The sequence below is a fragment of the Parambassis ranga genome, chromosome 10 (assembly GCF_900634625.1).
Source record: "Parambassis ranga chromosome 10, fParRan2.1, whole genome shotgun sequence".
NCBI classification, from domain to species: Eukaryota; Metazoa; Chordata; class Actinopteri; family Ambassidae; genus Parambassis; species Parambassis ranga.
Genome location: NC_041031.1, coordinates 15,536,308 through 15,649,799, shown reverse-complemented (window position 1 = coordinate 15,649,799; position 113,492 = coordinate 15,536,308). Strand labels below are relative to the sequence as shown.

Sequence of the window (113,492 nt, the reverse complement as noted above, 5' to 3'; positions counted from 1 at the left end):
CTTATCACATTTAGCCATAGTCATAGAGACGTCAAGTTTCTGCATCCACTCGTGAAGATAAAATGGGTTTGGAAGTAGCGTATATGTTTGGTATGCATACAGAAGATGTAAAGAAACATTGAACTCCACCTTCTTGCAACATACTCTGCAGTGGTAAAAAGACTTCACATATCTGGTTGAAGAAGAAAAAAATACACAATACAATAATTAATAGTCTTAAATATTGATGCGTTGTTTAAATGCTGTTGATGTGGAGTCAGTTTACGGTGGGCCCATAGATCTGTGTCCCAAAGGCCTGTAGTGACAAATGATGGATGGGCTGCCTTTGGTCACAACCTCAAGACCCCCCCCCCCCCACATCACCACCATAGTTTTCCACACAACCCCTTTTCTATGTGTTGTCACTAAACAGTCACTTTAGTGGTGTAGCCCTCAGAAAAGGGGCCCTGTGACCCTCAGCTCTACAGCCCCTGCTCCACACAGCTTGTCCATTGTCTCCCTAAGGCCCCAGGTCTCAGAGGGCAACATGTCTGTGCTATTCACAACAACAAGAGCACCTTCCATTTTTACATGCAGCACTTGAAGCCTTCACTTCATGAGAAGCAATCCTCTCACCTCAGGGGTGGCCAAAAGCCTTGGGGGCTAAAGATGCTTATCCAAGCCTATCCTTTTTTTAGCTGAAAGATAATTCACCCAAGTGACTTGAAAAGAATCAGTTCATGGCATTTTCTCGGAGGTGCTTACTGATGACTGACAGAAAGCACAGGCCATTCTTTACAATTGTACATAATAAGAGATACAAGGGATTATAGTGCCATTACCAGCCCATTAAGAATAAACTCAAAAATACAATTTTTTAAACATTTAGGAATAATTTCAAAGCTATGTTGGATAACTGCCTGTGGACATTAAGTGTCAAATTGACACTTAATGTTGGCATCAAAGCTTAAACTTCAGGTGCTCCCCCCATAATTTATGACTGTGGATTGACAGGTCGTTAAAATGTACAATGGATATGAATAAAAATGTGTGAGAGATTGTAAAGTTGGCAGTATTGGCTCAAACATTTGCACTCCATTAGCTTTAATTGTCTTAGCTTAAAGCAAAGCCTGTAATGAAAATGTAACAGATGGTGTTTCCTCGGAGTGTATCAGTGGACTCAGTGCCATGATGTGAGCGTAAGCCAGTGGAGGATTGCCTGGAGGTTTTTTTTTTTTTTTACATCCAGAGACTTGGTGACACGGGCAACAACAGTCAGAGGGCAGCAATACAGCCACGTGTCTCAACACAGGAAACACTTGGCTGTTTACAGGAAGCATTTGATGAAGGAATGCTGGGGATGTCTGGATTCGGTCACTGATGACGACTTTTCCTGAGCTTTTTTTAATAACAGGCAGACATTCCTAAGATAAGAGTAACATGAATGATGGAAAAGGTATCCTTTCGTTTCCTCTGAGCCACATTTTGAGTGGGTGCAGGAATTGTCAACAGGTGTCCTCTCAGCTGTGGCTAAATTCATCCTTGAAAAAAGATTTGCTGTATTATTTACTGTATTCACAATGAATGTGTTTATCGCCGCTTCTATTTAAAGCAGCAGAAATGCTAATTAAATGTGCGGATGTTTGTTTGTATTGTTGTTCTGATGATTGAATGGATACTGGCAGGCCGCTCATGTTTTTGTACTTCCGTGTCTGCTTCCACTTCTATCAGATGCAGCGCACCTTTATTAAAATGAAAAACAAATTAAACCTCACCATCATCGTAAGAGTCATCAGCTTTAGCTGAATGCAGAATGTCAATGCAAGAGCAGGTTGGGGTTTTGCTCATTACTTCTCACAAGCAATCAGTGATGCGGGAAGAAAGTGTGACATCTTCATTAGGATGTTGGAATTCGAGATGAGAGACTGTAAGCTGTTTTGCTCATCTGAAGCTTTAAACAAATGCGATCCTCCCTTCAGGCAGTCTGTGCTTCATATCACAAATGCCAAGAATCAGAGGCTTGGTGGATTACCTTATCTGCCTTTAATGATGACATTATCAGCCACACTGCAAATTCAGTTGAGAAATGTTCAGGGCTCACTGGGAGATACAGACACACACAGACACACACACACATTTTCTATAATTTCATACTTGCAAGAATTGAGTTCCTGGTTATCACGAAAAGACTAGAAATAACCACCGTTGCCCCGAAATACAGCAATTAACAATTATCTTTCTGCTAGACACATTTCTTTTCCATCCAGATAAAACAAGTTGTTGTCTTTTTTAGAAAAAGAAAAAAAATACAGACAGGAGGTCTGTTAATCTCAAAATGTGGACTCCAGCTGGAGTTATGCTGGTCATGAGCTGAGTATAATCACAAACCCATGACACAAGAAAGCGATTTACACAACAGTAATCATATAGATACAAATTAATGCTCAGTTTTGCAATTTTAAAAACCAAATAAAATTTTAAACCAAACAGAAATCATTAACTGCTGCTCTTTTTCTGAATTAGTCAGACAGTTATCTTCTGGGGTCACATGCCATCCTTTGGTGTTGTGTGACTCTTAGAATGTTATCTCTATAATCAGTCCAACATGGCTCATCAGTCTGTGGAAACAAAGTGATCTGCAGACTTGAGAAAGATATGTTTAGAGATGTCAATTTGCTGATGCTGCCTACACAGGCTACTTTTTAATGATTTCATGCTCAGCAGCATTAGTAATCACAGTATCACTGTCTGGTAACCTCTATTACACCACATTTGCAAGGCTCAGAGGGCAGACTTTCATTCCATAATGTGAACCTGCTGGATGTCTGTTTTGAAAAAAAAAAAAATGATCAAGTCACTGATTGATCAATGATCAAGTCATGGTGTCTCATATTATAGATATATGTCACTAGTTTGCAGCAGGATCAAACTCAAACTACAAAACACGCTTCGCACCCTCATCAGCCTGTCAGCCACAGATTCTCCTGATATTTTAAAAACAACAAATAAGGGAAGCCTTTTGAATTCGCCTGTTCCATGTAATCAGGAACAAAAATCTTCTGAGGGTTTTTCTCCAGGTGGCAGGTGATACCAGCCCATCTGACATCACCCTGAGAGAACACCTCTTCAATACTCCGAAAGTTTGACTCCTCACCCTTAACTTCACAGTACATCTCTGCTGTTGACGTTAGTGGTATGTGCTGCAGAGAGAGGAAGAGGTGGAGGCCTGCCAGACTTTTACACGCTTCTGTGCACATAAAAATACCAATCTTCTGGTTCCTGAATGCACTATTCTTCAGGAGTGTTTTTGCAGAAGATACAGCGATCATCCACCCTTCCTTTATTGTAGCGGATGATCAAACAGAGTCAAAACAAGCTATAAATGGAGGGGGTGATGTATCCAAAGTGGGTAACTGCTCTCTTCCTCTCTAATATTGTTGCAGTTATCAAAAGTTGAATCTGTCTGAACCGCAGCATATAGTTTGGAAATGCCTGATCTGTTTCTTATAAGTGACGCTGACTGAGCATGCTGTGGCTTGGTCTCATTATGAGACAGAGAAATGTGTCTTGACAGACTAGAGATAAGGGGATGTTTTCTGTGGGAGAGGACAGACTCTGAAAACAGACATGAGGACTCTTTGAAAGCTCACAAAGCCTGAGTGTGTACTGCGAAGTGAAGGATCAGCTTCTGCCGGAATCTAGCTCAATGAACCTTTCGCTTAATTCATTCTTTCCATCTTGATACAAGATGTGGGATGTTTTATGCAGTAACCGTAGAGCACCTTTTGAAAGAGTTTTCTGTTGTTATGAAGACACTTTTTGCTTTAACAGAAGAACCTGAACTCTTAAACCTCTTTACTGTAGAAGCATGTTTTGTTTGTGCAGCTGCCTATAATGGAGGAAAATGATCTTCTGAAATCACTGTAGACTATTGATATTATACTATGTGTTTTACAGAAAGGTCCAAAATCAGCAATGCTCCTGCTTTGCTGATTTCAGACCTGCTGATTTTTAAGTAATGTTATACATTTTAGAGGTGCTTCAAGATTCAATTTGTGATTAACATCACATCTTTCATGAGTAAGAAAGCATTGCACTCGTTACACAGTTACCTAGATTGTTTTTTTGTCTCATTTTTACATATGTAAGAAGACGGAGTAGAAACCTCCTAGGTAGGCATGTTAAACAACAAAGATCCTTATAACTCTGTAGGCAGAGACTGGATTACTGGATGTACAAACATACATATGAGAAAATATAAGCAGCTACAATGAATTCCTCTAAACATGGTGTTTGTGTCCTAAATTATCCACCAACTTGTTCACCCACATTCATCTAAACAGACAAGTAAATGAAAATAAGGAACTATTGTGCCATGGTAGTGTTGGCGTGACTGACTAGTATGTTGGCAGCCACAGTAACTGACCAGCTTGCCCTGTGAGTAAGCTCTATATCCACAAACTTCTCATATAACATATTGCAAAAATGCAGAGTGATTTTCACTGTGCCACATGCCACTGTTTGTGCCCATTGCTCAGAGAATATGGCATGTTAGCAGGGTGAATAGTAATTTGTGTGTGCAAAGCTGAATTATTAATATATTTATTATGATAGTTTTATATATGGTCATTATGGATGGGCAATAAGCAGGTCAAATGACTCTTTTTCCTGCTGGGATTGATTTTTCATGGATTATGTAAAGGTGTGTAGCTTTGTAAGGCTGTAAATAAATGAAGGAAGAATAACTTATGTGCAAGTACAAAAAAACGAGCGTTACAAAGAGCCAAGTGGAGGAAACTCTGGTAATGTTTTGAAGTCATTGTTCTTTGGTCTCTTATCTTTCTGTAAAATCTCTCTTTGATGTCGTGTCACCTTCCAACATTACGAATTCTCTTTGCTTTTTCTGAGAAAGAAACAGCCACAATCTTTCATTTAAAAAAAGAATCCCTCTTTATTTTTATATGCGCAATCAAAGTAAATTATTTATGATCACTGAGACTATAAAGTTGTGGCAGATCTGGTGACTATTTCTCCAGCTGCTTTTGTTATGAACAAAAGGAGGAAAGAGGGCAAGAAAAGGCAACCTCATTAATGACACATTATGTTTTATGGTGGACTTCAAGTGTCCACCATAGCAGAATTTGTTTCTGCTTTATGTGAGCCACTCCCGTCCCCACCTGCTTCAGTTGGGGTAGTTGTGGGGCATTTCTCGACATGAGCTTAGAGACCCATTAGGCAGCCTTTTTATGTCCCTCTATCAAATGCAGATGGAGAGCACCTGACAGTTGGATGAAAGCTTGTGTCACCTAGATTCTCTTTTGTATGTAGTTTCCCTATAGGACACAATATTTGAGAAACATCTAAAACCGACAAAGTCTACCTGGCATTCAAAAAAATTAGAAATATGGTGGTTTCTCTGTGCTGCACCTATTTGAAAGAAGTTAAATACTACTGTGAAAAGAGAAGAAAAGAGACAGAAAAGACAAACAAAAAGGGAAATGGAGCCAGCCAGGGATATGCTGTCTTTTGTACTTTTAGATAGGCTGGCAGGTCTTGATGAATGGAAGTCTCTAAAGGAACCGCTTCGTCACAGGGAACGCCTGACCTCTCTCAGTAACGTAGCAACTAGAGTTTGGGGTATAAGGACTTGAATTTCACATAATTTTTATCTGTGAATGCACACCGCCATAAATCTACAGCAGACATGTGTTCCATTGAAAAGAGGGATAACTTTCTTTTTTAAAAAATCTTTCTCTCTTAACTCTTTGGTTTATGTTGGGGTCAATTGAACAGTTCCTGCTATTTGGTTTCACTAACTGCCTGACATTGTTTTTCTGGCATTAGATCTGACACAGCTCAACAAATGGCTAATGCCTCAATATAAACTTTCCCCAACAACACATAAAACACATGTACACACACAGCCACTCTAACATATCAACACTGGGAGGCTGGAGTCTTTCACACCAGAGCCAAGCCTTTTAGCACTCTAATGTCAGAACACACAATTAGCACATTTTCACCATGACAAAATCTCTGTTTATTTTGAGAAAACCCTTGAAAGAAAGTTTACAAATTTGAACACATATCAGCGCTTTCTTTGGCAAAAAAAATAAGCAATATGTGATTAGAGCTATAGTGAAAGGAAATCAGTGCACTGAGATACACTTGTATGTTTTTGACTGTATAAAGTTATAAGGCTGGTATGTTATGGGTTCAGCTGTAATGTTGCCTCCTGTTTCATCTGTTTCAGGTTTCAGAAGGCATGTGACATACGTGTCAAACTAGTATACCACACTACAAACTCTGAAGATAGACGTAGATAGATAGACTCTCCCCCTACTTACATAAGGTCTGGGTTTAAAACTAAGGAACATGCATTATATAATAAAAGGTTGCAGAATAAATATGGCATAGGGACACATATAATAATCCAAAGCAGAGTTGTCCTTTAGTGTATATTACAAGGAAACTCGAATAAATCAGTTTAACTAGTCCTTGAGGAGGTAACAACAAGCTCCAGAGAACCTATGAAAACTAGTAAGTATTATTTGGCATGTTACCCAGTGCACTCCTTGAATTTTCACTTGTACTATACAGCATGTGTTTAAACATTCATTCAACAAAATCTTGTATTTAAAAATATGCATTGCTTATACACAGTGTAAAAATTTAGAATTGCTTATTTGTGTGGATTTCCTGTCAACTCTTCTCTTGTAAAAGACAAACATACTAAATCCAAACAATCCTGTGAAGACATGATCCCTCCAAGTTTGTCCTCATTCATAACTTCATTTCATTTGGAGCAGGGCCGGCCCAAACTTTTATGGGGTCCTAAGCAACATTTCATACCACCACCTCAGCATCAGATGCTTCCTCCGCCTATAAGCTGCACTGTGTACCTACCCACATACCCACTATCATTACCATACCATCTTGTTTGTATTAATCAATGTTAAAATATATATTTAAAATATATATTTTATCATGGACTTTTGGTGCTCTTGGGAGCCCGCATATTTCGCATATGCCTTGGCCTGGCCCTGATTTGGAGCACTGTATGTGGCTTCAGGCCTCTCCAGCTTAGTGGTTCTGGATATGGATGTCTGGATTTCAGCACAAACAGCTTTCTGACAGCTCTGCCTGCACAATCAGAGGAGGTGGATCAGTTACCACTGAAAAACAGCGCATGATGCATCAGTCACTCAAGGTGTCTAACATGGCTGCACATTCTCTGATCACCCTACCGGCTGATTTAATGACAGCAGGCAGCTGAGGCATGTTGCCCCGCTTATCCTGATGTGTTTGTGATCACTAGAGTGGTTAGGCTTCTCGGTGCTTGCTCATTATCTGGACACCGAGCCTGCACTGCACTGTGGGAGCCTCTTCAGCTCAGATAAGCATGGTATGCTCCAAGTTTGGTGTCACATAAAAGCAAACATTGCAGCAGAAATAATGGTACTGTTGTGTCAAATCCTTGTTTGGAGTTTTGCTGATGCATAGAACCTCAGTATTTTATAGACATGCATTAGTGGTAAATTTCTACAATTTTTGTTCCACAATTCTTTTTTTAAACCGTAGAGATTAACCTTAAAGAGACAGCTCTATGGATGAAAGAACAGAAGGAATTGTTTCAAGATTTCTGGAAAATGTTTTTGCCCCATATCATTCAAGAGTGTGAAATTAGTTCTATTTTCTGTTTTTTGGCGCATTTTCAACCCATATAAAGTAATTTTCACACTTTGCCTCCCTTGGCAGCAGTTGCATTGTGCCGCTGTGGGTTGCTGGAATGGTTGCGCATGAAAAAATGGGTCTGAGCTGTTTTTTTGCAGATGTTTATTCACTGTGGCTCAGCTTCAGAGTGAGAACGCTCTCTCTGTGGTTGGCAGTTTGTAAATTAATTGATTTATTTGGCTTGGGAAGACTGCATGCATTGCATATTTGAAGCAATCAAATCAGCAATTATGTGGCTGCAAATTTCATGTTTGCGTCCAGCTGTGACAAGCTTAACTATCCTCAGACATGTCTGGCTGGATTTAATGATAATAAAAGAAGGTCGATTGCCTGGCATCATAACTTAAGACAATACAAAGCTGTAGCTTGGCAACAGAAAGGCATACTGATATTAAAGTATAGTGTAACCTCTATAGAATTTTCTCAGTTGATCCAGGATAATGTCATTACTAAGCACCCTTGGCAGAAAAGTAAGAATCTGTTACTCCTTCTTACAGCTTTACACTTGGAGTGAAAGAATGTACCTTTTGCAGAAAACCCCCAGTGAGTAGATATTGCACATTAGATTACACACCCTATATGGGAACATTTATACATAACTGTTCAGAATCCAAACTTTTCATTGAACACGTTGCTAGCTTGGGTCCTGAGCAATACACTTGCCATTTGTGTGGGTCATAATCATTGACAGTTCTATGGACGGAGTCTCTGTGTCTTCAGCAGTAAGGGTCTGAAGTGCCGTTTTGATTCTCTGTGAGAGGTTCCAACTGTTGCATTGTTGACAGTTGTTAATAATTACCCACATACAGTTGTCATGAAAAGGAACTTATCAATAAAGACCAAACCCAATATTTGTACCAGTCTGTAAATATGTTTATTTCTGCTCTAAAATTGGCCTTTGTAACATGCTGCAGGATGAACTGCAATATTTAACACTTCCACATGGGCTCCATTTTTTTAGCCCTTGAGATTGCCGTTTGGTTATAACCACAGTGACCTTTGACCTTAGACGACCATTTGGAAGAACTTCAAACAAGTCCTGAGATATGGCCTTTACAAGTTGATAGACAAAGAGGTGAGGTTAAAATGGCCATTACTTTTGACCACAGGTCTAAATAAATGTTTGTACAAAATTAAAAAGTAACAATAAAGATATTCTTTAGATGCAACTACACAATCTGACACAATGTGCAATGATGCAATAAATATGCTGAAGAACAAGCACAAGTTATTGTGTTCTAACTCTGGTGATCATAAATCAAATTCTCCATAACTACAAGCTGTATTTCTATTGCAGAGTTCTTTTTGTTGTAAAATTCAAAATCCTCTGCTTTATTGCTTAAGCAGGTATGGCATTGCATGCAACAGCCCAAGGGCAAACAATGATGGGGGTGGGTGGACAAAACTTTGGTGTGGGCCATCTGTGTGCTATTTAGTCCAGTCCCAGCAGTCATGGCTGCTTAATTCAAAAACTGTCAGAGAGTGTCATTAGGTGCAGCCATTTAAAAGCTTCAGATTTCATTAGCCACAAGAAGGGCCACATTACCCTCAGGATTAATGTCAGGTTTCGCGGTTCAGTGCTACAGCAGTGGACTACATTAATGTAACTGGGTTGACCCTCTTGTTTAAGTACACCCAAACCCATTTAGCATTATGTATACCAAAAGCAGCCCTTAAATAGCCAGTGAATTATGGACATTTTGTACAGACGGCATTCTTTTAACACCTCAAAAATCTCAAAAATCGCCCACCAGTTCCTGGACAGATTCAATCATAGAGCACTAAATCTTCAGCTGAAGGGAGTTATTGCATCTGCCACTCCACCAAATGTTTTGTTTACTCCTTTAAGGCAGCATTGCTTCCAGTGTTTCATCATCATGGCTGTTTCATAACATGTTGTACTTTGCAATTTCTTGTTGATGTGGGGTGGGTGGTGCGTGTTGTAGAGGTGACGCCATACTGAAAATGCCAGGATCTGTCCTGTCAGGAAGCCCATGCATGCTATCTTGAGAAAGACAGAGAGCTGAGTCACATCATAGTGAACAACCAGAAAATGATAACTCGGTTAGGATGAGCCGAGTCATCACTCTTCCTGTCTTGTTTAGGCAACATGGGCCCCTCCGCAGTCTTAGGCTGGGGAGTTGAGTCGGTCAAACAGTGAAAGCATCTTAAATTTCAGCAGCTCGGTTTTACTTTCTTGCAGGAGGGTTAAGTGTTATATTTAACTGCGGTTCCTTAATAACAAATATGAAACTGTCGACTCTGGCAAAGCAACAAGACTTAATGCAGCAATGTGCAGCACTCTGAAGTTTTGCTATATCATATTGACTTCTTTCCAAGGCCGAAGGCTGTAATACATTCTGTCCTCCTGAGCGGTGGCGGCACTGTTTGTTGGGGGTCACAGAGCCTCTGTGTTTCATCACTTACCCATTCATCACAATGTCACCCAAGTGCCTGCATGTCAAGACTCTCAGTGTGCTTTACCAGGTGTGAGAAAGGTCTGAATTCTGGAGGCTCTTAATCAGGAAATGATCACAACCAACCATGATTCATGGTGTGGTCTGGTTGTCACACTATATATGTTGAGCTGTAGAAGCAGCATCTTGAGGTTGAAATTTATACTTCCACTCTTGAAAGCTATACCTGCACCGATGGGATCAGATTCCTCTGCAAAGCAGAGACCTGATCTCACTTTCCAAAATTTTGACAGATCTCAAGAGGCAGAACAATATAAATGTTTGAAAGCTAGTTTGGACTCAAACCCCTTTCATCTTTTTTTCCTTCACACGAAACATGCAGTCTGTTCTCTCTTGTCAGCTAGAGGGGTTAGACCTTTGTGGAGGAGCAGCAGCATTGCCATACTGCTGAGTTGGCAGTGAATCATTTTTTTCCAATTAACACTTTGTTTACGCTCTCACTTTGGTGCCCAGTGGGCTTTAAGTAAGCATATAATCCTTAAAATGGGAAGTGGGCATCACCTTATAAATGCCTTTATTGCTCATATGCAGCTCAGTAGATATTCTGGTTGCAGCAGTAGATGTCAGACAAATATGTACTTGATGTGATCTCAAATGCATTCCAGAGTTAAGGTACTGTCAGCTAAACTGTTAACAGTGCAGGATACAACAGGATACTGAGCTCAATTTTTCTGTAACATGTCATCAGTAATTATTGAGTGTTCCCAGCATTCACTGTGTTAAAGATTTTCCCTACGAAATATATACGTTATAATTATTCTTGAGGATTTAAGTATTTTATTCATAAAACATTACACAGCTTCAGGAACTGGGAGGAATATGGTTGAGTTAGGTGCCACCATGATTAATTCAGTGTTGACTACTTTCTGTGCATTTACTATTAGCATTCATTTCTTTCAGAAATGAACCTTGACCCACTTTGATCAACATAGTTGTGCTCTGTGATGAATGCAGGTTAATTTAAAATTGAGGAAAGAAATGTGCCCATCAACAAATGAAGATAGGAATTTCTTACTTTTGCCTATTTGAAGGTGATGTGAACAAGTCATCTACTGTTGATGATGACTACACTTTAGTGCGAAGAGCGCATTGAGTTTTTTTCTAGGAAGCCTCCCCAGTGCATCGTATGGAGCTGTGCTGTAGGCAGTCAGTCACTGCAGAGACTCCAATTACTGACCAAGTCCCACTTGGCTGGCTTCTAACTGTGACCAGCAAATTAGAAAGAGAGAAGGATAAAGTGAAATACCATTGAAAAGGCAAGAAAAAGTTTTTGGTTGCAGTGTGATACTGGCCTACAGAAATCCTAAATAGACAAATGTCAAGCAGAGTTTAACAAGTGCACTGCACAAGCAGATGGAGAGATAGGCGGCTCTTTGTTCATGTGTTGGACACGCTCCAAATGCCTTCTTCATAGGAGGTTCTCCAATAATCCAACAGTGAGCAGCTGATGTATGAGCTGCATTAATGTTCTGACTGAACTTCCTGAACAGAATGTCTAACTTATCACCAAACTTACAGGGAGAGTGAGTAAAATGACATCAAACAAAAATGCATGCAGTTTTGTGGAAAGCATGTGACACCTGTGGCAATAATTTAAACAATAATTTTTCTCTGGTAATACACTTCAGCAGTATTATGCAGTGGACCACACAATACATACAAAATTTTTTGCTCAGATGAGTTTTTTATTCTTCATTCTAACTATAACCATAGTTAACACATAGGACAAACATTGGCAGCAAGTTTGTGCAAAACTATTTTGTGCCCTGTTGAAAATTAAGGTTATCTCCCTCCCAAAAGTTGGTAAAACTCAAAGGGTCATTTTGCCTAAACTGTATAGTGCTGTAGTGATAACAGGAGGTCAGTGTAAGATTACATTCACTGATGACATGAAGTTAGTTCATGGGCCAAAATTGTGAAGTCTGTGAGATAATACTTCCTGTGTGTTAAAAGTCCTTATATATTCAACAAATGGAAGGCACCATGTTCTAGTGAAGGATTAAATAACAGTTCTGATGAAAAATAGGCTGAAAAAATGTTACAGTTTCTGCAAACAAAAATTATCCCCAATTATTCCTGTAAATTTCACAGGCCAAGAGCAGCTGCCTGTTGTAAATGAAAGCAGAGGACCATCATCTTTTTTTGTGTCACTGAGCACTTTCAAGGGATCCCAGGATGTTTCAGCCCATAACTTATTTCTGTTCCCCTCCTGTTTTGACGTGATATCATGTTTCCCAAGACAGGAGCTTGTACACTTGGGAGGGGAGATGGATAAGAGTGGATGTGCCACATTTGACATTGAAGTAAGATTACTGTGTTCCCTGAAAGCACACACACATTAAACAAGTGGGAGATCAGGGAAGCATAAGACAGAGGAGAGGTAAATATGCGTGCATGCACTTCCACATGGGGCCTAAGAGGCAGAAAGGACAGCTGGTTCACTCATCGAGATTGCTGTGTCCTGGGCTTTTAAAACCCCCAGGGACAGATTGTATCTCCTAGAGAACTGGTGTACAATAACTGGTTAAAAATGGACAACAGGATTTACCAATGTAGCTCAAGGCCTTGTTTATTTTTGTATCATAATGGTGCAATTAATAACACCTTATCAGCCTGATGATGCTTATAATTATTGTGTGAATCTTAGCTGGGGAAGAAACATATGAGGTACTGACCAACAACTAAACCTTAACCTCTCTGTTTTGAATGCTCTCATTGCATTAAATGGCCATTATCAATGCCAAATGACTAATAGTCCTCCAGCTAATGTGCATTTTGTGATCTTGTGTGATCAGTTTTTTAGTGCCTTATATTGTTCAAAGAGCTCCCAAAATGTATGTATTTATGTGTGTGTTTTTTTTTTTTTTACAAATCTAATAAAAAGTCAGATTAAAATGGAAAAAGACAACAAAGATTGACTTTGTTCTATTCAAACTGAGTTTTTTGCTTGCTTATCTTTGGTGTAGTTTTTTTTTAATAGTTTTTCACTCCCACATGATTTGGTGACATCTTGATGAATCTGTTGCCGTCTCGCAGTATATGTTTCACTCTGCTTAAAAGGTTCAAACTGCTGTTTACCTTTTCTCTTGCAGAGATGTCTACAATTCCCATGTTTTGTTTCCTGGGAATAAGTGCGAAAGAGCATCATCTTTTATGAGGTTAAAATAGCAAAAGTAAATTTAGATATTATTTTTGGATGTGCTGCAACTCAGACATTTAATCCTTGCTGCCATATCTTGCTGTTTGCCAGATATTTGTTTAGAATATACTGATGATATTTGAGAAAAGCTCTCTGAGGTTTGTTAGATTATGCAGTGACTGATCTGAGGAGACACTGCAGGTATAGGAGAGGAGTTCGACTGACCTGTTGAGGTTACCACTCTGTTGTCAGTGTACGTCTCCCAGTGATGAAAACATCCTATTGGCTCCTCACGCATGGCCAACTCAGACCCATCACAACAAGTCTGTCTCACTGGGCCTGTGTGTGTGTGTGTAAGAGAGTTTGAGATGGCACGGCAGAAGAGGGGGTGATGGACTAGAAGTGACACATGACCCCTGAAGCAGCCAAGGATTAATGGCTTCAATGGCAGGCTCTTCTAGAAGGATAGACGGGTAATGAGGGCTTCCACTAACCACAACGCATCCATCCATCTGCTGTTCTGAGGCCACACACTCCTTTAGCTGGAGCTTCCAGATGTGCAGCCACCTATGGAGAAAAGGAACACTGATTTCCTGTCACAGGGGCAGAGATCTTTCTAAAAAAGCAGCTTGATGGGTTTGTTACAGCATTTTTCGAGTCAAGGGCACCTTTGGTGGTCTGAGCAATGCTGGTTTTCAGGTGAGGCTGGTCACACTGCCAGCGTGACAGTTTACATGGAAACTGGAGAGGAAAGAGATGTAAGAGACTGGCGGGCCTTCAGTCAAGGTCCAAAGCAAATGAAACATTGAGACTGCCATTGGGGTATTCTGACAGTTGCACTGTGAGTAATCTGAAAAGGTTCAAACATCAACTCTGAAGTGAAAGCGGCAGCTATGAATATGAGTCACCTGCATGAGACATGTTAACCCTTCAGAAGTGTTCATATATACAATCATACTACCCAGAGGAAACCAACTGAAGAGGGATATGACAAGTCTGAGTGTAGTCAGAAATATTTTTGTTTATATAATATATAATATGATTCACATGTCTGTTCATAGGGGAAAAAGTAGAAGGTACAGTAATAAGTATGTTTAGTCTGATTTGTTAAAAAGTGGAATGAGTAGCTTTTGGAAAATCCTTTATATAATGACATGAATCACTGTGCTCAGTATTACACTATTGACTAATCAGAAAACTTGGTTTGCTTTTAAAGGGTTAGTTCACCCAAATCACACATTCACAAACATATTGCACATATTTCTTTCACTTAGTGTGGCCTTAGTGGGCTTCTAGTCATGGACACTTGTGTTTTGTGTGCTGAAGTTTTAAGGTATTGTTTTAGGGACTTTAACCTGACAAACCTTTCTTCTTCTCCTTTTTGTTTACCTGTTGCCTCTGTGGTGTGAAAGACAAATTGCACATAAGAAGCAGATAACAGCGCTGACATGGGCGTCAACAGGGCCAGGAGGGAAAAAAACTAAAGCTGTCACCATCTTCCTTTCTCAAAACCCGCATGAACACACAAGGTCAAATGAATAGGGCAGCAGTCTATTTGATTTTCAGATGCAGTGTTTTTCACCGAGATCAAATCACTTCCTGCCAACCAGATTAGAAGTGCTGGTGGGGGTGGATGAGGAGTTAGGCATTAGATGGCTGATATTAAAAAGGACCCATGCTGCTGCTAAGTCTCTGAACAATAAGCTCGATTCAGCAGAGATTGTTCCCAAATATCTGCTGTGAAGAAAATCTGACAGGGAAACTGTACCTGTGACTTCAGTTAAAATGTGTCTTGGTGTGTCTTGGTATGCCACTGAGGTCGTTCTGAAGTGAGGAGGAGGCTTATTTCATTTTAAATCAGTGTTAAAACAGTTTCTTTCCTTTGTGAACTAATATAAAGTATTTCAGCATTTCCTATTGGTCTTAGTCCAAGCCCCTATTGATCCCTCTTAACCACTTAATTGTCTAATTGTTTAAATCCAGACAGGGAATGAGACCTCAGTCTTCCACTTCCAGTTCCTGAGGAGCTCACATGGGGGCTAGCTTGCTGCCCATTAGTCCCATTGTCCTAAACTCAAAACAACACTCAGGCAACGGACCCGCCCGTACCACTCAAACATCCTCAAGCAAAGAGAATCATTGTAAAATGGAAGCGTATGTTTGGCTAATGAGGCTCAGCTGTCCAGTCAGTTTCACTCATGTATATCTCCTAATCTGATGATGGGTCTATGAGGATAAGGGGGGGATTTCAGAGGCGATACAAACAGACAGATAGCAAAGTGCGTGGCGAAGGCCTGGCCCAGGATGTCAGTGTTCAGGGTGGGTGACAGTGTTATTCCCTGCCATCTGTTTCCCAGGCGGCGGTCCAGCAGTGCTATGTTGAATGCACAGGCATGAGGGAGTAAGGAGCAGCCCACCATGCCACTCTATTGGCATTGCAGCATTTCATATTAGCATGGCTGTGTGTGACAGCCTCCCATGTCTGTTTGTAGAGGCGAAATGGGTTCATTCGGGCTTAGCACAGATACAAAAAAAAAAGCTCTCTTACACTCAGACTGTCCATCTGTCTATCGTCTGTCTGTTTTTCATGTCTGTGGCACTCTCTCAACTCCAAGAAAAAGGACTGGCACTGTCACAAATGGCTTCACAATGCTGAGATATAAAGTTACAGAATGCAGACAGAGAATGCTGGAAATTGAGGATTGTGGAATTAGTACAAGTACAACTGTTTGTTGTCTCTCTGCGTTTCAGCCAAAAGCCTTCAGTCCTGATTTCCCATGAAAAGTCTCTTTGGCTTCCCTTTCATAAAAGACGAGCAGGATGGTGAGTGGCGTCAATGTTTGGTGACACTGCAAATGGCGTAAATGGCATATCATTTTCCGTTTGGGTATGTTACCCAAACAACAAAGGAATGTTATGAGAGCAGTAGGGGTCTCATCACTCAACCTTTTTATGAGAGGACCTCACAAAGGCCTGAATCACTCTTCCTCTCTGTCACTTCTGTCACCCTCTGGAAAAGTGAACATGCTGTAAATCACTTTGGCAGCTCTGTTTTGAAGCGACAGACTGCCTGTAGCTTGCGTCATTTTATAGGTTGTTATTTCACTCTATGTGTAGAACGAATGGCTCTGAAATTGGGTTGCTTTAAATTCTGATGCGTTTGCTTGAAGTGGTGAACAAAGTAGGGATGAATGGAGAGACATAGACAGAGTTCACTGGGGAACCTCAATCCAACCTTTGTCCAGAATCTGAACCTCGAGGAATTCAGCTAATTCTTTTAGTATGGAAAGTGGAGGCTTTATTGCATTCTTTGAGGTTGTGAACCTGAACGTACAAGTTAACTTGCATTAACGTGAGCTTTATGTACAATGAATTACTTTGTGTTTGGGCCTATGAAAGATATTTAGACAGAAAACCGTGGTGTATTTTGACCATTCCTTGAGAGAGTTAGGTGTTTAAGTACACGGATACTGAAACTATCAATAATTACCTTACATGCTTTTACCTGTTTTTCTAAATGTTTTTATAGCCAAAAAAAAAAATGTCAGAGAAGTAACATGTCATAAGTGCATGCATGCTTGCATGCTTAAGTCTGCACAAATCCCAAAACAGGCTGTTCATAAACCCCAGAGAGGGAGCTGGATTATTTCTTCCTGATGCCCTTTGTTTGAAGAAAAAGGTGTTGACTGACAGCCGAGCTCCTAGACCCTACTCAGGGTTCAATGCGGATGCCTTGCTAATGAGGTCGACTACAGGGATTATAATCAGACAGGGAATATTAGTGTTCTCGTGTGTCAGTCAAGACAGGGAAAACTTCCCCAGCACTGCGATGTAAGTGAGATTTTTAGCTTCCGATTGGTTCATATTTACCATACCACAACACAGAGCCCTGTCACAGCGTCCCCAGGGTGGTCTTAAGACGTCTCGAGCCCATGACAGTTAATGGAGGAAGGAGTTATGGTGGGAAATCTCACCATGGGTCTATTCCAGTGCCCCAGTGGACACCAAGGGCACTCCAAAACGTACAAATTATCTCCTGTCGGCTTTTTGGCAGTAAAATGTGGTCATTTTAACCTTGCAGTCTTTAACCCCACAATAATTATTCAATGAACAGCAGACTGAATGCTCACTTTGCATTGAAATGTATTAATGGGCATCATGTTTGACCCCCTCCTACCTCACACCTCCCTCCCCTGCTCAGGCCAGTTTAAAGAGCAAAACAGAGAAAGAGATGAGAGATGGAAAGAAAAACATTAAAAAAAAAACTCACAAGAGCGATGTGACATATGGAAGCCATCACAGGCCTGGACTCCCATCTGTGTCGGCAGTCATGGCCTGCTGGCACCCACTAGTCACTATGCAGGATGGGAATAATCCAGGACAGAGATCCGTGGAATTGTGATAAGAGAAGTCTGAATCCCTTGAGGAAATATTTCAGTGGTTCAGGGTGAGGGGAAGGGAGGGTCTGTGAGCGGATGGTGTTAGTGTGAGGTGCAAAAGCTCGCTGGCATTTGCAGAAAACAGGTGCCCCGGCAGCTCGGCAGGGTTCAGCTGGGTTTAGTAGGGCTCAGTTTCTCACATTTTTGCCTGCAACAAATACCTTAAACACTATTGCAACTATAGTGCTACCGCTTCCTCCTGCCTTCACATCAGGCTCTAAACAACACAGTAAATGTAAGCGACACATTCCTTCACCATGAAATTTAAACAGTTTGTGCTCTGTAGCAAATGTGCGTTTCCTGCCCTGCTGTCACTGAGATACATTTGATTTATTTGTGTTTAATTTATGTTTTAACTGCAATGGCAGTTTTTTGGCAAATGTAACGCACTGGAGTAAACGGAATGAAAAGTCTAAGTGAAAAAGGAAATTGGTTCCTCATCTTAATTTGCATTGTTGGAGTTGCCCAAAAGGAATGAATTAAAAGTGTGTTATTGTAAGCCTCAGTGCTGAATGGAGAGGTAATTTAGGAGTCTCCTGACCACAAGTGCCATATCCCGGTTCACTGACGATGTAATCAGCAAGTTGAATGATTTTTCTCCCTCCAGTCTTGTTCTCCTTCTTAAATTGACAATATATACAAACAATCAATCAAGTGAGGTTTCTGCATGAGTGGGAAGATTTAGGTAGCAGATAATATAAATTAAATGTTAATAAATCTGCTTTTGAGGTTTTATAAATCCTCTCACCATCTTTTTCTTTGCTAGACCTCACTAACTGGCACAGTCCAAGTTTTTTTGTCAGTGAAAAATTTATTGTAAAGTGGTAAATTTTTTATCACCCCATTTCAGAGGACCCCTGGTGTTAGGCTGAGGAGCTGTATCAATCTGAGAGTGAATGCCCTTTAGCATTTTCATAGCATTCAGTCAGATTCAAGGAACTTTAAAGATCAGCATCTTGTTTACTAGCTGAAATGTGTGAGCCCCATACTTTGGATTTCAAGGCACAGAATAAATGCAACATGTGATCCTGTGTGACAGTGCAGTCAGGTCTCTTGAGGTCCTCAGCCCTGTACAGCTCCGCACTGCCTTGAGGCCACAAAGGGCAGGACCCCTCAAATTTAACACCTGACAGACATGAACACATGGGATTTATTAGTGGGTAAGCCTGTGTGTCTGCAAGCAGACAAAAAGTCTTCGCCTTTGCCTTGAACAAAAAAAGTTGTAACTTTCTGCATTTCATCTGCCTCCCTGCTGCTTGTCCATCTTCAGGGCTCTACTGGGGAGCAGGGGGAGTCTTTTCAAGCTTGAATAATATGGTTCAGATAGCGTGCAGGATGACCATGGGGGAGCACCTTGATCTGGACCATACCTTGTTTGTTGTGGCGCCTGTAGCTTGGCTGATTCCACTCTCCTTTTTCTTCCACTGGTTGTCACTGCTCTGCTTCAGTGATTCAGTCAAATGAAAGAACAGCTGCCTGACCTCTTTTCAGCCTGGTTGCTGTGGTCTGGACCATGAGGACAGCACATCACATCAAGGGCGACAGGATATGCGGCTCATCATCACTGCTGTCAACAACGCTTGCCTCATCTCCCGGCCGCTTGCTCTAATCAAGTTCTTCTCTTGTCATCAGGAAGTGTTTCTGCAGGAGATATCTTGTTTGTTTGTTGTTTTGCCATTATATTTATTTCCTTCAGTGCAAAACAATACAACAACATCCTCTGACAGGGAGGGGAGCATGCCAGTGCTGTGTACAGCTGGAGGTGACACAGCATGCTGTGGTACAGTAATGGAGTCATCCATCAACAAGCCCCATTAAAACACCTTGACAAGCCAGCTGAGGCCACTCCAGTGGCCATGGTGACCAATCTAAAGGTTGATGTTTGTTCTCAACATCTGCAGGAGCACAAATACTGAGTGGAGAGGCAAAAATGCCGAAATGGATACGTTATTTTGTTTGTTGTGTGTGTTACTGTAGAGACATTGCTGTATGAATAATCCTCTTGTGTAGAAGAACTAGAAGTAAGTTGTTGCTGTAAGGAGGAGCTTACTGATCATTCTTTTTTGGGTTTTCTACTAGATGTTACTGCCAAGATAATTTTAACACATACTACCTTGCAGATCCTTTTTTAACCAGTGCACAAAATAGTTGTTAAATGACCAACATATATGATAAACACACCAACATTGTTGGATGCTCAGATGATTGGAACTATTTTGGGCCTTTTGCCTAACACAAATGGTTGGAAGTTCTTTTGAGCCTCCCATAGATCTTTGCTTTTGTTACAGATGTGTACCCTGCGTAGAGAAGGTTGAAGCAAGGCGTCTGGACTTGCTGCTTGGATGAGCAGCGAAACGTCTTCTAGAAAACTCTACAAGTCCAGACGCCTTGCTTCAACCTTCTCTACGTATGATGACCTGGATGACTGAGAATCTTCATCAACATGTGTACCCTGATGTAGCTGTATGACTAAACACAGGTAAAATCAGCTTGTTGCTTGTCACAAACTTGTGGGAGATGGGAGAATTTCTTTTAATATTGTAAAAATGATCTTTCCAAAACCAAAGTAGCAGGTGCTTAAACTTTCATTTGACCTCATCCAAATATGACCACACATGTTGTTCTTGAAATAATCGGCAATTGACCCGCTTATCTGCGATCATGTGTTGCTCTCAGTGGACCTGTCCTCATATTCTCTGTGCTCCTGCAGGCAAAACTCTTTGGCTGAACTTCTTTGGTAGTGTTTTGTTTTTTATGTTGCATGTATATATCCAAATGTACTGGTATGCTGTCAAGAATTGTGCTATATTATTTTTACTTGGTCTGACTTAAGCAGATTGTTGTAGGTGCTATAAGGGATTGGAGTGTTCACACATATTCAGACAATCTCAGATTAATGGACAGGAGTGCATGTCTAAGACTAATTTGCCACTTATATGTTAATGGTAGTCCACTAAAGGTACTTTGTCAGGGTTAGAAGTTGGGGTTAGGGTCTTGTTTAAGTCCTTGGTTAGGAAAACATTGTGGTTAACTAATAGACTATAATTCACACAAATGCACCCAAACGACACTGTAACAATGTCAAAACACTTAGCTACTGAGACAGCCATTAATCCTTAAAGTACAATGTAAACATAGCTTGTTGATACTTAGGACAGACTCAAATAACAGTAATTAATGCTGTTTATTCAGCAGACTTTTTATTTCAGTCACACAGTTGCTTTTTAAGGGTGGTTTTGGTCTGTGAGCTCCACATTGTTTGTGTGTCTCCACTTTGAGCAGGTTGCGAATGTTATATGTGTTGGAAGCAGTCCTTCATGGTTTTATATGATTTAATATGGTTTGAGTTTTGCCAAAAAATCGGTTCTTAGTTAATTATTCAATAATTTAATTTTGTCATGTCTCTAGCCTCTGCAGACAGTGAGCATGTCAACCGTCCTATGCCTTATGCAGAGAAAATTCAAAATGAAGCCAGCTTTTGATTCTGGGCAAAATCCATTTTTTCTGTCCATGTTGCTGTTTTTAAGAGCTTTGGTTGTTTGTTTCCTGTGCTTTAAGCGCTTTGGAGAATTCACTCACACTGAGACAGAGCAATTATGTGCAATTTCAGCTCTCAGACCCATCTTCAGCAATCACCATGGCGATATTTAAAATGTGGTTAGAGTCAGAGGACAGAGAAAGTGCTAATATGTTCCTTTTCCTGTTGGCCACTTGCTTTGCTACATCTCTATGTGCCATTAACAGGTACAATAGAATGGATTTAAAAATTGTGTTTTTAGTTTGGGACAAATCACAAATGAGTGGTGTTATTCCAGCAGCTTTTAGTTTTATTCAGACACAGCTGAAAAAGTGTTTACCCCCACTGTGTAAACTACCTGCGACCAGTGATCAGGATCCTATTCAGATCACCATATCTCCTTCATCTGTGGCATGTCGACAGGCATCCTCCTGCATTCCAGTCCTTTTGTTTGCAGAGGTAGGGGAAGGACATTAATGAGTCTTCCATTGACCTAACATCCTTGGAAAGTCCGCCTTGGCCTCACACCTGCTGCCTGTACGCTGCTGGAATCACAACCCCATCACTGCTGAGGATGTACTGCCTGGAAAAAATGCAGGCTGCTCAACGGCCCAAAGGCAGCGCAGCATGCGTCGAGGAAACAGTGAAGAATGTCAACCTGAGCATCGCCTCCATATCCAGCAGGACGGCCAAGAATGTAGCCATTGTTTACTGAAAATTGGCTCTTCACCACTGATATTGAGCACCTGTAGACTTAATATACTCTCAGGCTCCATTGTTTCAGTGTTGTCCTTGTTTTGACGGGGACGCAGAGGCAAAGGTCAGACGGGTTGTTGTGCTATGACAGAAGAATGATTGATGATTAATATTTGTTATTGTTTAATAACACATTGAAAAAATATGTGTAGTGCTGAAGTCTGCCAAGACAAACATTCAACAGTGTCAAGTAGCATTCTCAAAAACACAGCCTTGTCCTGTAGAAGACACATAAACACACGTAAGAACCAATTCTCACTTCAGAATGTGGTACGTTTGTGCATGGTGCAAAATAATGGGTCTATGATTGAAAGATTTCTTTTTTCCAAAAGTCCGCAAAATTCAGCATGGATGAGGTTGAATCACACAAAAAAGCTTCGGGTAAACTGGCTTCAAATAAAAAAGAAAAACCAGCAGGTTGCATCTTAGGCCTCGCCTCAGGATAAGACTTAGATGATAGCAACTGTATTTGACTTTGATACATGATGACACCTTTTCTAAAGCCTAAACCACAGCAAGCATTTCATCTGAGCTGCAACAGCTGCTACTGTACATCTGATCATGATGTTCCTGGTGGAATTAGCAGTTAGACATTCGAAAGTTTCTACTGAAATAACGTGGAGCATCAAATCTAGAGCTATCAGCACTTAAATCTGTCAAAATAGGTATTTAATACGACAAATGTGCAGGCCTTTACCTAACAGTTTAAAATGGTGAAACAGTATAAATGGCACTAACAGCTCCAGAGACACCTGGTTCTGTGATCTTAAACCATTTTATGTGACCAAATAGACCCATAAGGTTCTCCCCTGAAGACTTTGACAGGCTTACAAACCTCAAGACGAGGCTAATGGCTGTAAAAAGACTTGTATTATAGATGGACAACCAGACCTAGGACAAAAAACACATGCTATGCATGTTACACTGTAACATGCATAACATGCAATCAGCAAATTTTCCATGATGGGTTGCAGCAGCTCAGATGGGGTTCAGGTATCCTGCTGGTACAGTGTGTCATGCCTTTCCCTTTCCTCCATTACCCCCAAACCCAGTAGGTATCACACAGCTGTGCTGCAGTGATAGCCTGAAGGATCTCAGAGGGGCCTCTAGTAGATTTATGAGCACCATACTTTTGTTTAGCCCAAGGCTGCCTGCTTATTTTTGCTTCACTGTTACAAACTACAGGTTGAGATAATGAATCAACAGACAGGACTAAGGTTATGGATCCACAGAGAGATGCCGCTCGCTGGTCATCTGGTTTCACCATATTGTTCCGCTGTATTAACTTAAAATGAGTGGTCCGGTGGAGAGGACATGGATACTGATAAATGCCTGTAAACATTAATCAAATGCTATTATTTAGGGCTAAATAAGTAATAGTACTAAAAGGTTTAGGCAGTCATGTTTAGAAATACAAATGAATCAAAGCCTTTCAGTCCCTCAATGCACCACTGTAGCCACTATTTTTGTTACTTCACCCTCTGAGGTCTCAGTGGTGTAGCATCAATAGAATGTGTCATGAGCCACAATACTTTCCTACTGCTTTATATATATTCAATGTCATGCTTTGCCTGTCAGACCGTCAGGGGTTAGCAGCCTTTAAAGGCTATAATAACATTTGTTCACAGTGATAGACGCTGGAAATGTGGGCTGGTTTAATCACTTTCAACTGCAAGATAAGGGTACAGTGAAAGGTATACCTCAGTAATAACATGGCTATAAATAGCATTTGCCACCAGAGCTGGGAGAAGAAGGTGTTTGAGCTAACAGGCAGGCTTGGATGATATGTCGACTGAGGTCAGTGTGTGCGTGCCGAGCGCAGCAGCTCAATTTTTTCCATTGGTCACTGCTGACACCCATAAAAGTCCTGCACATGACAGAGTTGCAGCAGCAGGTCTCATCACACGGAGGTTCAGCTTTTATTCTCCTTCCAAGGGAGGCATTAAAACCTCTGCCTTCAGCCATTGTATGGGCAGAATTTCAATAAATTGTCACAGATTGACATGAGATGAAACCAACTAACAGTGTTCATTTTTTAATATGGCACAGTATATGCCATTCAATATAGTTTTTTGTATTGTGGATTGATTTGTAGCTTAACATTAAACATCCAACAGAATCATTTTTTTTCTGTTTCCAATTACAGCCATCCGTGTAAAAAACTTTGTCTCAACTAAAGCCATCAATTTATTCTGAAATAGGATATATTTTCTTTCTCCAAAACAATGACTCATCACTTAACATTCTCTTCTTACTTTGAGGTAATGTGACTTCCTCTAAAAGTTTTTCTCCAAGTTTGCTCATTATCTTTTTCTTGTAACCTGGCAGTTTTCATAGGTAATAATAAGATCTTTCAATGCAAAACTGAGAATTGGCAGTGTTTTTCCTCCTTGAATCTACCCCCACTATCCAAACATGCCATATCTGCATTATAAAAGCAGCTCATGGGCTTAAAAGTCCCTGTGACAGCAGCCTCAGCTCTGTTTCACTATTTGCCAGAGCTAAGCTTAACCCCCAACCAGTCTATATAATGGGGCAACTTGACTGTGGGCTTTGACATGCAGTCCTTCCTTTGTAACGGGGGTCAGAGCCTGCCACGTTGGGGCAGTTTAGAATTTGTGGGGACAAGGCAAAAGCCCTTGCAACTGAGAGGTGGTTGCCTTTTTTAAGTTTCTGTCTGTTCACAGTAGTGCCGAGGCCTTATTATGAAGGGTCAAAAGGTCAAGTTTGGCACCATGCTAATCCCTTCACAAGCCTATTATGAGCTCCTGAATGTGCGGACACGAGCTGTGCAATACTTTAAGATGCAACCAAAGCTCTGGATGTACTCTCGTTGTCTCAGCAGCCGTCGCTGTTTTAGGTCTAGTAGTTTGAATTTTTAAGCTCTCTCTTGCATCTCTCTTGGTATGAGTATTCATGCTCTCCAGAGGCAGAATTTAGTGTGGAAGAAAACAAAATCTATGCCATGAGCCTCACCCAAAGCAGTAACCCAACACAGCTTCATGAATAACTGACGTTACATCCTCCAGATACAACACATACTTATGTTTACCCTAGAACATATGGATGTATGGCAGTCACACCACAGGACAGATATAGCAGCAAAGCTTTACATTAGGAGGTTGGAAGTGTGGTGGGTTGCGCTAACAACTGTCACTTCTGTTTTGTTTTTAGTCATGTTCTAGGTTAGGTATTGAAAACAAATGGTTAGGTTTGGACATGAAAAAGGATTAGGTGTTAGCTCAGTATCATGGTTTGTGTTAAAACACAGGCGTTCATCTTCTGTCAATGCAATCTTAACATTTTCCACTCCCCAAAAATATATATGAAGTGCTTGCAGCAGGTCCATATGTAGTAGTCATTTCCAAGGATGAAAAATATAACTTTTTCTGGGTGATGGACTGGCAGTAACATACTGTGACCAAGAAGAATATGAAAGTCTTCTTCATTTTCTGTGTGCTCATCAATTCAAAGTGACACCCCCAATTTCCACATTCGTAGTAATCAGAATCATTGTTATTATAAAGGTATTGATTAGTGCAGAATTATGGGTCATTAACCAGGACACCAAATGCTTCCACTGATTTCTCATTAGATTTTTCCTCATTTGCTTCCAACCTGCTGTCTCTAATTTACTTAAAACTGATCCATGATTAGGGATTTGTTGGAGGTATCCACTTTAATCAAGCAGCAGGAATTGAGCCACATAATGTCTGTTTGGGCTGCAGGAGCACATGTGTTGGTGGTCGATCAGTCGGTCATCCGTACAGATTAGGCGAGTACAATGGCATTCCTATACACACACAGTAACATCCTACATAATTAAAAATGGGCAAATTCCATAGATCAGTTAATGATACCAATTATAGATATTGTTAAACAAACAAGCTGACACAATGACAGATTCACTGACTCACACACATACACACATATACACACACAGGATGTCCGAATGTAGGGGAACTGTGTGTCAATAGGAAACAACACAGCATGAGCTGGAGTGTGTCCCCCTGTCCCTGAAGGCACCGTGCACTTGAACCAGGTGCCTTCCTCTGTGTATTTTCCTGTTTACCGACTTGCCTGCCTTCTTGTTTGGGTGTTTTCTTTTGGTCCCTGCAGTCAATATCTTCCTGTGGACCGTGTAGCTGATGCCTGACTTCACCGCTTTTTTGTGGCCACCGGACGTCATTAAAAAGGCTCAAAATATCAGTCGAGGGAAGTCTGATGGAGTCCAGTGTGCAGTGCATTGTTTTGAAATCATGCTGGTTTGGGCTTTAGCTATTTCTGGAGCTGCCTCCTGCACACTCGACTGTATTCAACTGTAAGAAGTTGTTATTTTCCAACTATGTCTTCATTGCCAAATACAACAATGCCATTTCCAAGGACTTCCTTTAACGGTAAATTAATTTCCTCTCTGTGGAGTGACAACTTTATCAGTCACTCAAACTGTGGTGTAAATTTGTTCACACAAACTTCAACAGTAAATAACAATGACCTCATTTGTTTGTTTTTCTCCCACGAATGTCTTAGCAATGATGGGATGAATTGTCACTCTCTGCATATTCATGCTCCGTTCTGGATGAATTTTCACAGGTTTTCAGAGTCATTGAATATTATATAGCTCAATCATAGGGTGTCACCATTTGTTCCATACTTTGGCCATACGTTCATAACCTAAATTCCTTTTCTTTACCTCACAATTCACTTCGTTCTCATTACAAGTAGAGAAGTTTCTGCTCTCTGAGGATGTGTTGGTTTCCAATGCTGTAGGAATGCCAACAACTTTAAGAAAGTTAAGGAATGAATGAACATGAACGCAGTGATTGCACAGCAGTGGGCTCCTATTCACTAACAAGGCTGTGAAATAACATTAAAAGTCAACTACATGCAATCCCAGTGTTATTAATCTTGTTGTGCTCACAGTCTTAGTTTCTTTCACAAGACTCTTCAACAGGACAAATCCAGCATTACTTAAACAGGACTGGATTTTGTTTCATGCTATGCAGCACATAAACCATCACAGCGATTTGCTTTATTTTAAAGCAGCATACAAATTCCAGTTCTGGGTTCCAGTTCCACACTCTGCTATCAGAAAAGGGATTACACAAAACCCTCTTCATATCCAGTGACATTTCTGAGTCTGATTCTTTGTGGCCTTCTTGACCTCAGATTGTGATATCGTTCAGATTTTGGTCTTCTGACACTCAGCATTTGGGTCACAGCCCTTTAATGTGTGACCTCTGCTTGAACATGTTATCAGACACAATGTAGACCCCAGACTTCACAAAGCACATGCTTGCAGTCACATACAAAGCTCCACACCACCTCTGCCGCTTTAATGCCAATCCAAGACAAACACCATAATAGCAAAGGATTAGTCTGGTGTGTACAGAATTGGTCTACTGACGGGTAACATGTTTTACACACTACAGCCTTTATCAGCAGCCTTTTATCAATTAAAACCTGCTACACTTAACACTCATCTACTGTACTCTCTCCTGACATGTTCTCCTTCTCACTTGCAATAAGTCAGGTTATTCCCTCAGCAGTTTGGAATTTGACACTCTGAGGGACAAATGGCAGCGAAACAAGTCACCCTGGTGAGTGTCCAGAGCACTGGAACAAGACTCTGTCACCTCACACCAAGCACACTCTGTTATCATCCTGCACTCCACCAAACATGCCAGCTGCAGCCAGTGTTTTTTTTTAGCAAACTGTGTCCTTGACAGAACCACCAGAACTGTTTTGGCAGTGGAATCTAACAAATTAAACTTTTCCATTCCTTCTCAAGTGGCTCTTGTAATTTAAAACTCACCACAGATGAACCAAAATCAGGCTCATTTCCCAAAATCAGTTTTCAATGTGGGCCCGATTATTGTAAAACAAACCGCATCTAACATTTTTCACCACAGGAGAAGCCTTCCACTGACATGCTCAATGGTCTTTTGATATTTCATCACTATAGTGGGTGTGCTCAGATTTCAACAGTTTTCACCAACATGAAACACTTTCAGGCAATAATGATTAAACCAAAACACTTCTTGTCATTTCATGTCACCATGGTGGTAGTACTTCTCAGCAATACAATATTTACACAATAGGTATTCATGAGGGTCTGTGGTCTATGAAAAGTAGCAGATTGCATGTGAAGGTCCTGTTAAGGACCATAACTCAACCGTTCAACCAAGTCTTGCTAATTGCCTTAACCATGCTATCTCATAACTTAAAAGTCAATAACATTATTGAGGATAGACATGAGTAGTTGCAGACCCTAGCCATTTGTTCCCCAGAGCCCCTCATACTGCTTTACTGTAAAATGCGATACCTCTTCATTAATCCTGCTGATTGGAGCGCAGCCCAATGGGATGTAGGCAGTTTGAGAGCCTGACTGCACAGCTGAACTTTGGGTGTGTGGGCATGCACAAACATACGCACACATCTGTTTTGTTATGTGTGAATTGTAAGTGAAACATCGGCGCCTTGGGACTCAAACCCTTCCACCTCGGAGCGTGTATGTGTGTATGTGATTCAAACACCAAAGGAGATGTCTTGAATCCATCTCGTCTGACAGCTCTCGACCTTCCAGTAATCCCAGTATTTCTCACTATCTCACTCCCTGTTACCTCAGACCTACATGCACATACACACAGACAGCAGGCAGTGACCTACTGCTGCATCAAAGCCAGCTAGCTCATTCATCTGCAGCTGAATTAACAAGCAGTCGCATCCATGATTCTAACATCAGCTACTGGCCAGAATGTACTGTCATGCTATCTGAATTCCTCCTTTAAAGTTTGGAGTCTTGTTATATCATCTCCTGGAGCCTGGTTTGGAGAGAGCTTTCATTTGTCTGGAGTCACTGGAGAAAAAGTAGAGTGGGGGTACAATTTCTGCAGTGATTTCTTTTTTTCTTAGGCATCCTAACAGCTTGGCTCCAGGTCTGGCAATGCTAGTCTGTCAGACTGTTGGTCTGTCTGCTTTGGTGTAAACTAAAATAGGTCAACATGTGATATATTACCATGAAATTTGGTGCAGACATTCATGGTTCCTAGTGGATGTTTTTGTCTGAAGCTCCTAGTTTGTCCTCTACTGCTACCAAAAGGTCTTATTTATCTTTTTTTTTTTTTTCTAAATGGAGCCGGATATGTTTGACATGGTTAATAACTTTTAACACATTACAGCAGAATTGTAAAAATGACGGTTAAAGAGGAGGATTAGATAAACCTGTATCCTTCTAAGCATTGTCGTTACATCCAAGCACATCTAGTTTTAAAGCACTAGGTACAGCCTCACCACTAGCATTGCTTGAAATTGTATTTCCCTGTGAATGTTGCTATCAATAAATCTTATCTGAAATTTGAACTACTTCGAAAATGGAGTATGACATTGCAATGAAAACATTGGTTCACTGTTATACAGGATAAAATTTTACAGAAGCTATAACTCTGCTGGTTGTTGCTACCACATAAAGGTGTTGCTCCCGTTCTATATGTGTATCTCTTCCTGCAAAACGTTTGTCTCAGCAGCGTCTGATTTACCGCCTGTTATCTTCTGCTTCCTCTTTCTCTCTGTACAGTCTGGTTTCACTTGGGATCCCAGGACTATTTAAGAGCACTTTGTCAACACAATGAGAGGAGGAGGTATTCCTCCCATGCAAAGCACCCAAAATTATGTATTGTGTCGTAAAAAGAGAAAAAAAAGGGAAGACCTGTTTTATGTGGCTGGTGCTGAAATCTCCTAATTTTTTCAAGATGTTGGTGATGTTTATGGCACATATGAAAAGATTTCCAAATGTGGCATATGTTTGCTATCAGTGCTTATCTCAAATAAAAGATATTATTCTCTGTTTAAACATGTACAGACCCTGTGTACAGCCAAAGTATTTCTGAAGATAAAAATATCCCTCACAAATTATAATTCAACTGAACAGATAAAGATCCTGGACCCAATAGATATGGTAAATGTGGACATGTCGAAGAGAAATGTGGAAATACGTCAGATCAAATCAGATATTAATGTAGGTGCAGAATAAAGAAATAGGTTAAAATGTACAGTAAAAGTCATTGTAGTCACCATGAGAATGTAAAACGTTAAACCTTGCTAAAATCTTGCTCAATTCTAAAAGTTATTTATATTAGGTTCTGAGTTTCCCTCAAAGGGCTCATGGTGCAATAAATAACTGTACTTTGTCCCAGACATTCTGAGCAAATATGAAGTTTGATAATCTGCATAGAGCTGTGACAAAAACATTGAACTGTTATGTAGATGTAATCTTGGTGAGGTGGTAAGATTTGTAATCAGCTTCCTGGAGCCTTTATAGTGGCACTGCAAACAAAGGCAGCTCAAAGATTGGAAGTGAGTGACCCCAACTTGTAGGCTTGTTGTTTACTTTGTACAGAGACTGATGGCTGCATACAGAACTGCACGGTGTATACGTGACTGAGGTCACAAAAACCCTGCTGCAACTGCAAAACAGGACAGGACTGCTACTAATTAACTCTTTTCTCTTCTGCTTATTTACGGCCATTGCCTCTCTGAATTTGTTTCCAAAGTTTCCTCATTATCTTTCACTCTATTGAGGCCTATTATCTCAGTGGGCTACATAGGAATGACTGGTGGTTTTCTAGAGGCTGGCATACCCTGTCTGCAGCAATTCAACAGATTTATACACAGCTGATAACCTAGAAATCCACAACAACTATTATGGTCACTTATAAATATCTTCTACCACTTAGAGACACAGGAGAATGTGCTTCACAGCCATGGTACATCCCAACAATCCCAGAGCAGCAGGGGGAACACCCATGTTGTGTTTTCTCCTTTGTTTACTGTCTGATGATGTTGAAACCATTCAAACACCCCTGCATAAGTCATTTAGGTAATTGCTTTGGTTTACAGTGACTTAAAGTACACAAACCTCTGTCTCTTTTCTGTGCCAAACCTCTAAAATGGTTCCTTTCTCCTGTATGAGCACACCCATGAAAAACAAACTCATGTTGATTTGATTATACAGTAATTCAGCTCATCCTCCAGCCTCATGTTCAGCACAGATGTGACGCTGGTTCACAGCCAGACCTGATGGTGGCTTTTAGAGAGCATCTATGTTCGGCCACGGTGCCTGCCTTCCCCTCTGCCTGAGCTCCTCTGACTCACAGACTGAACACTGTTGCCAGGGCTACCATTTATTAATATTGGTCCATAACTTTGAGCCTCATCTTCAGGCTGCTGCATGGCTGGTGGCGGACGCACACACACACACACACACAAAGTGAGAGGACTCTGTGGGAAATTGATGTAGATTGTGAATGAGTGTGTCTATAATGGAGCAAGCATTTTGAAGAAGAGGGTGTTCACTTAGACTGGAGAGAGAAAAAGAAGAGGAATGCGTTGGACACTAGTGCCCCCTTGTGATTATGTTTGGTCAAGTTTTTTCTTCCTTTACCACTTACTTCTGCTCAGACCCAGCACGTACACAATATTATCATATATCATTTATTTTTTTGCCACATATCACATTGGTATTTTGTACACACACAACTCACAGCTGCGTCACCCAACAGTTGACACAAATTACAACTTTATCATCCTGTTCAGTATGAGGTTGTGATAGCATGATGGTGCACTTACTCCCCCAAGTGGTCTTTTGCGGTTATTGCTGTGTGTTAACATTGGAATTTTTAAGCATGTGAAAATGGATTTAATCTTTTGTGTCATTTAAGATTTGCTCACATGTAGTTATTTAAAATAAAATATTTGTGGTTTATGCCAGGCTGCAAATCAGTAAACCTACTTGTTTTAGAGAGATCATCAAACTGAAAAAAGAAAATTCAGCAAAGAAGCATGTCATATAAAAGTGGATTGTTGTATAAGAGTGGTAAGCACAGGTGTTGTGCTTGGTGGTTGCCCTCCTGCCTGTGACCTCTGCCTTAAGCAGGTTGTGGTGTTGATTAGCAGTGACTGTTAGAGTTTTCTGTAGCCTGGGTTGGACCACAACTACGGATAAGTATAGTGGGTGGTAACGGGTGGGTGGTATAGTTTTTTGTTTTTTTTGAATGAGCAGCATGCTGCTGTGTACCTCAAGCGGGGCTCAGCTGCAGGTAGAAGACGGCCATGACCTGTGCCCCAGGTGTCTGGGTGTCAGGCACATGAGGGAGGCCTTGAGGGACCGACGTGTTAACTGTGACATATTGCCACTCTCAGTGAGAGAGGACAGGCTACACCAGGTGGTCGGAGATGAACCCCTGGGGCTCCCCAGTAGAATCCCTGTTGCCCGTGCAAAGAAGGCAGCGAGTAAAGCCAGGTCGATGTAGGGCCTGATGCCTCAAAGCCTAGGAAAAGAAAGGGAGCTGGCCCCCTTCCACTAGAAGGTGGAAGCACCTCTAAGGGGTGTCTGGGAATCTCCAGATGAGGATGATGACGCCCTGCCAACAAGCCGGTGGTTGTGCATTTAGACCTAGGGAGGAACTCTCCCCAGAACTGAGGCCCTAAGGGGAACAGCCTTCTATGGTGGAAGCTAAGAAAAGTCATCCCTCAGGGGTCCTGTCCTTTGCGGGCCACGCTTTAGGTGGCCCTGGCAAAAATTGGACTGGATGAGCCCCTGGCTGTGTGGTGCCTGGTCAGTTGTTCTGGCCAGAAGCAGAATATGTGTTGGAAGCTAGTATGGCTTCAGATGCTTGGGGGCATCGTGGTAGGGGCATCAGCATGGGCCTGCTCAGCACCCCAGGAGGCGTGGAGCACAGTCTTACCATCTGAGCCCACCGCTTTAATCATGGCGTCCGGGGCGTGTGTCCATGCTTAGTTGGCCACATTTTAGGGGTAAGCATCGCCCATCTCTGCCGAGCTCAGTGACCTGAGAAGAAGGATGCAGCAGGCTCCGAACTTCCTCCAAGCAGGATGGACTGAAAGGCAGGAGGAGCTGTGAGAAATCCGCCCGGCCATCAGCAGGAGCCCCCCCCCACATGAGACTGGTCCTGTTCAAGGTTTCTTCCTGTTTAAAGGGAGTTTTTCCTTGCCACTGTCGTTTAAAGTGCTTTCTCGGGGGTCAGGCATAAAAGGGTTTAACAATAGAAACAAAACTGAATGGAATTAAAAATAAACAACATAAACGATAAACTTTATTGTTTCACTGCTGATTTCTTCTTTATGGATGTACATAAATAGATGACATGCAGATTTTACTATAGAAGAAACAATGGATGTTTCAGTGAATATTAAAATGATGCGTCACACTCACTGTATGAAGAAATGTGCACCAACAGACAGTCAGAGTAAAACAGTGATCACTAACAACAGCAGAGTGTTTGTATTAAAGTGACTTAGCGGATTTAGCTCGTAGTTTTTGAAACAAGTTTTTTTTTATGAGCTACATATCAGAGGCTGAAACCTAAAACTAACAGCAACATAGTTGTCTGCTGTAAGATGAGTAAATGAGCTGGTTGCTGAGTACTAACACAGATCTGTAGTTAGCACAATCAATAAATACCTTGAAGTGAAACAATGATCTGATAGCGCTGAGATAGTGGGAGTCTGACCTGAATTCACACTGATGACGTTGTTGATCACAATCATTTTAAGAGTACAGAGTCCGTATTCAGATTATTTTGTGAAATATTTAAGACTTCAGAACATAAACATTAACATTTGGCTGTAACATCAAACCCTGCTTGAAGATGTCCACAGACTTCCCCCCTTTAAATAAAATAAAGCTGTTTCTCATTTCATTCTTGAGGACTACATTGTGTCCCCGGACACTGACTGCTACCTATCAGCAGTTTACAACCTCTGAATAGAAGTTATCGCTTTTACTGTTTCGCTCTGTCCTTTCTGTGTTATCAAGAAATTATGCAAACTAAACCAGTTTTATGACTGTTACTGGGTTTTATTGACCTGTATGTAATTTGCCAGTTCAGTGCGCAATGACAGAAGACAGATCAGAGTGCTGTAACCCTGCTGTAATGCAGGTTACTTTTGTCCAAGGTCAGAGCATTAAAGAGGCTTTATAAACTCATTGATGGGTGTAGCTACAAAACAAACAGGTAATTGTGAATGTAGTTTTGTCATCTTTGACAGACGATTAGAAAGGCTGCATATTGCAGTTTGAATATTTATTGCTTGTTCTGTAGAGTCATACCCAGATGTCGTATCCCCATAGTTTATCAATGAAAAACACACATTTACTCACACTCACCTACTTCTTTTTAGGATGTTAATGACAGAATGTCTTGATGGTAGCAGTCTTACTTTGCTTACTATACAACAGGAGTTATTTGTAAGGCTTTAAACCCCTTCTTGTTTAAAAATGTAGTTCATGCAGCCACACGATGACTGAATAAACATCTGCCTGAGCAGGGACTTGATTTGCACTTTGACATCATGTTATAATGCATGCAGAGACACATCCCCAGCTGTTCATATACACCCTACTTTAAAATATTGTGCAGTGGAGCATGTGTGGATTTGCAGTGGGGGTGTGGGTGTCATGTTCAGCTCCTCTGCCCCACTAGCATATCCTGCTTGGGGACTGTCCACTCACTATTATCAATCATTTCTGTCAGGGTTGTATGAAAACATAAGATGTCACAAGATGTCAGCCATCCTCCTATTTTTAATACAACCAGCTTAGAGACCATGATAAATCGATTACATTTGAAACATGCATTTTTCCTGTCCAGACTGAAACAACATTCAGCTCTAACTTTTTCTGTAATCAATCATTTTACATGTCAGTATATCACGTACTGTAGCACAGCTGGGATGTAGCTGAGCTGGGATGACTGTTTCCTTCTTTACATAAACAGATGTTTGAAAGTGATGCAGTTTTGTTGTTTGTCTGCTGAAAACAGGGCACAGTAAAATAAATGTTGTTGTGCATGTGTGAGCTGAGGTCTTTACAAAAATGTCTAAGGAACATTAATGTGGAGGCAAATTGCTTTCACACACAAATACTGTATATTGTAAAAAGTCTTCCATTAGGACTGTTAGAAATGGGGTTCCTGTTCAAAAGAGCTGTCAGAGACCATCGTGCAAATATCTCTCAGGTTAATGTAAGCTGTGGTAACATCATTTCATCTCAGACTGCCGGTCTGTCTGAGCGAGGAGAAGTTTCACACCAGAGAGCGAGCAGGCACCTGTGCCCTGTCACATTTTCATGATAGGTTTTTTATCCCCAGGATGATTTTTCACCTCTCAATTTTCTGTTTTCACACCCTCAATTCCCGATCCTGTGCTCTTTTAAATTGTGTATGCACTCTCATGATTATAAAAGCAAAATGACGTCATAGTGTTTTCATTGCTGATAAGATCTTAACTTAACATCTGGGCCACATGATATCACAGATATGTCTCGGGCCGGGGTTTCTAATGCTTTGTGCACTCCTGTGGTTGTTTGAATAAGTGCATGTAATATCATCTGGCCAGCATATAGTTCAGTGACGACATTCCCAGCAGCTTCAGGGGCGCAAAAAAAGAAGTGTATTCTAACATGTTAAACTAAGATATAAAATATTACACAGAGTATTTATAAATACAACTACTAATTATTAATTTTAAACCCAGGAACTGTTTTTAATTAAGCTGCTCTCATCCCACAGGGTGACATATTTATTAAATATTTAAAGTGAAACGGATTCTTGATGAAATTTGATACCTAATTAGCATTTACAATTCTCTTTCATATTCTCGTAATTTAGGACCTACAGACACCTTTGTACTGTACGCTGCCTTGTTATACCACATTCTGTCTCTTATTTTAGCACACTGTGGTGTGAAGGTTTTTGAAGTCATGTTCAAAGCCAGCAGATCCCCCGTGCCGAATAAAAATGTATTCACATCAGGAAGCTGAAATGACTGTAAATCAGGAGCTGTGTGTGAATAAATCTGGTGCAGCAGATTCATAAACAAGCAACAACAGGCTGCACAGAGGGTCCAGAAAGGGTTTGGAGTTGTTGTGTGTGGGGATTGAATAAAAAATAGATGCACAGAGTCCTGTAAGTCCAAAAGTGGGATGCACACATTGATACATCATTAATTTTATATTTCAGGAATGGGTGTTGTAAACATGTGGAAGTGGAAGAACTACTGTGTTTACATGCTAAAAGTAAGGCAATATAATGAAGGAATATATCGTCTGACTTTGAGCAGCTTTAAGGAATATGTTAAATTAGATTTTGGAGCATGTGGTGAAACTCATTTTAAAAGTAACCTTCCACACTCTGTGTGCAGTCGGCTGCTGTGGATCTTCAAATTAATTATAATGTCTTAATTTGTGAGCTTTACGGGTGCTGGTCATTTAGAACCAGACCAGCTGTTTCTGCTTGTTTCCAGTCCTTATGTTGGGTTAATGATCTTCTTATCTCACTCTTAGGTGAAAAGTCATTTGGTGTCTTTGCATAAATCTCAGTCTTTCTATGTAAATCTGACCAGAATAAAATGAGGTAGAACAGATTCCACTGTTATTTTTTTGCTGCAGCAAACCTCCTGGTCCTGCTCCTCTTTCTGTCCGCCCCTCCTCCTTTTTTCTTTTAGCTAAGTGGCATTATACACTTGGCATAATTTCAAAGATTTAAAAATACCAGAACATTTTAATAGAGCTCTCTGCCGAATTACAATGAGTTGCCTGTGAGACACAGACACACTCCTGCATGTCTGTATTATCAGTCACACACAGTTCTCTGTGTTAAGAGCTTTAGCCTTGGATACAGAATTGGCACCTCTAATCTTATACACACATATAATGACAATAACAATAGTGTTTGCATCTCAGTGGGAATTTCTAATCCTCTGCTTCTAAATTGCTTCATAATAAAATCAAAAACAGTTGAGCAGGGGTGGAAAATAAAACAGGTGGGTGGGCGTTGTGGTTTGACACATATTTTAGGTCAGGAAGCGTAGCATTGTTCCTGACGATCCACTCCCAAAGCCGCTGCACATGATTCCTATCAGGAGGAGCCGCAGGGAGAGGAGATAGCAGCAGAGCAGGAGGAGGAGGAGGAAGAAGAAGAGAGAGAGAGAGAGAGAGAGAGGACAGTCGTGCACTTACTAGCAGACACCCACTCACACTTTCTCACATACGGACCGCCATCGACTCACTCTCTGTCTGTGTGTGTGTGTGCGTGTGGACAACTGGCTGGTGCCGAGATGCCTTCCTTTGGGTGGCTACTGGCTGTTTTATCTCTGACAGCTATGACAGGTAAAAACAAAAGTTTCTCTTTGTCCCCATTGATGATATTGATCCAAATTTCTGTTTGTTTATAATGATTATAGAGACTGTGAAGTGGTGCTACGTATTATAAAGTAAAGTCAATTTAATGGTATGCATTAATTCATTATGTTTTGTTTTTGATAAATGTGTCTTTATAAGTTCTGTTTGTACTCTCTAACCATTCATATGACCTGCCCTGTCTTACTGTGGTTAGTTGATGAATAAAGGACAACAGTCCTTTCAGTCACACTCATAGTTTCAGAAAAGATTCAACACATCTTTCTTTCCTAGCAAATAGTCTCAGTTCCCTCAGATCTATAAATATATACAGTAGCTCAGCTGTGTCCCTTTCTCATGTGTCTTTGCTTAATCTCAGGTGATGCATTCGCTGCTGCTGCTTTCACCAGAACTGAGAGGAACTGCTCTCTGACCCCGCCTGTAAGATAAAAATTTAACTCACATAGTTGCTTATTTTGTTCCTGTCACGAGACATGTTTCATACAGTTACAGATGAACGATTGCTGGTCATGACATGTAGTTAATGATTACAGAGAGATACAAAAAGAGATTAATCAGTATTTTTTTTAAGGTTTGAATTAAATCTTAAGACTTTGTGTGTGTTTGTTGCAGTATCTCCCCAGCACAGCTGTAAATACTACGCTCCAGCTGCAGGAGCTACGAGAGCGAATGCTTCCCATGAATATCTCTGCCTACATTATTCCCGGCACTGATGCTCACCTGGTATGTAAAGACTCATTCAGGCTCCTGCGTGTGTGATTGTGACTCACTGTGTTTCTCTATCAGAGTGAGTACATCGCACCACGTGATGCCAGGATGGCCTTCATGACAGGTTTTACTGGCTCTGCAGGTACTTCCTCCTCCTCCTCCTCCTCCTCCTCTTCTTCCCCCACATCTGGGTTGCCACAGTCACATATGCTCCTCTACTTTCATCCCACATCCTCACCCCCGCATCCCACTTCTCATTTATTTGTCTTCACTGCCTTCACTTACCGCTTCAGTGCACCTTCTCGTTTGCTGCCTCCCTTGCAGAATGACTTGGCCAGTAAATCATGAGGATTAAGACTGTGAGCAGAATGAATGATCATGAGTATTCCAGTACTCAGCTGTTGCATGGATGAGAAGGTTGTTGACAGTTTATTAAAGTGCTGTTTACACCAGGCCAAATCTGTGCTTAAAAAAACAAACCCAACAACAAGTCACATTTTCTGGACCTGCATGCAACATTTAAAACCAGCGGCAGCTTTGTGATGTGAAGGTTCAACAGTAGAATGATAATGTAAACTGTGATCGTACATCCACCACACACCCACAGGTCATCTCCTCTGTGTTTCTACTTCACCTTCGTGTTGCTACCCACACATTGCTCAAGATTAGCTGGCACATCACACATCGTTCTAAGTCTGCTCTGACATTTATAGGCACTTGTAATTCACTGTTGCTGCTCCCCTCTCCATAACACAGCTGCTGTCCTGCCTCTCTCCCCCCAGGCACTGCTGTGGTTACTCGGACCAAGGCCGCTCTGTGGACAGACAGCCGATACTGGGTTCAAGCTGAGAGACAGATGGACTGCAACTGGGAGCTGGAGAAAGATGGTAGGGCTGATCATGGTGTGATTACATGTTATGACAACGCAGCACTTATTTGTTGTAGCCTATCAGACACTGCACATATTATTCCATGATGACAATAGATCACAAGTGGGTAAACACTGCCTGACAACATGAACATTGTCACACATAACAGTAATTTGAGCTTTTATTATACAGAAACAAATTGTCACTCATCTTGGTGCCATTCAGATTTTCTTTTAGCATTTTAGTTTTTTATTTGGACTTCTATCATGTTCTGACTTAGTTTACCTTATTTTATATGTGAAGAAAACTAATAAGACCTCTGCAGTAACTTATTAGTCCTTAGTGTTATTGTGCTCCTTTCATTGCAGTAGGAATAATGTTCCTCTCAGTCCAACCAGTTACACCCAGGTGTAATAAATTAAGTATTTATCCACCACTGAAAATTTTCCTCCTTACCTGAGGGATATTTGCACAATGAGAGGAGTCCAACAGCTCCATTGCAAACAGTCCTAATGGAAATTAAGATTAAGAAACCTTTATTAGTCCCACAATGGGGAAATTGCATAAATAATAAACGTAATAAAAATAATAAACAAATAATAAACTACATGGACACGTTGAATCACTGTAGCAGGGGAGCAGTATCTGTGTAGTGTTGTCTTTATTGTACTGCTGCTGTTGTTGTGCCAATATTCTTCAACTGTTCTGTCACTTTCCCTAAGTTCAGTGACAGCTTGACAACATTCTGTCATGTGTGATGTTCTTCAGTGTCCATCAGTAGCGTGGCAGCGTGGCTCATCTCAGAGGTTCCACCAGGCGGCATGATCGGGTTTGATCCCTTCCTCTTCTCTCTCAGTGAGTCTCAGTTGTATACATCTCCTGTCAGTCCAGGTTAACATCAATAAAGCACGCGCCCATGTAGATGGAAAATTATTGATGGAGCCTCCAGACGCCACCCAGACTGTTTACTTGCGATTGACTCTGTTCAGTGTGTGTAATCATGTGCAGTTTCCTCCATTAGAAACGCATGAAAGCTACGCCATCAGTCTGGAGTCGAGCAATCGCAGCCTTAAGTCCATCCCTGTCAACCTGGTGGACCAAGTATGGATTGAGAGACCGCCCATCCCACCTCACAACCTCACCCGCCTGCCTGACAGAGTCATACGTAGGTTTCCTTTAATATGTGTGTTTCTGTTCACTGTACACACACACAGCTGGTCTACCTGTGTGTTTTATCTGAGTGCTGATAAATACCTGCAAACTGAGCAAAGAGCAATAAGCAAGTCAGCAAACACAGCCATAAACAGCCTGTTCAAGTTTTTACGGCTGACTGACACAATAAATATGGAGTGACAGAGGAAGCCTTCAGACCAGGAAGCCGTCTGGACGTCCATCGGCCTTATTGGCCTTTATTATACACAGATGGAACAAATGGAGACCTAATGGCCTGTGTGTGTATGCATTTAACTAGAATGGAAAAAGCATTACGTACATGACTTTAAGTTTTATTAATGCTACCATACTTTGATAAGTGACAGGAAATTCGAAGAGAGCTGCATTGCTGAAAAACGTCTGAGTCTGCTCTTAGTCTTCACATGAATGGAACGGACTACTACTGGCATCCTTAAAGCTCCACTAATTGATAATTTTATATGAACAGGACCTCAAATGACTATGCATTAAATAAAATGTGCTCTTTTGCTGTTTCTCTTCAAGGGGCCACTTTTGATCAGCATATTTTTCAGCAAAAAAGATAAACCCACTTCACACTGCTTTCACTAACAGCAGCAGCAATTTCCTGGAGGACTCAGTCGAGAGTTTTTTTATGTGTGTGTATTTGTATGTTTTTCTTTTTGACTTAATAAAGGAATTAATGGTTGAACTGGTACAAATTTATAAATACAGTATAATGGTAAAATGTGTCTATGTGTTTGTAGAAAGGTCCTGGCAGAAAAAAGTGGATCAGATACGGCTTCAGATGAGGGACAATCCATACAAGCCCACTGCTCTGCTGCTCTCTGCGCTGGATGAAACAGCCTGTAAGTATTTTTAGTCATGTTCTTAATATACATAAATATCTATCTAATCTTAATATACTTTGCAGTTCAGTGTGACTCTTCGGCACCACAGAGATAGTATTACACCTCACTGACCACAAATTATTCATTAAACCCACCTTAGGGCTGTAAACTGGGGCCGTTTTCACTCATTCCAGGCAAGGACCCATCCAGCAGGGATCTGTCACAGATCAGCCAGCCACTCTAGGAGCCTTATGACCAAATATAATTTAATGAAGACAGAAATTGATTTTTTTTCTTTGACTAAAGTGTCTGAAATGTCAGCATTTAAACTGTCATCTGAGAAGCTTTCATGGTCCACACGCTGCACTCGATACCAGTGTCACGATCTACTCTGCATGTTGGTTTACTTTGGCTTTTGTATGATACATCACTCTGGCTGACCCCCGTCAAAAACCAACACACCCCGCAGAGATAAAAAAATGAAGCGCAAGGGATCATTGCTATGAGCAACACTGTTAGGCTAATGATGCAAATGCACAATGCACTCACTGGTAAAGTCCAAGTATTCCAAGAAACAAGAATAGCTTCAATTATCTGTTTTGAAAAGCAAACATGGTATCTATAAAAGGACTGCTCACAAGAAGGTGATGCTGACAGAGAATACCTCACAGAACAGGCAAAGACTGAGGAGAAACACAGAACCTAAATATACAGAAATGACAAAATGTGGACTTCAAATAAAGTACCGGTATGCACATTAAAGCAGATGCAGACAATATACTAAACTGACAGGATACCAGGCTAGAGATGCAAAAAATGCTAAAAAGTAATCCCACATGATTTGTTTTAATTTTCTGCCACATTGTACCTGCAGGGATCTAAATAGCCATTTAGCCCGCTCTGGAATTATATAGACTATAATAACACACAACCACACAACTGTTCCCTCAAGTCTGATATGAAAATGCAAAGATAGCCCCCTGAATGATGGAAGCAGTAATAAGCTGGATGTGTGGCTGAACACACTTCACTATGAGTTTAGCATCTTCTAAATGAACTGTGAATTATTCAGAGACATCACTCTGGAGACAGACGTGGCAGGAGCTCTGTTCTTCAGACCTTTTCTGACGCCGACTGCTGATGTCAGATTTAGTGAGTGTATGAAGAGGACACAGAGAAAGTCACGCAGCCAGACACACAATAGATCCAAACAGTGCATCACGGCCCATCTTGTAGATGATGATGATGTGAACGATTGTTGCTGCTGACGCTGATGTATTTGTGTTTTTAGGGCTGTTCAATCTGCGGGGCAACGACATCCCATACAATCCCTTCTTCTACTCCTACACACTTCTTACAATGGATGAGATCTGGTAAGTCTGTTTTCATGTTTTCAGTGATGTTATATTGTTGTGTTTATGTTTACTGTTCCATCCCACCTGCCAGGCTCTTTGTCCACATGGGCCGAGTGACAGAGGAGCTGAAGGAGTACCTGAACACCTCCTGCACCGGGCCCCTCTGTGTGCAGCTACGAAGCTATGACTCTGTCCTCAGTCACGTGAAGAATTATGTGGTCCAGCCCGGGGTTGAAGTGTGGATCGGTACAGAGTACACAAACTATGCTCTTTATGAGGTCATTACCCCACAGGTACGCAGCCATGTAATCTCATATTTATTTTGCAGAACCACTTTGCTTTCTTTTAGTGTTATATTGGAGCATTGTGTAGCACTGTAATCAATGAGAATCTTCATCAACATGTAATCAATGCCTTTATTTGAATGATTTAGGCCGGTTACATTTGGTTATCCATTTGATTTTTTCACTTAAACAGTAGGTGTATTTTAGTCAAACTCTTGCTGAACAAAAGCTTAGTTATGGTTATTGCATTTTAGCATTGTTAGCATTGTTAGCAATGTAGATTTGCAAAGCAGGACTAGCTGAAAAACAGGTTCATACAACACAGGTTGGCTCTGTGTTGATAAGCTTTTGTTTATTAAAATCCACTCCATTAAAGTCTCTCCTGTAGGTGTTTGTAGCTCGCTTTACTGGCCCCAAGTGGTCGTAGCAATGCAGGTTCCAGGTCATTTAGGCCTTTATTTGCTGATCACCAAGCTGGAAAATTAATTACCCTCCAGTAACTGTTTATCACAGCAATAATCCATGGGTGGATGAAGGAGGGGGACAGAGAGGACGAGGCTTTTTTTGTAATAAATAATATTGTGTGATGGATGGTCTTATATTAATTATGTGGGGGTTTTTTGTAGGACAAATTAATGACGAGCTCCTACTCTCCTGTGCTGACGACCAAAGCTGTGAAAGATGACACCGAGCAGCGAATACTGAGGGAGGCTCACGTATGTCCTCCACACACACACACACAAAACAAAAACCAAAAAACAGCCTCACGGCATGTTATGTAAGGCTCTCTGGTGTGTCTCTGTGCAGGTGAGGGACGCCGTCGCCGTCATACAGCTGCTGATGTGGCTGGAGAAGGCCGTGCCCGAAGGGAAAGAGACGGAGCTGACGGCCGCAGAATACGTCAACAAGTGTCGCAAGTGTGTTGGCACATAAACACAGTAAACATACTTCAGGTTTCTTCCTGTTAAAGGGGAGTCCTTGCCACTGTTGACCTAGCTGCTTGCTCGGGGTCAGGCTCTGGGTTTCTGTAAAGCACCTAGAGACAATTTTGATTGTAAAAAAGTATATTGATAAAATATAGTACAATAATATGTACATCCCTACAGCAAACAGAAGGACAGCAGAGGCCCGAGTTTTGAAACGATCTCAGCAAGTGGACCTAATGCTGCTCTCGCCCATTACAGGTAAGACTAACATGCATGTTTATGACGGTGATTTACAGTTTAGTTAGTCAATAAATATTTGTCAGACAATAAATAATTGTCGGCTCGTTGTGTATTTTTAAAGCTCAACCTCAGTTAGAAAGACTGGATTGTTGTCCTCTAACCTCCGTCACAGAGCTGCAGTGCTGTGATCATTTCCTGTTTTTTCTGCACTGCAGCCCAACTGAAGAAACCAGCAGGAGGTTGACAGTTGATGAGATGTACCTGGTGGACTCCGGTGGCCAGTATCTGTGAGTAAAAACACACTCTGCACACACACTTCCAGTTTCACTTCATGTCACGTGCATGTGAAATGAGTCAGCCTGTTTCTCACTACTGCCAGAGACGGGACCACTGACATCACTCGGACGGTTCACTGGGGAACTCCGACAGCAATGCAGAAGGTAACATCAGTGAAGAACATTTGAATGTTCATAATTCAGAAACTTCTGTCTGTAATCCCCCGACACATCCTGTCTGGCAGGAGGCCTTCACTCGGGTTCTCATGGGGAACATTGAGATCTCTCGAACCATTTTTCCCTCAGGGACAAGAGGTGAATATGAAACCTTTCCTAGTTTCACCACTAGAGGTCGCTCTTCTTCCACAACATCTGTCAACGGATGCTTCAACCTGTGCAGCATGATTCAGGCTCTTTGTGTGGTTCTTTGTTTATCTGCAGGTGTAAACATGGAGATGCTGGGTCGCCGTGCGCTGTGGGAGGTGGGCCTGAACTACGGCCATGGCACGGGTCACGGTGTCGGAAACTACTTTGGAGTTCATGAGTGTACGTTCAGGTCCTAAACTCATGTCCTTATATAAGTCAAACTAAATGTTAATTTAGAGAAGAGAATTATTTTGGTTTCACGTCAAACTTTATTGCACAACAGAAATACGGACAGAGTGTAAGGAAGCAGTGTACATGTGTGAGCACAAATTTCATTGTGCAATGCAGCTTCTTGTCACAAAAGAACAACTGAAAAACAACAACAATTCAAGATGTTATAAAGTCAACACATGTCATATTTTTTCAGGGCCAGTCGGCTTTCAGAGCAACAACATTCCCTTCACAGCCGGCATGTTCACTTCTATCGGTGAGACTTCTTAATTCTATAGAATCCAGTGAAGGGTTTATTTAACCTTCCTGGGTTGTAAAAAACTGAAAACAGTGTTTGTGTGCAGCGCAGTTTGAAGCTGATCGTGTTTTTCAGAGCCTGGTTATTACAAAGAGAATGACTTTGGGATCCGGATTGAAGATGTGGCTGTCATCGTACCAGCTCAGACAAAGGTAGCAGCAGAACAACACTTGCTGATAGAAGCCAGCGTTTCCTTTTCTGCGTGATAAAAGCTGATTCTATATGAATGTGCTTTTCTGTCCTTTAGTATGGAAATAACTACCTGACCTTTGACACCGTGTCACTGGTTCCATATGACAGAAAGCTTATCGACACCTCACTCCTCAGATCAGAGCAGGTAAGATATCAGACGTTGATATCAGAGTGTATTGTTTATTCACATCCCCTAACCTCTGACCAGCTTCCTGTATTAATTTGTAAATATCTTTGGGTATACTAGAGTGTGATGTCAGCTGGCTGTCTCAGTTTCCGGCTACACGAGTGCTGGTTTCCTCCTAAAATCCCCCTCTACCCCTCAGGTTGAAGCTTCTCAGCTCACAGATCAAAGCATTCTCTGAGAAAACAAAACCACATGTGAAATCTTCTTTGTTTTGGTGCTTTTTTCCAAAAAACTGTTATTCTTACTATGTTAAAAATAACATTGTGTTAACAAAATTAAGAAGAAAAACAGCAGGTGAGGTAGCTGTCACTTACATTTAGCTCAAATTATCACTGTGCATAATAACAGCCTCATTTTCTGCTTTAGATTCTTGTAAAATTCATGATGTACCCATTGTCACTGCCCCCATGTTGCTTTTTTTTGTCTCTCCAGATTCAGTGGTTAAACAAATACTACGAGACAATCCGGCAGCTTGTGGGTCCTGAGCTGGACAATCAGAAACTGCATGAGGAGAAGGACTGGATGCTCAGGAACACGGAGCCCTTCTCTGAGTCTGGATCTTCTGCAGCCGCCTGCTCCTCCTCTCTGGCCTTCATCACGCTGGCTGTCGCTCTGCTCCACAACATCGCCTGAGCGCCAGCACCTTTGCAGCACTCCTTCACAGCAGACTTGCACTCTGTTACCCCTATGCAGTCTCTACTGAGCAGCTACACTAAGTTGAGAGATGCACTGTAACATACCATTTTTAAAAATTATATATTTAATAATTTAATTATGCGGATAAATGTGTGATGTTGTAATTTATAGTTTTTAAATTATTTGTAATCTTTGGTGCTTTTAGACTGGTTACTTGTGTGACCAGCTGATATCATTAACTTGAATCCATGTTGTGACATTTAACACATTTAACATTAATTCATAACTTTTCTAATAATCTATCTTTGACCTGTTTATTTAAATATGTTTTATTTTATTATATGCATATAAAAACATTTAAAAAGCCAAGATTTTCAAGGCGTATTTTTTCACCAGGTGAACCGCGGATCAATCAAACACACAGGGTGTGGTCAGGGGGCGGAAGTAATTTGACCGACAGACCCACTTAGTAATGGCCTCATTTTTACTTTGAGCTTGAGTTTAAATTCTTTTCTGGATATAAAATAACAACAGGCGACAAAAGACAAAGTATCCCCGATGGACCATCACCAACTTCCAGCTTCGTTTAACACGGTACGTTGAGGCCGAGGCTGATGTTCTGACACCGGCTAGCTAAGAGCTAGTTAGCTTGCTAATGCCAGAGCTAGCATAGCTAGCGACCTGCTAGCCCTTGTTGCCTCGGATTAGTTTAACCTCAGATTGGCGGTTTTACAGCTCCGGTTTTTATTTACATAGATAAAAAAATGTTTAATTTGGTCATTCAGATTGATTTCTGATTCCCACGATAGATTGATTAATTGTTTGTTATTAGCCTTTCTAAGCCTTTTTAGCCACTTTACATTAGGCTGCTGTCTGTGTTTGTATCAGGTAATGTCAGTTCAGACCCATGGTAAAACACGTTATGTTTTATATACATAAAGATTATGTATATAACGAGCTGATGAATGAATGATATTATGAGCTGCTATAGGTTTATTAACAAAGAAAAACAACTTTGTTGTGTTTATAATCTGGTCCCTGAATCTGCTTTAGTCACAGGAAGTCCAGACCAGTGCAGGCTTTTTAATTTATTGTTTTGTAAACTGTAAAACTTACACTTATTTTGTGTGTTGTGTCAGTTTTCACGGGGAAAAAAACTCGACTGGTGGGGCCACAAAGGGGAAACCACACACTGCATCTGAAGTGACTGCTCTAGAAAACCTACCAAGCATCACAAGCGTGAGTTTTATGATTAAATAGGTGTTTTTAGCTGTTTTAGTATGATAAAAAAATTTTTTTAAAAAGACCTATTGGCTGCTTGAAAATCTGAACCTCACATTCTTAAATGTCTCTTGGCAGGAAAGGCAGTTAGGTGCATTTCCCAGAATGCAAAACTAAGTTCCTTTGAGCTTTTTTAAAATAGTTTTTATTTTAATTTTTTTACTTAGTTGCTGTGTAATGTTGAGTCTCCTTTACATGTCTCCAGCTGTTTTGTTATACTGACATTTAAGAATATATTTTGGTTTTATCACAGCTCTGTGTCTGAGAGCTTTAGGACACAAATTATATTCAAACTCAGCCTGCAGCTTGCAGATCAGCTGAACTGATCATTGAGCATCTGTGTGCATCCCCTGCCTGCAGACAGCTGGTTGCCCAGCAACTATCCTGTCAGCACATTTTGAAGGTGTGAATGCCTCTGCCAACACCCCCACACCCTGCATATGCATGCTCTGGTCAAACACGAAGTGAGGAAATGTCTCTTAGAAAAGGCAGTCATCCATCCTTTTTCTGCGAAAAGACGAGAAGTTAACAGCTAGTATGAGATCATTGTTCCCTTTGAGTAAAGGCTTCTTTTACTTTTGTTATGTTACTGTTAACTGGTAAATAGGACTGTTGTTGTTTTGTTAACAAACAGTATGTGTACTGTGTCTTTAAAGTGTATAATCATAAAAAATCCAGTATGTCCTCTTCTTCACTGCCTTTTTGGCTCCTTGCTGCACTTGCTGGATTGCTGGCGAAAATGTATCCAAATGGCAACATGTACATTTAGATATAGGTAAAGGCTTAATTTCAAATGTGTAAACTGGGATGAATTAAATTTGACATGAATGAACTACAACAAATGCTAGAGTGGATTAAAAGCTCCATTTTGCAGTGTGTTTACCTTGGATACCTTAAGTTAATTTTACCTAAGTAACATTTGGAATGCAGGACTTATCAAAGTTAATGGACCATTATTTTAACATTACTGTAGTATTCATGTGTAAAGGGGTTTAATAGTTGATCTGATCCATCACTTGTTTCAGGAATCTGAAAGTCTCCCTCAGCTTTGTGTTTTCTTTCATCTAAGATCTTCATTTTGTTGCCAACCTTTAGTCGAGTGACAGGAAGTTAAAATAGGGCATCCTCATCATGTGGTCAGCTACCCACTAAAATAACAACTTGCCTTGCCTCATACTTCCCTCTCTCTGCACCGGTGTTTGAGTTTACAGTCAAAAGCACACACGCATGTTCTGTGAGTCATTTAACTTGTTTTTGTCCACTTGTGGATGTTTCCTGTGTCCATTTGGCACGTAGACGGACTGGTGTTATAAATTAAGTTTTTGTATTACACCTCTAGGTGAGCTGAGGTGTCTGATCAGAGGTGTGTTCTGGCCTCCTCTGCTGCAGCTGCAAAGCTGGGTTTATAAATATGTCATGTCTTTCACTTCCACAGTTATTCTGTTTACTGTGAATTTAAACCTGAAGCATCAAAATCTAGTATTAATCCTGAGCACACAGAGCTGGGTGACAACACGGACGTTGTGATTGAGGTTTTACTTCAGCGTTCTGTTGTAACACATTTCCTCAGTCTGTCACTGCAGCAAACCATGACGTGTTTTTGAACAGCTGCTTTTATCAAACTGAGCATTATTAGATCACAACATTTAAAACATGCCTTTCTGTTTGACATCGTCAGGAACTGTTTAGTTCAGATTTGAGCTCTCGGCACACGATCATGAGCAATACATGTAACAAAACCACTGTAGCTCCAAGAACAGGGCTTGCCTCTTCAGTTTCAGTGTGGCCATGTGACTTCCTGGCTTCTGCACTTCACTCTGCTGCAGCAGTGTGCATCTCAGCCTTCCTCTGTTTTCTTTTCTCATCTGACATTGGCAGTGACAGCACGGAGACGAATAAACCATCAGCGATTAAACCGGTGTGGCGTCCTCGCAGCTTTTTGTCCAAAGAGATCTCAGGAGCGCTGAGAGAAGATGCTGAGGCGAAGGCCTTCAAACGCCTCGGAGAAGGAGCAGACGCAGACACAGAAGAAGAAGGTGAGTTTTGGGTTTTTCTTCTTGCTTTTGAGGATGAAGACAAAGTAACGCTAATGCACAAAAATAGTAGTGTTTGTGTTTTTAGTTAGTACTGGCTGTGAGAACTTCCTCAGACTCTTTTTTTGCACTTTAACATCTCATCCAGCTCTTTGTGTGCATATATTGTGAAGACAGGATGTCAGCTCAGGTCTGCGGTGAAGCTTAACGAAACTCACACCCCCACAGAAAAGTTTAGGCTGAAAACCGAACATTTTAAAGTTCTCTCTCTGGATTCAGCCTGTTCTTTGTACTTTTTTAGAAAAGTTCCTCTATTCAGTATGAATCATTGCTGCAGATGCAGCTTGAGTCACATCTGTGGTTCCTGCCTCCTACGCTGAACACCACCAGTGCCTTTATTTTCCATCCACATCTCTGCTGTGGTCTAATCTAATCCACACCTTGTCATTACACATCTGACTGTTCTCGGCAGTCATCACATTGACACACAATTTTCAAGACTTAAGAGTGCTGAGAACTGTGGAAGTCCTTAAAGGCCAAGTGTTGCTTTGCTCTGGTGGTTCAGTTGTTCGGGTTCGACCATCAGCTGTGCCTTGCGTGCCTGACTGTATGTGTGCAATGATCGGCTGGCAGCCAATGCTAAAGCGTTGCCTGTTCCCTGCGGTTTCAACAAAGAGAGAAGGATGAGCTGTGATAAGGTTTTTTGCAGCATTATGGAAAATTAGACAAAGAATTTCCAACCACCGTTATAGGGAAGTAAAGATGTGGAAAGTTTTTAACATTTTTTTTATTTACATTTTACATTACTGTTAATTGTTGTGTAAACCTTATAATTAGCCTGTTATTTCTCAGGTTTGTGAACATAAGAAGTGATACTTCAGCAAAGTGTCAGAAGTAGTTTTAGTTATTAATGAATAATGGTGTCATTACTCTGCATTTCCTGCTAGGCTGCTCACCTTTATTCAGATGCAGCCACTTAACCATCCGCAGACATTTAATGACCCAGATTCACAGGTTTATCTTTGCTGACTGTATGAGGAGAGCAGAGAGTTTCTGATTAGAAGAAAAACCCATCTGCATATTCATTCTGGTCACACAGTTGAGAGATACAAACACGTGCAACAATGAGATATGCATTATCAGTGTTGCACCAAAAACCACCAAACAACGGACTGTTCTGCAAGTTTTTCTGTTGCCGTTTATGCTGTTTGCTTTTAAATAACACAAACTCATGCTGTGCTTGCAGCTGACCCTGCAGAGGTCCAGCAGCTTCAAGGACTTTATGAAGCCCAAGCCCACCTCTCCTGTTGTGTCAGAGAAGGAGTTCACCTTGGAGGAGAATGTGAGTTGGTCCCCTCAAAAAAAGTAGAAGTAAACATTTCATGTAATATTTTTTAAGTTCCTAAAGTTTAAGTTCCTACACAATATTTACCACATTGTTCCTCATTTGTCAAATGGAGACCCTTTTACCCACGATGCTGCGTCCAGAAGAGGTTGAGAGGAAACTGTTATCAGTTATGGCCGCTACACTTTGAGCTTCCTGATTTTACACACTGATGCAAGTGTGAACAGATGTTGGTGCTTTAAAAGTCAGAGAGCATATTAATCACTTCCCAGCAACTATCTGCATGCTGAGTGGAAGTTAGAGGACAAAGCAAAGAAGTGTAAAAGAAGAGAGGAAGTCAGAAGCGTTGCAGAGAGCTCAGATGACAGCGATGTGCAGACAGGATGTTGTCTGGTGTGAGCTAGTGAAGCGCAGAGCCTCAGCGTCTGGCAGAGTCCCCCAGAGAGCTTAATTCACTATAAGTCCACTTTTATTTCTTTGCATTAAGTTCAGATGATAGAATCTGAAGCTTTTAACTTCCTCTAACTCTGTAGCTGCTTCTGTCCTTGTCACCACGATGCCATGTTTTCTACACTACAGATGAACAGCTGTCTCTGAGCGCCAAGTGGTTAAAACATGGAGTATGTGAATACAACTGTCCACAAGTGCATGAAATGCTTCAATCAATGATGATCAGTGTTTAAAAATCTCTCATAAAACACTACAAGCTCACAGCTGCATCGTTTGCCTGCAAACAGAGTTTGGCAACACTCAGAAAGCAGTGAGCCACAACAGAGTGCAGGTGTGTGTGTGTGTAGAACTCTGTGGGTAATGGCATGATGTGTGTGAGCAAACTCAATTACCACAAAGTCTGTAGGTGTGTGAGAAATGAATACTGTTGTGACCACCGTGAGATTTTACTTTTTTTTTTTTATTGATTTTTCTTTCTCCGTCCTCTCAGGCAGCAGACGCCGTGATCGCAGAAGAAGCTGTGAAAAGTGGCAGCAAACTGGGGAAGAAATGGCGCAACGTCATCTCACGCACAATGACTCGCAAAACATCCAAGATGGTGCAGAAGGCTCTTGCTGAAGAAGGGGTAAACATCATCTCAGTTTTACATTTCCTGAAAGTCATAGAGAATAAAACACAAACAGTACTGCTGGTACAGGCTGGCAACAATAAGACACTCCTAGTTCAGACAAACAGTTGGTAGTGTCTCCACCTAGTGGCTAAAAGCATGTATTGCATGATAGCTGATAAAACTACATGGCTCTTATGTTGGCACTGAGGCCAACCAGAATCTCTCTTCAGTCAGACATTTACCTTAATAAATGTCATCAGTAGAGAGCTGTTAATCTGAAGCAGCAGGCTTTTTCTGGGAAAGGAAAATATTATAAACATGCAACCCTCAGTTCCAGTCTGACATCACTGATTAAGTGCGCTGAAGGTTGATTGACCTCTGACCTCTACTGTCGTCCTCTGTGTCTCCAGGGGGAGAGTGGTGAGGAGCTGTCTCCTGTCTCTTCTGACTTCCTGCCTGATCTGACAGTAGGACAGCGGACATCTGTGTGCTCCACAGGCTCCGAGGACAACATGCCCAGCCCCATCACCCGCCAACTCTCAGGAAGTAAGTGCTCCTCTGTGGGACAGAGGAAACATGTGCAGACACAAGTCTGACAAGTCTTACACTCCTACTCACAGAAAGGGGAAAACGTTAATGATTAATTGTGTTTAGCTGTTAACAGACGGTATGGTGAGTTTTTTACAGTAATATCCATATCTCTGAAACATTGCGAGAGCTGAAATTTAATACCAAAGAAATCATACAAGTAATTTATAACATGTTTTACAGTGAAAAGTTCAAAAAGTCACATGGACATGATTTTTATATGTGCGTGGTGAACCTGAATGAAGGAATCTGACACAGCTTCTTCTCTGTCCTCCACAGGCAGTGACAGGCAGAGCCTGGACAGCGGCTACTGCCAGAGAGACAGCATGAGGCTGGAGGAGAACGGCAGCTCCTACAACGGACCGTTCTGTGGCCGTGCTCTGGTCCACACAGATTTCACTCCCAGCCCTTATGATGTGGAATCGCTGAAACTCCAAGTGAGTCTCGGGGGTTGTCTGTGATTTGGCCCTCAGCCTCGTCTGATGTCTTGTCTTGTAGTCCAGGGAGCCTATTAACTGTGTGAAACAAGACGTTTTGATAATTATCCTTGAAGGCAGAGTCTAATCTTGAGGGCCCATTACAGCCAAGGCTGTCACTGCAGTGCAAATTATACAGCTGAACATGATACGAATAATTTGTTTAAGGGAATTACAATGTGTGTAATGCATCTATACAGTGATAATCAGTTTGTATAACTGCACAGATTGGATGCATCTCAGATGACAAACTCTGAGCTAGTGTTGAATTTACATCCCGAGTTAAATGTAAACTGATAATGACTCATGTTCTCAGCTGCGTTCATCAGTTGATCTTGTCCTCATTGCATTCATGCCTTCTCTTACAGAAAGGGGACATCATTCACATCATCGAGAAACCCCCTGTGGGCACCTGGACTGGAAAGCTCAACAACAAGGTTGGCTCTTTCAAATTCATCTATGTCAATCTCCTGCCTGACGAGAGCCCCCCAGCCAGGAGGAGGCGCTGCAACAGCAAGACACACAGAGCAAAATCCAAACCCAAAACTTTGGAGGAAGTCCTGGATAGCATCGGCCTGACGGTAAGAAAAACGCACCTGCTGCTCGATACTACTGTATTATAAAATGATCTAAAAAGTGTACAACCTGCGTCCTCTTGTGTTTCAGGAGCTGAGTTCATTGCTGTCCATGCATGGTTTCCAGAGTCTGGAAGACTTCACAGCACTGAACGAGTCTTATCTGAACGAGCTGAACATCACTGACCCAGAGCAACGGTCCAAGATCCTGAATGCCACTGAACAGTTCGCAGACTGTAGGTTCACACACTACAAGCAATGCTTTAACATCTAACAACATCTGAGGAAATGTGCCAAAAAGACAAATACTTAGGTACATTTTATGGCTCACTCATTAGACTTTTAGGTAAAAGGTATGCTGTACTGTGCTGTTATAAAAAAATTACACTTAGAAAAAATGCAAAGACTAGGCAATAATGCGTGTCTGTGTCTCAGTATTAACAGCCAATTCGTTATTTGTGCCAAAGAAGCAAAACTCACTGCAAAAATTAGGGCCATGTACGACCACTTTAGTACACAGACATACATACAGCAGTGTGCTTAGATATAATCAGTATCATCATCGGGTAATATGAAAGAGTCCCTCAGAAATAATTAAAAAATGACATCACCACCAAAGAGAAGACAAATACAGTAAGAAGCAGCTCAGACAGTGTAGGTGAGAGACCAAACCACAACCAAAAGAGTGAATATTCACAGCCACCACATTTAAAATCAACATGTCTCTTCAATTGAATGACAGTGTTTCTGAAATACAACCTGTTTAAAAATGATTGCATTTGCTTCCCGTAGCTGATGAAGAGTCTGAGCCAGAGGAGGAAGACAGATCTGTGGAGGATTCTAAAGAGCCGAGGGATTCGGGCTGTTTTGAGAGCTCAGAGAACCTGGAGAATGGACGTGAGGAGCCAAAGACAGACAAAGAGACAAACAAAGACACAGAGAATCCTGATGAGGAGGAGTCAGAGCAACACAAGGCTGAGACAGAGCAGCTGGAGACCGTGCAGGAGCAGCTGCAGGAGCTGACGGTGGACGAAGGATCCTAAGTACTGATGGAAAAATACTTCCTACACTTGTGAATGCAGGTTTAATACATTAAACTTCAGGATGGACTGCAACAATCTGAAATACCGGACAACATGATGGTCTTCCAAACTTGGCTTGCACTGTTGCGCAGGCAGCACAGTTAGATTTTCCTAAGTCTCAGATGAGTACACTGTTATTAAACTTGTGTTGTTGTTTTATGTGATTATAATGTTACCGTTTCTTTTCAGTGTGTGTCCTTGTTGGTTTTCATAACATGTAGCCAAAAATTAAGAATGTAAAACATTTTGACATCTTTTCATGTAACCTTGAAACTGTTGTAAATATACTTTAAATAAAAATACAACCTGTAAATATTTCTTTTGACTTTTAAACAGCTAATACTTAAACTTATGATCACCTTTCTAGCCCAGAGCTTTCAGCTGCATCATATTCAGAAACTGGACTGTATGCAGTTGTCATGGCGATAGCTGAAACTTAAATACAGTCATGACAGCACAGCTGCTTGATGGCAAAACCACCAGCAGTTAATGAGGGACTGGATTCATGTAGAAACTCATAACACAGAATAAGCTACAGAAATATTGATACAACACAGCACCTTCTGCATACTAACGGCAACAAGCTTGATGATATTTAGCACCTTATACAGTTTAGCTTCAGCCCTGGAAGATGACAGGAAGAGGGTGCCTTTGCAACTAGGACCAGGCAAGTCCACCCTCTGCCTCCTACATCTAAAATAAAAGTAAACTTACAACAATCAGTCCCGCTGAAATAAAGCTTCTTAATGTATAAGACAATGCAGTTTATTTACCAGACACGTTGATCATGTAAAAAGAAGTGAGTTGAATGAAATACATATAATCACAGTGTTGATACTAAATAAAGTGAACATAAATAAGCGTTCTATCAATGGTATAGTACTGTATCTGTATACATGATGCAATGCAATAGAGTGATCAGAGCATTCAATCTGATCATGGTCTTTAAACACAGGAATCATAAATACAAGAGCTCCGCTCTGTCAGCTTAGAATGAGAGTCCATCCTTCTACAATCAGATTCTAAATACAAATGTCCCTTTTATCAAATATCAACAACTTACATTCTGTCTCAGTGACGACACAGAGTGACCAAATACACCAAACTGTCCTCAAACACTTTCCACTAACAAAGAAATCTGCTCAGTTTGAAGAAAAACTGCTCCCGGTTTAGCATTTGATACTGAAAATCTAACATTTCAGACAGAAACAACACTTTATCATCTGTCAAACATTTGTCAGCCATCTCTCTTTTAGCAATAACAACTGACAAAAAAAAAACAACTCATTTGTTTGGAATGTGACAAATTTTGCCAGCAGCAGCTCTTTATATATATATATATACTTTAATATTCTAATAAGATACACAAACTTCAAAACATCAACTCCTCACCATTTTCTGACCAAACAAGTCCTCTACAGATAAATGAATAATAAAAACCTGCTGATGGCACACCTTCTCGATCTGTGTGGGGATTATTACTCTTATTCCTGGAAGTCATCCTCCACTGATTTTTAAACCGGGTTTAAGTTTCGAGGGCAGATCTCAAGAGTCTGATACAATGCTAGAATGTCTACACGACTTGTATAATTTCACAAACACAAAGTCTGTCTTGCATACAGCAGTCACTACTACAAACTCTCTACCAGCTAACATTATTTAAATACTACAGGCTTTTGTTTGCCTGTGTGGGCGCCCTCTCCTTTGAAACTAAAACAATATTAAAACCTGTTTTTCTTTCTGTCTGTGCGATAATGAGCCTCAGTTACAGACTGCTGCAGTGAGAGCTGCTTGGCTGTGGGCGTACTGCAGGAATAACAGCAAAGACTCGAAACTTTCACTCTGTGGAAGCTCGGCTCTGCAGGAGATGTTCACAGGCTCCATCATTGAATCTGGTCGCACACTGCGCATGTGCGCATGTCTGATCCTCGGTGCATCCACACCTGCTAACACTACTGTACAGTTACACAATGGCCTTTGCTTTGCTTTTTTAGTGTTTCCCAACCTTCCAAACAAAATGTAATATTTTACTTAATGACTTCTGGATAGAAAATTCAGGAAAAACTCTTTTGAGTGTGATAAGAAGACTGAAATCACTCTGTCTACCTGCTAACAGTGAAGCTAACGCTAGTTAACATAAAACGAGGACCGGGAAGTGCAGAACAGCCAGCCAGGTTCTAGACAAAGTTTTAAAGAAACATTAACTGAAAATACAGACCGTAAATAAAGATGAAAAGTTCTTGGTCTCCTGAAGTGCAGTTTGGAAGCTCGTTAAGCTCCACCGGCGCCATCTTGGCAGAGCCTGACTGTCACTTCCTGCTAACGGACTGTCACTTCCGGCTAATACACCGTGGCCGGGACGGTGGAGCGCGAGGGGGCTGTAATGGCTGCCGCGCCAATAATTTGATATAAATAGATGAACTGTGTTTTACTTTACAGCCTGAACAGGTTGCGCAACTTATATAGAAATGTACACGTTTTGTGTAGGGAAACATCCTCCAGTATTTTTCATTAAAGTTGGGCATTTTAACATGGAGGTCTACATAGTGCCACTGGGAGGACAATTTTTGTGCCACCTTTGGTTCACTCAAAAAATTTTATTAACAAAGACTGTTTTTAAACACAAACTTCTAGAACAATACTGTGGTATTTATTGGTGTGTTTTGTATCATCTGGGTGGGCTACAATCAATTTTTAGGTCTCTTTCCTACAGCACTCTCTGGGGATTAACTGATTTTTCCCACTCAGCCTCGAGTGGCCACTTGTGGAACTGCAGTTTTTGCCAGATGCTGCATCCAGCCAGTATCACAAATTAATAAGACATTTAACATTTATTTTTAATTATTATTAGGTGGTGTGTTTAGGAAGCTATCCATTTAGCCTTTGTAGGTATCTCTATATCTCTCTAGGTGTCATGCATGAGAGTGATATCATTCTACTTATCCATCTCTTAACAATGAAAAGAAATAAATACATTTCACTTGTTGGGAGTCACAGGGTGCACCATTTCTCTGTTAATACTGTGTGTGAGTGTTTTGGAGAGCTTCTCTGTTGGCTGACCTCAGCTGCTACAGATGGTGCAACTGTTACAATAAGGCACTGTTACGAGTGTCTATGCTCATCAGGCCTTTTCTCCACACACTCACACACTCACATACACACCTACACACACACTCAGACACACTCACTCGCACATACACAGATACTCAGAGGCTAAATGTCACCTGGATACAAGACTTTAACTGTGCGTAACTCAAGCTACTGTTTCAGAGCGTCACTCTACACTGTTGATTATATAAAAATGGAGGACAGGCGTTGGTCTGGGTCTTAAAAAAAGATGCACAGAAGTGACAACAGTACTGAATGCAGCAATATCAGAATACAAGGTAGACTTTGCCTGGAAGGAGCCTTTAGGTTTTCTCAGCTGACGATCTCCTGTCTGTGCGTCTTCACAGATGTGTCACTGCTGCATGTCCAGCCTTCTTGTGGTTTGCATAGGGCATGTAATGTACAACATAAACGGACTGTATGTATGAAGTTTACACATCTCCAGAAGTGACGCCTTCTGTCTCTGCCAGACGCTTGCAAGGAGTATATTTGTACTGGCCTCTCACAATAAATGTCATTAAATATAAGACAAATGTAGTACTGACAATCACAGCTGAACTGCAGCTCTGTCCAGCAGCTTCTCCCCTGCGGGTCTTTTCCATGCAGTGTTCAGGAGACTGGAAGCTGCTGACTTTCCATTTCATTCCTTCTCCTCCTCCTGCAGGAGTAAGTGTCAATCAAGAGGAGGGAAGAGGAAGAGCTACAGCAGCAGCCCGGCTCTTCTAGGGGGAGAGACGGGCGGGGAGTCAGAGATTACCGAGTAGCCCACGCACACACAATGATTGTAAATGTTTCAGTTCAGGAGGGCAGAGGACCAGAGCCGCCCCCAATGCAGCTAATGGGTCTTGTCCTTGGCGATGGATGTCTCTGCATCAGTCTCAGGCGTAGCTAGAGGTGGGATCTTTGTATCCGGGGGTTGCTCCTCTTTGGGAGAGGGGGTCTTCTCTGCTGAGGCAGCAATGCCCGGCTTGGCTTCATCAGGGGTGTGCTCATTGGGGATTAGTGGAGCTGTGGTTTTCTGTAGGCAGAAGACACCATGCTGAAAAGACGCAGTAAGAGCCACTAAATAAGAGGCTTTATACCACCATGACAAAGAGCTACAAGGTCACCTGTTAAAGACATTTTACTAGAAACCATAAAAATCTTGAGTTAAAATCTTTAGCACATTTAATCTTCCTGATGAAAGGAGCAGCAATAAACATTAAAATAATCAAAAACTGCTTCTGTTAGCCTGATTGATCAGCTTTGGTCGACAGTAACTAAGCAACAGCAGTCAGCAGATTTAAATGTTCCTGAATCCTGATGTGTCAGAACATTCTGCCAACTGACCCTAAGTCACTTTAAAACCAGTGAAACGACTGCATGTAAGAAGAAAAATGCTGAAACCTCCTGGGTGAAGTAAACACTAAAAGCAGTTTTAGCACGTTAAGATTTCAAAGCATATCTTCTGTACAAGAAAAATCCTAAAAATAGAATGTCAACAAACTTATTAGGAGAAAAATAAAATCTATTTTAGCTCTTTAGATGATTCTTCTTAATACGTTTCTTTTATTGTCCAGTTTGTGATAAAGTCAAAGCTGATGCAGTGCTCTGCAGTAGACAACATTTCCAAATCTGTAAAAAATTTAAGATTAAATAATCAGATTAAAGCCTGATCAGCTTTACTGACTGTACTACGAATGGAAACAAATTAAGTTCGGCCCCTGGATACAGTAATTGGACAAACATTTGTGATCGCTCTTTGGCTTGAGGAGAAATGTCTAATGATGTTAATGTGTTCAAGCGAAACAATTTAATTACAGCTGAACAATTACAAATTAGATACACAACGAATGTGGAGAGGCTCAAACGGCCATTTTCTCCCACACACATCCTTCCTGCTCTCTGACGCTCAGTAACTGCTTTCAACTCTGTTTCATGTCTGCTGTACAGTCATTATTCTGTGTTTTGAGGCCATGATCCATTTTTGAATCACTGTGTGTGTGCTCACTGTGGTTTGTGGCACTGGGTTACTGGAGGAGGACGCAGGGGCAGCACACGTTGCAGAAACGAGCGGATCCTCCTGCATCAGTCCTCTCCTGTCCAAGACGCTAGAGGGTGAGACGTCACAATCAGTCACAAACCGAGTCCTGCTCATTACTCACCACAATGAGGCGCCTCTAACAGTCTAATCTGTCACTGAGGCAGAACTCCCTGACAACAGCAGGAAGTCAAACTTATCATAGAAAACAGAGGAGATCTGTCATTACCTCGGGTACGCCGGTCCACACAGCACCTCACAGCAGTTTTTGATGATGTTGTTGTGGCTGTAAGGATTTTGGATTCTGTTCTTTCCCGACCAGGATCCTTTAATCTGAAAAAAAGAACATGTACAACAACATCCATCAGTGAAGAACCAAACCTACACTCAGCATACAATTTTCCCTGCGCTTACACCGTATTCAAAAGCAGAGCTCCATTTTTAGATGTTGTCCCCACAGGCACCGGTTTGACCCAGTAAAATGTATCTTTGTCAGGATTTAATGATTCCTGGTTTTAATGGGAACTCAGTGTGCCAACGGGTTTAAACTGGCAGAAATATGAAAACCAGTTTAATAATTCATCGAGAAATCGGAGAACTCATATAAAGGTTCCCCCCCGCCTGCAATAAAGGCATTCTACAGTGCAGGACAGGAAGCAGCACTAAACATTCAGGCCTAACACATCTTATTTCACATATTAGTGCAAATAATCCAGAGGTCTGGAGCATAATTTTATACACTTCTTCAGGCCTTCGTGTCACCCTTAATTCAGCAGTTAGCATAACAAGCAGCTGTGAGCGGACTCGTTCTGCCCCTGGTTTCACCTCTCAGGCTGCACAAGAAGGTCCCTGGTATTAACATGCAGAGACAATCTGACCACAAGGACACAAGGACAGTCTAATCACTGCTATGAATGCAATGAAGATGCAGCAGGAAGAATTTACGATATATCTAGTATAAAAAAAAAAAAGAATCGACCAAAAGAATTTCAGCGCATCTATAATTGATGTGTTTGTACTGACTGACCCTCTTGTAAAATCGCTTTATTTTAAGGCTCTGTAGATGTAGGTCAGACTGCACATGAGGCAAGTACTGCATGCCTGTGTGTGTCACAGTTGACAGAGCATGTGTCATCCTATGGGAGGCCAGAGCAGTTCTAACACTCAAGGTGCCTTCCCTTGCTCGCCCTTATTCCACTGTCTCCCTTGCTCGCCCTTATTCCTCCTCCTCCTCCTCCTCCTCCTCCTCCTCAGCAGTATTCATGGCGATGAGCCCAGCCCTGCAGGTATTGATGCATCTATTATTAGGCCAATCGCAGATATTGAAGCAGCTGGGCTGGCAGCTATTGTTTCAACATCACACCGTACAGGCGAATTGCAGAGCTTAAACCACCACCCCCCCAAAAACATAACAAAATAAGGCCAGGCCTCCCGCAGGAAAGAAAAAGTGGAATTATAAATTAATCATTCCAACTATGTAGGAGAGCACTCTCTTGCTTTCAGGCATCTAGAAGCTCCCTCCATCGCTGTGCTGCTTCTCATCACAGCCTCTGCAGTCAGATCTTGGCTAACAAAGCCTCCAATAAAGTACACACGCCGCTAACACCACTATATACAACACAAATTACTCCCTGTGTGGATTCATCTCCAGCACTTATCATCTGCTTTACATCCGCCTGAATGTGTGTGTGTCTGTGCGTGCAGTCACTGAATAATGACTCAGAGGTAATGCGCTCCAGTAATCAATCCTTTTTTTTCCCCAATTAGCCTCAGAAGCTTCCTCTGAAAGCAGCCACCAAGTCGAGACAGAGACAGAAACCTGCAGGTCTATTTTGTTCTTATTTCATCTCAATTCTTTGGACACGTTGATTAAGAATAGCAGCTATTCAAACAATAATATTTTTAGATCATGAGACGTGCAGGTCAGCAGAGGAGGCCCACTGCTGATTTGTGCATCTCAGACTCTGAACAGAATGAATTTGCAGGATCTGTGGATAAAAAAAGATTTAAAAAAAAAATCAAAAGGAATATGAAATACACTTTGTGTTTGTTATTTTTTGCCAGACCTCTTTTTATTGCACCTCAGAGCACTTTCTGTATTTGCTTTCCTTTCCTTTCCAATTTAATAACCTTGTTTAACAAGCTACAGTTTACCACTGAGCTGTTGTCAAGGAAACAGCTCGGTGGTGTTAGAAATTGTAGTGTTTACACCACAGAGATGCAGTGTTCATCTTTCCAGCCCCATGAAGCCAGTTTGTTCCCAATGTTTGCAGACATATTCCTGAAAGTTTTCTCCATGATGGGTCAGATTTTGATGTTTATTGTCATCAAATGGGAAGAACAGAGTAGTAGCTGCCTTTAGATGGCTAATTTTATTGACGTCATGTATGAATGGGGTCAAATGTGATGTATATATCAACTGCTATTAACTTCTAGTGGTGTAGAAAACTCAATCAGCCTCAATCAGCAGCAGTGACATGTGGGTTCACCTCCCATTCACATTTAATAGTAAGTAAACTAAAAAAGTGTCTTGGTTTATTTGCAGTCACTTGCAGTGCATAAAATGTCTTTAGGTGTTTACGAAACAGCTCTGAGTGTGTTGTTATGTCCTCTAGGCTGAAGTAAACGCTACAGATTTACACGCGGTCCAGGCAGGTTGATGTGCTGTCAGCTCCATTGAGACTCATGTACATGAGACATAAACACAAAGGGTGCCAAGCCGAATCTGGATTCTGTCTGGAAACAAGTCACACCTGACACATTTACAGGTGTAAATGAGTCTAAGCTGCAGTTCACTCCAGTACATTAACTCAGACTAATGCAGCATTTCCCATCAACCCATAGGTTAGTTGGTGAGAACAGCCAGACTGAGAATAAAGGTTTTTAAACAGCAGAAATGAAAGGATGTCATTGTTGAGTTTAAGGGTACAGATGAAGCTGTTCTGCTGCATATTTTCAGGGGAGATGTAATTCTTGTGCTCATAAAGTTATTGTTGCTAAAGTTCTGATAAAATCACAAAGATTTCAACTTCAACTGATCTGTCTTTGAGTTACAGAAGCTAGTGGACCAGAGGTTGAGCATGATTCACACCCGAGACTGTACATGTGACATCACTGTTAGTCTGCAGTGATGCAGGTTATGAACACACATATTGTAAAATGCAGGGAAGTGCACTTACATCCTCGTTGGTGGTCTGGTTGAGAGATATCAGGTAGGTGTGGAAGCCCGTCAGTCCCACCACTGACCACAGGGTGAAGAAACACACCAGCACCTCCAGCACAGTGGACTCCAGTTAAGAAAACAGCAACAGATGTGTTGGGCCTGACTCTTGTTCACTGATTAAACAGTGGACAGCAGGTGATGACAAAACAGCAGGATATTATATAACAAGGATTAAAGCCAATGGCTGAACAACAAAGGGCACATGGACACAAGCAGATACTCCCCTTACAACTGTGCACAAAATAGCTAGCTGTAACACTTAAAGTAATATATTATTATTTACAATAGGAAGGGTGGCAGAATTAGCAGTATTCTTGCAACATGGATCACATCACTTACAGGCACATTTTCTCACACACATATTGAGTAAATATGGTCACTATGCTGGCATTATTTTTCTCTCTACAGACAGAAATCTGTAGATGGCTGCAGTTCAGTAGTCAAACACACACAGAAATCACTTTATATAAGCTGTGGTCAGATTAAAAGGATATGTTCCAGGCGTTTCCTTCAAAGTGTTCAAAAAGCCTTTGTCCACTGAGCCTGTCAAATGAGAAACAAAAAATAAGTTAAAAAGCTTGTTACACAAATGACCTGACAGGAAATACTTCTTGTGTATCTATGGCTCTCTGCCTTCGTGTTTGTGTTACCTAAAGCAGCAGAACTGTGATGAAATAGAGAATGTCACGCAGTTTATGTGTGACGTGTCACACTAAAGGAGAAATATGTTTCACAACACGTGCATGCACTATAGCCTAGAAGCTGCTATGAAGAGCCACAGGTCATCCTTCCTGTTTTGCCACATTCTTAAAGCAGCACGAGGTTTCATTACTCAAGCGCCTTCTAACTGGCCAGATGACTGAGAGGATACTCACGCATGACCACATGGACGATGTCAAAGGTGAAGATGTAGATGGTGAGCAGGGAGAGGGACAAGGTGAACAGGTAGAAGTATCGGTAGTTCCTCTTGCCCACACAGTTTCCCACCCACGGACAGTGGTGATCAAAACGGTCTGTGAAAAAATAAACAACAAATAAAAGGTTTATTGAAACAGAGCCAGAAAAGAACGGACCATTTTGGAAATCAAATGAGGGTTAAAAATACACTTTCAAAGACAGCTTTGTGCATCAGTTTCTGTAAAGCTGGAGTCCAAATATAGTCATCACTTCCTCTCCTTTCATTTGGAGCAGCCAGACAGAAACAGGGCCGGTCAAATGGACAGCAGAGGTAAATATAGTACACTGCTCTGCAGCAGACACTCCCTGGATGGAGTTTCACAATAATACACAGTAAACATCAGCGCAGAAACACAAGGGAAGCTGTAGATATAAGATGGTTCAGCTTGCACATATTTACACATGTTCTGTTGTTCTGGATTAAAATAAAGTTTCAATCCAAACGGTAGACTTTAAATAATCTAAGATGGCAATGTTGCCACCTTGGATACATAGCAGACCACCTAACTTTTAAATTAACTTTCAAAATGGCAGCTGAAGATGCTGCTGCAGCTGCTAGTGGGATTAATTTAAGGTCACACCAAAAGCTTTTTTGAGTGAACTGCCCCACTGTGATGATTTCATACCACCATAACATACATAACATAAGTAGCAACAGGCAGTAGCATTTGGCACAAATCACCAAAGCAGCGCAGCCTGACCTAGCTGTGCCTGTAAACCATGTCTCACTAACTTTTTAGACTGCACATAAGGTGCAGCAGAACAATAATCCTCTGAACTGTTCACCTAATCTTAAAGCTGAGAGCACTTTACTTAATAATCCAACTGAATTGCCATTTCCTCTTTGTGCAGTGATTCAGAGGCCTGGAACCAGACTCGCACTTTAACGCCAGGGATATTACTTAATTTCAAATTGGAGGAGTCCGACTGCAATAACCGGCTTCATCTCACAGTGAAAGAAAGGAAGAGAGAGGAGAGGAAAAACTATCACTGCAGCAAAAGAAGGACTGAGGCATGCTGTGTGTGTGTGTGTGTGTGTGTGTGTGTGTACAGCAGGTGGACACAGATGAACCAGTGTTCACGATGACTGAGCGTTTATTCCCTCACTGAGCCTCCACTGTCTGGCCTCATATCACATATGAGTCTACGCTCCCCTTCAAACACATTCCTCAATCATCAGGAGCCAAATCCTATTCTGCAGGGCTGACACAAAATGGAAATGCACACACACACTTTACTTTTCCACAGTGTAACATTTATAAAGTTTCAAAGATTTTTTATTATTATTTAAAGAAGAGTCTTCAGTAATCATCTTATAAGGATGCTATTTTAACCACACAAAAAACAACTTTCTATTTCTGTAAAGCTGAAGCTCATCTTTTGTTTGAACATTGCGACAACTGACAGCAGAACAGAGGCGATATCTTACCGACACAGTTGTCACAGATGCTGCAGTGAGATGCTCGAGGTGGTCGGAAGATCTTGCAGGTGTAGCAGTACTTGAGCTTGACGATCTGGTTGTTGATCTGCACATTTCGGATTCGAGGCGGAGGTCGCTGCCCTGCAGGGACGTTACCATTAGCGGCCTCTGTTAAAAAAAAAAAAGTAAAAAGACATTCATCAGAAGGTGGTGACAATACAATATATGACTCTTAAATTAGTTGTTTGCCTTTTCCAGAGGAAGATTAAGCAGCCTCTGCTCAGCTCCACCTCTTTGCCTATATGTGGAGTAGCACAGAGGAGCAGAGCATAGCATGGAAGCCAGAGTGAGAGTCAAAATCCTGACTGTTATTCTGAGATTTACAGCTGTGTCCTAATGTCTTAGTGGCTTAGAAGAGCAGCAGCATATGTCCTGTTGTCCTGTTTGAGAAGACTCCTTCAAATGTCCTCCTGTTAGTGAAGGATCCATGGCTTTCCCAACGGTTTCAAGCAAAACCTGTAATATTAAATGTAACTGAGCTGCAGCTGTTTCTTACCGGCACTCTGTGACACACCCTTAAAGAGAGTAATGACATTTTATGTGTTCAAAGTCAGAATTCAAACCTCTTTGTCTTACCACAGTCACATGATATGCTATGTTTTACACTGATCGTATTTCTTGCAGCTGTGTTGCACAGAGTTCACATTATTGTGTTCACCTGATGTATATCTCCAGAAGTGGCAGTGAGCAATGTGAGATTCACTGACAAGGACAAGAAAAATGTCAGCTGTAAATCTGAACAGCTAAACCTTGAGGATGTCAGCGGAGGACCACGTTGGCTCAATACAGTGTATATTGTAATATTGGTGGATTTATGTGTAATCACTGCTGAGCAGTTCATTTGTCGCACCATACCGTGTCCAGCTACCCTTTCCTCACACTGAACACTGTGCTGCAACAATGTGCTGTTGTAACTTGTAACTAGTATTTGTCTTGTTCCTGCACAGCTGTCACAAACCTCATTTTTATTATTCCTAATTTTCCAGATTTGACTGATTATGTTGCACTGCAGGAGCTGGAGGGCTGTAGAGGCGGGCTAATGATCACAAGGTTGCCTCCGGCTGGAATCTCCCAAGAGAGAAACTGTTAGTGAGAAATCTGCTATTAACATGCTGCAGTGAGCCGGCGTGAATGTAGAGTTAATGGAAAAGGGAAAGCATGTTCATTTGACTTTCTGGGGATACATTATATTATAAAAAATGTGGTATTTGTGCAAATTAAATTATTTAGACGGAGTTGGAGAAAGTGCTTGGATATGAGTCACAGAAAAAAAAATTAACTGAATTGCATATTAATCATATGTATTGACCCCTCACTGAAAATTATGCAAACCAAAACACCTTCTGAAACAGATAAATCAGTACAACTTGCACAAAACACAAACGTGGTATTTATTCTGCTGGCATACAATGGTGACATTATGCAGACACAGAATGTAGGATTAGTGGCTTTCAGGATAAACCAATTTATGAGTCATCACTCACAGGGAATGATGCCACTCCCTCGGGCCGCGAGGCTCGAGCTGCTGGTGGCATTACACATTCTGAGTGGATGCCTCTTCTCATATTAGCATTCCCCCCTCGAGACCCAGGCAGAGGGGACGGAGCATCCAGGCTGCAGTGGCTTCATAAAACATGCCTGCATGGCTCTTGGATGGGCTTTTAGCACACCCACATTTATAACAGCAAACAGCGACTAACACTTAAAAATAACATACAGCATAATATCTATACGTGTGGGTTGGAGGTTGTTAAAAAGCGTCTTCAGAGCAGTGAACATGTGATCCATTTTATTATGCTGTTGGTTAGTGTGTGGAATCAATGTGGGATGGATAACTGGCTCAGATTCCAGATTGCACTTTCTAGTACAGCTGCTTTTCTGGTCTATACGAGTAAAGAGTAAAGACTTGGCTTTGAAAAGACAAACTAAAAATAACAAAGATTAAAATGCATTTTAATTTTCTGCTAAAAAGTATGATGTGGTGACTGCTTTTCATTATTCAGGATAATATTTAGTCCATAAAATGTCTATCACTGTTACTCAGTGACACACAGCATCACACAGAAACTACACATGTGTGACGACAGCTTAAAAATGACTAAACATTAATGACTAATCAATCGATTGATTAAATGTTTCAGCTCTAGCTGCAGCTTTAATCACAGAGTCAATTCCCAAAGCAGAATTCACTCATGCAGGCCACATGCTTGAGTTCTCCTCTCTCTGTCAGGGTCATCATGGCCAGAGGCGGTTTGAACCATCCTCACCCTGCGAGCAGACTGAGTCATGGCCATGATGAGAGCAGCGATGGCTAACACATCCTCAGAGGGCCAAGCCCCTTAGTGTTGCTTTTAAAGCCTTCCTCTGTCATGAGCAGAGACCTCTCTACCCATAATAAAGCCTGTCTGGAGTGACGGCTGAAGGACACTGAGACTTTAAAAGAGACAAAGAACACTGAACACACTCACAGGGAGGGATGCTGCAGAAACACTGCACAGTGAAAAAAAATACTCAGTGTAGATTTGTTGACAAAAGGTTTGCAACAACCGAGAGCGTGTTGTATATTTTGTGTAATGAAGCAAACAGAGTCCTTGTAATGAAAGCGTATTTTTGATGGAGCTCTACAGAAAGCATAACAAGCACAAACAAACCGACAGGATAGTTTGTCTGCACGCTGTTTACAGCCACCTAATTTACAGCCCTCGTGTTCACGCGTCCTTTTATGCAGACAGGTTTGTGTCAGAACAAGACGGGGTGATGTAACATCACATGAACTCTAATGACCATTTGTCCTGTTGTTGACTTCACATTAGGACAGATAAGTGTTCTTTATCAGTACCAATGTGACTTAAGGCTTTGTACACTGCAAGCACAGGTACTGGACTTTTACAATATATAATATTCCCCACCCACACTGTGTTCTTCCACAGAGTGTGTTGCTCACATTACATTACATTCTATATTTGAATTTTTCTCTGTGCTCTTCCCACTGGTGAGAAGTGGGCGAGGCTCATCTGGAAACAGGTTATATCAGAGGTTTTTTGTGCACAGCAAACGGTTGATCAGAATCTCGTAACCACTTGTTGTCATTCTTACAGTCCAGGAAGAAAGACACTTTTTAATAAGTCAATTCATTTCAAATTTCATCTCAAATGTTTTTGCAAAGCTCCCAATTCTCCCAATTTTGAACTGGGACCACACCAAAAAGTCACATTTAATTCAAATTACTTGCTCTGAAGATTTCAGGTAGCTACACACAGGGCTGGCTTTTCCATGGCATTAAACTGTAAAACGTTATGGGTACTGAGCACAGATGTATAAAACTGGGGCAATAAAGGGAATTTTGTGGAGCTTCACTGCTTCAAAGTCTGTGTACTTCTACAAGTGTCTGTACAGCCAACTGCAACTCACCAATTTCCATTTCGATGAACGTGGCCTCCTCTGGAAGAGCTCGTGGCAGCACCCCAGGGTCACTAAAGCTGGTCCTCAGCAGCATGGCCATGACGAAGAGGAAGAGCACAGCAGCAAAGACTGGGATGGCAGGAGACAGATGGAGAGACAGGTACGGACACCTGCAGAGGACAAATCAGTGTGAATATAGTTCAAATAAGGGTTTAAGTTAGTCAGACTATAACTTGTCATTTAGTGATGAGCTGTTGCAGTTTTTGTCTGCGAATGTGTCACTCACACTCACTAAAGATTAATAATTTGCAGATTCATTTAAAATATAACCAGTGAATGGTTCCCCCCTATAATAATAAAAAATGTTTTGCAGCCATCCTGAACTCGTCTCAGACGGAGCATGTGCAGAAAGGCCACGACACAACAGCACCGCCATGTTCTGAGCATAAGGTTGTGAACTGTGAGAGCTGTCGTTTCTCTGGTCTGTGCAGAAGTCATGGCCGTGAATAAACAACACCTTCTGGACGAGTGGAGGAATATTAACAAAGCTGCCAGAGCAGTGAGATTAGAGCCAGCAAAAAAGGGCTGCTGCTCAGAGCGATAACAGACCTGAACAGTGCAAAGTGCTGAAACAAAGAAGCAGCAGCAACTCAGACTTCAACATGCAGTTATTAATAGTTAAACCGTGTGGCCTCATCTTCCTCCCATGTGGCTGACATCATATATTCATAATGCAGCACTAATGTTGCACCACAGGACTGCACTATAACACGGGGGCTATTTCCTGAACAACACAAACCATTGTACATGTCATGCATAAAACTGCCCACACACAACATCATGACATCAAAACAAATACCTTTGGTCATATTTGATAATTAAACAAATCGAACCTCACCTACAAAACCCTTAGAGGTCGAGTCCCATCAAACCAGGGGAAGGACCAGAGAGTACCACACACTACCAACAGAGCAGTCCACTCTCCAAGCACAGGTTTGCTCAGTCTTTAGGTTTAGTCTTTGGAAGCAGCTCTTGGTTTAGGTTCAGGAGGCAAATACCCTCTCTACTGTTAAGATGAAGATTAAAACCTTCCTGTTTGATTAAGTCTGCAGTCAGTTTGAGCCATAGTGTGATGGACCTGTAGTCATAGTCATCATATGTATGGATAAAGCCAGGCCTGACTAACCCTTATCAATCATCTTAGGTATGCTTCTACATGTCTAAACTGTAAACTCCTCTGTAGTTTTGTGTCTCTATGATCTCTCCATCTTTCTACAGCCCCAGTCCTCAGACATGCCCAGTAGTTACTGTCTATACCACTTTAGAATACTAGTACATTTTACTAATGATATATATATAAATAAACACCACACTGGGTTTATAGCTCGCCTTATAACAATAACTTGTACCCTGCTGTGTTTGTCCTCTGTGATGCATGTTCTTCTCTCCCTTTCCTCCTCTCTGTCCTATCCACCTCCTGCTCTCCTTCTTTACCCAGCCACCCAACAGCAGCAGGGTATAGAATTCTGCTGCTTCTGAATCACAGGAGAAAACAGGTCATCTGTTTTTTCTACTACACTGTAAACAACAGTATCGTGTCTTGCCTGGGTGGCATTTCCATTCCACCACATAAAAACAAACACACATACACACAACTCAATGTAAGTTTGAATAAGAAACTGCCAGTCAGCACATGGCAAAGAACAAAGTCCACCTGTTTATTTACGCCATGTCCATGAACCAGGTACGTCAGCATACCTGAGTACTGACAACACACACTCACACACACACACCTGCTGGGCGAGTCGGAGCAGTTTTTCCCGCAGTGTCTTTTTTACACTAATGAGAGCAAGGAGCAGAGATCAGATCAATAGGAATGTCCACTGGTGCAGGCCTGTGGAGTGTGTTTGCCCCATTTGTTAGTGTGCAGACAGCACAGAGCAGAGATTCAGACTAAAGGGATGCAGCCTGTCAATGCAGTCTAATTCCTGTAATGATGACTGGTACGTATTCAAGGCACACTATCATCGCTTCCCATCAGGCCCCCTGCGTCCTTCCTGGATGTGACCGTTTCCTGTGCTGTCGCGGAGCAGGGAGGTGACGCTGTGTGTTCAGTCACTACCGAGAGTAGCAGAAAAAAAATGGATTAAATCAGGTGCTGTGTCCACAAAGGGAAAGTGTTTTCATCAGGAGGGCGATCAATCAGACCACCAAATGACACTCTGATGCCACTTAGACACTCCCTATCCTCCTTACTCCATCTGCTACTCCTAATGATTAAGTTATATTTTGTTTGTGGTCTTATAAGGGCATTTGTTGGACTGTTGTGGAATGGCACTGTGTCTTCCTGGAGCCTTTTCATGAGGTGCTTTACAGGCAGTTAGGCAAATTTATCTCTGGGCGAGCCATTTCTCACGGTTTCTAGTGTTTATGTTAAGATAACCTACTGCAGCTGTACAGGGTGACGGTTTGATGGTAAGCCTGTTGTAGAAGGAGATGGATGGTATTGTCCATTTTCTCAGAGGGTGCTGTTCACCCCAAACAGAAACACAATAATGGTTACTGACCTCACACCTCGCAAGTCATACAAATACAAACCTTTGTTATTTCACACTAGTGATGCTTGTGATCGATTTCTCCTAATTTAGCTCAACAACTGCCAGTCATAAGAGTAACTGATGAGCCTACATCAAGCATCACTGTAAGCTTCTTTAGATTGTAAATTCAATGGTAGAATATAGACATAGAATATATGTGTTTTTAGTGTACCTCTGAGTGAGGATGCAAATATAATTTTGTTTATTTAAATGGGCCGCAGCACAGATGTCATAAAATTATTAAGCCGTGGACATTGAGCCCTGAGGTCTGTGAATACAGAGAACAGATGCTGTTTCATAAACACACATTTGCTGCTGACAATAACACATTATAAACACTTTAAATCAATTACATCCTATTAGATAAGAGATGGGGTTCTCCTTTGTGAGTGTGTGTTTGGATGGGACATTTGATGGGCATTAGAGGATTTAGGGGTGTGGCTGTCATAGACTTTGATCCAGAGGATTTCCCCCTTTTAACTCAGGATGACACCAGCTCAGAGATGAGAGGCTTCTAAAGTAGGGGATATCAACGAATTAAAATCACGTCAGCGCCTCAGCAATAAAACCTTTGAACTCAGGATTAAAATGTCATCGTGTTGTGCACGGTGACTCATGACATTTTACCTTTGTTGAACATTTCCAGTCCTTCCTTTATTAATACTTAACAGTTGTAAGCTGTTGCAGTCAGGCATGATTCATACTACAGATGAATTATGCACTTGTTGTGCAGGCAGATTAACAGCAGCCCTCTGCCACACACATCTGTACACTGTGACTCTGCCTGTTTCTGGGACACAGCTGGAAAAAAACAAAAGCTCATAAACTCTGCTTGCCCCCCTGCTTCATTTCAGTAAAACAGCTCAACATTGACAGAGCTTTCATTTATCGCCCTGCAGCAGAAACTGCCGAGAACAGGTACTCTATGGCTTCTAATTAACATCACTAAAGCACTTTTCTTACACCAGACAAAATACAGTTTCATGTGGATCAATCTGAACACGATTGATATTCACTCCTGTATAACACGACTCTGCAGGATCAGGTTTTTAAATCAGCTCCAGCAATGTGAACACTTTCAGTTCTCCTCATGCATTCAGACATCACACAATCATTGACTAAAGTAACAGGTATAAAAAACAATACTGCAGCACCAGCATTTTACAGTTTACTAATGGTGATAACAGCACATGATGTAACCCCATATTCTATGAGTAGAAGTCAATCACATATACATAATCATAAATGATTTGAATATTTTAGCATATCTCAAGTTGAATGAATGTTCTATTCAGGAAGCCAGAAGTGATATACGTCTTTGCTGTAATGTACTGTGGTCTAGACTTGAAGCTCCAGAGGTTCTAATCTGATGTCCGGTTTAAATCGCTCCCCCCTTGTTATGCAACATTTAAATACCATATGAGAGAGATGAAACATGAGAGCCAGGGTCACAGATCTCTCACTGGGATTAAAGCTGAGATCACAGCTGTTATGTCAGAGAATATTCAGTAAGTGCAATCGAGTCTAATGAGAAATCTGATTATTTACGTAATAGAACAATGCTGGTGACATCTACAAGGCCATTTATTTCAAACCAAACAAGTAGAAAGGAAAACGTCAAACTGGAGGAGGTTAAGGGGAAAAATACATCCTTCAGTCCTCCCCAGAAAAGCTGCCGCAGCTCTCTCCTCCTGGCAGGAACGCTTTCAGGGAACAAAGCCTGTAGATCACCATTACTGTAAATGGAGCATGCACTCTGAATAGGGCATAAATCATGTTATTGCTCATTTAGCCTCAGCTGGAAGCCTGTTTCTGATTGGCTATCAGTATCACAGGGTGGGGTTAGATGCAGAGGGAGGCTCAGAGTTTGGCTGCAGGATCTCTCACTGCAGGCTCAGCTCTGCACTTACACCACTCCTTGAGCACCTTCACATCAACAGCTACACACTCATACACTCACACATGCACATATGCTTCTCTGGCCTCATAGCAGCATGTCCTGCTGTGGACAGACAGATGACACATGGTCGTTGTGTTACAGTTTCTTGTTCCCTCATCCAAACCTCACAGGTGGCCGCACACATATGTACCCATGCATGCACACAAGTATTAAGATGGGAAAGCATTCAGCTGCAAGGAAGCTTTGTACATATTGTACACAACATACAACCCTCTATCAAAATATGTTTAACTTTGGAAAGGAAAAATGAGGCTAGGCCCTCCTCCTCAGTGTCTAATGTGTTTACTTGTTCCTAATGAGTTCTTCCATTTGTGTATTCGGAGCTGCTCATTTCCGCTATTTAGCACAAATTAAAGCAGAGAGAGGTCTCCCTGCACGGGTGCCGATGGCTGGTGATAACACTAAGATGTTTGCTTGGCTGGTGTTGGATATGAGCCAGCCGATTGCAGGACACTGCCCTCACAACACCACAGGGCAGCAACCTCAACCCTGCATGTGAGAAATGAATTCTCTAAGCTCTTTACAGATTCAGCAGACTTATCGATCATTCATCAATTGTTTCATTCATCTTAAGAACAACATGATTTATATGGGATCCACCCTTGAATTGTTGGGTTAGCTGAGGCTGCACTTGCTTTGTTGCTTTAAGCTACATGCTACCATATTCACATACAAATCCTAACATGCAGATGTCAGCAATGCTAAAAAAAAGCAACATATACGACTAACAGGCTACATAAACATGATATCTGGTCAAATAACACATGATGTTTTGTGTGCAGTAAAGGCACATTTTTGCCTTTCACACAGAACAGCATCAAACATGCTGTGTGAAAGAGGCTTTGGTTACCATGGTGACCTCCTCAATGGCTACATACACATGACTGTACCGCACCATCACCTTCAACATTCAACCACTACTGTCATTTTGGTGAGTACTGGTGAAACACTCACGCCGTGCTGCACAAGGCTGTGGTGCATGTTACAGGGTAATCCTGCTCCAAAACGTAACAAATATGGAACACTTGCTTTCCCTGCATGCCAACGCAGAGATTCAACAAACAAGCAATCAATAAATTATGATCAATAATTCTTTGTTACAGTTAAAAAACCAGGAAAGCCTGGACTGACTGTTTGAAGCCTCTATCATCTTGCAAATGGGCTGATTATGAGTGCATTAAATCTCCGAGCGTTTCTGCAGAGGGCTTTTACTGACACAGGTTTGAATCAGATATCTTCTAGCTGTGTAATGGCGACTTTGACAATTACCCCCCTGTTGTCAGAGCCTAATCTCAACTTCAATATCATCACCCTACGCAAGATAATTATGTTCTGCTTGTAATATGAACACAGCAAGCTAACGAGCCTCCAGCTGATAGTCACCACAATAACTCCTCCAGGTTTTGGATGTGAGCGGTATCATCTATCTGTGCTCCGACCCGGACAACAGCTCCTTCTGTCCAGACTCAAAGGAAAAAAAGCAGGAGGCCATTAATGTGCAGGACACACAGGGATGGGAAGGGCACGGCACTAAACTAGAGCAGCTCTGCTATGCCTCAAAATCCATTTGGCCTGGTAGCTGCATACACACCCACAGAGAGGTTACCGTGTCACACTGCAGGATTTTGTGCTAAATCATTGCGTCTAATTTTAAACCTGTAGGACAAAGACAGAACAGTGCTGCTTTTTACAAGCCTTGTTCAAAGTCCTGTTCTCCATTTTAAAAACATTCATCTGAACAGGCTGAGCTGACAGGATCTGAGTTTGTGCGCTGCATCCGAGCAGGTCGATAATGAGCCCACCGGGTTGTAGACTGAGATAGAACTGCTGAGACAACAAAAAAAAAGAGGGCAGCTTCTTTTACTAAACCAGAGGCAAGGCAGGACAAGACCGGTCATTAAATATTTAACCCCTCAGTTTGTAGGCTATGTGGTGGTCAGTCATACACCTGCCTCTGTGTCAGGGGTGAATTTTGACAAGAACACACAGACCCACAGTGACTTCTTACAAATGATGGCTATACAGCAGCTTACAGTGAGACAGCACAAGACTACGGTGATAATCACATTAACATTTAAGGTAAAAAACAAACACATGAAATGGAAAATGCAACAGATATGACTGTGAAAAGGCTTTTTCAATGCAAAACAATGTGAAATATTTCCTAGGTAAAGCAAACATAAGGACTTGTGATGAATAGAAAGCTCAAGATATCTGAGTTTCATTATTTGGTTTGGGTTTTAGATGCTAAACTTAGGTATTTATTGCTACTTTGTCATTTTAATCAATTGATCTATTTGCTCATTTTCATAAAATATTTCACTTGTTTTTGTAGACGTCTGATTTTATGCATAGGATTATTGCACAATCTTCGAAGCTGAAACTGATTTAACATGAATAATACATTATAAAAGTAGCAGTGGATTGGGTTTCTATTGATTAATCGATTGTTCGTTGCAGCTCCTAAATTGGCAAATGTTGGATCAGGTTTCTCACTGGACTACCAGCTACTATTCTGTGGATTTCTGGAATAATAAGAGTCTCAAAGTGATTTATAATCATCTATCTGAAGCAGGTGCATGTTGACGTGACTTACTCGAAAGCGAAGAAGAGGGAGCAGGTCCCGATGATGAGGAACAGGGTCAGGTAGAAGACTCCTTTCTGCCGGGCCATCATCACCCGTCCGTCGCAGCAGAAAGTGTTTTTTCCCGGGAGCTTCTCCCATTTTCGCACCTTTCGCGTTATCATCACGGCCGACATTTTTCCAGACACACACACTGATCTTCTTTGGTGTAATGCGGGTTATTATTACTACGAATCAATTCAGACAAAAAGCCTGCCCTCTAAATTACACACACAGTTTTTTTTTTTTTGCACACACTGGTGGTTTTCTTCACATCATCAATGCATTTCTAATCCATACTGCATCAGAGAGCGTTTTATTCCCACACCGAGGCGAACAATCTCAGCCCCCTTCACGGTCCACTCAAGTCCTGGAAATGCTCAGAAATTCATCCAAACGCTTGCGGCAGATGTTTCCCATCAGAAGCTCGAAAATCCAGTCGCTGCATCGGGAGCGCGGACCTTGACCGGTTGACATTCATATCATCTCGATAAATCATACATGATCGCATTCAAGCGAGCTGCGAGGTCACAGATACTGAACTATGACCACACTGCCCGTCAATCAGCCTGCGTTTAAAAAAAAAAAGATTTAAAAATGGTGGTCTGTGGGAGCGAAGGAATATGTACAAGCTGTTTGATGTGCTCCTTCTCCCGCAGGATGCCAGCTCTCCGTTTTAGTCAATGGCAGCAGGAAACACGCCTAGATTGAAATGTCTAATCTTAAAGGGGCAGGACAGGTGGAGCAGAGAGGAACAAAGGACAGCACACACATCCTGTTTAGATCACGTTCATGTGCCAAATTGCGTCTCGTGTATTATTTCCCAGGAGACGTGGAGTCCACAAAGAGCTGTGTAATGACCTTAATTGATAATAGACACCAGATGCTTTAATCCCTCAAGTGCTGCCACATGTGCAGTGTACAGGCTTTAGAAAGAGAGCAGCAGCAACACTGCAGAGCTCCGTTATTGTACAGTCTGTATGCCACCTTGTTCTCTTTTCTTTGGATTTCTATCTTAACTATGTGTTTTTAGTATCATTCATCAAATGTTTCATCAGGTGTTATCACATATATATCTGTCCTAACCCATTATCAGCTAACATCATATCAGATGTAGTGACATATGCAGCGCAGACACTGCAGCCTGACTAATAAATAAATACATCAATTCTGGCCTCAGATAATGTAGTACTGGCATATTTTGGCTGATATGCTGTATTCGTATTTTGCTTTTACCATATATTTAGAGTATTTTTATATTTTTACACTTAGTTTTATTATTTTGTTTGAGCAACTATTTTCATTTTACTTTTTTTTTATTCTAATACTTGTCAGATGATGCTTTTACCATCCCTCCAACAGGTTTCAATGTATTCATGGCTGTGGACAACTACAGTTCTGCTTTTAATATTAGATTAAAAGTAGCAGCCTGATGAATTAGAGCACTGGATTTAAGGGAAACTGATTTAATTACCGTTGTTTAGGGGAGAATTATGACTGTTCTGAGCTGTTTTTAGTTGGAGATGCAGAAAATGAGCCTGTCTCGCTGAGATAGAGTGTTTGTTGGCAGATATCAGTCTAATGAATGCAAAGGATAAGAAAAAAACTGCCCAGAACAACATAGTTGAGTTTCACTCAGTTTGAGCAGAATTATGACTGTTGTGGCTGATTTACTGACTACTTTTATAAGATGATATTCAACTCTGTATCAGCTTGTAGCTTCAGTTTGACTAGATTGGCTAAATAATCTCTCTCTCTCTCTCTTTCTGAGGTCCCCCTGGGTTATTAAAGCCAAACCAAATCATTTGTAGCCCTTTACAGATATTTCTGGGACAGAAAAGAAGAGCAGGATATAAATATGGACATAACGAGTACTGATTCAATAGTAACATTATCTTGAAACACACATAAATTAAACTAAATGAGTACCTTTGTTGTTTTATCGTTACCTTATATACCTTATTTTTAAGTATACTCACCTTCTTAGATTTTGTCACATTTGTCTCCATCTGTCGGCATTAGTGAGCAAGATGTCCAAACAGATCTTTTAATATTTTTTACATATTGTAGTTTTTACCAGACCGTCGTCTTCTAAAAACAATTCGCATAAATTAAGCTGAATTCTTCACATTTACAGATAAGTTATTATTTCTCGCGGCTAAAAAAAAGCTCAAACAGTTGCTGCGTTTAGCGTTACGTTCGCACAATAAAGTTTTTTTTGAACGGTCCGTCTTGAATAACACTCCGACTGGAAACACGCGATGTGTGTTTTGGTGCAGAATGTATCCGGTGAGCTGAATGTAGTTTTCGTTACAGAACAAATGTGGACAGTTACACCGTCAAACTGTAAATACAGAGGATTTGTTAGTTTGCTCTTAAATGGACGGTGTGCCCTGCCTTCGTGTGTCTCGGTGTCTTGCGCAGCACTTCAGGTAAACATCGATCCGCTAGTTATGCTAAGTTAGGTAAAAGTTAGCATGCGAATCACAGTCACTGATGGGAACAGTGTACTGATTGGGCTTTTTTGTTGTTTCTTGGAATGATTCTGGTGTGTTAAACATGCATTTTTCTTACAGGAGATGTCTACAGTCTGAAGGAGCTCTTGACTTGAGTTTGGGTTTAGTGGGAGACTCAGATGGGACGGTCCTCCTGCCTATTTTACCATCCTGTCTGTCACAGCTTGATCTACAATCTTTCAGAACTACAGCGGGTTCAGACTATGCTTGTGAAATAGTTTGGAGTCAGGTGAGTGACATGCTGTCGTTTCTGTTGATTGTCCTATTGTCTAACCTGTTTTCATCACAGTGTCCTCTGCAGTCCAAAAAAGGGAGAGCAAGAACAGGTGGTAATAAACTGGAGAAAATCCTGCAGGAGCTGTTGGAGTCTCATGGTGAAAGATGGACTGAGGAGCTAAGGGAAGATCTGCCTCACAGCTTCCAGCGCCATGGAGACCTAGTCCTGCTGGGAGACCACTGCTTTGCCTTGCCACTTTGGAAGAAAATGGGTACTATTTTAAACCTAATTACACCTCTTTCACAATTGCAAATGAAGTCATGAGGGAATCTAGTAAATTATTTTTTCCTTCTTTAGATGATAAGTTATGGAGTGCTGTGGCCAGAGGACTTGGGGCAAAGCGTCTGGCAAAGATGAGGCGAATATCCAGGGATGGATTCAGGTCTCCTGAGGTTACAGTGCTGTTAGGAGAGGATAGCTGGGTCAAGCATGTGGACAATGGTGTCACGTAAGTTGTAGTGCAGGCAGGGCAGGCAGGTAGGGCAGCAGTGGCTCAGTGGTAGAGCAGGGTTGTCCAATAACCAGAAGGTCGGCGGTTCGACCCCAGCTCCCCAACAGAGCAGAAAAGCGTAATATAAGACCAATACATCATTATTATTATTAGTGATACTTTGCTTACTGAACGTGTAATGGGGATGCACAGATAGCTGACTACGACTAAATGATATATGTCTTCTTCACCTTTGATTCAGGTATGAGTTTGACGTTACCAAGTGTATGTTCTCAGCTGGAAACATAACAGAGAAGCTGCGGGTGGCTGGATTTGACTGCAGAGGGGAGACTGTGGTGGATTTATATGCAGGTAACATTAACCTAATCTGTGCCCAGAAAACATCCTTTTTTCCTATTTTACTGTCTAACAATGTTACAGCTATTTGCTAATTAAAGATGGTCTGAAGTATAATGTATGTTAGCATGTAACTATCATACCTGTGTCTTTGTCAGGTATTGGATACTTCACACTTCCCTATCTGGTACATGCAAAAGCCAGTCATGTCCATGCCTGTGAGTGGAATCCAAACGCGGTTGAAGCATTACAGAGAAACCTGGTGGCAAACAGGGTGTCTGATCGCTGCACGGTTCACCAAGGAGACAACCGTCAAGTAAAGTGTTTTTACATCCAACATTTATCTATAATGCTGCAGTTAGATCTATTTAACTGATAATTCAAAATTATTGACTTTTACCCCCTCTAGTGGTCCTTTTGAGAGCATAGATGACTCCCATCTTCAATGGTTGATTTAAAAAAAACTGTTTAAATCAGTTGAATATAAATGCAGTCACATGTTCAGGAAGGAAAAATGTAGTGCTCTAAGATATTCTGTATTTTCTTGGTAAAAATATTTTCTTCATTTTGCTTCAGCTCCAGCTCTGTGACATTGCTGACCGGGTGAATCTGGGTCTCATACCGAGCTCGGAGGATGGCTGGCCCGCCGCCTGCCGTCTGCTTAAGAGAACAACTGGTGGAATTTTACACATTCATCAGAACATCACGTCGCCATTACAGACCGCTGGAGACAATGATGCCACCCAGAGGGTTTCTGGGAAGAAGGCTGACAGAGAGGTGTGGCACTCCTGGGCCAATGACACAGCAAATCGCATTGCTTCTCTTTTAAAGGACCTCACTGGTGCGCTGTGGATTACAAACATCCAGCACATAGAGCATGTGAAGTCATATGCGCCTCATGTTCACCATGTAGTGCTGGACTTGGAGTGCAGACCATCCTGAATACATGAGATAAGGTGGAAACTGAACTTTGTTTTTAAAGAATAAAAAAGATTTCCCTGCAACCAAATATTTTAGCAACTGGTGTGCATGTTGTGATGCTGTTCAGATTGTGAAATGCCCCCAAAGCAGCTAAAGTGTAAGTGTCTTGCTCAAAGGCACCTCATAGTTGTGTTGTGCTCACTGAATGAATGAAGAGCTGCAGGCTAAGCTATGGCATACATCATGTGCTGCTAATCACAGACACACCCAACCCTCCAGTATTTATTTGTAAAGTAACTAAATTTAAATATTTGCCATAAGTAAATGTACACTTCCATACATTTGAATATATCAACATCTTTTAGGGGCTTAAAGAGGCACAATGCAAGTACATCCAGTCGGTGTCTAGTGTGACATGACTTGAATCACATGACATGACCTTCACAGACATCTGAACCAGTCTTACTCCCTTATGTGAGAGATTAGTTTCCTAATAAGGGAACATCTTCTGGATGAAGGAGATTCAACCTTCCAGTTAAAAAAGGCAGGCAGGCTGTGTTGGACCAAGACGTTATTTGTCCTGTTTATCCATTTGTAGCATATGTGTGTGTTGTGATTTTAGATTTAGATTTTCTCCTCTCCATTCAACCTTTCAAAGTTAACCTTTATAATGATGCCAAACAGGCACTTCCTGTTGTGGAAATATAGAGGACAAAGCGGCACAAAAATGGACGAAGCAGGCAATTAAATTATGTAAAGGACTCCTTATAAAATCCCCCACACTGTTTAAATTAGGCATTTTTGGGGTACTTATATTCTTTTTTTTATTTTTACTAGAGCTACACAGGGAAAATATTATTTTAATTTAAAATAATAAATCAGGATTAGCCAAAAAATCACAGTCCTGTCATTTTTGTTTTAATATGCAATCTTCTATTTCTTTTAATATTGATAAATTAATATTAAGCTTATCCAAGACATTTAACTTCAAAAAACAGGCTTCTTAATGTAACTTACATATACAAATATTCTATCAACAGGCTTATATTTAGCATATAGCTACAGTATGTATGCATCAAAAAGATAAGGATAATTAAGCTTTTAAGCACAGGTTCTATGGTCTTTACCCAGAGATCGTTTGCTTTACAGTGTGTTGTCCTTCCAGAACTTTGCATACGCCCAAACGACAAATAATGATTAAAGCATGAGGCGTATCTGCACAAAGACACCATCTGTTGTGACTCTTATTTCCGCAACTGCAATAAAAGCCTCAATGTGTTTTTGTATATCGAATTTCTCACATTTAGTGCCAACTTTTTTTCCAGGAAAAAAAAGAAACACTCCCTTTTGTTCCAATCTAGAAAAAAAAAGAAAAATGGTGTGAAATGTGGAACAGGGCTGATGGTTGGGGTCAGATTTTCCACATCCAGCCCTCCTCCTGTGGTAAATAGAGCAAAAAGGAAACGCACCTGTCATGGAAAACGTGGAGAGAGAGGCGCTAAACTTTCCTCATCTTCCGGGACGTGGAACTCCTGTCGTGCACAACCAGAGGAGGAGGAAGAAGAGGAGGAGGAGGAACGAATATGATCACTGACGTGAAGAGGAAGAAGAGGAGTGAGTGAAGTTGTTTATAGTCGCACTGCCGCAAAGATGAGGCGAGCTTAAATGTCGTTGATCGTGTTTGTTGTTGTCGGTCAGAAATACAGGGACACAAACCGAGCGGCGGCTGCAGCGACGCGTCCTGTTCACCAACAGGTGTGTAAGTCTGTCTGTGTGTGTGTGATTTTCTCTAACTTACTGACGAATGAAATGACTGTCGACTTTATAAATACACACTAACTGGATTGTTTCTGATTTGTTGAAGTAAAGTTAGCTTACAGCTCTCGGCTGATTTTAGCTGATAGCTAAACTATCACAAGGTTCCACAGAGACCTGTCACCGCGGATTGATCTGTTATTGTCTGCACTAGATGAAGCTGCCATCATGTTTTCTTACGTCATGTAAATCCCTCTTTTTTAAATAGTTTTTAAGAGTGTCCAGCTCTGTCATCTGCTGCAGACATACTCTTGTTCTGTGCACCATTTCCTTGAAGGTTATGTTTAACCTGAATGGAAAAGTTGCCTTTCAGGTATTCTTGAACCCTGCATGGCTCCTGGTATTCAAACAATGAGGAAAAAGTTGTCAGGTTTTGCATGTAGCTGTGCCACCGCCTGGCTCTATACTTCAGTATCAGAGTTTCTGATGGGAAGCTGACTGATGACAAACAAATAGAACTCCACCCGGACTCTGTGTATCCTTAGAGGGTGGGAACCCGACATGGTAACTGAAGTTCATGTTGTTTCTGCCTGTCCCTCTCAAAACAACCTTTCACCCTGGCAGAAGATATGTGAGGGACTTTTTAATCCTTTCCTGACCTGGTTCTTTTTAGTCATTTGTCATTTTTGGAAAGCTCAGTTCAGCCTGGCGCTGGTTCCTGCGCTCTTGTGGAATGGAAAACACGCCTAATGGATTTATCGGGATTCCCAAAGAGGCTGTAGATTGTCTGCACAGGGATTTAGATAATCTAATGATGTGCTTGGTTGATTTTTTGGCTTCTCACGATTGAGGCACCTACAACAGTAAAACATGGCAGCAACAGGAAGAGAGGAACTCGTCATCACTCAGTCTTCCACTAATCATTAGAATAGGACCAAAAACAGCCTCTGCCTGTCTGTAACATTACCACCGGGCATCCTGTTTTCACTGCAGAGCTCTGGTCAGGCTCCCCCACAGAAGCTCATGGCAGAAGTTTGTGTCAACTCCTCACGTTTCTGCTCTGTCCTTGGGTCTTGTTGTGACAGGGCTGAGCCACTTCACTGTACTAAGGGTTCATCGTTAACAGCATAATGCCGGAGGCTGTTGACATGATCAACCTGGGCTTCCTGTCCGACTCTGAGCGGGAGCTGATCCTGGAGGTTCTGCAACGGGACGAGGAGCTGAGGCAGGCTGAGGAGCAGCGCGTGAGGTGAGCTTATCTTTCTCACTGTGCTGCTAATGGAGGGCCACAGCATGTAAAGTGAATGAGCTCAGTATCTGGCTGAAAAACCTGGCATCAGATTGACTGTGGTTGAATGTGATGACTTTTTGTTGTACTTTGTCCTCTTGAATAGCCTCTGGCATGGTGTCAGCCCACCTTCTCTCCTAAAGTACACACACAGGACAGTTTGGGTGGTGTTGTAAAGGATGACAGCGTCACATGAACTTGTATTATTTAATTTAAGCATAAATCAAGCAAAACAACAGCTGGAAAAGGAAATATTTGTAAACATTCCTCAAACCGCAGAAGCAAAAGAAAGTACCCACTACCCAGCCTTTGTTACTGGGTTGAGAAGTCAAAGTCAAAGCTGCACTCGAAGTCATGTTATAAAGATATATTATATCTTATCTGGATTTTAAGATTTTTGTGTTGCAGTGTGTGCTGCTCTGTTGCAGAGCTGGCTGATAATTTTTTGTTGAGTTGTGATACGATCACATTACAAGATAAAATTTGAGCAGAATGTCACTTTTCCTGTCTTTTTTCACTTAAGACAATCAACAAACGGCTTAACAGAAAAGCAACAACACACTTTAAACTCCTTAATGTTGACGACATGTTTTTTTGTCACAGGAAGTTGAAGACAGAGCTGCTGGATGTTAGGAGGAAAGGAGCTAAACGTGGCAGTGGAAGATACAGCCAGCGTGTTTGTGGACGATGCCTGGAGCCTATAAGTCGGCTGTCTGTTTTTAACAGCCAGTGTAAGCTATGCAATCACAACGTGTGCTGCAACTGCCGAACGGTCCTGCCGAACGGATCCTGGCTGTGCAACGTCTGCACAAAAGAAGCGTAAGAGACATTTTATGCATCGTCTCCCTGATCACGAGGGAAACAGACATGTTTTTTTACTGATGGAGTGTCATTTGTTTACATTGGATTCTAGAGATTTAAAGAAAAGGACAGGTGATTGGTTCTACGATCAAAAGGTCAACCGTTTCTCTTCAACGCCGGGACATGACATAGTGAGGGTCTCGCTGAAAAAGAACCCGCTGGGTAAGTACAGGAACAGGAAGTAGATATCAACTGTTCATCTAGGAATGTTAACAGCACTCAGTTTACTCATGGTCACTGCAGTGTTTTTCCAGTTCAACAGTAAAAGGAAGCTGAAAACCTGCAGTAAAACTCATTGTAATTTAATTTGTTTTGCATTCTAGTTAAAAAACGAGAGACAACAGGAGAAATTCTCTTGAGAAGTACTGAAATGAAGCCAAACCCTCCCAGTCCCAGGCCCAATCCAGTGCCTCAGCCCAGGCAGAAAAAACAGATGGTGAACAAAAGGTGTGAAACTGTTTACATCACTTTGAAAAAATAATGTAACACAGATTAAAACAATATCGTAACTCCATTTCATTCAAGTGAGAATTCAGTGTCCATCGCTTCACGGGAATCATTTGAATCAAAAGACGACGTGTGGTCGAAGCCGGCTCGCAGCGACACTGAGTCTGCAGAAAATGCCAGTATAACCAGCAGCAAAGCTGAGACTGAGTCTGGACGTGGGACCCCCGAGCAACAAAGGTAAACTCACATCACTGAGTAACATTTCAGACAGGAAATGCAGCATAGCCCTCCTCCCCCACACGTGGTTTCAAGCAATCTTAACATCTTGTTCGAGGCTGTAAAGACAAAAGCTTAGTCACACCAGTTTGAATAGAGAGTCATGGTATAGCTCATTAAAAAAGCGATCACAAATATTGTCACCCCTGCATCACAGACTAAAAGTTTCTGGATTTATGTGAAATGTGAAAAGTTTAGCTGAAATTCACTTTGTCACTCAGGGGAGACCACTCGGCTCGGTCCAGCCCAGCAGGATCCAGTGTTTCCAGTCTGACTGTGCCAGTCAAAGCAGATATTATCAGCACTGAAGGCACCAACACTGTAAGATTTTCAAATATGTGCTTAATTTATTGTATCTTTGTCTTCTCTGACTGTATTCTTCTTTTTTCTCTGACTTTAGCCTGCTGAAGTAAAACTAGCCAGACCAAGCCCAGAGCTGGATGTCGACAGACTCTTCAAAAAGAGCATCAGAAGAGCCCCGAAACCTCAAGGTTCATTATTCATGATCATGTGCTGTAAAGAGAGAGAGAAAAAATGTCTGTGTGTAATTTCTGTATGTTTATTATAGGGTATGTCTCAACGCTGGACCTGCGTGATGAATGTGACACAGCAAAGACCTCAATGGGCAAGAGGAGCCACTCTGTACCAGGCTTAGACATACAGGTAAAATATTCAGTCTCATACTGTCATTCATCTCATCAACTTAAAGGGTCTGACTTTGAACATTGTCTGCTTCTGAGCCAGAGTTGTTCCCGATGAGTTATGTTCCACTTTTGAGAAATCTCAGTTCTACCAGGTCAAGGGTTTAAGCAGTTGTGGTAATAAGAGCAAGGTAATTGGTGGTTTCCTTGTAGACAAACGTGACAGTCAAGGATGAAAAAAGATTAAATCTAAACTAGTTGTACGATCTGACACCCGCTCACAACGTGGCTCAAAACTCTTCGGACTGGTGACTTTAAACAGTAAAAGTCTGGCTGTAGAGGGAGACAACGATGCACATATTCAGACCGTGTCTCGTGGGAGACATTCATAAATAGTTGAGTAACAAATGAAACGGAACTAAAAGAAGGGGACAATATGTCACCGTCGCAGCTGGGGAATCACTGTGGAGTGGGTGTGACTGTCAAATCCTTCTGCTTGGGAAAGCCACAGTTGGACTCAAGGGGCAACCTAACATGAGAAAGACAGTTATTTGTTGAACAGCTGTCTTAGACTACATATAAGATTGGTATGGTATTTTCCTAATACCGGAAATGCATCGTTAACATTGCAAATGTAAAAATGCCCTCTGTGTATTTGTGATAAGCCTGCTAAACATTGTATCATGATGCTGCAGGAAGGTGAAGAGGAGGAGGAAGACATCGACAGCCTGGTTAGCTTTCATAAAAGAACAATGGCCTCGAGTCCCTCCAGTCTTGGCAGCTCAAGGGTAAAGTATTGACATTTCTCGCAGGTCGCAAAAGCTTTCTGAAGAAGCTCTTAGAAGAGCAGACTCTCACTGCTACGCCTCTCACAACAGAGCTGAGGTTAGCTAATCTGAACGAGCATCTATATCATCAGGATATCCTATATTAGCTAGGAAGTGATGTGCAAAACAACCCAAGTGTTGCTATGGTTACCAAAGTCTGTGGGGCTCAGGCTAACGTGAAGCTCATGTTTGTCTGGATTTAGTTATTGACAGAACTGATCATCTCTGTTCCTTGCCTGCTCTGTCTTTGTTAACTTTTTTCCTTTTTGACTTTTCAAACTGGTTGGTGCAGCATTTCAGGAAATACCTGTCCATTTATTATCTGAAAGTCAACATCACAAATAGAGAAAATGTTAATGATTATTTATTCATGTCTGTTTGCATAGAACACTCTGGGTAGCTTGATGAGTATCTACAGCGAAGCTGGAGATTTTGACAGTGTGGAGGTGAGCGGAGATGTTGTCTTCTCCGTTCACTACGACGAAAACACAAAGAGCCTCCAGGTCTTCATCAAGGAGTGCCATGAGCTGGCCTACGGCGACACATCACGACGGCTTTCCAACCCGTAAATATGAAAAAAACAAACTTAAACTTTGGCCTCCCCAGCAGTGCAGTGTGCTTTCATAAGGAGCCACATTTTTCTACTGCACACACACTCTGGGTGATGTTAACACTGCTTTGATCAGTGTAGATAAAACCTCGCTGTGTTTACAGAGTCTTGATAGTAGCATCCCAGTGATGATTAGCAGAGCTTCACAGGAAATTGAATGTAAACGGAGATATTTTTTCTCAGCATTTGGAGAGGAAAGGCAGGATGCCAGTGGCTGTGGCTGGAGTGGAGGCTTGACACATTTTTCTGTTTCTGTGTTTCAGGTATGTCAAATGTTATCTACTCCCCGACAAATCTCGCCAGAGTAAAAGGAAGACCAGCATCAAGAGGAACACTGTCAACCCCATCTACAATGAAACATTAAAGGTGATGGTTTATAGCCAGTGTAATAGTAGAGTACGTATTTCAACTAATTTTGTGTGTGTCCTCAACTCTTACATATTCACATTTTAAAACCTGGCAGTGTTAACCTTTCAGCGGTAGCCTACTTTGGCCTATCAACACAATAATAAAAGCAATCAGAGTCTGGTAAAATGCTTTTTGAACCTCCAACACACCAATGCATTCTTCGTCACTATTGTTTTTGTCTGACTAATCACGCGCCAGCAGCACACAAGGCGCGCAGGCGACAGATAACAACCAATCAGAACCAATAATATGAACCAATCAGAAGCCTACCGGTGTGCAGCTTGCTGCTTTGGAGAGAGGGAGAGAGGATGCTGTCAAAAGAATATTCACTAAATCACTCTTTTGTGAAAGTTGTTCAAATCAAATGTAATTGAAATTGTAACCATGGACGTTTCCAAAAGAAACTGTAATGTAGTTACATACTTTTCTCCAGTAATGTAACTCATTTTAATGACGTTCATTTTGTAATCAAATTATGTAACTGTTACTTGTAATTAGTTACTTCCCAAACTGTTTATAGCTGCCACCTCTCTGCTGTAGACTTTGTCCTGTTGACTTAATGACACTGTTTCATTAGTGACCTTGCGCCGTGCCTGCTGCAAATAATGACCACACCTACAGAGACCTTGATATTGATATTGACAGTGTAGATTAGAATAGCTGTCAAATATTGATTTTGGTCTAGGCTTCCAGTAGATAATATAGAGTCAGCTTAAACTAAAAGAATTCATTTGTAACACATAATGCTTTTGTAATTCTGTAAAACCTTTGAATTGTCTTTATCAGAACCGAGGCAGGCCTTTGACTATCACATCTTTTCCCTTGTGTGACTAGTACTCCATCAACCGCTCTAAGCTCATCATGCGATCCTTGTTGATATCAGTCTGGCATCATGGCCGCCTTAGCCGCAACGCCTTCCTGGGAGAGGTGGAGATCGCTTTGGACTGCAGAGACCTTGGTTCTCCACAGGAGGACTGTGTGGTTCTCATGTCAAAGGTAGATGTGAGACAGATTTTTTTTTCCTTTTGTTGTTTCATCTTTGCTGTTGACTGGCTTCAGGTTTCTTGTGCGTCTCTTAAACAGGCAGCCTCTGTTGTGCCGACTTCAGCCTTTGCTCAGTACAAGGGTGAGTTGGTGATATCTTTGAAGTACATCACACCTAAAAAGTCAACAGCTGTGAAAATCAAAGGTAAGAAAGTACAATAAGAAAGTTACATTTTAAGTACACTTTGCCTGAAAATTCTCAAAGTCTCTACATCTTCTCCTTATTCAGGCAATAAAGCAGCGTCTGAGGAGAGCGGAGAGCTGCATGTCCTAATTAAGGAGGCAAAGAATTTGATAGCAATGAAACCAGGAGGCACATCAGACAGCTTTGTGAAAGGGTTTGTGATGCTGCGTTCACTTTTTAAGGTTCGGTTTTACAGTTATTTGTTTTATTTAAACTAACGCGTTTGTGGTTCTGTAGGTACCTCTTTCCAACTCAGTCAAAGACCACAAAGAGGAAGACTTCTGTAGTGAAGAAGAACCTGAACCCCCACTATAACCACACATTTGTGTATAAGGAGGTGACTCTGGAGCAGCTGCAGAGGATGTGCCTGGAGCTGACTGTGTGGGACAAAGAGGCCATGATGAGCAATGAATTCCTGGGAGGAGTCTGCCTCAGCGCCGGCCAAGGTAACTAGCAATACTCAATACAATACAATACATTTTTGCAAGGGTTTCTCCTTGTTAGCTTATGTGTTTGAGATTATGTAAGGCCTAGTTATCTTAGTGTGGACCTTTTGACCTCAGGGCGTTTCCTTTTTAGGCAGTTTATGTTTTAAATACCATAGGGAGTGAATGTCTTAAGATAAGTGAAGTGTAAGATTACCACCGTTTTTAGAACAAAATTCCCTCTTTGTGTTACTAATCCAAACACAAAGGCTTCAAAATCAGGCTTCTATTAAGAAAGGCTCAGTGGAGGTCACTGTAAAACAGCGAGCCATGATGGCCTTAGAGTTATTGTGGCATCAAAAATACTTGTGTACATGTGAGCTGTTCGTCAGCCAGTATAAACAAAAAAAGTAATTACAGTACATTCACTGTCAATGTAGGCTTGTTCTAAAACAGACTTAAAAATTGTAATTGCATCTTTCTCAAATACAGTGTTCTATTATTGGTTTGAGCAGGAAACAGTGGGTGTAACAGCAAAACATGAAGAAGATTAAGGCCCAACAAGGCTTCCATGTTTTTCCCTTCCTTTGTCAAAATTAAGGGAATTTGCCATCCGTAATAATAACAGCTCTAATTCTGCTGTGTAATCTCCACCCCTGCAGGCACTGTAAAAATAGGAAAAGAGGAAGTGGAGTTGAACTCTGTGGGAGAGGAGGTCAGTCTCTGGCAGAAGATGATGCAGTACCCTGACTCGTGGGCAGAGGGCACTCTTCCACTGCGCTCCACCATGGGAAAGGAGAAGGGCAAATAAGGATAGCACAGGCCTGGACCCTTGAAAAAAACTGAGACTGAAGCAAGGAGGAGGTGCATCCCTCACAGACCAACATGAGACCGACTTCTTTTTTAAACGAAGTGAGTGGTCTCAGCTCACACTGACTGCATGCAGGTGTTACTGAAGAACATGTGCCAAAGCATCACAACACTAGATATATATATTTACTAGCATTGATACAGTCACTTTATTACTTTTTTAATATATTAGGCTGTAGATACTATTGCAATTTAAACACATGCACAGCACTTAAGTGTCTTTGTCACCTTTTTATTGTGTACAGAAATACAATGAATATATACAAAACAGTTATTATTATTATTATAAATCTCATACAAAATGTCTGTTGTTGAATCCAACAAAAATATTCTCAGTTTAATTCATACTGTTATATTTTACATTAATACTGTCAAAGTTAAGTGTATATATTTTGTAGATCTTGAATTAAAGCCCTTATGGAAATGGTTAAATTAACCTGTTTTAATGTAGATTTTAACATTGAACTGATCAACAGAATGATCTGAGTCACATTTACCTTGAATGTTCTCACAAATAAAAATGAATAAACCTCTATATATTTGTATGCTTGACTGGTCTGCATTAACCCTAGTGTCTGTAATGAGCTGATGATTTTCACTCAGAGGTCTGATTGTTAGCAGAGGTTGTTTATAAAGAGACATTCACATTATGCATCCAAGCCAACTTTATGTTATGATTTACATGTGGTGCTGGTGTGTTTTACCCACAGTTTTATGAGCATTTTATTCTGTTGTATCCATTTTCAAACAGCAAACAGTGCTTGTACTTCAGTGTCATATCGTGATCACATTTGAATGTGAGGAACAGCCGTCTTTTCCTCTTTTCCCTGCAGATACTATTTTTGGTTTCTGGTTGGTGTGTCCTTCCTCATCATGTGTTCAGTTTATTGCTGTGGCAACCGGTGAGGTTGATGAAGTTAGTCACAGAAATCTCTGTGGAGCTCCAGCCTCTCTCGCTCCTCTTCATCCAGCAGGAAGCTGTCGATGTACGAGTACAGCTCGTCCGACCCCATCGGCGTAATGAAGCGCTCACGGTCCAGTCCGAGCTTATCGAGCAACACCATGCTGAAGTAAGATCTGGAGATTCTGAATACTTGTCTGTAGGAAAACACAATAAGAGCAATGAGATAGTTAAATTGTCAGTCACCTGTCATACTTAAAAATAGCTTTACTTAATGTTTTTACACTTTTTCCATTGTTATTAGATTAGTTTAATCTGAATTCCACTGGCTTCTCTGACTTTGTGAACCCCTTTCTTTTTTCTGCTTTAAAGCATCCCTGAGTGCTTTGTGCTTCATTTAGAATGTGCCTCAGCAGATCTCGGGTAACTGTGGGATTCATATGTCAGTGGAGAGACTGGAGGAGAGTTTCCAGTCTGGAAAAAATGAGCAGTGCCCCAACCTCACACTGCAGATTTGTTGGAAAAATTCTTTATCTGTGCCTTTTCTCAGATGAATTACCCTTTTTGTTTCTGTGTCTGTTTTGGGTGCAAACCTTTGGACTCATTGATTCTCAGGGAAGTCAAGTCCAGATGTTTACTATTGATGTTTTGTTGGAATTCCATTGCATGATTGTGTTGCTATGTTTAGCTCTTTAATCTTTGTAGATGCTTTTTTTCCTTTTAAAGTCAAACTAACAGAGGCTTCCTTTTATTAGCAGACTCCTGACTCTTCAAGAGTGAAGAAAACTTACCTACTCCTTACTGTTAATGAGAATGTGAGTCATATGAAGCTATTTCTGGATAGAAGTTTCCCACACAGCTGAAAAACTACATGGTGAAGTATCTCACCTCAAACCCTCAATGACTTCAGATGAAAGCTGACTTTCTTTAATGCGGCCCGTCTCACGAGGTGGGGAGCCCAGCAGCTCGATGACAGTTACATGCCTCAGATCTAATCCGCAGTCTGATTTCTGGTGAAGACAATGAAAACAGTTTTTAGGGTTTTTGTTGTTCATTTAGCTGCTTCAGTCGCCCGCAGCAAACAGTGTTCTTACTTGTGTCATGATGTTCTGTAGCTGGTAGTCTGGGTCGGATATGTTTGGTGCAGACACGATCAGCAGCCTCCTTTTTTCATAGAACTGATCCAGGAGAGCAGACGCTGTCTTTACATCAGATTTAATCTCCATGGCTGCAAACACAAAGGTCAAAATTACATCTGGATTTACATTCGAAAACAGAACTGATCAAATTGGTGACCAGGAAGCTGGCTGCAGATGGCCATATGTGTCACTTAATATCACCTTTAAATAATTTTTTAAAATCCAAAAGAGCTTAAATAAGTGATTTCCTCACAGGGAAAAAAAAATAAAGACAAATATATGCAGCATATGGAGTTCTCACGCGTGCACTCAGCAGGGCCTTCACTCCAGTTGCGGTTGAACTGGCAGACGCGACTTGATACCCCCCTTCGTTCATATCCTCCGTCACAGTGGTATTCGCACGCTGCACCGTAGTTGTTCTCATCAGAGGAGCAGCTGAGGTACCCATGCAGAGGTGCAGGTAGTTCTGAACATCTTCTCACTGGATGGAAAGAAAATAATCCAGTACAGCCATAATAATGGATTCAAATACGTTTTGATAAATCAATGTCTGGCTGCTTACCCTCCACACGTACAATAAACTTGCAGGCAGCTCTGTTCCTGGCCTGATCGTACACTTTGTATCGGATAATGTGCAGTCCCTCTTTAAAGTCAGTGCCTGGCTCCTGACCCACTAATATCACACTGCAAAGTGACAACACTTAATATTTAATTTCCATTTTAACAGTGAACAGGAAAGGGAAGTGAAGGACATCAGTGACATACTCAAGTGATTTGTCAGCCGTGTCGGTTGCAGCAGGGGGGTCCCAGGTCACCCTGGCGGTAAGCTTACCGGGCTCGGCGACCTTGAGTCTGGATGGAGGACACTTGATCTTTGGAGGATCAGTGTCTGACATAAACAGATTAAAAACAACACTGGAGACATTAGAGGAAGGAAGTTCGCTGGCAACACTTTTCTAAAAATAAGCCTAACTGCTGCACTTACAATAATAGTGAAAGGCCACAGTTTGGATTCAGTCCAAAGAAGCAGGATGCTTGTTTTTGTGAGACTGTGAGGGACACATGGGGAGCCTGGCTTATGAGAAAGACTGATAGAAATCTAGGGGCCAGTGCAGGTAGACTGAATTGAAGCCTATGTTATGGCAGTAAATTAAAACTGTAGCTGACAGAGGTTGATCATGGACATCTGGCCATCTTTACTTGGATCTGTACCTGAACATGCTGGCTGCACTCCACTCCATGACCCCCCGTGCTGGCATGTGCGTGAGTGCTCCCCCTCGATGCGGTAGCCAGGGTCGCAGTTGAAGTCACACCTGGAGTCCACCACGAAGCCTTGAGTGCAGCTGTATCGCCCATGTGGAATGAGGGGCAGCACATGGCAACGCATCTCTGAGGGAGTTCAAAGAGTCACAGGAAGCCACAATTCAGCCTGTTCCACCAGTAAGTAAGGCAAGTACAATAAAAATCTAAAATCTCCACATACTGCGGCAGTAAGCAGTCCCAGACCAGCGGCGGTTGGCGAGGCACTGAATGGATCTTCTCCCAAGCAGCCGGTATCCTCGATCGCAGTTCATCTCACAGCGGGTGCCCAGCGTGCTCTTGTAGGCCCTGCCTCGAGGGGAGTGACAGGTCACCTCGCCATTGGTCAGACCCAGAGAGTGACACCAGTAAGGGTCTGTTAGAATAGATGGTGAAAACATTAACAAAAAATATGCAGTGCTGCTTGAAAGTTTGTTCATTTCTGCATAAATATGAACCCAATCAGTCCAAAAACAGTAACAGATATTTAAAGGGCAAAGAGGTGTTTTCAATCAATGGATGTCGGTGAGTGCCCTGTTTCACTTAGACAACAGTGATCAGTGTTTGTGGAGTGTGTATAATAACCAAGTCATTTCTGAGGATCTCATAGGAACAGTTGTTGCTGCTCATCAGGCTGGAAAAGGTTACACGATCAGCTTTTTGGACTTGTACAAATCCACAGACAGACAGATTGTGTACAAATAGAGAAAATTCACATCATGTAATAGGCCACAGTGCTAAGGTTAACCTGTAAGCAGCTAAAGTGAACAACCGTGGTGTGCATGGCAGAGCTGCAAGAAGAACACTGCCTGTCTGCAGTTTGATAACGATCATGCAGACACACCAGAGGCATGCTGGGAAAATATTCTGTGGACAGATGAGATGAGACCAGAATAGAATTATTTGGTTTCAATTAGAAGTCTGATGAGGAGAAAGAAAGACACTACATTCCAGTATGTGAACTCAGCCCGTCTATTAAACATGGTGGTGGTGGGACTGTGGTTTCTGGCCTGTTGAACTTGGATGGCTTGCCAGCACTGACGGTGTCAGACACCTGTGAGCTCCAGACACTGGGTCATGTAGCAAGACAACAACAACGACCACACGATTTGCTTCACAGAAGAACACACAGTTAATATTCTGAACTGAAAGTTCTGACATTAGACCAACTAAAATGTTGTAGAAGAACATGAAGTGAGTATTTCCTGTGAGGAAACCCCCAGCATCTGAGGCTGTAACTGTTCTGAAGAGTGGTTTAAAATTCCTCCAAGCCAAGCTTGTGATGAGTCTGATGCTCTTTGGTCCTGACATTCCTGTGTGTATTACTTTAACATGTACCTAAACATTTCTCCAGAAAGCTGCTCCTCATGTTGCTTCTGACCAGTGTTTTAATTTCATACACATATTATTACACAGCTTCTTATAGTAATGTTTTCCATACTCACTGTTGTAGTCTAGCTGAGGAGTGTCGTCTTCCTGTGTGAACTCATTGTAGCTGTCATAGACTGTGGTCCCAGAGCCAACTGAAACAACACAACACACACACACACACACAATAAGACATGTGGACCGAAAACAAACCGTTCATATGTTCAGATGAAGACACCATATCTCAGTCATACAGAGGATGCCAGACGTTTCCTCAGATGTCTTTCAGACTTCCTTTAACAAGTCCAGTAACATTCCAGTCTGGATTTCCTATCACTCTAATGGAAACTGCAGGTTTTAAACCTTTGAGCAGGATCGGGAAACATCTCACAAACACACCAAAGAAAAAAAAACCTTCAGACTTTTTATTGTATGTGTGTTTTCTGGCCTTTAGCTTGACCACACATTATGACACACATCATGTTTTCATTACTGCTCTTACTCATCACTTTCCATGTGACAAGCAGTGGCTCCTGTACTGCTCTTTCTGCACAATAATTCACTATTATCCCCCCCCCCCCTCTCTCTCTCTCTCTCTGCAGTTGTGGTTCAGGCACATTAGAGTTTCTAAGATCCCGAAAATGACTGCATGTTTACAGCTCTGTGCCAAACTTTCCAGCCTTGGCAGCTTCCACCCCCATCTCCTCTGTGCTCTGCTTCACTGACACACTCACTGCAGCCTCCACCAAATAAAGGTCACTTTAACACACATTGTATTAATAACGAAGCTTCATATTCAGCTTTCCCTCTGCACCGGAGGCTGCTGCAAACTGTTCCAGAGACATGTGTATTAAACCCGTCGTCAGCATTTTTTTCTCATAATGAGTCCAGTGTTCCACTCAGTAACACTTCCACAGACTAATCTCCCCCCCTCAATGAGGAAATAAACAAGCAAAGCTCTGAAGGCTTCAAGTAAAGACAGACATTACTTCAAGTGGCATGCACCATCATGCATATGGGGTTAACTAATTAAAAATCTGTCAATCTACAAGTTACTCTGTGATACAATACAAGAAAAAGTGTTCAGATATACTGTATTATCACAATTAAAACAGTTAAATCCACTATTGTTGCATGTGTCTTTAGAGTTTTTCCTGACACTTTATGACTAATGGTGCAGAATACCTCAACACTGACACACTGTGCATCAGACTGCTGAGACATGCTCACTGCGGGCAGAGCGAGTCCGTGCAGCAGGGGTGAGTCACACCACATGAAGGTGCCTCTAATGACAAAGCTGCAGCATCCTTTCAATCACTTCACACCATCACCCCTTGTGCTTCAGGGTGGAGCTCAGGTCACATTACCAATCAGTGCTAAGGCTCCTCAGTCAGCACTGACTGGAGCTGTCCTCAAACTACCCGACAAGAGGAGAGGAGCACCGAGCAGAAGGAGGGCAGCTCCGCCACATATGCAGCTAATTGTGAATCCATCCTGACTGGGGTTTGGCCATGTTGCATGTTGGGAGATGTTGTGAAAGGGAGCTCTTCATTCCTGATGGGAGGAGTGGGCTTCGTTTGTATTCACACAGTGATTGAGTTCAGAACATCTGCATCCAATACAAACCTTAGTTCTGCTGAGATGAAGGTATTTCCCAGCTGCAGGGCAGAAAGATGTTTCTATGACTGTCTCCAGCTTCTATTTTAATTAAATAATTCAATGCAACAAGGCACACACATGTTTTGTCTAGTAATAATTACATTGAAATTAAAGTTCTGGTGGGAAATGACTTCATTTTATTAAAAAAAATAACATTTTTACATAAGCAGTAAGCAGTTTTCTTGGTCACTTCCTAGTTATATGATGAATTGATTTTCCTCAGTATGAGAATTGGTTGAAATTGTGGGGTCAAATTTCTCTCCTAACTGGGAGCTGGTACTTCACATCAAATCAGTATTTCTACAGTACATAATATTTCCAGTGAACTTCATTTATTGGAGCACTGTTACCTCCCAATCAAAGGATCTTCTTCCTCCAGTTAAATGTCTTTTAATGTAATTAAATCACGTTCAGAGTTCACACACACGTAAACATGAACTCACCTGGGAACAGTAGGATGAGGACTGTCAGGGAGCAGCCGAGGAGCAGCATGTCACCGACGGAAGCCTGGACTGTCGAAATGTGTCGTTTTGTTGAGGTTCCAGAAGTTCTACACACACACAGACACACACAGAAAACAAATGAACACCCAGGAAAAGTTTACAGCTCCTCTTCAAACCGCAGCTCCGCACTTTCTGTGAAGAGGGTCCTTCCAGTCCAGCAGCAAAGACAGAAACCGCTTGGTGGCACCAGCGGACCTCTGATGTTTGTGTGTTTCCTCCCACTGCTGCATTAAACATGATGACACCCACCCCGTGGAGAAAAAGCCCAGCACACTGAAGACTGATGGTTATTATCAGGGCAGCTTATCTCATTTGTTCAGCTAGATGACACAGCTCCTCTGATTTATGCAGTGATCTTCTAAACAGTAGTTTATAAGTGCTGTCACTGTGAGCTGATGCAGTCGCTCACTTGTTGTCACTTCTGTAATATAAATTCTTCCATCTCCGCGCTGCTTGTTTGGACGCGTTATCTCGTGTAATTTGGTTAGAAAACATCTCGCCGGAAGTCTGCAACACTTAGAGCAGAAATTTAATTTGTAAGGGAAAAACACATCATCATCATCATCAGTCCTCATCATCATCATCATCAGTCCTCATCATCATCATCATCATCATCAGTCTTCATCCTAAATGATCTCCATGATCATTTTATTCAGTCAGGCTGTAGCTGATGAAATTCAGACCAAACACACCAACTGATGTGTCACATCATCACAACACGTCTACACGTAAAGACAGACTCAATGACACCGGAAGTCTAGCGGCTACTGTCAAAATAAAAGCTCACGTTTTGACACGTTTGGTATCATTTTTAACATTGCAAAACATAGAAAATTCTTCCACTTACTCTTGAGTCATAATAATGAATCAAGATTAATATTTTAGAGTAAATAATCAAACGTTCCAGAGAGTAATAGTTCACATATTATGTTTATGTTTACTATAAATAGTTTGTTACAATCCTACTTTATCTGTTAGACGTTGTTTATTTTAAACTGTGTGATGATTTTAAAGGTAAGAAATGATCAAACTATTTTAAAAAATATGTAAACTATATTTTTGATTCTTCCACTCTGCACATCAAATAAAAAGGCAAAACAGGAACGTGTCTTAATATAAAAAAAAAACATTTAAATGGAATTCGAAACATACGTGCCAATCAAATTATTTGAACGCCTGAATGCACTGCCCTGTCCTTTCATTCAAGTGAAAAGTCAAACTTTCTTTCCTGCAGGAGCAGGGTTTTATTGTGACAGGCGGAAGTGTTCATCCCCCCCAGGAAAGGGGACGCAGGTAGTGACGACACTTCCCCCTCGCTCCTGGGATTTTTCCCTGAAGTTTTCTCTCTTCTCCGCTCCAGGTCGCTGTGAAGTGAACTTTTGTGTTTGTTTCAGCTGTGAAGTTAAACTGCATCATGTCGCCGCCGTCACGACGGCTTCAGACGAAGCCGGTGATCACCTGCCTGAAGACCTTCCTCATCTCCTACAGCCTCATTTTCTGGGTGAGTCTCTCTCTGGACGTGTAATGGGGACAACAATGGGCTCCGAGCGGCGCTGAAGCCTGCGGGGCTGCGTTTCCTCAAATCTCTGCGGCTCCGTTTGTTCAGCTTGCGCTGGTTTATGTTCAGAACAGCCACTTGTTGATAATATGATCAGCGTCTTTGAACTAAAAACATTCGAAAACATTTGAAACTTTAGTAAAAACTCTGCTGTTTGCATCTATTTTTCAGCTACGTAAAGCTGCAACAGGAGTCAGTTAATCGATTAATCACAAAGTCACACAGAACAAAGAGACTTACATAAAAAGTCTTTTTTCATGTGAAATAAATGCAATAACTCTGATTTGATGCTGCTACTAACTCTAACAGTGATGCTGTTTAAATGATTTCCTGTTATGTTATTATCCAGATGGATTCAAAACTAACTGATAAAACTCTTTATTTTCTTATTTATTTTATTGAATTTGGAATTCAAGACCACAGAATATTTAAGTACATGAAAATTAAACCATATGATGATACCAAATTTAGCACAAAATGAGTTATTCGAGGTTACTGTGTACCTCTAAACAATTGGAATAATCAATGATGTTGTTTATTATTGGACATATATTATTCATATAGTCAGCTGGCAGTTGTCACAGTATAGATTATTGTATAATATTCGCTTTGACCATCAATAGGTTGTTAGATGTTTAGCTGGATAAACATACAAATCAATACGTGTGATTTTTGAATATTGGTACACTCTGCAGTGTTGGACTACAAACAGACTGACCACTTGTTAGCAGGCGCCTTCTTTAGACACATAAACACAGCGCTGGATTTACTGGTTTGACATGACACATCAACATGGAAGCCATGATAACCATCAACATTGTTTTTTTCTCAACTAATAAATTAATGATGACAAAAAATTACCCATAATCCAACACCATTTTAAAGGAAAGTAAAAATACTAAAACAAAGATAATTTAAAACACCAGTCCCTTGAACCCAAAGGCACTGAATAGGTGATGTTTATGATTCCTTCTTGGTGAAGTTTAATTGGCTTCCTGTGAATGGACTTATCAGTGGTTGCAGCTGTAGCTAAAAGCCTTTCTTTGATCCTTTAGTCTGTTTGTTGGTCACGTAAAAAGCAAACGCACACACAAAAAAAATTCCCACGATTTGACAATTTTAATGAAGCATCATTTGAGGACAAGAGTAATCACTGGCTGCAGCCTCATCATGTTTGTTTACAGAAAATAAACACGAGCTCGTCCTCAGAAGAAAATGAGCATTCATCGTCGCTCTTCCTGTTAATCTTTGTACCGAGCAAAGAGCCATCTGAGGCTGCTGCTGCAAACACAAAGTTCAGGTCTGTGCTTTTATCTGGCAATTTATTGCTGCTGGCTGGTTGAGCTGATGCCTCCCCTCGGGCTAATGACTCTGTGTGGGGAACGTTAAAAGAAAGATGCAGAGATGATTGAACCACAGGCCGTGGCCAGAGACCAGGTGTGTTTTTACTGAAACGCTGACGGGGCAGACAAACAGTCAGCAGAATATTAATCATGGATCTAATAACAGGGGGTGAAGGGAGAGGTTTTTTTTTATTTATCAGCTATGAGGAGGAAGCTGTTTGTCTGGCTGCACAGATACAATCTCTCCTCGTAACTCATCTGCCCCTCTTCTTCTCCTCCACACTGTGGAGTCAATAAGGCAAATTGATTAGGGGAAATTGTGTATTTTCATTATCACACACTGTGACACAAACCTCGTCCGGTCTCAAAGCTAACCACGAGGTGCTTTTGAGCCTTTTAATCCTTAAAATTCCTGCTTGTGTGTGTGGCTCTTTGATGCTGGAACTGACTCGCCCTGCTGTCGTCTTCAGTTCACAGGCGTGATCCTGCTGGCCGTTGGGGTGTGGGGGAAGGTGAGCCTGGAGGCCTACTTCTCCCTGGCTTCTGAGGAGAGCACCAATGCGCCATATGTCCTCATTGGGACTGGAGCCACCATCGTTATTTTCGGACTGTTCGGCTGCTTCGCTACATGCCGCGGCAGCCCGTGGATGCTCAAACTGGTCGGTGAATATGCAGTTAGAAGCACTGGTGCTCAGATGTGACTGTGTGTTAAAGGACTTTCTCTCTGCTCCCTCAGTATGCCATGTTTCTGACCTTGGTGTTCCTGGCTGAGCTGGTGTCTGGAGTCTCAGGCTTCATCTTCAGGCATGAGGTGAGGCTCTTTTTTTTTTTTAAAAAAAGCTGGTTACATCACTGTGTTGAAACATGTAACTAACTTTTATTTTGAATTCACCAGATCAAGGCCAAACTCAGCACCGTCTATAAAAATGCAGTGCAGACCTACAATAACACGGACAGCAGCAGCAGCAGCGCCGCCGTGGACACCATTCAGAGGACTGTGAGTGGGAGGAATTCCATTACGCTAATTGTGTTGTTGTATTTGACTTTCTTGCATCTCACTGTTTAAACGAATGGACCATTATTTATATAAGCAGATTGCGCTGAACCACAGAGCAGCTCTTTCAGGCTTATCGCTGCAGGTCGTGTCACTGAGCTGCGGTCAGATCCTCCAGCTGTTTAGTTTTACAGCCTTTTTGTTGTGGTTAATTGTTCCTTGTAGTTGCATTGCTGTGGGGTGAAAAATTTCACCGACTGGGGTGACACCAAGTACTTTAAAGACAACGGCATCCCTCCCAGCTGCTGTAAAGTCAACAGCAACTGCACACCAGAAAACCTGAAAGACCTCGATAAGGCTGGGAAGGAAGTGTACGCGGTGGTGAGTGAGGACACAGTGGACACTGTCATACTGGGTTTGTAAAAAGTCCCCCTGTAAGTCTGTGTTTTAATGCTGTGCAGGGCTGCTTCGCACTGGTGACTGGTGTGATGGAGGCCAACCTGGGAATCATTGCAGGGATCTCCTTTGGGATTGCTTTCTTCCAGGTTTGTCACACAATCAGTATTGATTCTATTCAGTGGCAGGAAAGGCATCACACACCGACACATGACTGATATGAAGGAAGTTAAACACTACGGATATGATCTGTGCTGCTGACACACCCAGAGAGACACCAAACCCCACAGAGAGCCTGTCATGGTAGAGCAACAAAGGATCCGTCTCAAATGACCAGAACGTGATAATATCTAAACTCTGCCAGGCTCTCTTGCTGGAAAACTTCAGGGTACAGATACAAATCAATCAGAAGATATACACAGACGTCACTGATCTGAGCGACAACATAGCTGACACTGCAAAAACAGGGGTAACACTGACAACTACAGTCAATCTGCTTACATTAAAGGTAGTTGGACTCAACTATGATGTTTTGGGTACTGGCTTGAATGATTCAATAACATGAATAAACATGTGGCCTGGAATTGAGTTTAGTGATATCAAACAATTTTAATAGTCATGGATGTTCATTTATCCACACCTTTGTACAGGAAATATACATGTCTCTTCATTACTTAGAACAAATGTCTTCTGCAGTCTACATATTACCCATAATCATGGCTGGTTATTAATTAAAAAATGTAACAGATCAGATATTAATACAGCATTTAACCCAACATTTAACCAAAGTTGACTCTTGTATGTCAGACTGCATCTGTTTCTGTGAGTTGCACGTCACTCAGACACTCTGCAGCCTTTCACCTGCTGAGCTGCCGAGCTAACAGTAGCTGTTACATTTACCTCCCCTTCATCTTACTAAGTTGGCAGACATGAAAGTGGACGTGCTTCAGAATAGCAGAAGAATGTGATTTGACACCTGAGTTTAAGACTAGAGCTGTTGTTGAAAGATGAAGCGCTGTAACGCCTCTGTCTGCTGTGGACTTTTCAGCTCATTGGGATATTCCTGGCCTGCTGCCTGTCTCGATACATAACCAACAACCAGTATGAGATGGTCTAACAGCTGCCTTATGCAGGTAAGACTTTGTAACATACAACGCCACACCGACTGCAGCTTGGACCGGATGTGTGACCTGTTGTGTGTTTTCTCTGCAGGTCACTGACGGGCAGCTCCTGGTGCAAACTGAGCTGATATTTTAATATTTTGTGTGTTAGTTTTGATCATTTTAGAGAGAGAAAACACCCACTGCTTCTTCTTTTATGTACCAATGACAGACGAGCTGAAGGGAAAAGCTGAGTGTGACCAAAAAAAAAAGGAAAAGGGACCTGACATTTCACATTTAACTCCTGGGATTTCATTTAGGGAATTTTCATTAAGCTACACATCACCACACATTTTCATTTGAGTTAATTAATTTGTCCACGGTTTGTGTTTCTTGTCTTGCAGCTGCCTTGTTTGTAATTTTGCTTAAAATTAGTCTGTAGACGAGCAGGTGAAATGTAGAAGATGAAAGCTGCTACACTCTACGTGTATCTCTGTGTGACACTAAAGATGAGCTGTGTGGAGGGAAAAATCAAGACTTATTAAGTGGGCCAGTATTGTTGGAAGTTGATGTGTGCCAATAACGAGCGACCAGCCAACAGTTTTCAGTGTTAAATTCTGTTTGTGGATGCATGTGAAATACTTGAAAAAAATAAAGATGAACTCCAGTTATCTTTAACTGTGAGTGTGTGTGTGTGTGTTCTCAGCAGATCAGAATGTGTCTGTCTCACAGCTGTTCTTCTGCAGTCATACTCTGGCAGTCAGATGTCCTGCTTATTTGAGGTCTCATTGGGGATCCATATAAAATACAAGATACTAAATATGAGAGAAATTTGATGGAAAATAAAGCTGCATGTAGACCCTGACAGGAAATACATCAGACCTGTGAAAACTGTCAGTGTTTATATGCACATTAAGGGAACGTGTTTCCCTGTAAGATTAATTCTTTCTTTGCTGTCGTCAATAACAGAAATTTTCTGGGGAAATGTGTAAATGTTTATTATCAGCTATGTGTGCATGAGGTAGTTTAGCTCTTGTGTTTCCCTTTTATCTTGTAACTATTTAATGTCCGATGGCTGAGGTGGATAAGGAGTTCCTCAGCATGGAGGTCACACTTCTGTATCCCTGTCCTGAGGGTGAGCGTGTGAACAGTCCATACTGAGGACAGGAGGGGGGATGGAGCCAGTTTACCTGTGGACTCTGTGGTGGTTAGATGTTCTATGAGGAGGCCAGAGCAGTCCTGATGATGTCGAGCCTGCACAGAGGCAAAGATTAAAATCTGAGATCCGGTCATCAGGATCAAAGACAACGACGTGCAGCTAAAAAACTCCTCACATCTGCCAAACGGCTTCAAAACACTGTGTTCACACAAAGACAGGTTTACTGAGCTCAGAACGTTTCAATCAGATGTGGACATATTATATTAACCCAAGGACTGGTGTACGTCTGTTTATTCAGGTTTTAGATGAACCAAATGAGATGGCATGAATAGTTTAATAATATAACGCACGTGTGGCAGAGGCAACAAAGTACACCATGGGACTCAAAACTAACAACATAAAGTTCAGCCTCTTTTATAGAATTATAATTTTACAACCTTCTTTAAAAACATATGATTTAATTTGTGGTCCTGCTGTGAAAAGCTGCAGCTGAAACTCATCTCATCAATGAGCTCCAGCCAGCTGATCATTGATGAGCTGTGTTAAATACTGTGCTGTGAACGTCCTGCTGACATGAAACCTCCCGGTTAGAGACCAGTGTCGCTGTTTGGAGCCCTGTCGAACTAAAAGCATCCGGTAAGACCCACGCTTCAGAATATTTGAGTGTTAAAAGTGCATCAGGAGGAGTGATGAATTTATTAGACTATGAGCTGTTCTGTGCGGAGGCGTCGCAGTGGAACCACCAGGGGGCGGTGTTGTGTAACAATTTACTGCAGCTGCTGCGCACACAATTAAGTGATTCCTGCAGACAGGCTGAATTAATCTGAGGGAACCGAAACATGCATCAGTGCTTTTATTAGTCCAGTAAACTTGTAGTTCCTGGGACGGGGAGGCTGCCTCCACGTTGCCTTCAGGCTACAAACGGCCTGAAAAAACACGACAAGTAAACAGGCTGCAGCTAATTGCAGACATTTGATTGACAGAATGTGAGCTGTTGTCTGATTGGTCAGTTTCCGATCAGATGCTGCAGGAGTCCGCCTGCATCCTCCATGCAGTCCAATCGGCTCTGCAGGCGAACCAACCAACGGGGAGGGGTTTATGTGTTCTATCGTTTGTTTCCACCCACCACGACCCGGCTGTCGGGTATAAAAGCGGGGGTGTAGCTTCCAGTCAGTTGAGGAAAATTTTGTACTTTCCTTCACGGCGGGTGGTGCACGGTGCCTGAGAAGATTAATCAAAACCAGCAAAGAGTTCCCTCAGGTTACCTCGTGGTTCAGGTCAGTCTGCATCCTTCTCTTGTTTTTATTTATTTGAAGCCTGAAGCAGATCGCAGTTATGTTTCCGTACCAGGAAGTCAAGGTCACAATGATGTGATTGAGGCTTTCAATGCGGCAAAATTAAGATTGATCAGGTAGCAGGAATGTTTTCGGAGGTTAATCCGCATTTAGGTCTCTGTTCTGCAGCTGATCATGCGAACCAGCAGGTTTAGCTGTGATAGATCTGTGCAGCCTCACCGCATCCTCCCATTTCCTCGTTTCTCTTGCAGATCAGCCACCGTTTGAAAACAAACCACCGAGCAGCTCTGCCTTAAGAAGCCCACCTGCCAGCTTTAAACTGTAACCAACCCTAAGGCCTTCAAAATGATGCAGATCAGCAGCGACCCCGCCAGCAACAAGCACTCCCTCATCCACGTCATGCACCGCTTCATAGCAGCCGCCAACAACATGGATGAGACCATCATGGTGCCCAGCCTGCTCCGAGACGTGCCGCTGGAGGAGCAGGCGGCCAGCGAGGCGGAAGCGAACAACAACATCAACCAGCCACCGTGTCCTAACAAGCAGAGGGACATGTACGAGCACTACCTGCTCCTCAAGTCCATAAAGAACGACATGGAGTGGGGCCTGCTGAAGAGGGAGATGAGCAGCGGCGCCAGCTTCCTGGAGATGGCCGTGAAGCAGGAGGAGCAGCAGCAGCGGGTGACTGGGGAGCTGCCTGTGGATGACAACGCTGACCTGGAGCACCAGTTTCACTATCACCTCAGAGGACTGTTCGGAGTTCTGTCCAAGCTCACAATGCAGGCGGACCACCTCACCAACAGGTACAAGAGGGAAATCGGAGGCGGGAACTTCATGAGATAGAGCCCTCCACCCACCTCGACCTGGACTGCTTTGACTTGCCACAATGGGATGTTTGTGAAGGGGCCTCCATCACTTCCATTGGACAGTGAACTGACCAGGGCAACCTCTCTCACTCCTGATTTTAACACTCCCTTCTTTTTCTTCTTCCCCCCCAAACCCACTGAGAAACCAGTGAAACCTGCACGCGTCGGCCTCTTCGGAGAGGTTTGGTTTTGGTGCCCAGGTGGAGGTTTTACCCCAAAGTCCAGATGAAGCACAGCTCTGGTTTATGCAGAACCTCGCTCCCACGTTTGTTTCATTTCAGTTTGTCACAGTTGAATAAAAAAGGTGTCTGCCTGTAGGAGATATTGAATGCTGGTTGTTCTGTCCCCTCTTTGTTTTTAAACTGATTTTAATGCTGAGCTGAAGGGCTCCTGTCTGCACAGGTTTTAACATTTTTTTCCACTTGGTATTACTGTAACATGGTGTGCCTTGACTTTTTTTTTTATATATACATGTCTTTCTTCCTCCTCCTCCATGCCCTGATCAGTTTTCTTCCTTCCCATTGTCTGAAGGCTCATCTTGTTTGTCCTTTTTAGATATTTCAATCCAATTTTTTGTATTGACACAAATGCAGTAAATAAATAATTAAACCTCACGCTGGTGTTGTTGTCTTCACTGCTCACAAAAAAGGATGTGATGCAAGCCACAACACGGGCTGGTGTTCTTTTTGTGGTGTAAGCGCAGCACCTTATGTAATCGTGGCCTTGAGGGGATTTAAAGAAGCGTTACCTGACGGAGAAGTGCAGCTGCACCTTAAAGAGATCACAGACGACTAACACTCCACAGCCCTACATATCATTCATGCAAACACAAGCGAAGGTCCTGCACGTAGTAATATGGGACTCCCTGTGTTTTGTGTTGCTGCCTGACTTTTGTTTTGATATTTAGTGTCTACTGGTCATGTCAGTGAGGGTGCTGTAAACCGGTGTAAAGTGCACTGAACCATCAGGGTTGATAAGACTATTTGATAAATAAACAGCAGCCTCCATGTGATCTTGAAAGCGATCAGATCTCTGCAGCTTTTTTTGTCAAGTCTCACTGAAAAATTAAATTGATTTATATGTGTGTGTGTGTCTCTACCACCAGCTGCCACATCTAGATCCATCACTGAGTGTGAAACCCTCCCCTTAGCAACAGCTACAGCAGGAGCAGCCAATCCAGTTGCAAAGGTCCCCCCTCCTCCTCCCTCTCATAGCCCCAGCAGTGATTAAGAGAGATTGTAGTGTGATGAAGGGCACCCAGGAAGCGCCATGGTCGATCCTCTCTCTGACCAGCAGTATCAGCAGCGGCGAGCTCGCCGGGTGCAGAGAGTTTGCATAGAAAATGCAGCATGAGGCCTGCGGTGAGAGGCGGCTGTTGTCTGTTCCCTCTCACAAAGGGCCTCACAAATGGCTGCAAGTCAAAATGGCTGTGCTGGTCAGTGTGCCTCAGCCCACTCAGATAAACTGGGTCACCCAAGCAGGTGACAGCTGGCCACGCAGGCAATGTGAATACAAATGAAATCTGCAAAATACAGCATATTTATCCTCTGAGTCTGTGTTCATTCCTATGTTGTATTAAAACTTTATCAGACATGCTTTTTACAAGCACAGCAGACACACACAGTGACACAGTGAAACTCCTACAAAAACTGATCATGCATGAGATTTAATAACATGCTGTTACTGATCAGCTTCATTTGGCCGATTGTTGATGCCGCTACTGATATATTCACAGATTCTTTTCCACATAACTGCAGAGAACATCAAGATTTTGCTGTAGAGAAACAAACATAATCCGTTTTCTTTTTACATCTTTGACATAATTTATGATGGATCCAATATAATAGTAATACTTCTAATTCTTCTGGTAAGTTTTAGAGCCCAAAACTGAGCTGAGAGACTGAATATTATAAATGAACTGATAATTTGCTTAATCAGACTTTTCCTCCATTAAAAGAGTCTGGTTTCTTTGTGCAGTTGCACACAGCAGACACACACAAACACATCTCAAAGGCTCTCAACTGTGACAGTGATATTCTGTAACACAACTCTGACTGCCAGCATGCACGACTCTCCAAAGTTACGTTACTGTCTTGAGAAACCTGAGAGCGAACATTTGCAACAACTCACTGCACTGCAGATGTGAAAAGTCACCCTTCAAAGTTCACTGTCTGGGTTACACATTAAAGAGGTTAAATGTCTTTTAGTGTATTATTAGGAGTTTTAATTTGTTGTGTGTGGAAGTCAGAAATCTAATGTGAAGTGTTCGGGTGTTTTTTTTTTTTTTTGGAGTGTTGCAACATGTCTCGCACTCAGTGCACTGACTGATCTTAGGACATTGGATGTTGAGGAAGCTCCATGTGGAAGGCAGGTCTATGCCCAGCCCTGCCCTGCAAGCATGAGGCTGCGTGACAGCAGACTTGGCAGACAGTGTCAGTGTCTGCTGTCCCTTCCCCTGGCAGGGCCCTCAGTAGCACTTTCTGTTGCTCAATGGCCATAAAACTCAGAGCTGACAGGGATAAAATAAAGCCACAGACTAGCAGACATCAGAGATTATCAATTCAGGAGGAAGGTCAAGTCAACCTCGCACAGGTGACATGACGTCTGAGGGTCAATAATTCTATATACAGACTGCTATCTGCATGTACAACTCCAATATGTATCTTTCTGCCACAGCTCCACCCTGCTGGCTCTTATCAGTTAGTTACTGTGAACTTTCTATGGTAACAGCAGAGCTCCCTGTGCAAACAGCTGACTGTATGCACTGTACTGTTTGCTCTAGTATACAGGCACGTCCAACGAAAACCTTCAGGCGAACCGAGTCAAACAAAAGACACAAACGACAAACTGAGAAAACATTAGCTTTTAACTTACTCTGAGTGATTCATGAACTCTTCTGGACTAACAAGTTCTGTATTTATTTAGCATTTTACTTTGGCCTAAACCATTTAAGCTTTATAAACTTAACCATGCTGGGGACCTGGGTCTTAGCCAGTCATTATATTATTTTGTACTATTGTCCACTTAAATACACAGTTGGGTATAAGTTTATTATGTCCCTCAAAATGTTGATCAAATGCAAAAGTATCAGCAGTGGTGTTATAATTATATGTCTTCATTGGATTATTACTGTGCACCAAGCAGCATTTTATGGTTTTGAATGGTTGTTTAATCTATAACTGTGCCTGTGTAACCATATTTTATCAGCTGTCGTACCATGTGCACCCACATTATGAGCTCAAATCAAAATGGGTCACTGCATTTAAGTGCTAAAAAAGTGTCAATATATCATGTTCTGGTCTGATCACCTCTACGCTCGGTGAGAAAACCCTTATAATGAGGCTCATCAACAAGCTGATGTCCAGAGCCTTCACATTTTGTAAAAGCACAATAAATGCATCAATGTTCCGTGTTATTATGTAATCTACTAAAAGCTTACACCAGGACCATAAAGCTGCACACAGGTACTTCAGTCAGTGGACCTCTCTCCATGGTTACCTGTCTTTAGAGGTCTGAACTTCCCATCCAACAGGTTTTGCTCCAGGGTAACGGGTGCTTGTTTGTTGTGTAATACGATGAAGTGAGCGCAGTCTGCGTGCAGCAGGGTTAGTGTTGCTAGGCATTGCCATGGCGTAAAATCGTCTCATGTGAAACCCACATCATTGTGCACGGCTCGGACTCACAATGTGCTGCCTTGTGCTGCAGGCATAATGTGAACCAGCACGCTCACTCATGTCATTAACATTTCTGCGTGTTCGACATCTCTCTGACTGCACAGCTGCACAAAAAACAACTGAAGATTAAACAAAACGTGTCATATCTCTGCTCCAGCTTTCAATGAAATACTGAGACAGTTGGCATTGTTTGTTTTGAGGCTGGTTTGTGACTCTTTGTGGCCATTTTGCATCAGTTTGTGTCACTTTTTGGCTGTTTTTTTTGAGGGGTGTTTTGATTTTTAAATAACTCTTAGCTGTTGTTTTCTGGCTCTCTGGGTCTGTTGTGTGTTCCTTTGTGTTTTTTGTGTCTGTTTTGGGAGGTTCTTTGTGGTTGTTGTTTTATCTTTGTGTGTAGTTGTTTGGTTGTTTGTTTGAACAGACATGTTATCAGTCACTTCACAAACAGGTTTGATCCATAAGCCCTGGACCTAACCTCAGACGTTGACGCACCATCTGCTAATATAAGACTGAATATTTATGGAGATTTGGATTCAGCATTTACTTAACATCTGTTCTACATTATCAAGAAAACAACACATGTTCTATGGACAGATTTTGAATGCAGCAAACGTTTATAAGTAGTTTCATGTATCTGCCGCTGGTAGAACATTTATGAAGGAATCACACCAAAGAATGTGAGTGTGGCTTTGGATGGAAGCTGCTGTCCTGCCTTCCAGCGTGCGCTCTTTGTCTGGGAGCATGGAGGCACAGCTGTGATCACGGGAACATCATGTTCTCCTTCAGACGAAGGCTTTTCCCACTGATCCCCGACAAAACACAGGCACCACCCCTTCCCAGTTTTCTCCTCCACTTCATGATAACACTTGGACTTGACTTGTTTCTGTGTGTTTTTCATGCTGTGTTGTTTGGGTTATAATAGACTACTACAGCTGCTGAGGGGCGGAGGACACTGGATTCCTCAGAGTGCAATAGTTTTCTATAGAACACTTGCAGCTGAGCTCTTGGTGGTATATGTTTCCTTTACTGCCCAGAGCCACACTACAGTCAGTACGTGCCCGCTCTGTGCAGAACGTAGGGGAGGGACGTATGAGGTTATGTAAGAGGCCGGCGGGTGGGTGTGGAGTTCAGCTGGAGCAGCTTACAGCCTGACACAGAGTGTCTCTGAGAGGGAACAATCCTCTCACCGCGGCCTTGTCTGCTGCTCATAGCCTATATGTGCTGCTTATGTGGGTCAGTGCAGCCCTCTGTCAAGCACACATGCAAGGAGCATCGAGAGGGTTTAGAGATGCTCAGTTTGTATCACCTTTGACATGATTTAAAGAGATAATCAGCAATAAAACATTCTATCATTGGCCTCATAAGTATTAGGTCCTAAGTTTACTCTAATTATCAGCTATAGTGGATGATAACGATCAGAGTTATCCATCCAGCAAGATAAAAGTGCTGAGTCCTCTGCAGGTCTGTGTCCGTCTCTGCTGCTGCATTCAGTCCAACCTGCTAAAGACAATGAAAGGACAACAGCCCAGCTGTTTGTGTGTTCACTGACATGAGGGCCTCTATTGTCAGTGAAGCTATTGGAAACCAATCCTCAGTAAACACTGTGATCAGATTTCCGTCATCAGTCTTTGTTTGCGTGCATGTAGCTCGGGCTCTTTTAACCTGAGGTTTTTTTGGTCATTAGAGAAAAACAACATGGCCTTAAATACGATGCATGGACCAGAGAGGTCACTCAGTACTGCTGTGTCTTTACACACACAACAGTCTGAATGTATGACTTTTTATATCAGCTGACATGGCAGTTATGGCATAAAAACACAGCATGCAGGATGACACCTTCACTCTCCATCCGCATCCAGAGTCTAAATTCCCATCAGGCCAACATTGGGCACCCCCGGGACCTTTTCTAACTTGCCAACATTTTTATATAAGCAAGCTTTACTTACATTAGTTTTCGTAATAGCTAGTAGCTGGCTACCTAAAGTTCTGTATAGAGGTGAAAACAACAATACCAGCTAGGTATGAACTAGCTGCAGTGAAGCTGAAAATCCCTATTGACAGATTTACAAACTGGTTTTTGTCTCATTTGTTTGTCAAAAAGTACAGAAATGTGACATTTACATATTGAGTGAGCTGGCTGCAACTTCCATGTAGTTTATCACATATTAGCATTTAGACAATTTAACCTTACAGCAGCCACAGCAGTCAGTGTCAGTAACCACATCTTAGCATCTACTCAGACCTTTGAGCTGCTAAAAATACAGTGATAGTTTCTAAAGCTGGATTTCACTGATATGTCTGGCTGGGTTTGTATCAGACGTGCAAGCTGGCTACACACAGAAGCCAAGATGTTAAGACAAGGTCAGCCTCTATGCAACACTGTACGGTGGGGGGGTGGATGACTGTTATTTATTCCCCCCGGAGTTATATTTAGAGCTGCACGAGGTGAAAGCATGGACTCAAGCCCCGTCAGATGTCTTCATACTAACAGCCATACTCAGAGGGATATTTCAAAGCAGGACTGTTGAGTCACACACAGACAGAGAACAGACTGCAGAGAGAGGGAGAACACATTCATCTAAATCCTGCTGATCATAACAAAAGGACCGGCTGCGTAGTCTCATGGGATGAAAGCAGGTTTGATCTGTCTCAAGCACTGAAACACTCCTCAAATGTTCAAAAGGACAATGGAGACAGATTAAAACATTTTTTCTTGCACCTTAGAGAATCCAGTCAGCATTCAACAAAGCATACATGATGCTGATTTCATTGGTGGACTGAGAGAAAAGGAAGTATCTAGGCTGAGCTTTCAGATGCAAGCTAAGTGAGCAGGACTTCCCCGTTCTGTGGGCTTTTCAGAGGACTGTTACATAACCTGATCTAAGTGCCGTTAACACAGACAACAGATGTCCTGAGTGAACCCAAGGCAAAGTAAGACGCTTTCAGAGGCTCATTTTCATGACAAATAACATACAGACGGGCACAAAATAATAATCAACACCCTGAAAGGCCTTTTCAGGAGCGTGCTGGCAGCTTTACCTTCAACTTGATTATATTTTGTTGGAAGAATTTGGTGAGTTTAGGTTAATGGGTTCACAAGGACCACCCATCCCCCTCAGAGAAAACCTGATGTAGGACTCATGTACTTTTTAAACTCAGCCTTCCCTTTGTCCCTCTGTGTATGAACAATACAGAGCTCCAGCATGCAAGGCCTCCTTCCTCTATCCATATCAGTCTGTCAGTAGGTCTTGTGCAGACTTGCCCTCATTTTTACCCAATCAGAGTCCACCTCCCCACAAGGGGAGACCAATGAGAGGTGAGGCATGGCAGAGGCTTGGTGAAGAGGGTGGATCTGAGGACTCAGCTCCATGTATGATGTTAAAAAGGAGCCTGATTTACAGGAGAGTCTAAATTTCTACAAACAAAATCACTTTACTTCAACAGAGTGGGTCATCAAGAGAACATTTACATAGAAACCTTTTAAAATAAGTGAACTCTGAACTCCAATTACATTTTTTTTTGTAAAATTTAAACACATTCCATGTGGAACATGCTGGGACCTGGTAGCAGCCACATGTTATCACTGCTGGGAGATAATGTTGCAGTAGGGACTGAACTGTAGTAACCCCCGGCACAGGTCATTGTGGTTATGATCATCTGTACCAAGAGGCCCTGTGAGGCGCTGTCATGCCACAGTACAATGACACATCTCAGCGCTTTGCATTCACACCGACAGAGGCGTCTGTCTACCGGTCAGATCTATTGTTGGTTAAGCTAAGATAACTCTTCTCCCATTTGACTGTACTTTATCTCAGCTGTAAGGTTGAAACGGTGTCTGTAATTTTATATTTAAGCCCATTCTTTGCAGTATAGGGCTGATACAAGGACTATTAAATGTATTCCTGTGTGTTTAGTCACTGAGTGAGACTTTCCAACATGAGCAGCTGCCCTGCAGGCTCCTCAGAAGTTGTAACATGTCTCGTATGATGCCACCTCCCGGAATTTGTCTCAGTTACGTCACTGATCGTTGGCATCCAAACACTGCTGTACATGCAGCAAAAGGTCTAAAATTTAGTGTGTGTTTTCAGATGATCCCTCTGTGTGTATGTGTGTTACCCTGATGAAGACGCAATGGTGTTGTAGATGTACACATTATTTCATTGTCACATTAAATTAACAGAGCCAAAAGTAATGTGTGTAATGTGGCAGGGATCAGATTAAAAAAAGCAGGCACTGAGTTGTAGACACTGGTTCCCTCTAGTGGATAAAATAACGCTCACTGAGTTACTAAAAATCATGAGGTGCCATAAACCTTCCCAACTTGACAGTTCATTCTTGATCTTGGGAAAAAAAGTGAACAAAACATGGATCACATTAAGCTGTAGTAGCAAGAAGAGATTATCTGCTCTGAGCTCAGGTCAGCAGTGATGTAAACATGACACCCA

General features: G+C 41.8%; 8 protein-coding genes across 12 annotated transcripts; 6 read left to right on the top strand and 2 right to left on the bottom strand.

Moving 5' to 3' along the window:
- Nucleotides 1-36,977: 36,977 nt before the first annotated feature.
- Nucleotides 36,978-46,062, top strand: xpnpep2 (X-prolyl aminopeptidase (aminopeptidase P) 2, membrane-bound). The gene is made up of 21 exons (XM_028416307.1): nt 36,978-37,228; nt 37,617-37,678; nt 37,871-37,981; nt 38,045-38,108; nt 38,749-38,853; nt 39,604-39,690; nt 39,857-40,000; nt 40,773-40,874; nt 42,148-42,229; nt 42,303-42,504; nt 43,122-43,211; nt 43,303-43,412; nt 43,602-43,679; nt 43,877-43,948; nt 44,041-44,101; nt 44,182-44,251; nt 44,378-44,482; nt 44,730-44,789; nt 44,907-44,983; nt 45,079-45,168; nt 45,643-46,062. The coding sequence occupies exons 1-21, from the start codon at nt 37,177-37,179 to the stop codon at nt 45,841-45,843; spliced, it is 2,025 nt and encodes a 674-aa protein (XP_028272108.1). The 5' UTR covers nt 36,978-37,176; the 3' UTR covers nt 45,844-46,062.
- A 2,859-nt stretch (nt 46,063-48,921) lies between these two features.
- Nucleotides 48,922-54,601, top strand: sash3 (SAM and SH3 domain containing 3). Of its 2 annotated transcripts, XM_028416845.1 has the most exons (8): nt 48,923-49,163; nt 50,407-50,502; nt 51,446-51,580; nt 51,976-52,111; nt 52,433-52,590; nt 52,998-53,210; nt 53,296-53,440; nt 53,997-54,601. In XM_028416845.1, the coding sequence occupies exons 1-8, from the start codon at nt 49,101-49,103 to the stop codon at nt 54,245-54,247; spliced, it is 1,197 nt and encodes a 398-aa protein (XP_028272646.1). In that variant the 5' UTR covers nt 48,923-49,100; the 3' UTR covers nt 54,248-54,601. The 2 variants fall into 2 exon arrangements, with proteins under 2 accessions (XP_028272647.1, XP_028272646.1); XM_028416846.1 differs by lacking the exon at nt 50,407-50,502 and having other exon boundaries at nt 48,922-49,163.
- Nucleotides 54,602-55,035: 434 nt separating this feature from the next.
- zdhhc9 (zDHHC palmitoyltransferase 9) lies at nt 55,036-75,793 on the bottom strand. The gene is made up of 9 exons (XM_028416558.1): nt 75,630-75,793; nt 68,486-68,646; nt 65,024-65,182; nt 63,513-63,650; nt 63,132-63,180; nt 62,594-62,696; nt 59,644-59,747; nt 59,385-59,484; nt 55,036-58,412 (listed from the first exon to the last, which is right to left on the bottom strand). The coding sequence occupies exons 1-9, from the start codon at nt 75,791-75,793 to the stop codon at nt 58,230-58,232; spliced, it is 1,161 nt and encodes a 386-aa protein (XP_028272359.1). The 3' UTR covers nt 55,036-58,229.
- Nucleotides 75,794-77,911: 2,118 nt separating this feature from the next.
- tyw2 (tRNA wybutosine-synthesizing protein 2) lies at nt 77,912-80,245 on the top strand. 4 transcript variants are annotated; one of them, XM_028416427.1, is made up of 7 exons: nt 77,912-78,088; nt 78,233-78,401; nt 78,528-78,660; nt 78,747-78,897; nt 79,142-79,251; nt 79,395-79,552; nt 79,813-80,245. In XM_028416427.1, the coding sequence occupies exons 1-7, from the start codon at nt 78,036-78,038 to the stop codon at nt 80,176-80,178; spliced, it is 1,140 nt and encodes a 379-aa protein (XP_028272228.1). In that variant the 5' UTR covers nt 77,912-78,035; the 3' UTR covers nt 80,179-80,245. The 4 variants fall into 4 exon arrangements, with proteins under 4 accessions (XP_028272228.1, XP_028272227.1, XP_028272226.1 ...); XM_028416426.1 differs by having other exon boundaries at nt 78,474-78,660; XM_028416425.1 differs by having other exon boundaries at nt 78,462-78,660.
- Nucleotides 80,246-81,549: 1,304 nt separating this feature from the next.
- sytl4 (synaptotagmin-like 4) lies at nt 81,550-90,326 on the top strand. Its single transcript, XM_028415906.1, has 18 exons — nt 81,550-81,771; nt 81,856-81,912; nt 82,998-83,161; nt 83,804-84,019; nt 84,114-84,223; nt 84,385-84,508; nt 84,587-84,745; nt 85,006-85,105; nt 85,185-85,275; nt 85,353-85,447; nt 86,121-86,213; nt 86,639-86,817; nt 87,126-87,228; nt 88,105-88,266; nt 88,354-88,459; nt 88,544-88,652; nt 88,736-88,944; nt 89,586-90,326. Exons 3-18 carry the CDS (start codon nt 83,043-83,045, stop codon nt 89,732-89,734), a joined length of 2,124 nt encoding a protein of 707 aa, XP_028271707.1. The 5' UTR covers nt 81,550-81,771; nt 81,856-81,912; nt 82,998-83,042; the 3' UTR covers nt 89,735-90,326.
- On the bottom strand, nt 90,287-96,863 carry srpx2 (sushi-repeat containing protein X-linked 2). The gene is made up of 11 exons (XM_028415907.1): nt 96,792-96,863; nt 96,603-96,709; nt 94,578-94,655; nt 93,317-93,508; nt 93,046-93,222; nt 92,599-92,722; nt 92,396-92,517; nt 92,135-92,314; nt 91,789-91,922; nt 91,583-91,704; nt 90,287-90,891 (listed from the first exon to the last, which is right to left on the bottom strand). The coding sequence occupies exons 2-11, from the start codon at nt 96,649-96,651 to the stop codon at nt 90,711-90,713; spliced, it is 1,359 nt and encodes a 452-aa protein (XP_028271708.1). The 5' UTR covers nt 96,652-96,709; nt 96,792-96,863; the 3' UTR covers nt 90,287-90,710.
- A 1,088-nt stretch (nt 96,864-97,951) lies between these two features.
- On the top strand, nt 97,952-102,377 carry tspan6 (tetraspanin 6). Its single transcript, XM_028416056.1, has 8 exons — nt 97,952-98,163; nt 100,034-100,222; nt 100,300-100,374; nt 100,459-100,560; nt 100,783-100,938; nt 101,019-101,102; nt 102,002-102,086; nt 102,166-102,377. The coding sequence occupies exons 1-7, from the start codon at nt 98,077-98,079 to the stop codon at nt 102,068-102,070; spliced, it is 762 nt and encodes a 253-aa protein (XP_028271857.1). The 5' UTR covers nt 97,952-98,076; the 3' UTR covers nt 102,071-102,086; nt 102,166-102,377.
- A 1,954-nt stretch (nt 102,378-104,331) lies between these two features.
- mid1ip1l (MID1 interacting protein 1, like) lies at nt 104,332-105,987 on the top strand. Its single transcript, XM_028417055.1, has 2 exons — nt 104,332-104,489; nt 104,759-105,987. The coding sequence occupies exon 2, from the start codon at nt 104,853-104,855 to the stop codon at nt 105,348-105,350; it is 498 nt and encodes a 165-aa protein (XP_028272856.1). The 5' UTR covers nt 104,332-104,489; nt 104,759-104,852; the 3' UTR covers nt 105,351-105,987.
- Nucleotides 105,988-113,492: the final 7,505 nt, after the last annotated feature.

What these genes read in the sequence shown, in the direction of transcription:
- tyw2 (XM_028416424.1), top strand. Translation starts at nt 78,036, where the DNA reads ATGGACGGTGTGCCCTGCCTTCGTGTGTCTCGGTGTCTTGCGCAGCAC. An exon ending in TGTGGTGGATTTATATGCAG is followed by an intron (nt 79,252 to 79,394) that starts GTAACATTAACC and finishes TGTCTTTGTCAG; the next exon opens with GTATTGGATACTTCACACTT. An exon ending in ACCAAGGAGACAACCGTCAA is followed by an intron (nt 79,553 to 79,812) that starts GTAAAGTGTTTT and finishes ATTTTGCTTCAG; the next exon opens with CTCCAGCTCTGTGACATTGC.
- zdhhc9 (XM_028416558.1), bottom strand. Translation starts at nt 75,793, where the DNA reads ATGTCGGCCGTGATGATAACGCGAAAGGTGCGAAAATGGGAGAAGCTC. An exon ending in TCCCTCTTCTTCGCTTTCGA is followed by an intron (nt 68,647 to 75,629) that starts GTAAGTCACGTC and finishes TGTCCTCTGCAG; the next exon opens with GTGTCCGTACCTGTCTCTCC. An exon ending in ACCCAGTGCCACAAACCACA is followed by an intron (nt 58,413 to 59,384) that starts GTGAGCACACAC and finishes TTCTGCCTACAG; the next exon opens with AAAACCACAGCTCCACTAAT.
- mid1ip1l (XM_028417055.1), top strand. Translation starts at nt 104,853, where the DNA reads ATGATGCAGATCAGCAGCGACCCCGCCAGCAACAAGCACTCCCTCATC.
- sytl4 (XM_028415906.1), top strand. Translation starts at nt 83,043, where the DNA reads ATGCCGGAGGCTGTTGACATGATCAACCTGGGCTTCCTGTCCGACTCT. An exon ending in AACGTCTGCACAAAAGAAGC is followed by an intron (nt 84,020 to 84,113) that starts GTAAGAGACATT and finishes ATTGGATTCTAG; the next exon opens with AGATTTAAAGAAAAGGACAG. An exon ending in TACCAGGCTTAGACATACAG is followed by an intron (nt 85,448 to 86,120) that starts GTAAAATATTCA and finishes ATGATGCTGCAG; the next exon opens with GAAGGTGAAGAGGAGGAGGA.
- xpnpep2 (XM_028416307.1), top strand. Translation starts at nt 37,177, where the DNA reads ATGCCTTCCTTTGGGTGGCTACTGGCTGTTTTATCTCTGACAGCTATG. An exon ending in TGCGCTGGATGAAACAGCCT is followed by an intron (nt 40,875 to 42,147) that starts GTAAGTATTTTT and finishes TTGTGTTTTTAG; the next exon opens with GGCTGTTCAATCTGCGGGGC. An exon ending in CTCCGACAGCAATGCAGAAG is followed by an intron (nt 44,102 to 44,181) that starts GTAACATCAGTG and finishes CCTGTCTGGCAG; the next exon opens with GAGGCCTTCACTCGGGTTCT.
- sash3 (XM_028416845.1), top strand. Translation starts at nt 49,101, where the DNA reads ATGCTGAGGCGAAGGCCTTCAAACGCCTCGGAGAAGGAGCAGACGCAG. An exon ending in AGGCTCTTGCTGAAGAAGGG is followed by an intron (nt 51,581 to 51,975) that starts GTAAACATCATC and finishes CTGTGTCTCCAG; the next exon opens with GGGGAGAGTGGTGAGGAGCT. An exon ending in TGGAATCGCTGAAACTCCAA is followed by an intron (nt 52,591 to 52,997) that starts GTGAGTCTCGGG and finishes CTTCTCTTACAG; the next exon opens with AAAGGGGACATCATTCACAT.
- srpx2 (XM_028415907.1), bottom strand. Translation starts at nt 96,651, where the DNA reads ATGCTGCTCCTCGGCTGCTCCCTGACAGTCCTCATCCTACTGTTCCCA. An exon ending in CCTCATCCTACTGTTCCCAG is followed by an intron (nt 94,656 to 96,602) that starts GTGAGTTCATGT and finishes GTGTTGTTTCAG; the next exon opens with TTGGCTCTGGGACCACAGTC. An exon ending in TGGGACTGCTTACTGCCGCA is followed by an intron (nt 93,223 to 93,316) that starts GTATGTGGAGAT and finishes GAACTCCCTCAG; the next exon opens with AGATGCGTTGCCATGTGCTG.
- tspan6 (XM_028416056.1), top strand. Translation starts at nt 98,077, where the DNA reads ATGTCGCCGCCGTCACGACGGCTTCAGACGAAGCCGGTGATCACCTGC. An exon ending in TGGACACCATTCAGAGGACT is followed by an intron (nt 100,561 to 100,782) that starts GTGAGTGGGAGG and finishes TGTTCCTTGTAG; the next exon opens with TTGCATTGCTGTGGGGTGAA. An exon ending in TTGGGATTGCTTTCTTCCAG is followed by an intron (nt 101,103 to 102,001) that starts GTTTGTCACACA and finishes TGGACTTTTCAG; the next exon opens with CTCATTGGGATATTCCTGGC.